Source organism: Pararge aegeria, chromosome 12 (genome assembly GCF_905163445.1).
Source record: "Pararge aegeria chromosome 12, ilParAegt1.1, whole genome shotgun sequence".
In the NCBI taxonomy this organism is placed as follows: domain Eukaryota; kingdom Metazoa; phylum Arthropoda; class Insecta; order Lepidoptera; family Nymphalidae; genus Pararge; species Pararge aegeria.
The window spans coordinates 3149291-3271186 of record NC_053191.1 but is presented as its reverse complement, the minus strand read 5'-3'; the positions used below and the strand labels follow the sequence as shown (position 1 = coordinate 3271186).

The window sequence follows — 121896 nt, the reverse complement described above, 5'->3', positions numbered from 1 at the left end:
TGTGTGTAGAGTTTAAGGGGCGCACGCAGTTCCTACTCCTTGTACTGTTACCTAACTAATAATACGAGAAAAATAAGATAAAAAAACGTGATATTATCATCACCTTGCAATATGCGTTTTGTGTGTGTGTGTGTGTTTGTATTGAGATATTGTACATATCACTCACCATTCATACAAATATTTTAAATAACGTTTAAAAACAACTCTTTTTCTTTTTGCATTTTCATACAGCAGCATTGCATTCTGAGGAAGAGTCTCAACTGTAGTAAAATACTTTTTAGCCCGGGGAAACGGATGATTCTCGCAAACAGAATAAAAATGGGTAATACTATTGATGTTAGATCAATAACTTGCACGCAACTAAGTACCTAAGTTGTAGCGTTAGCGCCTCATCTGGGCGGAAAACACAAGTTATTAATGGCGTCTTCTCTATTCATATAACTCAATGGATCCTATTTCCAATAATTTCTCGAACTTATATACCATTTTTTTACGAGTGAAAAAATGCTAAGGTACGGCGGATTTTTTTTTAAGAGTAACGTAACATTTGTTTACTTTAAGATTTAAACTAAAACCAATAAAAATAGGTCAACCAATAGTATAGAAACGCTCTTATAGTCTAAGTATTGCATTTTTTGCATCTCTAAACGTAATATTGTAATAAATAAATGTAAATGAAATACTTGTTAAATGCCTTCGATGTCTGTATCTTTATTAACGCCTTATTACAATGTCTAGGTAGTTTTTACGTATGTCTACTTGTATGTTACCTTTTACCTAACTAATGTTCAGGTAGCAAATATTGTTCCACTCCGGACTGGTGGTTTTCCACTCACCAAGGGGGCCATCTGGTTGGACCATAATATATTGCTATTAAAAAACACGTCAAAATACAAAGTGTATTCGTATAGAGTTGGAACACGATCGGAACAGGGCTCTGTATTTACTCAGAGTTTAATAATCATGTGATCCAATTAAATATCTTAAATTACTAATCGATTCGAATAAACTTGATTAATTTTTGTGATGCAACAGCGGTTTTCCACAAAAAACACAAAATTCGTGGTGCTAAATTTCAATATTACTTATACATTTGTTTTAGCTAGTAAATTGAAATTTAACGGCCGAGATTTTTAACGTTACAGTAATTTATGAATTGTAATTCTATAAATATTATATTGTTTCAATTGAATTATTATCATCAAAAATCGTGAATATGAATGAAATAAAATAATATTATTGTAATAAAATACTTAATATGGAATTATTTGATATCTTTGTTTTCTATGATATCGTGCCTTTCGAGTAAGTAAAACGGCGGATCCATACATGTCGAGTGGCGGCGGTATGTCGGCATGTGTGAATGGGCCCTAACGAAATATGATTGACATGCAATTATTATTATTATTAATACAAATTATGACGAATGATTATTAAATTGAATGATTTGTTCATTTAAAGATAAAATATTTATCATTTACTTTTTGCGCTAGAGCAAACATAATGGTCCGAGAGGGCGTAGCTGCTTTTAAGGGGGTGTTCGATCGAAGCTTAAATTTTGTTAGAGTTTCTATGTCTCTTTGAGTTTAAATCTTTTGAACTAACCGATTTTTACGTGGTTAATCGATATTTTTTTTTAAATGTTAAACAAACTTCAAAGTTTTGTCTTTAATCAAACACAATGACGATGCACTTGAATGTTGCTTACCCTCTCTCGGAATATAACATCCATTTATAATATTTAGGTAGCTGATCAATGTGTTATCTGTAAATGCTAGGCTCTTATGAATCAATATGATATAGTAAGCGAACGCGTGCCACGATTATGCTTGTCGCTCCACCATCTCGCCTGTCGCGTATGCCGCAATGCACGCGAGCGACATGTAAGCTGCATTGGAACAATTTATCTGTTACTCGTGAATTTGCTTAGGGAATTCAGGGAATTCGTGCGTGCACAGTGTGATATGGATGATGTTTATGAATTATGTTGAGGCTACATCGTGACGGGGATTTTACGTTCTAAAATTGCTCCTATTTATATACACTGTCTCTTACGCTATTTTTGTTTTTACTTTGGGTGCATTCAATTTCGTCACTGTGCTGTTATTTACTTCCTACAAGTTTTACTAATTATTTGCGTGGTAAATTTGAATGCATCGTTAGTTTTAGTGTTACCAAATTGAGTTTAAAAAAACTTCGTTCGTTTATTAAATACTCACCCTTTTATCCTACTATGATTATTTTAAAAGCATTAGTCATATAGCATTAGTTATATGTGTACACAAATTTATAAATGTATTTGTACCTGTGTGTTTGAATAACTTTTCTTATCTTAATATTTTTTCTGTTGCCATAGTTAATTATTCTTATATGGGTTGTCACCGCGTATTTATCAATGAAATTTATTATCTCGAATACTATAACACAAAATGGACGAACCCCATTTCTAACTATTTAAGCTGAAGGTTAAATTATATATTACCTAAGCGAAAGGCTTGGTTTTATTGGTCGAGGGTGGGGGGACGGATGGTATTACTCGTACCATAGATCTCAATTTTTAATAGTCGATGGTACCCGCATACCGGGTGCTAGAGATCATGCACATTTGCCAGTGTTAACTGGTGTACGAGTCTCGGAACGTAGAAAGATTTATACCGACCGATGAATTTCATTGGTCGTTGAGATCGCTTAAGGTCGCTTACGGGGAATACGCACAGGCGGTGCAACGACCATTGGTCGTTACCCATCTGAGGGAAGTCCTCGCATACCGACAGATGCTGTGTATACCGACAGAGTTACCGACCAATGATGCCTTAAAGTGGATAATGCCTTAAAGCCAATAAATAAACCTTTAACTGTACATTACTCATCTTCCATAATTATATAATCATAATAATAAATAATATTTATTTATTTGCCAAAATGTGGGTACATAACAAGTTAATATTTAATTAAACAGTCCCTTCAGAATCGACTGCCACAGACAGTGTGCAGATGTTATATAAAATAAAAAAATTACATTGCTTTAAAAATAATAAAAATACAAGAATCAGAAATAGGTAATAATGACATTTTTAATTAATTAGGCAAATAATACAATTGTAAATGTTGTATTGTTATTTGATAAACGAGCAGGATCAAAATGTATTCATAAAAATGGTTAAAGCTAATTTTTGGGCTTCCCGTCCCGATGTTGTATCCTCGGCGTTATACGATAAATCCTCGTTTCGCAAAGTGACTGTTTGTTGAAGCTATTATATAGAATAATTATCTATTTTCAGATATTTGTATTCCTGTAAATATAGCTAAAATAAAGTTCCTGGTTTATTTTAAAAATTGCGTTTTATGTATTTATTTAAACCCCTTCACATCTGAGAGCCAAGCGCGAGATTTTCTACGTCCGACGAGTGACGAACTGTTTTCCAGTATTGTCACTAGGTGGCACTTTAATGTATCGTAGTTAACTTTGACGCAATCGAATAATTACTTAAGAGTACGTAGAAAAATTTCACACTTGGTACCCTGTTTATCTTTAATAAAAACAATCCCTAAAAACTCTTACTAACTAGAAATATCACATTGTGCTAATATTAATTTGATATTAATATTAAATATACTATTCACATTGTTATCATAAAATTCTGCCAATTACAACATTATTGTGATAGTTACAAGTCCTTAAACGACAATCTGTCTCATAACGTAGAAATAAATAGTATAGTTTCAGCTTGTCACCATTCGAGAACCCCTGGAATGTACTTCTCGATGAGACTCTCGTAGTATGGCCACAAAGCTTCAATATCTGGGACACCAGCACTTTTCGTATACAGGTCGTATTGGCTGTAAAGGGAAATATATTATTCTCAAGTACAATACAAATAGAAATAAAAATTCGAAAAATGAATATCGACGTGAAATATCACATTTACTGACGTGGATAGTATGAACAATCCACAGAAATTTATTGTATACAAAGAAAAGAAACTCTATTTTTATTTTCTTTATTCTTGCCCATGAAGAAACTCCAGAAAGTTACTAAGAAATCAAGTATGTAAATTGCTAATGATGCGTTATTCTTTTATTCGTAAAAGTACTTAGGTACTAATTCAAAACAAATTTTGTATGAACATCATTTTATTTATTTATTTATTTATTTCCAACTTTTGTTTTCTAGTTCTATAGTCTTCTTCAAGGGACTGCCTCAGGAACTGTCACTAGGTAACGTTATGTTTGTATACTCTTTGGCCGCTATTCGGATTTGTCAATGTCGAGTATAATACAAATTTCTGAACCCGCACCTCAGCCTGAGCGAAGACGGCCGTACAAAACAAATACGATTGGCAAGTAAAGTATAAAAAAACTGTTTTTATTTAAAGAATTAAATAAAATTAGTTCCAGCAAGTAGAGTAACATGGTTACTGATTAAAATCCGTCAAATTTAAAAGGAAGAAGCCAAGTTCTCCCTGGTCAATTTGTACCATTGATGTTGAAGGATTTTTCTTTAATTCCTTGCAGTTTTTGAGAAAACGACTTTAAAGTGTTATCGTTCATCGATAGATAAAATATTTAATTATAGCTTACTTGAATTTAAGGACGGCTTTTTTGATCTTCTCATCTTCTGCTGTTGTGAACTGGCTGTAGTCGCCACCGGCGTGCCACGGGTAGAAGGAGTGGAACCTGGTAATTTATAGTGTTAGAGATCGTCATCAAATCTATTTTTGGACGCCTGGTATTCTTTCCAAGACCGAGGAAGTACCACGACCACTCTGATGAAAGAAGAATGAAGAAGATGTATGTTTCTTAAAATAAATGAATTATCATTTAATTTAAAATTTAAGGTTTAAGGTTTAAATTTAATTTTTAAGGTAGAACCGGCAGCAGCGTCCCCTGTGCCATTACTACCGTCTACCATCCACTACCACCCATCTGCGCAGCGTGGTTATTATGGCCAAACCCTTTCGAGGCCTTTAGCCCAGCACTGGAATGGCTAAATAATAATAGTCTTAGAGCCTACTCACCTAATCATCTGCAATCCTTCCTCGGGAAACCTGGCTTTGTTATGCTTCAACACTCTGTAGAGGTACTCGTCGTGCCCCCAGGACATGAGGAGGTTTTCAATGCCGCATTTCGGCTTGTACATGCCCAGTTCAGTGCTGTAAGATAAAAAAGAAATAATGACGACTCTTTAGAAGCTCGCATGACAGCTGATATGAGCAGACCCAGAATTTTGACTCTTTATTATTCCACTACAAGTTAGTTACTGAACTAATATGGTGGTCTCAAGTGATCAGTGGCGTACACACAGGGTATGCAAGTTATAAAAACGTAAGGGTATGCTTTGTCAAGAAAGCTCAAGCTTAATTTTTTATCTCTCGGCCTTCATCGCTTCTTAATGTGAGTGGAGACTCGTGCCCTGTAGTGACTCAGTATTGGTTTGACATGATGATATATGAAGCAGTATTGTTGCAATGCCGTCGGTGTTATCACAGGCACATGAGGCTAAAAACCCAGGCCTCAAATTGATAGACATAGGGCGGCATGTTGCAGGACGTGTTCTTTGCATGCCCTTCGAAGCGTTGCTCTGTTTCCAATCAATAGGTGGGCCAACTGCTTTGTGCGTAAAGCTTCTCACTTGTATTTCTCGTTGTAAGTGTCACGGTTGTCCTTGAAGCTATCGTCTCCATACACGATGGTCCTGCCCCACTTGCAGCCGACGGGGAACGTGTCTCCCACCACACACCACTGCGGCTCGTCGTAGAAAGCCATTACCTGTTTACAGAAATTACTTAATATTGTGGATACATGTGGATTGTACTTGCCCGCGATACGACAGTACCCGGCGCGTATCTGCTTGTGAAACACGGTGTATCAATTATATATGTGAGTCTCATTAACATCTTTTATTTAGAGTACTCCCTGTGACACCCCAGGGTACCTAAGGAATACCGGTTCCTCAACAATATCATTTTGAGTCCCCTATTCTTGAGTAAGGAGTAACTATGAAGTTTATGGAATGAGAAACTTCATCGACAATCTTCTGACTATGCTTATAGTTCAAGGTATTGTTGTAAGTAGCCCATTCTTAAATCTGTTCACTAAAATTTGACGGCCGATTGGCGCAGTGCGCAGCGACCCTGCTTTCTGAGTCCAACGAGACTGCGTCTTGTTCGGAGATTGAATGGCCTTTGTGATTATCCTTAATAAATTTGGAGGGCCAAGTTCTAATGAAGCGGTGATAGACTAGTGGTACGCGTAGCTTGTTTTATGGGTGCTAAGATGACTGATGAATATTTTTATGAATAATTCACATAAATAGTTATAAAATACAAATAGATGAACATCCAGACACTGAAAAACATTCATCATGTTCATCGCACAAACATTTTTACAGTAGTGGGAATTCAACCCACAACTTGTATCATACATTTACCTCATACATTACCTTTTTACGACCTCCTTTCCCTCGCGCAGCGGTGAGCGCTATGAATTTAAGGGGAATTTGGGAATTTATGATTTCTGAATTTTCTCAGGTCTGGTCTAGTGGGAATCTTTGACCGTGGCTACCCATACCCACAAAGATGTGCCGCTAAGCGATTTAGCGTGCCGGTGCGATGTCGAAAAAAACCAATTAGGGGTATGACTACCATATTGCCTACCAGGTTTGCCCGCTACCATATAAGACTGCATAACTTACCAACAGGTAAGATTGCAGTCAAGGGCTAACTTGTAGTGGAATAAAAAAATATATATACCTAAGATACTCCCAATGTAACTTTACCTTGCCAAGGTCATGAATCAACCCAATAAGCTGGAACCAGTCGTCATGAGGGTAATCTTCGCGGATCCTCTCGGCGGTTTGGAAGGCGTGCACGATGTTCGGTAGATCTGTGTCTGGGTCCGACTCGTCGACTAACTCGTTCAGCTTGATTAGCGCGTCCTTCACTGACGACTTGAAGTGGTTGAACTTGAGCCACTTCTCCATTTTGCCTAGGGTAATAGGAATTATGTAAAATCTAAAAAGAGATAATCAATTACGTATTGAAGAAAAGGCAACAAAGAGAGATAATTAAGCTAATTGTTATACTAAACTTATATATAAGGTACTTGTTGACGCTATTTACGGGTGAAACAAGAGGATTCGAATGCCCGTTTTCACCAACAACGTTCACCAATAGTTATCACCTAAGAGTTGGTAAAACGAATTTATCCTATACTGTAGATCGCCGAAATCATTAGGCATTTAGGCGATGCTTACGTTCAGTGAAAATGGGCATTAGCCCTTTTTGAAATTAATAGTTTAAAGAATACTAAACTACATAATATTACACTGACCTGACAGACTGTGTTCTCCGTATTTCCTGACGCGAAAGTTTATAGAGATCTTAACTCAAAATTAAATTTTTAAGGTATTTAATAAGCACTTTTGAAACGTCAATTATGTCTGTTTGTACTCTACCACCGGTTCGAAAGGCAGATTCTACCGAGAAAAAGCCGACAAGAAACTCAGCAGTTGCTCTTTTCCAACATCGTTTTACAATTTAACAATGATTGTTATAGCTTGTGTGCGATGAAAGCTGAGCGACTTGCTTGGTTTCGTTACTTACAATTTTGATAAAATTTGGCATAGGTATGGCTGTCATCCTGGAGAAGGGCCTTGGATACCCATATTTGTTGTCTCGGGCAAGGTTACGGCCTACGGGATTTTTATGTAAATAGATATACAGTCGATTATATTATACCTTGCACTGTGAAATTTATCCAGCAATTTTTTTAAGAAAGATATATGTAGTAGATTATAAGAAAAGTTCTTAAAGTTAAAAATCAAATTATCTGCGGTTTTTCCCAAATAAAATCATGTAATCTTTAAGTATGTTATCTTCTGAAATCTATGAGGCAAGCTATATTACTTAGCTTAGACGTAAGCAGAAAGTAATTCCTTAAGATATTTTCTAATTTTAACTGCACACATTAAAATAAATTTTATAAAAAAATCGTGTAGTTCCAGTTCGTTCCGACGAATTTTTCCGAAACTTTTAATCGTATTGTAAACATTCTTACTTTGTTAGATTACATATTTTGCTTTAATTTATGGGACAGTTTCGGGAAACCTTATCGTTAAGAAATTCATCAATAATTTAGCAACCTCGATTAGTTTTTTTATACAGTCTTTAAACTTATGTAATGGTACATCTAATATTACCTTCGGTATCATGTTACAAAAGCCCAGACCCATGAAGGTTTTTTGCACATTTCTAAGACGATATGCTGATAACACTTATACGATAGAACGTTTCTAGTAAGTGGATTGTTTATATCCACTTTTTTTTATAAAGATTCATGATCTGTTTTACAACGATTAAATTGTTATAAATATATTGCGAAGCTACTGTAAGTATAAAAAAAAAAATAAAAAAAAAAAAAATATACTACGACATTACACACATCGCCACATAGCCCCAAAGTAAGCGTAGCTTGTGTTATGGGTACTAAGATGACTGATGAATATTTCTATAAATATAATACATTTTCCAGTTGTGGGAATCGAACCCACGGCCACGGCTCAGAGCTTTCTGAGCTTGCTTGAGGTTCGCTGCCCACTGCGCCAGTCGGCCGTCAACCTATTTCTTTAAATCAAATCAAAGTATACCTATTTCTTTAAATTTTTGACGGAGACATTCGCATGATCTAAGTTTGTATATTGATCGGACAACTCTTTTTTGTAATATAGCCTAGAAAAGGCCTATTCGCTCTTGCCTCGAATGTACTCAAGTTATCAAGGCCGATTGCCGGGAGGACGTTCCGCGCCATAGGGGTACATATCAGAAACGTGGATAAAAAACGTTTAGTGCGTGTTGATGGAATATCAACCACATAAGCATGTCACCGCTCACGCAGTCTTGCTGTTCTGTGGTAGAACGGGGACGGAGGAACAAGATGGTGAAGTGGTTGGCAGTTTAGTATTCATTTTATTGCTGTATTTTTTAATTTTTGTTTTTTTTGTTAATTTACGTTACATATAAGTTTAAGTTAACTTTAGCTTAGTTTCTTATTAAATTAATTATTAAAATGTGGTCAGTAGATGGCTACGCATTTCCGTGGTGTCACCTGGTACAAGGTGCCAACTGAAAATGAAATGCCACTGGCGTATGCAGCACAATGCTGAGCTGGCACCTTTTTTGTAGGTTGGGCCACACATAACATATGTGGTGTTGTTAATATTGTAATGTGTGGCGCAATGTAAATTTCTTTTTTTCTGAATTATACTTGTTAAAAATCCGATAAACAGGCAAAATTACGACGGTGCTGTAAACTGTGTAGTTTTGCCTGTGTCATCGATTTGTCGTCAAAATTTTAAACTCACTCCGGACGAAGTCGACAGTCATGTGAGAGTGCATTGTGTAATATGTGCGTCGCACGCGCTCTTTGATGGGGTCCGCATCGTCCACGGTGTAGTCCCGGAAGCACTGCATGGGCTTATCGCTGTAGATCTTCTCTGGCCGCAGCAGCAGCGACGGGTCCATCAGGCTGATGGTGTTGTCCTAAGGAATATTACGTTTTTTACTACCGTTTTTCGGTATTCCACACACGCCAATATTATTGTCAATATTCTGCGTAAGTCTGCCACTGGAGGCAAGCGGCACAGGACCGTGGAACTCCCTAAAAAAGACCTCTGTCCAACAGTGGACGTCCATAGGTTGAAATGATGATGATGTTTCTGCGTAAGTACCTACAACCGTATTAAGAATATACAGAAACTGTTTACACGACTAATATTGAAGCATCATAACAACTCCACATTAATGTTCCTCGAACAGGCGATTGGTCACTTCATACCACTTAGCTGTTGACAGTAATTATTTTACCTCTGATGTTGTAAACGTTTACTATAAAATGAGGAAAATGGGAAAAGTTTGTGACTTAGCAACATTCCCCGGGTGTGAAGTGAGTCGAGCGCGGGCGTTTTCACTGTTTTTGGACACTATGCACTGCATTGGTGTCTGCGTGCAATAATGGCTGAATGAGGGTTTTATGTTTTCTTAATTCTGTGGTAACTAAAACTATTTTCAATATTTATATTATGAATAATTGTTCTGTCAATAATATGGAATAAAAGTTTGCATGGGACCACTGACCTAATATCAATCATGGAAGTTTATTTATTTTTTATTTTATATAAACCAAACGTTGTATTTAGGTACCGAAAAAAAATAAAAAGGACTACCAGATTGAGGGTAACATTTTTTAAAAATCATCCTAAAACAAGTTTCACACTAAGCATCATAATATTTGTCAAACTGAATAAATAATTCCATCGAAATAACTTAAAAAATTAAATTAAATATTTTTAAATTTATATAGCTTTTAATATGCCTAAAGATTGGCCTATCAAAATGAAATAAAGTGTTTCTTAGGGCTCTCAACTCCAACTAGTATCTAGTTGCAGAGATTAGCGCATAGATAATAAATTTAATAAGGTTATTTTTATTTTATACTTAAAATATATTTACACAACCGTATTTAAAAAAAAACTATTACATTTTGCAGATTGACTTTGCTGATATGATTAATTAAGGCCAAAATTCCATTCAATTTAATGTTTGCTAATTGTAGAGCTTCGGACATTTTATAGAATAAAATTGACATTGTAATCTAATTTCATTGATCCGAATCAGAATATTGTTTATTTTTGTAGCTAAAACATTGTTCTGTTTTTTATGTTTGGGTAAGATTTATATAAGTATCTAAATACCCCATTTGTTTTTTTTTTCGACAGAAAACTTTATGATAGGTGCGGTGCAAAGACTATTAGAAAATACGGATCTGTGTATGTGGCAGAGAAATTGGACGAAAAAACTATCTTACCGGATTTTTTTTTTTATTATATAAAGTAATGCACTGTGTCGATTCCTAGTTAATATTAGTGTCGTTTAATTATAATTTATCAAAAACTATTTTTTCTATATGCAAGAGTATATTATGGAATATGAAGATTCGCGCATGCGCTATGTAAATTTCGTCTCATAAAATCGCGTGAGACATAAAGAAAAACTGTAAATGTTACCAAAAATTTACCAAAAAATTTTTAACAGATTTAATTATTTGTACTCACGGGATTTCTGAACTTCATTTTTTTTTCTCGGTGCCGCTCTGTTTCTAATGAAGCTAGAAGGCCGACTGCTGGCGTCGCAAGTAATATGTCACATCTTAAATGTTCACACGGTGTCGAATCGTTATTATCGGGGGTCAAATGTTATCAGGCTGATATGATTTTTACGTAATGCGATAATGCGAAACACCAAAGTCGTCAGCTAATTACTTAAACAATCGGTCGATTTATGTAATCATAATATTTTGTTTTCCGAATAATTTGTTTTTACTTAACGATAAAAATTAATACAGTGTTAACGAATATTTAATCTATAACGAAAATAACGAAAATTAATATTTCCTTAATTAATTTCATTTTTTATTTTTATTTTTTCGTATGAGTTTGAATCTTATTCCGTAGAATCAGAAAAGATTTGCACACTATCGTCAGTGGCGTGCACAGGGTTTTTGACCAGGGTATGCATAAAGCAGGTACATGGAATGAAATGGAAATATGTCCCTCCAAAACGACTGATATCAAATAATTTGGATATGCAGTGCTTTTTTGCATGTATGAAGTGCACGCCACTGACTATCGTTGACATTGGATTGTGCTGGAGTGTATTTTAATTATTCTATAACAACATATTGTGACCCACAATTCTAGCAAATGAATTTTTATTTTTTATTTTTTTAAGCTTCCGTTATGGGTGCTATCCTCAATAGGCTATAACTGTCCACCGATGGACTAAAGGCCTCGTCCAACGAGAGGCCTTACTCACCACGCTGGGCAGTGGCAGTAGTAGCAAGTTAGCTCTTGACTGCAATCTTTCCCTGAAGCTCTAAATGGCTAAACGGCTTAATATTAAGGATTGCATGAATGGCTAAGCTAAGCTTACAGAAAAATCCTATTAGGTATAATGTTACCGTATATTAAGGATTACTCAAACGATAAAAAATCTTGAATGTGAATTGCTTTAGCTTCATAGCTACGAAAATATAAATAGACTAGCTGTTGCCCGCGACTTCGTCTGCGTTTGATTTTGTTTTTTGATGTGGCGTTCAATTTAGTTGTAGTTCTAAAATATTCATTATAGCTTAGCCTTAAATGAGGGGTTTGATGCTGTCCGCTGAGGAGTTCTGTCCTCTATCTCCAACCACATTCAGATCTACACAAAGTTTGGACAAAATTATACACATATTATAACCTCTATAGTACAAAAATAATTATTTAAATCTGTCAAAATTTTGACGGAGTTATGGTGTAAAATGGTCAAGCACTTTCACCCCCTCTCCCAAAGGGACCGAGCTTAATGTCGGGATAAAAACTATCCTATATTACTTCTAACACTTCCAAGAATATGTGTACTAAGTTTGATGAGGATCGGTTGAGTAGTTTTTGCGTGAAAGCGTAACAAACAAACTTACATTGACATTTATAATATTCGTAGGGATTATAGTAGGGATAGGGATAGCGATGTATGAATAATTAATTTACTGTGAGATGGTGATAACAAAAATAAATACCCGGCTAAGTTTTGCAAAACCAAAAGGAATCGTCGTATTGCTATAGAGCACATGCCATTGCAGTCACATGTGGCCGATTGAGTAGTGACGTCACAATGTAACGAGCGCACCCCGTAAGGAGCACATACACTGAGCACGTATTGTTATCGATTCATCATCTATACTTACTCTCTTACCCTAGCTAGGTTTAAAAGGGTCAAGGTGAAAAAAAGCCTTAAACTCGCGTCACTGATGATCTCGACATGCTAATTTTGTTTTTTAATCTACTAAAAACTAAGAAAACACGCTTTTATAAATATACTAAACTTAAAGGTAAAAATTAATATGATTTTTAAACCAAGCTTGTGAACCATATTAAACATTTTAACAATTTTGACAGCCGAGTGGCGCAGTGGGCAGTGACCCTGCTTTCCGCGTCCAAGGCCGTGGGTTCGATTCCCACAACTGGAAAAATGTTTGTGTGATGAACATGAATGTTTTTCAGTGTCTGGGTGTTTATATGTATATTATAAGCATTAAAGTGTTATATTATATATTATAAGCATTAAAGTGTTATATTATTAAAATATACTTGTATTATATTCATAAAAGTATTCATCAGTTATCTTAGTACCCATAACACAAGCTACGCTTACTTTGGGGCTAGATAGCGATGTGTGTCTTGTCGTAGTTTATTTATTTATTTATTGGCAAAAAGAGCACCAAATTCCAAACATAAAATAATATAAAATAGTTGAATTTTAATTGTAATTTAATTTATTCTAATTTTAATTCTAGATTTCATTTAATTACTTGTTTTTTTTTCTTTATTTATTTATTTTGAAAATCTGAGTGTCATTTATATTTATATATTTATGTTAACCTCTCAATTTTGTATATGGGTCCCCGACCTGAAATAAAATGATTTTATTTTTATTTTATTTATTTATTTTATTAATTTAAAACTTGAGTATTTTTAAAATCGTGAAAGTATCTTAAAAGTTAACAATCAAATAAAATTAACTGAAAGGTAGAAATTAGTTTGTTTTTTTATACTAAGCATGTTTATTAGTTTTTTTGAACTATTAATTTAAAATGCGTTTGACATGAGTCTTTTTAAATTGTGAAAGTATCTTAAGGTTAACCATCAGTTCAAACTACAATCGCAATTCATCTTCATTCAGCGTTCAATTTACATCTATTTTTAGCATCACAATGCTAACTGTTTATAGAACCAATGAAGTGACCTTGAAAACCTCTTTAGCTCAGTGATCATTATAATATATAAAATAGTTGAATTTTAATTTATTCTTAGTGTAATTTTATTTTAATTATTGTTATCAATTAATTATTGTTTTTTTTTATTTAGTTGTTTAAGTTGTTAATCTCTTAATTTTGTGTATGGGTCCCCGACAAGAAATAAAATGCTTTAATTATTTTTTTACTATATCCGGAGATGGAACTCGGTCCCCCGAAAGTTAAGCCGGAGTCTTAGCTACTAGACTATCACCGCTTCAGCTCAGCGTATTTTTAATTAGTGGAAAAAATCTGGTTTCATTCCAGCAGGGAAAAATTTGAGAGTTCGAAAAATCTACAAATAGAGTTCTTTATTTTTTATAGGTAGGTAGTATAGGTATAAATATAGCGTGGAAAAAGGGAAAAAACAAATTCGTTTGTAAATAGGTAATATCATATAATTAACATTAATCTTATCGATTATTTTAATAAAACTAAACTAATGAGTCTAATATAAATTAAATAAATAATCATTATCAGCAATTATTATTCTTTTATAATAAGGTTTTAATGAAAAATATAATTAGAAGGTATGAAAATCCTTATTTAATTAATCAAATAAAGAATAGTACTTAGTTAAGAACTTATGTAATGACAAAAAATTCAAAAATAATGATATTTTGTATAGTTTTAAAACAGAGTATGTCACCATGGGCGTGGTTTTTAATTATTCATCAAGAATCTACTCCGTTATTAATAAAGGTGCCATAACTTCGGAATAGTTAAGCAGTGTTTTGACACTCTTCAACTGATGGCAGAAAGTGAGAAAACACTACATAACTATGCCATTTTGAACTAATGTGCAGACTGCAGAAGTAGCAAGCGTGTCTAGGTTACCTTAAAAGCAGTGAGCATACAAATACTAGTAACATATTAAATTAATGCGTTAAAAAGTTTCCCGGTGAACGAAAAGTAATAGAGGTTTTCGCATCGCCATAAGCGAAGGCCAACATCCCTAGCGGACGGTGCGTGCGACCAATCACAAGGCTTGCATTAACGGGTTTGGTTGTGATTGTCCCCGAATCTAAACGCCATTAGACGCAGGCTTGACACCGCGGTTTGGCCTTGCCGTAAAAGTATTAGCTTCACCATTCGCATATCCCGGGAATATACTTTTCTATAAGCTTCTCGTAGTAGGGCCACAGTGCTTCGATGTCGGGAACTTTGGCGCTCTTCGTGTAAAGATCATATTTGCTGCAAAATAAAAATGATTGGATAGAAGCAGGCGCTACTTAGCGGAAATCCATGATATATTATGAAAATTATGCTTAATCTGCCATACTCCGCGAAAAGCAGGAGAATCTGCATGGTGCAATTTGTAATTTCCTCAATCCTTATATTTAATTTTTAAACAATTGTTTCAAGTAAAGTCAACATCTAATAACTTAATGAATAGTAAAAATTTAATTTTTAATACTTAGTAAAAATAAAATGCCAGACAGGAGAAAAAAGGAATGGCCATAATGACAGTAACAAAGAATCGCTATAATATTGAATTCATCTAATTATATATGATTAATGTACTATAAAAAACGTGTTTTTATTTATATTCGAAGTCAATCTCACTTCGAATATAAATAAAACTATAATATTTTCAATAAATAAAACTGCGTAATCTAGCGATCCGCCATGACAGATGAAACGCCGAATTCAAAATTATGACGTTACATCTATATAAACATAATTTTGTACCGCTTAAATTGAAAATTTTTATTTTCAAATTTCGCATAATAATACAAATTACAACTACAACACAACTTTCAGTTGCTACGTTTTACGTTTCATACTTTTTATACGTTGTATGTTTTATGTATAAATACAAAAATCTAGGAACAAGTCCTGAGTACGGCCATGACATCCTAGCGAATTTTTTTAAAATAAAATTTGTAATTAATATCTACAAAACCTTTAATTTCTGCAAAAATAAGTTATTTTTTACGTGTGGTAGATAATTCCGAACATCTTAGGGCAGTTTTCCTAAACTTGTCATCATGTCTAGTACTCACTTGAACTCATGCACCCAGTTGAGGATCTGTTCGTCCTTGGCATTGGTGAGGTGGCGGTAGTCACCACCAGCGTGCCACGGGTACAGGGAATGGTACCTGCATTCAAGTAAGTATATACATTTCGTCCGCTAAAATGATTTACATTATAATGAATAGGCATCTTCTAGGCAAGCGTCTTCTAGTTCTATAAATTAACGAAAAAAACAGTATTTTTAAGTTTCCGTACTCAAGAAGACTCAAAAAAACCGTGTAAACGACTGATATTGAAGCAAAACCACTCCACATTACTAGTGTTTTCGAACAGGTGGTTAGTCACTTAACTCATTTAGCCGTTGACAGTAATTATTGTACCTCTAATTTACTAAAAGTTGACCAGAAAATGGGTAAAAGTTTGTGAGCTAGCAACACTCCGCGGGTGTGAAGTGACACCTGCTCAGAGCGTTTTCCCTGTTTTTAGACACAATGCACTGCATGCAAACATGCAACATGCACTGCTTTATGTTCTTAATACTTTGCGTAGTAAGCAAGCCATGGGTACTTGCTTGGAGGCGAAGACACTGCATGTTGTCATTCTTGCTTTGGTAATAAATAAAAAAATGAAATAAGTCGGTAGCCGCAATCACTGCGGTTTTACCTGATCATATAAAGAGCTTTCTCGGGCAGCTTGCTCTTGTTGTGCTTCAGGAACTGGTAGAAGTACTCGTCGTGGCTCCAAGATATCAGAAGGCTGTCCAGGCCACAGTGGGGCTCGTACATGCCGTATTTTGTACTGTTTTCGAGAAAAAAAAACACTTAGTTTTTGAATGTTTATTCACCTGGTATCATTTAAATTCAAAATTCAAATTCAAATTCAAAATTTCTTTATTCATGTAGGCCTATCACAGGCACTTATGAAGCGTTCATACATATTTGTTTACATAATTGTAACGGGATGGTGATAACTTCGTTCGCCAACTTAAATCTAAAGCTACGAGGGTTCCAAACGCGCCCTGGTCTAAGAAGAGCCCACAACAAACTTAGCCGGGTAAATTTATTTTTTTGTTATCACCATCTTCCAGTAAATTTAAATTAAGCTATGAAGCTAGAGCAATTCACACCCAAGCTTTTTTATCGTTTAAATAATCCTTAATATTATAAAAGGATTTTTCAGTAAGCTTACGTTTTATATAAACTTTGAACTTATTGAGAGACATCTATAAGATTTCATTTGGTAATTTGTTATAAAATAATATACAATTGCCCTTGAATGAATTTGCAATTTTGTGTAGCCTAGTAAACTGCACAACGAGTTTATTTTTGCTTCTAATATTTATATTGTTACAGTGCATTTTCTTTTTAAATTTTGATATATTTTTATGGACATAAATTAAATTTTCATATATGTACTGACTATGCACCGTCATTATTTTAACTTCTTTAAATTTATCCCTTAATGACTCTCTTTTTATTCCACAACACCAGGGACATTGCAGTCAAGAGCGTTAGCCCTTGCAATTTCCCTGGTGGAAAGAAATGATGAATTCTAAGATGGTACCGGGCTAATCTTTTATGGGTGTAGGAGTTTTATTAAACCCCAATCTACCCCTAATCGGTTTCTTCGCGGCATCGAATCAGAGCGCTAAATCGCGCATCTTTCCCGGTAAGATGGGACTGAAGTCGAATATTTGTCAAAATTACCTGGAAGAGATCGATTTGGAAGCGTTAAGGCCGTCAAATTGTACGCGCTGTGTTACAAGGTTGTTTTCTTCTTTTTTTGGACTTATGTGTAGTGAACAATAAAATTTTATTCATTTATTAATTTGTTGGAGTCTACTCAGTCCCCTTACACATTCATTCAAAATTGACGTTTGTAAATAAATTTATTTAAGCGCCAAATAACTAGGGTACTAATACATGGGTACCTACTTGTATTTAGGGTTGTAGCTGTCCGGGTTGTCCTTGAAACTCTCCGGGCCGTACACGATGGAGTCCGCCCACTGGCAGCCCACGGGGAAAGTATCGCCCACCACGCACCACTGCGGCTCGCCGTAGAATGCCATCACCTGATTTTTAATATTTTTTTTAACTCTAATGATGCAACAGTGTGGTCACGACCAAAATACATTTTTATCTTCGTTTCTGATCCGCACCGCTAGGATCTGGAATGCTCTTCCAGCTTCAATTTTCCCCAGTTCCTACAGTATGAGTGCCTTCAAATCAAGAGTGAAAAGGCATCTTCTAGGCAAGCGGCTCCACCTTAGGCTGCATTATCGCTTACCATCAGGTGTGATTGTAATCAAGCGCTCGTCTATAAACATTAAAAAAAACCGCCCTTCCTCTTCCCACGGGTGTCGTACAAGGCGACTAAGAGAATGTAACGGATAACGGGTAGCAGCGTCCTCTGTGCTACTTCTACCATCTACTGCGATCAACAACCCGTTTGCCCAGCGTGGTGATTATCGGCAAAACCTCCCGATACTTAACCGACCTAGCAAACCGGTAGGTAAAAATGACAGTTTTAGCCAATACATAATTGAAAATTGAATGTATGTTCACAAAAATATAATTAAATTTAAGAGAAAAGTAAATTTAAGAGAAAGCAATAATTTGAACATTAGAAGCAAAAATAAACTTGCAGTGCAATATGCTAGACTACATAAAATATAAATTAATTCAAAGGAAATTGTATACAATTTTACAATAAACTACCATTTGATATCTTGGATGAAAATGTGTCTGAAAAAGTTCAAAGTTTGTATTAAACGTAAGCTTATAGAACAGTCTCATTATAGTATTAAGGACTAAGTCAACGATAAAAATGCTTGGATGTAAATTATTGCTCTAACCAGGTTGCTTCTTGAATACTTTTACATGACAATGTGAGATAATAACAAAAAAAAATAACAACCGGCTAAGTTTGTTGTGGGCTTCTTCTTAGACCAGGGCACGTTTGGAATCCTCATAGCTTTAGTTTTAAGTTGACGAATTTCTATATCCATCCATCAACTCACTTCTTTATCATATTTTACATGAATGAATAAATTAATGAATATACTTTTATTGCACACCACAAAAAGTACATAAAACAAAAAGAAAAGTATAACAAAACAACGTATACAATTTGGCGGCCTTATCGCTACAAAGCGATCTTCCAGGCAACCAATGTCGAAGATAAAAAAACAGTTACAGAAAAATGTTAGGTGGTGCATATATACATATACCCATAAAATACATATTTCATTACTTAAATATATATATATAATATATTAAAAAATTGGTCGTCTGTAAAGTCGGCTTACTGACGATAGTTAAACGTGACAACGTCGTAATAAAATACTGATGGTTGCATTTTTCAAAAGAAAATTTTAATTTTATTTGTTTGATAGATATTATCGTTGCTATAAAAAATTGACACCACATTCACTTTTCACTGCACTTCATCCTTGCCGAAAACATGTAAATGTATTATTGTATAGAAGCTGTCCACGCGGACGCATCGCTCACTCAAGTAGGAGAGAGACAGATGTCGAACGCGGAGGCCGACTGTGCCTCTTTGTCGCTTGTTCCGCGATCTCGCTTGCACTTCAAGCCTTGAATGGAACGCCTCAGAGCGAGGTAACGACACATACGTCATGTAAATGTTTTTTCGTGCGCGCAGCCGGCTCTATCGAATTATAAGACGTTGTCACGTCAAAACAAAATTTGTAACTAAAGACAAATAAATAACTACAATTATATAAATAATATAATAGATTAAATATGAAACAAAATATATAATAATATATTTACAAATGTACGCGCATCAAAAGTGCCATCTATGTGCCTATTTGAATAAAGAAATATTTGACTTTAACCGACTCGTAGGGAGGGGTCTTTTGACCAACAATAAACTGTTATTTTTTCTTATTTAGTTATTGATGATGATAAATGATTTATGGACCCAGGAAATTTTAGGTGGAAAACCAGAGCAACAATTCGCAGGGTATGCAAGGAACACGACCTGCAAAGTGACCTGCCCCGTGGCCATCACCCAAAGGCGTAGGAGCTAAGCCTCATGTGCCTGTAATTACACCTGCTCCAACGCCCTTCAGAAATAAAAATGGCGGTATTACCCCGGACGAGCTCTGTCACTAAAATATCTACGACCAACACACTAACACTACAATTAACACTAGCGGACCCCAGCGATATCTTTCAGGCTGATTTGTGTATCCAAACCATCCAGGGTGCGATCCAGACGCATACAAAAAATTCATTCAAATCGGTCCAACCGTTTAGAAGGAGCTCAGTGACATACACACGCACACAAGATGCTATGAACGATGCTATGTATTCAATCACTGCCAAAACTGCTTAGTTTACATTAGAAGCGCAATGTTGTGAAGGAAAAAAACGTGAGAGAAAAAGTTGTGTGAAGCATCAATCTGCATTTGGACAGCGTTGTAGGAAGCCGTAATTCTGAATGGAGACCTGTGTTTATATGTGTGTGTTAGCCCAAGCCCTAAAACGGTATGAGGTTGAAAATGATAATGAAACTAATCGGACTGTTACACACATTTACAAAACGAATTGCCAAATACATGTACCATTCCATTCATTTTCAAATGATGCGCTCACCAGCAAACAGCATTTAATTTGTATGAAAAAGAAGAAGAAGAAGAAACACTTTATTGCACTACACAACACATATATATATATACAGTACACAATGTAGACATGCAAAGGCGGCCTTATTGCTGCAAATAATATAAGCAATATAATACAGGTAATCTTTGTAGAAATAGTTAAGGCACATAAACAGAGCTAAGAACATACATAACTAAACCGTGTACATTAATATTGAAGTATCAAAAACTACGCCACTATGGTAGCGTTACTTGAACAGACGGTTAATCACTGCATTCTGTTTAAAAGTTTTAAGCTAGCAACATTCCGTGGGTGTGAAGTGAGACATGCGCGGGGCGTTCTCAACGTTTTTGTACACAATGCACTGCATACAATAATAGCTAAATGAGGGTTCTGAATGGCCTTAACTCTGTGGGTAAATTCTTTGTTATAATGCGTGTTAAAGCGATGATCGTAGATAGGTACTTATGTATTGAAAACGCAAATCACATAGGAAAATCACATCGAAAACAAGATAACAAGAACAGCAAACGCCAAGTTTACGATGCGCGTAAGGTCATGGTTCACCAAATAGCTGTTATGATACGATTTGCCAGTCATCGGCAGAGCGTGTCGCTTAAGGTCACTACTATTATAATCTGCGATTTAGATGTTTTCACTTGTCAATATCATCTACGTAATTAATATACCCGACAGCTGGCTTTAAGTCTCCATTCTCGAATAAGAGAGAGCTAAGTCGGTCATTATCATGAACATATAGGACTTTCCAAGAGCGCGCCACCACACACGGTCCTCCGCCTTTCTCATCCAGCCGCTTCAAGCCACCTATTTAAGGACATCTGTCCAGCGGACTGGAGGTCGTCCGTCGGACACTGCGCTTACCGATTCGCGGTCTCCACTCTAGAACACGTCTGCCCCAACGGCCCTCGGTCCTACGACAGACATGACCCGTCCACTGCCACTTCAACTCGCTTATCCTTTGAGCTATGTCGGTGACCTAGGTTGTTATACGGATTTCGTCGTTGCGAATTCTCTCCCGAAGAGAGACTCCCAACATAGCTCGCATCATAGCGCGTTGCGCGACTGTAAATTTATGGATCAGGTCGACTGTCAGTGTCCACGTCTCAGCTCCATATGTCATTACAGGTAGGACACACTCGTTAAAGACTTTCGTCTTGAAGCATCGGCGAATCGAAGACTTGACGCAGTTTACCAAAAGTCGGTATGATTTAATTTGATTGTACCTAACCTACCTTTTTTTTCCTCATGGACACCACCGCAAGGGAAGGCACAATGGTTATGTCGGGCTCGTACCGGCTTAAACCCCACGGTGTTTCAACAAGTCGCCTGGTGGCAGGGCCACGGGAACGCTTGCGCCACAACTGCGACTTACCTAACCTAACTCATGAGGCTAGTGTAAAGGGCTCTATTTGCTAAATAATAGTTTGTTTTCAGCCGCATGACTTAGAGAATTGTTTCATCTCCATTATCTTGGAAGGACGTAGGTACAATGAATAATATGATGTAGGTACCTGCTTCGATCACTCAATAATAACTCACAGCCCGCTAACCCGCTTGGTGAGCTTAATGCTCTTTCCGTTTTCACATTACCTAGGAGTCGCTTTAAGCCTATGCCTAGAAGATTTAGGTGATTCCTAATTTAAAAAAACGTTTCACGAACTCTTATGTGATGTATCTAGCGACGTTAAGCGCCGTCTAAAGTTACGACACCGATTCGGCGGATCGTAAGGTTTAGGGACTCGTAAACTGACACTTGACAAATGAAAAAAAATACTAAATCGTTTTTTTTAATAACCCTAAATCCATACGAAAAATGAAAAATATTGTAATACAAAAACAAAAGACCACACCTGGTGAGTTGTATCAAGAACCATAGACAAGTTAGGTTTTATGAGATGCGAAAATCGATAAATGTTTGCTGAGGAACCTTCTTTTATTAGGCGTTACTTACATAGGTATTGTCTTATCCGTCATAAGTGAAAAAGGGCATAAATCTCTATCCCCTTAAAGAGAAAGGCCTGTTCTCAGCAGTAGTAGCAGTAGTAGTACTGTGATAAGTTTACAAACAGACTCATATTCATAATAATGTTTTTTCTCTCAATGAAATAACATAATTACTTAGATAAGTTTTCTTGCGGAATTCTCAGAGTCCTCGAGTCTTCAAGAATTTCATATCATTTTGACGAAATGATCTTAATAACAATAATTATTCATCTATCATTTATTCTTTTTTTTTTTTATTCTTAACAATGCTTAAAAATAAAATAAAAAACGCTATTAAAAATTTATAAAAAAAAAAAACATTCACCCTCCGCTTGCGGGGCTTTTGAATGCCCAAGCAACCGGCGCGGCGGTCAGGGCTCTAGAGTGAGGAACCTCCTCACAATACGCGCCGTTTCGAGGACTTCTGTATCCGACCCTTGATCCAACAACCAAGCGAAAGTTTCTTAAGATGTTGGTCGAAGCTTATAACAATATTATTAAATGCTTTATCGCCTAGGATTATTATTTGTTTGTAACATTTTGGCCCCCTATTAATTTCCTAGTGCTCGACGGTACAATCTCAAGTACCTTTAAGTACGTAAAGATATCAAAATAATCCTAGTCATATTGATAAGATCTCATAACTATGTACGTAATGTATTATCACTTTTTTAAGTTACATCGACAATATTCGTTTCTGTAGAAATGAGTAAGTTATCTAACGCTTGCTTAAAACTTATAAATATAGTTACTTAAGTATACACGGGTAAGTATTTACCAATTTATACTGGAATTTAAAAAAAAACTTGATGCATTACTAAAAAAACTAGATTTATTTAATTTCTACATCTGTCAATAGAACGAAGTCTAATAAAAAACGACATCTATATTTGACTGGTTTAATAAACGAATAATGCTGATACCTGGTTATTTAACCGAAACCTGAGCGGTTTCGGTTAATTAGGGTTTGCATTAATTTTGGAATAGACCCGAAGTCCTCATTTCATGGACACTAAAATATAATTTATTTAGGTACTAATTTAATTTATATGTTATTTTTTAACTGACATTCCATGATTATACATTTATTATTCCATACAGTAAAATTTGTTGTTTAGCAAAGTTGATATTTGTTAAACAAAAATATGGATATTTTTTGGTATTAACAACGTTGAATGAATGAATGAATGAATACACTTTTATTGCACACCACAAAGGAAAAAATATTAAAAAAAACTAATTTACACGATGTATTCAGTTAGGCGGCCTTATATATAGCTGTTCCAGGCAACCGGTGCCGTAAAAGACTGCTTAAGAGAGGTAAACCTTCAAAAAGAGAGTCCACAACTGACCAAAAAAACAGACAATTCCTCATTAATATAAAAAAGGGAGATTTGCTCTCACCTTGCCCAAATCATGAATCAGCCCAGTCAGGTGGAACCAGTCGTCATCGGGGCGATCTTGACGGATCCTCTCGGCGGTCTGGAAGCCGTGGACGATGTTAGGCAGGTTGGTGTCAGGGTCCGACTCGTCCACGAGGTCGTTCAACTTGATGAGCGCGTCCTTGACAGTGGACTTGAAATGGTTGAACTTCAACCATTTTTCGCGTTTCTCTGTTAAAATGTACAAACAGAAATTATAGAGTATAATGAAGATCATAGCTCGGAGAACCGATGGATTTGAGGTCTTAAGGTGTGGCGACTCTGCTCTAGGAAGCGCAGTGTTGGAAGACCCCCTAGAAGAGTCGCGGCAGAAACCGTAACGAGTGGAAAGTGTCGACAACGACTTTCCGCGCCGTAACGACCAAAGCCTCGCAGCACGGCTAGCATGGACAGGAGACAATTATATTCCCGGAGAATGGATAAAAAATTATCTTCTCCCACAGCTTTATAAACTCTCAGAGCACTGGCGCACAAGTGGAAATAATATTAAAATCTATATATATACTAGCTGTTGCCCGCGACTTCGTCTGCGTTTGTTTTTGTTTTTCGAAAGACATGTGGCATTCAATTTAGGTGTAATTCTACTGAAATTGTTAAGTTGTGTATTCTGATATAAAAAAAAGCAAGTAAGTAATTATTTAAATCGGTTATCATTTGACGGCGTTATGGTGTAAAATCGTCAAAACACTTTCGTCACCTCTCCTAAAAGAACTGAGCTTAATTTCGCGATAAAAAGCGCATCCTATATTACTTCTAATATCTTCAGAAATAAGTGTACAAAGTTTCATGATGAACGGTCTAGTTGTTTTTGCGTGAAAGCGTAACAAACAAACTTACATTCACTTTTATAATATCAATAGGGATAAATGTTATGTTGGTTTGTGTACGCTTCAAAAACTCAAAAAGTCCTGCACCGATCGAGCTGAAATTTTAGCATGATATATAATCCGCATCAAGGATTGTTTTTATCTATTTTTTGCATCTGTCACATATCCGCGACCGCGAAACTACAGTTTTTTTTAACGATCGATGTACCAGTGACCGCGCTATCTGCCGAAAGCGAGAAAAACACTCGCTGACATATGTAATGTATTCTGTTTTGTTTCTCATTTCTTCTCAACCATTCCATAAAAATGTGCACACAGCGACAGCAACTAGTAATATATGTCTAATGATAAACGGGGGTAAAATATTCCATATTCCCGTGCTTGTCTCTTGCTCGTGCTAGCCCTGCTGAGACCAGAAATAACTCAGAAATTATTATTTCTATAAATGTCTCTGCCGGAGGTCAAGGAGGTCGTCCAAAACATATCTGATGTTATGGTAATCACTGCGTATTTTTATGACACACTTTGTTCAGTTATTCCTCTAACAGTATCTACCTATTGATCTCAGAAAAACTTGTGAAACAAAAGTTTTTCATTAATATGAATACTATTATACCCTTTTTATATCCCATCCCCGAATACCCCTCGCCTCTTTCCAACTAGCCGTTCTTAACCTCTACTTACGGTTTACAAGATCAACTGTAACGTTGGTATGCATGGCGTAGTACGTTCTACGGACTCGCTCCTTGATGGGGTCAGCATCATCCACGCTGTAGTCACGGAACGCCTCTAAAGGTTTGTCGTGGAAAGTCGGTTCCGGTCGCAGAAGTTGCGACGGGTCTATCATCGAGATAGGGGGTTTCTGGAAAGAGAAATAAGCGGAGGAATACACTTTTATTGCGCACCACAAAGACCATAGAGCTAGTAAATGCTACATGTATATGAATATATATACAGTATACACCAAAATAACATTTTTAAAATTTTTGTCTGTCTGTCTATCTGTTTGTTCCGGCTAATCTCTGAAATGGCTGGTCCGATTTTGACGGGACTTTAATTGGCAGGTTGATGTAATAAGGTTTACTTTAGGAAAATTATTTTATTTAAAAAAATAAAGTAATGCGATGCCCAAGTACTGCGCGTAGCTCGCGCGCAAGAAAATCTTACACCAAATATTGTATATAAACAAAATTTTTCAGTAAAGCTAATACAAAAAACTGAAAATAAATAAAAATAAAAATGCAAAAAATAAATAAACTAATTAACTTTTTTGTTAAATTCACCGCGGACGAACTCGCGGGTACAGCTATTGTCAATATAAATATAACTTAATTTGGAATAAGTAAAATAAAATTAAGTAGGTAACATATTAAAAAAAAAAATTAAAAATTAAAGAATCGAGGCGGAACGAAGTTCTCTGGGTCAGCTAGTAAGTTAGGTGCGATCTCTCTAGCTCTACGATGAACAACCCGCCTAACCAGTTTCGTTATGATAACTTCAATGGGAAGCACAAATAAACTTCAGCACCTGACTGTGGTAGCGGTAATGGTAATTTAGACAGCTTAGAATATTTATAGTTTATATTATTTATTGACAAATGAGCAGCGAGTAAGACAGAACTAAGTACAATGAGTTTGATGCAGACAGGAAATTTTCTGAAAGTCGGCAAGGTGGTAAATAGAAACGATCCAAAATCTCCTAACCTCAGTCGTTAACGAGGAGTCGTTTTCAAGTTTCGAAATACTTGAACATTAGAGTAAAATAGATGTTATTCAAATTTTACTAAAGCTTATAATTGCCTACAATTCTTCAGCTAGTCCACCCATTTTCTGGCGTTGGGATGAGTGTTTGGTGCTGCTCGAGAGAATGGTTTTGGCGCAAATGGTACATATTTAAAAGAGCCGAATGTAGTCAAAACCACCTAGTAGTCAACTGTTAAGAATGAGATAGGCAAGACTTGTACAACGCATGGACACGAGAGCCCCCAAGAATTTTATGGAGGGCAAATTGGACAGGCGTGTTGGCCATACAATTAGTGTATAAAATGATACAATTTTATGTTCTCCCACAGCTTGATCAACTCTCCGAGCATAGGCGCACAAGTGGAAAAAGTATCCAAATAAAAAACGTGTTACAATGAACGGTGGTAAACTTCGCCTATTCCCTGAAGCCGTGCTTTGGCAGGACAAGTTAATTAAATCCCCCGATTTTGTCCCTTGTCAGGGGTTATGATCTGGGTAAACAATTTTTCTCACTAAAATATGTTAGTGCTAGATGGCCTAGAGTACGGTGAAGTGATGATTTTGGGAGTTCAGAGTTGGAAGGAAGCTGCTTTTGACCGCGTCCTTTCGAGGAATTTGTTCACCGCACCCCTCTGAAGCCCTCTAAAGCTGTGGTGGTGATGATGGTGAGATATTAATTAAAAGTCATAGCTTACCACTTGAGCGGCCATTATTTTCCAATTAGAAGTTACTCAGGTCTGCGTTCCCAGCTGCCGAAGAGCCGGTTCTTATCAATGTAGCGAGATGTGATCTCAGCTCATACTTATAGCCGCGCTAGGTGTCAACTGTCAAGTGCTTCTATTCTAATGATAAACCCGACTTAATTTCACTTCAAAGATATTATCATAACATTATAAGCGTTAGAGCACACAGCATAATACAATTGTAATAAACAAACTGTGCCCCGCGGTTTTATTTACTTTAACTATCTGTCGTAACGGTATGTTAAATTGACCGAGCGGTTACCTTACTCATGGACGTAAACCCCTCCTGTACGTCCCGTTATTTAAATTTTTCGTTATTCCTAAATATGCTTCCCTCAACTAAGCGGAGATATTCTAGTGGTTTTAGCCCTCCTTTTTGGGGGTGATGATGTGTGGCCTAGGATGGAGCGCGCTTGCCAGCAAATCGAGAGTGAATAGACATTTCCTAAATGCCTATTCACTCTTGCAAGCAACTTTGCGACGATGTTCCAAACTTAGGAGTCTACTGACTATTGCCTTGGCACCGATAAGTCTCCTAGCTCGGCGATCCACCGAATCCAAAGCATCAAGCTGGTACTTGCTGTACTGCTAGCAGAGCCATTCCACAAATGGCTGCACTACTCCTTGAACGACCGATCTTGAGCTTGATACAGGGTTACGATCTGTTCTGGCGTGAAGAACCGCTTGACCTTGTTTAGTATGCCAGGATTTTTGCCAGCAGTTAGCCTTGGATTCGATGCATTGTCCAACGTTCAGAATGGACGATATATTAATACCTAGAAGCTCAATACTGCTAGTGATCGGAACAGATATATTTCGGAAAGTAGGAGTCAGGGGAAATGGCTCCGTGGACCTCTAGATATTTGGACTTATGTGTTGAGGTATTAAATACAAGTAGCTATAACGGTTAGATTGAAATCGAGGGCTACCTTATAGCGTAATAATAACAAAAAAGAAGTTCAAAAATATCGCAATTCATAATCATCTTGTTTAACCTACCCTCAATTATAATTATACATTTATTTGAGATATCTAAAGATTAACGTCATTTGTTTGTTTATAATATAACTTTTAACATGCGTTGAGATAAAATAATAATCCATGTAATTAAGTAATCGAGTTTTATGATGTTTGAGAGAAATAAATAATATTTAAATGTATCCTACACCTATATGGGCCATGGAGCTACACATCTAACGTTTTCTTTTGTTGTAGAATGTAAAATTTTTGGAAGACGGATACTTACCTACATATATATTAACTTGAAAGCATAAGTTCCGGAATATATGGGATCAACACTTAATTTTAAATCTATAAAGTTTGCATGAGACATCAACACCTAATTTTAAATCTACAAAGGTTACCTGTAAGATATTACTTGCAGCAATAAGGCAGCCTTTGCATTCCTACAATGTCCTTTACTTTAATGCCTAAATAAGTGTAACACTTAATCTAAGGAGATTCCCCCGTTTACCAATATTTATCACCTAAGATTGGTTAACCGTTTTTTTTTCTAAAGCCATCGCCTAAATTAGGCATTAGGCCATCCATGCCTGCCTGGGTTTAGTGAAAACGAAAAGGTAAATTATCTATACTTATAATAAAACATTATTATTATTAGGAGTCTACTGACTATTGCCTTGTGATCGATAAGTCCCGTAGCTCGGCGATTCACCGAATCCAAAGCATCAAGCTGGTACTTAGCAGAGCCATTCCACAAATGGCTGCACTACTCCTTTATACAGGGTTACGAGCTGTTCTGGCGTGAAGAACCGCTTGACCTTGTTTAGTATGCCAGGATTTTAGCCAGCAGTTAGCCTTGGATTTGATGCATTGTTCAAAGTTCAGGATGGACGATATATTAATACTGGAAAATTTCTGTACATTAAATATATTTAGATAATTTTGATAGGGGATGATTTATAATCGATACTGAGTCCAAAACAGATTTTTATTTAATTTTTGTCTGTCTGTCTGTCCGGGCATCAGGTGAGAACTACTGAACGGATTAAAATAAAATTTGGTATAGTGGTAGCTGATATTCCGGGGTCAAAATATAGGATACTTTTTATCCGGATAAACAATAAGTTTCTTAAGATAATTTTTTTTATCAATTTTACTTCATAGCTCTGTTAAATTATAACAGATTTTTATAATTCTTTTTTTATTTGAAAGTGTATACTATCAAGCATATATTGTCTTATTTGAATAAGGATTTGATAAATATTGTCGGAGATAAAGGACATAACTCTTCACAAATAATAGCAAATCGCAAGGCATATGGGACAACGATCGAATGCATGCGTACCATCCTACTAATATTATAAATGCGAAAGTTTGTGAGGATGGATGGATGGATGTATGGATGGATGTATGTATGGATGGATGTATGTATGGATGGATGTATGTATGTATGTATCTACTAAAATAATGTCAACTTACTAACTTAGTATACCACGTAAAATAATAGTAAATACATAGCAAGCCACGATGATTATGTTAGCATCAGATCTATTCTAGCTTTTCGATTGACTCATACGCCGACGAAGTCGCGAGGGTGCGCTAGTATATATATAAATTAGTTAAACACGAAAATGGCTGGACCGATTTGACTAATTTAGGTCTTGAAATATTTGTTTGTTTTGGAAAGGTTTCAACGGTGAGAAAAATACTAATAACGACAAAAATATATATATAATAATACTTCTGTACTTGTTTTTGTCACGTAGCTCTTTCTGAATAGCTGGACCGATTTTGATGAAATGTTGTGTGTAAGTATATTTCAAGGTGATCTGGTTGGTTTGAAAACACATATTGGATGGAAGGTGGAGGCGCTGCTTTCCCGTAGAGGACGACCTCATCCGAGTCCACTCGTTTTAAATATAAATAAATATACTTCAATTCAAACATCGCCATCTAGCTAATATAATATAAGGATAAACATCCAGACACTGAAAAACATTCATGTTCAACACACAAACGTTTGCCAGCTGTGGGAATTGAACCCGCAGTTTTGGACTCAGAAAGCAGGGTATCTGTCAACTGCGCCAATCGATTAAATAATTTAGCATAACTAGTAGTTAAATCGAATGCATTAAGAAGTGTTAAAATCTTTTATATACACCTTAAGACTACCTTTGTACGGTAACCTAAAACAGAATTTTATAAAAAAAAGAAAAATCTTGATAATATTAAAAGTATATTTATTATCTACAATTGTATACAATGTGTGTAATCATACTTATTTAATAATATTTAGGGCGCATTTGTATAGTTAAAATAACATAATTCTTTTACGAGTACTTAATGCATCAAGAAGTAAAAGTTCTCTTCAATACATTTGTTCGTAAAGGCAGAATAAAATCTTAAAAACATTGGCTACGGGGGTCTGATCTCGGAGTCAATAGCATATTTTCCTAATCCCACTTCTGACACTGAATTGTTACATTTGGAATAAAATCACCTGATATAGTGGACACAGAATTTGGACACTATCATACGCGATCATGTTATTATGATATGAAATGTGTCCACACATAAATTGATTCGTTGATCTGATGCATATTTAGACATGGCTTTTGAAATAGATATAATACAACAAAAATTCAAGGGTGAATAAGTTCAAATGACACTTAATAAAATCCGGAATTTATTGAATAGTAACCGGATACCGGTATCTGTGTTATTTATAATTAAACTAAATTCTTAATTAAATTGTCTTTTTTACAATATAAGAACTTAACTAAAAAAACAAAAAATACGTGTCTATGAATTACAGTAAAAAACCTTGTAAGTATAAATGTAGCAATAATTACGGTAGTTTTGTATTTAGATGTTTAAATTTCGGTCTGATTTTTTATTTTTTTTGACACTAAATGATAGCTTTTGACTGCAATCTCACCAGGTGGTAAGTGATCATGTAGTCTAAGATGGTAGGGTTTAACTGCTGGCAAATGTTTTTACTGCGGCACCCAAACTATTCCGCCGTTATGCATTTTAAGGGCCATTAGTAATGTTGCATTAAAAATAGCACATAACGTTACGCACCATCCGCTGGCATAAACTATTATTTTTCTAACCTGTCTTATTATTTAGACAATCTTACTTTTTAATGTAATATATTTTTATCACATATAAAAATTGAAATAAAAAAAAAATATCCACGCTAATGTTATAAACAGGAAAGTGTTGAGGTGTGTTGACCGTTGAACCGATCTTGATGAAAATTGACACACAAGTAGTTTGCCTCCTGGATATAGACATAGGATATTTTTTTTTTTTTTTATTTATACACTTTATTTGTACACCACAAATAGCAAAAAAGAACAATGGACACAACAAAAATAAACTTAAAAAGTAGGATACAAAGGGCGGCCTGATCGCTTAGAAGCGATCTCTTCCAGGATAGCATTTATCCCGGAAAAGCTGCTGGCACAGAATTAAGAAAATACACACCCTCCATCAGCCATTATTGCATGCAATGTATTGTGTCTAAAAACAGTGAAAACGCCCCGGGAATGACTCACTTCACATACGCGGAATGTTGCTAACTCGCAAACTTATTCCCATTTTGTGGTAAACGTTTAGAATATTGGAGGTATAATAATTACTGTCAACTGCTAAATGGTATGAAGTTACTAACCACCTGTCCGAGAAACACTACTAAAATAGAGTGGTTTTTGATGCTTCAATATCAGTCGTGTAAACGGTTTCTATAAGGTAAATATTATTGGTAAATATTATACTCAACTTGCTTAACAATAAAGTATTTACATACTAAGACAAGTATGAAAAAAAATTGTACACATATACAAAGTCAAGATTTACCGCATTCACTTTTCACAACTACAATTAATTTGTTCAATGCTATATTATGACTAAGCAAGTTCAAGAATTAACGCACCTGCTAATTACTTTGCATGACACGATTTTAATTATAAACAAATCAATCTTTATCCGGACTTGACGGCGAATCTTCCTCACTATCGCTAGACCACTCTCCCTCGCTGTATTCTCTATCTCTCTTCTTTTTCTTTTTCCTGTCAATCTCCTCTTCACTCGACGTATCTTGATGCGCGAGAGTGGGAAGATCATCAATAGCTAGTTCCCTTATAGGAGATATTGATCTCAGTTCTTTCAATGTGTTTGTTAAATCTATATTCATTTGTGGAGGTGGATCTTCCGCCGAATCAATCTCGCGTCTCTTTTTCTTTTTGTTTTTCGATGCCTTTTTGTCTTTCTTCCGCTTTTTCTTTTTAGGGCTGTGGAAAAAAAGCAAATAAGACTGATTTAGGTAGAAAGGACCATCATTTATTTATTTCATTTGGTTGTTCCTAGGCTGGTGAAATTTGGGAATTGTTAATAAATAAATAGTAATAGCCCCAAAGTAAGCGTAACTTGTGATAAAACTAAGATGACTGATAGATATTTTATGAATTTTATACATAAATAATTATAATAAACAGATAAACACCCAGACACTGAAAAACATTTATGTTCATCACACAAAAATTTTCCAGTTGTGGGAATCGAACCTGCAGCCTTGGACTCCGAAAGCAGGGCCCAGTGTCCTATTCTCGGTCCCACATAAAACGTCTAAGTTTGTTTACATTCATTATCTTTTCGTAGGCCGCAGTTTAGATTGATGCCTTACGTTCTGATAAAAGCGTCGGCGACTTTGTAATGAAAAGTCCCACTCGAGATAAATATAACAATAATACGTTCCAAAATACCATTCAGATTATCTTGTCGTGGTGGCTTTACTGGGGTTTAACGACAATACAGTTTATCACAATAAATCGATCAAATCTTTCGTACAAGATGTACTGTTTTTTACAAGAGTTGGAAGCTTAATAGTTGACTTTAGACTGAGCCGGGTTCGCATCACCGATGACCTCGACATGCTCGTGTCGTATTGCGCCAGACTACCGACCTGGATACATTTTTACGCATATATACACTAATACATTGTATTGATGGCCGATTGGCGCAGTGGGCAGCGACCCAGCTTTCTGAGGTCAAGGCTTTTGGTTCGATTTCGACAGCTGGACAATGTTTGTGGGATGATGTTGTTTTTCATCTGTATATTACAAGTATTTATGTATAGTATTCATAATGATATCCATCAGTCATCTTAGTACCCATAACACAAGCTACGCTAACTTTGGGGCTAGATGGCGATTTGTGTATGTCATAGTATCTTTATTTATTAATTCATATACTGTACTGTATTATGTTTGACTTTTTGGATCACCGACTGGATTCAATTTGTGTTATACTATTTTTTTGAGCTATAATTTTATAACAAGAGAAATGCACTGCAAATAGTGTATATATATATATATCAGTATATAAACACTTTCTATTACGACCGATACAGCCGACCGACAAACGGACAAACGGATGGACGGACGGACAGGTAAGCAGGGGAAGCTCTCAAACTAGCTCTAAATAGTTCGGATATGGAATCTGTTAAAGATTTTCTTGGTATGTTTGAACGCACTTATCTCTGAAACTACCAAAGAAAAGATTGCTTACCCATCAAAGTCTTCACCTTCGTCTCCAGATGATCTGTAAAGCAACAATTGATTGTTCATTTGATAACTAATGATTTTGTTTTATTGGGTACAATAAGACAGTCCATCATCATCATCGTCATGATATCAACGCATTACAGGGCAAGGGTAACCCACAATGAGAAGGGGTTAAGGCCGTAGTCCAACACGCTGGCCTATTGCGGATTGGTGGACTCCACACACCTTTAAGAACATCACGGAGAACTCTGTATGCAGGTTTCCTCAAGATGTTTTCCTTCCCCGTTGAAGCAAGTGATATTTCAATTACTTAAAACGCACGTAACTTTGAAAGGTTAGAGGTGCGTGCTGGGATTCGAACTCTACACCCCGAGAGTGAAGCCGAATTACTAACCTTTGGCTTATATAATACAATATTTATTAGAATATTCTTATTTGTGCAATTTTATCTATGTATTCAGTTATTTGAATGTAGGTTTATAATAATTTTACAACGCCAGTACGTTCTCGCTCATGTTGTCTAAGTCCTAAGGTTGCCTTTTTTTCGACGAGCGCTTGACTGCAAACACACCGATAAATACTGATGGTAAGCGATTAAATTCAAAATTCAAAATTCATTTATTTCAAGTAGGCCTAATACAAGCACTTTTGAAACGTCAAGTCTGTCCGTGTGTAGTGACTCTACCACCGGTTCGGAAGGCAGATTCTACCGAGAAGAAGCCGGCAAGAAACTCAGCAGTTGCTCTTTTCCAACATCAAAAATTTACATTTTATATTTTAACATTCATTTTTCTATCTTGTGAGAGATGAAAGCGGAGCCGGATGCTTCCAAGCAACCTTGTCATTAAGAAACTCATCAATTGTATAATAACCTCGCTGTAATAAATGTGTTTTAACACATTCTTTAAACTTATGGATTGGTAGGTAAAATTACCTAAAGTGGAGCGCGCTTGCCTAGAAGATGCCTATTCACTCTTGATTTGAAGGTACTCATATTGTAGGCACTGGGGAAAATGGAAGCTGGAAGGGCACACCAGATCCTAGCGGTGCGGATCAGAAACGAAGATGCGAAGCGCTACGTACGCGTCCGCGGTACATTGACCACGTAGGGATGCAGATCCTTACGGTGCCTCGCGGTTCGATGGTAAAAAGGCGAGGGGGGAACTAGATCAAATAGTTCTTGAGCACACTCTTCGAAATATATCCTATAGAATACCGAAAGGCAGGCAACCTTGCGATGATGTTCCAAACTCTAAAGTTTTTTATTGCTTGTCAGTGATCGCTACTAAGCGATAAGGCCGCCTTTTGTATTCTACTTCCGTGCCCTGTAGACATAGGCATCAATGTAACGGAAATTATAAAATTACCTGTTCTTTTTCCGCTTGCTCTTTCTATGCTTGTCTGATTCGCCTTCATGTTCTGGAAATAAAAACAATTATAAATCTCTATACATTTTTTTTATTACATGGTTAAACCTAACGCCTAAGGAATATGCATATAGGGCTGAGTATGCAGCCATTTGCCGTATCGCTAATAAAAAATTGGTAATAATTTAGTTCAAGATCTTGTATTAACAATAGAGTATGGCAATAAAGGATTGTTTTTATTAGATTTAAACTTAATTTATTTTATTTTTCTTTCGCTTGATTTAAACAGGTGGTGTTACAGACCAAAAGCGTTCTCTTTATTGAAACCTTCAACCGCGCGGTGTCAATTTAATATGAGCCGTTTGACATGGTGTTTAAGTCGAAATTGGCTTGCACTACCGTAGCGTAGGTAAATAATACATTAACAATGACGAAGTGAATCTCCTGTTAAATCTATTGACGATTCTGTGTTTCAACTCCAATAACTGGCTTGTGATAGATACAATATAAGAAGCTTACCTTTCTTTTCTTTGCGTCGCCGCTTTTCATGTCGCCTTCTTTTTTCCTCCAGTTCTGTTTTCTTCTTACGCAATGACTCCAATGTATCAACCTGAATACAAGCGGACAAAATATAAAAAAAAAACACCCAAAACTGTTTACCCGTCTTTGAACAGACCCGTGCTGCTAAGCGATTTACTGTTCCGGTGCAATGTCTAGTAGAAAAAGATTAGGAGGTATGACTATCATACTCCGTTACAGGTTATCCCGCTACCATCTTAGACTGCATCATCACTTACCCACCAGCTGAGTTTGCAGTTAAGGGCTAACCTGGAGTGGAATAAAGAAGCATGGCAGTGTAAAAAATATTTTTATTTTTGTTTTTTATTCTTTATTTATTCGGGACTTTTCTTATCGATAAGAATGCCAGCCCCATTGTTCCCTTGATTAATTGATTGATGAAAAATTCCTTCTTCTCTTATCTTAGTTTAAAATGTAATAGCATTCTGGCTACCTCTGAATAAGGTGCCGCCAGAATACTTTGCCAAATCCCCACATCATAAAGATTAATTTTAAATTTACATATTAATTGGTCCCTCATTGGTCTATTCTGAACACACTCCCACAACAAATGCACGACATCTTCGTCTATATTACAAATTTCACACTCTGGTGAACTGACTCTTTTCATAACATATCCAAATTTCTTTAGAGCAACATGGCCAGCACGCAGTGTAAAAAATATAGTTTATTCGTAAAAACGTTTTCGGTCTACCCACATATAATTTACTAAATTAATTTAAACACACAACAGCTCTTATAAGAGACGAGAATTATAACTCCTGACAAGGGTAAAATTAATGTGTCAGCCTGCTAAAGTACAGCAATAGCGAATAGAAGAAGTTTACCCCCCTTTTATTATTACACATATTTTAAATATGCTTTGAGAGTTGATAAAGTTGTGGGTGAAGATAACATTATAGCCTTTCCCAGGGAGCAAAATGTCTCCTGCTGCAGTGCTGCAGACAAACTTGTGACACTCCTCTTTTTATGTGTAGGTTAAAAATTGTATATATGTATATAATTGGAATCTCAAAATCGGCTCTAACGATTTTCATGAAATTTAGTATAAAGGGGGTATCGGGGGCGATAAATCGATCGAGCTAGGATTCATTTTTGGAAAATGTCATTTTGATTCGTGTTTTCCGGTAATAATCGATTTGGTGCAGACTAAGTTGCAGTTAGTTATTACGGGTTAGCTAGTTATTATTATATTATTATAATTATTCAGGACTTCGACTTCACTTTCGGGGGGGCCGAGTTCGAGTCCCAGCACGCACCTCTAACTATACTAAGTTATGTGCGTTTTTAAGCAAATAAAATATCGCTTGATTCAACAGTGAAGGAAAACACCGTGAGGAAAACTGCATGCCGGAGAGTTCTCCATAATGTTCTCAAAGTTGCATGAAGTCCTCCAATCCACACTGGGCCAGCGTGGTGGACTACGGCCTTAACCCTGTAGTGGGACGGTGTTGATATGATGATGTTGAAGGTAAGCCAACATCCCATTTATACAAATCAACATTACAGTTTTTTTTAGTTCACTATAAGGTAACTGTTGACTGCAATTTCACCTGGTGTGATGATGATGCAATATAGTTTGGTGGTGGGCTCATTCGTTGCAATTAAATATACTATACTTCGCCCTCTAGCCCCAAAGTGAGCGTCGCTTGTATTATGGGTACTAAGATGACGGATGAATATTTTTATGAATAACATACAGAAACACCCAGACACTGAAAAACATTCATGATCATCACACAAACATTTTTCAGTTGTGGGAATCGAACCCACGGCCTCAGAAGGCAGGGTCGCTGCAAACTGCGCCAATTGGCCTTTAGAAGGGACTTTTGTACACCTTTTTCCTTATTTTTTCATTGTAAGAAGAAGGGATTTTCTTTAAGCTTACGTTGATTAGCTCACACGTTTTAGGTGACTCACCATGGCACTGGCGAGTGACGTGGTGGGCAGAGCTGCAGCGGCTGGATCGACGCCCACTTTCTTCAGAAACTCTGCCGCCCGTCTCCTTCTTTCCTGTTGTTTCGTTTTGTCCGCTTCGGTTTCACATTCTCCTATGTGGTGAACAAATAGTGGTTTTATTCTTTACTAGCTGTCCCGGCGAACTTCGTACCGCGTTTTTTTTTTTTTATGAATGTTATATTTGAATACTTATTATCCTATTCCGGTCTAAGAGGAATCCAAAAAATCAAATAGCATAAAAATTGGTCCAGCCGTTCTTGAGTTATAAATGGTGTAACTAACACAACTTTCTGTTATATTTATATATAGATTTCATATAATTACAATTGGCAAACTATGCAAGTTGTCTACCTGATGGTAGAATCACTACAAACAGACAGACTTGACGTTTCAAAAGTGCTTATATTAGGCCTACTTGAAATAAATGAATTTTGAATTCTGATGGTAAGTGGAAAACCAATGCCAATACAACGTGTTGAATTTCTTTAATGTAAAAATATGAAATCAAAAGAAGCATATTAATTTTTCAATACAAACTAATTTAAAACAATTAAAGTGTTTACTTATGACAACCCTAGTGAAGATAAAAGACCGACACGTGCATAGTACCTCCGCTACGCGACCAGTACCTTCATAATAGATTAAATAAGTGACAGGTGTCACTTGATTTTAATTTTGCATGTGATGTTAGGGGCTTTACCTGTTTTTTGAAGTAAAAATTATGGGCATGCTTTACTCAAAAACTATTAGTGTCCTGGTTTCACAGAAAAGTCTCAGAGACAATAAATAATGTGCCTCTAAAGCCTGTGACGTAAAATTTCGGTTTTCATCTACACATTGTATGTTTATATGATTCAATATACAGATTAATTGCCAAGACTTTTAAATACAGTTAGTTTCAGTTTTTTAAAGAAATATTAGATAGACCAAATAGATGGCCCACCCAACATGTAACATCATGAATATGTGGAATCCTTTTTCATATAAACAGAACAACATTTCTAGGAACATCCATCCATCAACCTAAAGCGTAGGTGTTATGCCTAATGTGCCTGTAATTACCCCGGCAACCACACCCTTTAGACCGGAACACAGCAATTCTGCTTTGCGGTAGTACTTCCTCGGACGTGTTCTGTCACAAATAGCTCTACTAGCTGTTTTGTACACTTAATCCTCACCTTTAGAATCTGACTGGTCGCCTGTCAAATCTATCATTTCATCCGAATTATCCTCCAAAGAAATAATCTCGTTTTCCAGGACTGCTTTATATTTCTTTCTCTTCTTTTCATTCTCTCTATCTTTTTTCTTTTCTCTTTGCTTTTCTCTTTCTGCGCTCCTTCTTTCTGATCTCCTTTCTCTGTGCTCTTTAGACCGATACTCCTTTTTCCTTTCATGTTTTCTCTTGCTCGGACTCTTTTTTTCTCTCTCTTTATTGATCTCTTCTCTCTTCTCTGGTGATTTCTCTATCTTTTTATCTTCTTCCTTTTGGGTAATCTCTTCTATTTTGGGGAGTTCTACTATTGGTTCTTTTACCTGTTAACAATATTATTAAGGTTTTAAAATGAATATCATGCCTCGTTTCGCTACTCGTTATCCTATCTCTCATATAGTTATGAATTCTGAAAACTTGCTTTGTGGCGGGCATTACGCAACAAAATAAATAATTGTAAAAGTAATGGAACGATTTTCTCAAAGAGCTTACAAAGAAAGTAAAATAAAATAACCAGTTACCTGTTCTTTTATTTCAGGTATCGTGATTGCCTGCGCGGTTTTATTGCTGACTCTCTGTTCTATGGTCTTGACAACTGGCAGATTATGTATCGGTCCGGCTTCCATTTTGTACACCAACACTGGAGGTATGTTATTTGTTGCCTGAACCTGGGGTATGTTAGTTTTAGGCATCTCTTTAGTTTCCCCTGTGGACTCCGTATGTTTGTCTTCATCTTCGCTTGATTCATATGGTAGGGCCGGTTTGGGTAGAATCGGATCGGGTTCTTTTAGTTTCTTTATTGAGAATGATACTACGGGTGCTATAAAGAAATATTCATATTATTATCAGCATCATTATTCCTTTGCTAGATATACTACGTGTAACCGAATTACGAAATATTGTTCAAGGATAAATAAGGATATTTCATACGGAACTGTAAAAATATTAATACTATATAAAAATTATATATCAAATATTTAAATTAAATAAAAAAATTGAAATTACCTACCCAGCTTGTCAACGCCTATCTCCTTTTCTCTCCAGTATGGTGGAAAACCGTATATACAACGTGTAAATTAAAAGAGAAATATTACCGCATTTGCTGTACATTATTTACTGTCTCTGAGCATTTTGTGTGAACAAAACGCTAAAAGATTTTGAGTTAACCACTACCATAGTATTGAGCCCAAGTCTGGGTGTTTATTTGTATATTCTACGTATTTATGTATGTTATTCATAAAAATTTTCATCAGTCATCTTAGATTCCACAACACAAGCTACGCTTACTTTGGGGCTAGATGGCGATGTGTGTATTGATTAGATTTATTTATTTTTAGTTTTTACTGAATGTAATCAGATACAGCCGTAACATCACATGCTAAAATCGTGTGACTCCTATCAGTTTATTAGGTACGCGTCATGTAGCCTAGGTACTATGCGCGTATCGGACTTGTATCTTCAATAGGGTTGTCATAAGTAAACACTTAGAATGTTTTTAATTAATTTGTATGGAAAAATAAATATGCTTCTTTTGATTTAATATTTTTACAGGGTGATTCCTTATTAAATAAACACTTATGCACCCTTCTACAGTATTTCGTAATACGGTTACACGTTGTATATGGAAATTCTTTGCCAATTTGTACATAGGAAAGCAGTTAGAACAAAAACTGACTATCTTACTCTTTTCACGCTTAGGCTGCTCCTTATCCTTTCCATTAACATCTACACCCCGCTTCTCTTGCATCAGCTTTTTATAAAAATTATGGTACTTGTTAATAGGTTCCAAAAAAGTGAATCGTGGGTCATTTTTCGAGCGCACTATATCTTCAAACTCGTCGCCATTCCGTGCTACGTACGCGGCCATTTTGTCTATCACAGTTTTGACGTCATCCGGTGGAATTATTATTATTGGTTTGTGCTTGCTGTCCGATGATGAGCTGTCGTCGAAATCTGTTGATAAAAAATAAGTTGAGTATGCATTTTCACAGGCTTGTATGCTTGCATTGTTTACTAGCTTGGCCCCAGAATTTCACCTGCGTTTAACAAGACCCATAGCACGATTTTGTAAAGAATTCCCTTCACAGATCGATAAACACCAAACCTTGTAAACCGAATCTACTATGAAAAAAGATCGTTGTAATAAGAGGGTTAATTTTTTGGTGCTCTATAGGTAAGGCATGGAATAATTTATAATTTGAATTAAGACATGATTTCCCACCGAAAATCACACCTGGGATTTAGCCCTACAGGACAGTGGATTTTTGGAAGTCATTTCAAATTCCAAATTCAAATGCAAATTCAAAAATGTTTTATTCATGTAGACCTTATCACAGGTAACAATGAATCGTTCATACATTTAACATGTTACACTAATGTTAGTGATCGTGATAACAGCATACTTAAAACTAAAGCTAGGAGGGTTCCAAAAGCGCCCTGGCCAAAGATGAGCCTACAACAAACTTAGCCAGGTTGTTTTTTTCTTTTTGGTATCACCATCACACAGTCTAGTTAATGTTGAGCTATGAACTTAGTGCAATTCATACTTTTTTATCACACACGTAATCCTTAATATTATAATAGGATTTTTCTATAAGCTTACGTTTTATATGAACTTTGAACTTATTGTGAGACATCACAAGGATTTCATATGGTAATTTGTTATAATGTGATACACAATTACCCTTAAATGAATTACCAATTTTATGCAGCTGAGTAAACTGAACTACAAGTTTATTTTTACTTGTAATATTAATAATGTTACAGTCCAGTTTCTTTTTAAATTTTGCTATATTTTTATGTACATAAATTAAATTTTTAAATTTGTATTTACAAAAGGCTGATGCCCAGCAGTGGACGTGAAGATGACGATGATAAAACCTGGAACCTAGCACACCATTGTGTTATAAAAATTGTTCAAACCTACCATAACAAAGACCTAGAAGATAGAATTATACAAACCTGAGTCTTCACTATCGCTATCGGTATTATAGTTCTTCATGAGACTGAGGCCAGTGGACTTGGTTGCCATCGGTTTTGTCTCAATTTGTGAAATGTTGTTTACGGGTAAGCTTGGTTGTGTGTTCGGTGGTATTGGTGGTTGAGCCATGTACTGCTGGTTGAATGTTGCATATGGCTGGTGAGGTGGTACTGGAGGCATTGCTGGAAAAAAAATCCAATTAAAAAGGCGGTTTTTATCCAAATAAAGCCAATTTCGTACAGTAAACAAATTGACATATGAATAAAAATCCACGAAAGAAGCTTGTTAATTTCCCATAGCGCATTTTTAGCCAATCAAAATTAGAAATTCAAAAATTATTTATTCGTATAGGCCTATCACAGTTACTTATAAAGCGTTCATACATATATGTTTACATAATTGGGGCATAAAAGGGGATTGTGATAACTTTGTTCGCTAACTTAAACCCAAAGCTACAAGGGTTCCAAACGCACCCTGGTTGAAAAGCCGTTTCCCTGTTTATAGCATCTCATCAGATATTGTACCAGTTAAAAAACACTAAAAACAAGAAGCGATATTCTGGATGTTCTTATACCTTGGTCATTTTTGTTGTACATGACAGGAGCTCTAGTGATCTCCGTGTTGACGCGGGGAGGCAGTGGTTCTGTTCCTGGAGGTGCCACTTCCCCCGGAGCCAACTCTGGGGTGTAGACCTCGTCCAGGGTTGCTTCACCGCGCATCTTGGATATTAGTAGTGTATAGTCGCAGTCCGCTGATGGTTTGTAGTGGATGCTTGGAATGGAGGGTGCCTAAAAATTCAAATTGTAATGATAAAATTGTAAATGTAATGACAACCCTGCACGAAACCATGTTAAGATGGCATTGTGCTACTGGGCAGAAAAAAATCTCTCCTGTCCATCCTCCCTGATATTCTTTCTGCGGAATCATTATTTTTATTTCTTCAGGTGAAGTATTCAAACCATTAATCACGCTAGGATAATTTTTATGAAAATTTTCCTTTTAAAAAACAAGAATGTGTCCTTGTCCGTGTCCAAAGGCAGAGCCAAACTACTCCTCATATTAGATAATGTTAAGTCAAAGACAAAGTCAAATTTTCTTTATTCATTGTAGTCAAATTTTCTTTATTCATAGTAGATAGTAGTTTACATAGTCCTTAGTGTATACTTACAGATTCTATGATTGTTGCTGCTAAACTTGGATGAAGGTAATCCTCATTCATTTCTTGAGGCTTATCTGAAAATTATTTGATTTTATCAATAAATAATAGTATGCGATCTTAACAAACTACAACCAAACAAGACACAAAGTATAAAACACTAAATTGTGAACCTTGGTAAATCAGTTTTTTAAACACATAACACAACACACATCCAAGACTCTTTCAGCAGTAATGGAAAGCTGCTAACTGCTATGATCATACAAGTAAAGCTGGAATAAATAATCAGGGCCCACAGCAACAAGGTGGCAACAAAGAAAACGATGCAACACCTATTTCTAATACAAATTCTGAATTTATTTTATTACATTATGAAAGCTTACCTTCTACAACCTCTATTTTTTTCTCAGGCCAATTGCCAGCTTTTACCAGAGCAGTCAGTGCTGTATAGTATCCATGTAGTGGAGAGTCTTTGTTGAGAAACTGAAACTGTGTATTGTCTCGCTGTTTAGCTTTAATCAGTATCTCCATTTGAGTGCCTTGGTGGGCGATGAAGTTGCTTGTTTTCTCTATTATAGCATTTTGTTTTTGGGTGTCGGGCTAGGAACATGGAAAAATGGAATAAATTAATTTTGTGAATGAGTGACATACTCTATAATAGAACTTATGGTCCATACTGCTTCATTGATCTGGCAACAGATTTAAGCACAACCTAGGTTTGTTTCCTGGGCAATTTGTTGGGTTTTTCTGGTTAAAAAAAGAAACCTGCGCATCGGTTATTGGTTCATCTGTCCCACAGAACTTTTTAAGCAATCCATCTGGGTTATTTTGGGTTATTATGGGTATGCATGTGATAATATTTGCTAAGCCCTATGTTCGTTGCATGGTGGATATGTGCTCTGAAACCCTCTCTACTATTAAAGAAGAACTATGTGCCGAACAACAGGAAGCATTAGTATAGTAGATAATAGAGATAATGGGGATAATTGGGCAGTACAGCTTTAGTAAGATGGCAAAGCAGATGCTATCGGAACAAAACTCTATATTGTCAAATTTTTATACTAATTACTATAAACATCTCAACCCATTCCCTTAGCTTGGCAATAGCCTTCTCTCTAAAAGGTATGTGATGAATACGATACACGAATTTACCGTTTGAATACATTTTAGAAAAATCCATAGTAATTTAATAAATGTGTTTTTTTTTTTGCTTGTTTGTGTTTTGACCTTCCTTAATGCCCAATCTTAGCAACCAATAAACTTGATTTTTTGGCAAAGAAAAACTGCATATTCTCAGGGATGGTAGGTTTACAGGAACCAAATATCATCCTTCCTTAATGCCCTAACAAAGCAAGTTATTCACGATGGGAAACACCGGCACAGTTATAAATTGTTTACTTACAAAAATTGTGATAGTTGGCAATAGATCTTTTAGTGCTTCGCTAGGTTCAAAAGGTTCTTCAATTTCAACAGGAACTTCAGGTTTTGCCTCAGCTGGAGTGTCATAGTTGAATCCAACCTGGCCATAGCCAGCTGCATGAAGGCGTTTCAGTTCTTCTTCTATAAGAGAAAAAGAGCTCTGTTAATAATAATAAAATATTACAAGTAATTTATACAGATACAGATAAAAATAAACAACATTAACCTCGCAGCCCATGGCCGTCAATGATGGCTCTACTGTTTCAGCTGCTGAGTTTCTTGCCTCCTTCTTGTCATTAGAAACAGCATTTTCAACCAGTGGTAGAGTCACAAGAAACAAACAGACTTGAGATTTCCAAAGACCCTGTAAGTTAGGTACTTGTAATAAAGAATATTTCTATTTGTATAAGAAATTATCATATTACTTCTACTTGCTATACCTTGCAACTTTGTGTAGTACAATTTCTGATAAGTTTATTCTTCAAATATAGCCCCACACGCTCAACTCGCCTGCTTACCTTTACAAGAATTAAGCAACCAAATGCAAAAGAGATTGTTCAAATCCAACATTCAAACAAACTAATTCTGCAGGTTAATTATTAGTACAACTAATATTGTTTGTATGAGTTATACTAATAATAAAGCTGCAGACTTACTATGCAATAGCTCAATTAATTTTTACGTTACTGTTGCAAGCAGTCATAGTATCTGGCAAGTAAATACCTTTATACATCTCTTCTTCATCCTCATCCGTGTGAAGCGCCCGGTACCTCTCCTCGTCACAGAGCAGTTCCACATCTTGCTCTGTCCTGGTGAGCTCCACCCTCCAGTCAAAGCCCCCAGGTGGGGCCTCCAGGGCTGACAGGTCATGAAGTGCGCCCCTTGCATCATATCTAGCAAAATGAACAGCACTATTACCTCCCAAACCTAAAATCGTTTGTATTCAGTGAAAGTTAGACATAACAAAGATATTTTAATTGTTACAAAACTTCCTATCACTGTATTTTGTGTTCCTTGTCATAGCTGTTTTAGCATAAATACATGTATTTTTATGATTTTTTTAAAGAAATATGAGTTTGAGTGAACACACATATTGTTAGATATGCTACACCATCAAATAAAAAGTCTGTTGCTGTTTAAAAATTGAATATCCAGAATCACAGATAGAATAGGCAGGGAAAAATTATATCCCCTGAATATATCCCCCAAACAAGGGATAAAATGTATCTCTACCTGCCAAATCAAGGCAATAGGAAATAGAAGATGTTTATTATCACACATATATTATTTCACCATGTGCACCAATGCTCGGAGAGTTGATAGAACTGGGGGGAAGATAAAAAAACATCTCTTTCTCATAGGAGAAATGTCTCCTGCCTATTCCTCTTAGCTGTGCAGTAGAACATAATACTAAATTGGTCAGTTGAATCTCACTAAAATCACATGTGTGAGCTCACATGGTTGGTAAACTTTTGACAGATTGGTCAATGTGTAATTAACATATCCAAAAATTTTAATCTTCTATTGCAAGTACAGTGTAAACTTATTACAATAATTTATACTATAAATGTAATTGGTGAAGAATTTTGAATCCACTGTTACTTTGATCTGCCAAATGAGTATGGAATTTTAGTATATTTAATTTGTAAATACTTATGCTTTGGCTTAGATTAAAAGATGCAAACTTTTGAAGAAACTACAACAAGTTTAAAAAGTCAAGATTAACAATACCTGAATGAATGAAAACGAAGACAAGTTGGGATCTCATCTGATGCTGTCTTGGATAAAGGTAACTTAACGTGAGGCAGTTTGATAACCCATATCCGTTATGAGGTCAACGTAAGGTGGGGAATACAGTTTACCATTATGATTGTAAGCAGCCACAGTTGAATGTTGCTCACCAGACTAAAACCATTTAACAACTACAACAATCCAATTTCGCCCCAGCTAGATACGCTATTGCGAACCTCAAACACTAAAATTCTTTTACTTACACCTAAAATCCAAGTGTATTTAAAATTCTTATCTCAACTTGTTAGCCTCTCTTTAGTTGTAAGAAGTTCACACTGTACGGCTTTGTGCTGTGTATTGGCCTTAAATCTATGTACGATCGCTCGATTCGTTTGGAGAGACGTATTCACAATTTCACACAAATCTATCGTACGTACGCAATAGTACCTCAGCGTAATACATACCACCGAGGAAGTCACCATAACAAAACGCGAGGCGGAAACCGTGCGCCCAGCGTCCACAGCAGTCTGGCCTCGGCACCGACACTCAATAGGCTCTGCGAAATACTTAGTAGCATCTTCCGAAAAATTAACATTTTCTCATTATTTACTATACTTTTAAAACTTTTTTTAGCGCCACAGTTAGCAGTCTTATAGTAAAAAACGGATCGAACCTGTCGATTTTCAACGTTTCATCCCCCATCCACGGAATGAGGTGTTTGCCTTGGTCAACCTGCAGGGCTTTAACATCGTCCCTGAACAGTTTGCACGTATAGCCGAACACGAATAATTCTTCTTTCTTCTCTTTGCATTCACTCTTTCGTAATATTCCAGTTTCACCTTGATTTCCAGTCCATTTTACAGACATTTTCATAATATTATGCACGCACAAACGCAAATTATCACTTACAAATTCACAAAATAATACACGGATGCGAATACCGCACGCTTGTCGCCATGTTTTTGATTTGTGATAATTTTTACCACAGAGAACAGCGCCGACTAAACACAGACTATAATAAAGAGAGCTCAGCTGATACGCATATACCTTAGCCCTAATAAGGCTTGCCGCATATACTCGTTTTCCGAATTCTTTTTCGGTATTCGGATATCCGGATATCCGAATGCATAATATAATCAATATAAAATAAATAAATTGCCGCACATGTTCACTTTTTTCCGAACGGAATAAATTCCCTACTTACTTTTCGAATGCAAAAAATATTTTTGTACCAAATGCTCTAAATAAATAAATCAAAAATTGAGTACCTATTTATACAATATTAAGATACGGTATCTGAGATAGGAAAAATAAAAACAAAATATGCTTCTTTTGGGTTTTTTACTCCAAGTATAAAAAATCTAAGTTCACTCTTAATATAAACTCTAAGTTTAAATAAATCAGAATTCATCATTAATTCTTTTTAAAATTGTATATAGGGAGTTGATAGCAAGATATTTGAAAAGAATTCAACCAACAATAAGGAAAATTAGTATGTTCACTAAAGAGGAGTCTATGTCCATGACATCGCTAAAAAGTGTTATTAAAATTCTATTAAACGTTTAACTCTAATAAGCTGGTGTATAGAAAACCGAAAGTAATCATTACTTTCTTTTTTCAGTACACCAGCTTCTTTTCGTAGTCTGCGGTTTTTGCAACCCAAAATAATACAATAAACCATAGTAGTATACCGTAGGCGCACAACTTATTAACTTACAATGAAATTAAATATACCAGAAAACTGAAAAATATAAATAAAAAACAAGCTTTTTGATATTTGTGGGTCACAAATACAGGACACGTTAAGGCGGTTGGAAAAAAATAATTGGCATCTCTTTTTGCCTCATGCTTTACGTAATACACTTTCTTTGTCTAAGAAGCTGCCACGGCAAATACTATTAACGTTTGGTTCCCGTATCTGAATTGTTGGTCTTCCGTGAAATAAAAACACCTATTCATAGTTAACCATCGCATGGAACTCATTTCAACGTGGAGTGTTTATATACTCTTTAGAAACACTATTGGATTACGTTCCGTTTAGCTACGATAAATAATTTTCATAAAAGTAAATTCACGACTATGTTTATGTATTTAATGTTTTTTTTATGAACGGATGTTTTAAATTCCTCAGGGTATGAAGGTTCTCGGAAAGCTTAAAATTAAAAACATCTTAACCAGTCAGGCTATCGACAGGAAAGCCGTTTTATTTCGATAAAAAAAAAAGTAGACAATGGCAACTGGATATAAACCGGATAAATCAAGAGTATCATAACTCAGTGTTATTATGCGGTGTATGGCGTATTTACAATTTGTTCCAATAATACAGGCCTTCAAGGCATATGGCGGACCTTTTAGTGTTTTATATATTTTTGCATGAAAACTGATAAATTCTTTTAGTTATGAACATCTCGTGACCGCTAAAGCGTTGTTGTTAAAAGTAGCTTATAAATGTTAGTTTTTAATGTGTAAATAAGTTTATTATACCTAGAACCTTGTAAATATTGATAGTATTTTCGTGCGTGGACGTTTTTATCCGTATTGTCTTGTGAAAAACGAAAAGTCTGTGATATAAACAATAGGTACCTAGTTGATAGTATAATTTCCTGAAGACTTTTGTAAATATTGTATAGTTATTTTGGAATTTTAGTAGAGTTAATATATTGAACGAAGACTGAGATATTGAGTGTGATTACGAGCTATGTCAGCTGTGAATTTATTGGCTTCACTGAGGGAGAAGCCAACGGACAGCAACCAAACGAATGGACCGATTCAATCAGGTATGTATTTCCCTAAAATCCTAACCGTCGACTAAAAATTTCATGTCTACCTACTTTTTTCATCATTAAACTGTATTGGACCTATTTGAATTTCAAATACCACCAACTTTCGATTTCGGCCGTCCTCATTCCGTCTCCAATACAAATCGTTATACAATACAGAGAATAAAGACAAAGAACGAGATTTTTAATTTAAAAATCTTAATTCCAGTGTAATGCTAATGTTTGTTTACAAATAAGGATCCCTTGAGTATTTTTGTTCTGAGCCATATTTCCATCTTTGTCTTTAAAAAGTAGGTTGATTGTAAACTGTTTACTCTTTGTAACAATCCTATTACAATCTTCATGGTTTTTCAGGCATTAAATAAAACAATAGGAGGACAAAACTAGTTTATGACATTTTTATATTCTTCAGGATTTAATGGAAAACCATGATGATCATCATCCTTTACAATGTCTGGATGCTTTGTCCAGATTTTCTCTTAATTGAGTGCATGTAGATCCAAATTCTGTTCATGTACAGGCAGACTTGGTTAACACATTTAAAGCCAAATTGCCTCTTTATGCGGTGAATTACTCTGTACAACACATTTTTTTAATTGCAATTACATGTATGGACTTATTCAAAGCTGTTAACACAGCGGGGTGAATGAAGTTGTTAATGAATCTGCTTTCACACAAATTAATTCAAAACTAAATGCTATCTTTAATTTACTTGTTTAAGATAGCTTTTTATTTGTAGTACAGATAGCCACCCTTTTTTTTTTACATATGGTATTAAGAAAATGCCAACTTAAATTTTCCTCCAGTTAAGCTGGAATGGATGTTGCAATTTAGGAATATACTAGAAGTTACCAATACTATGCCTGATACTTGATACATGCACAAAAACACTGCCTACCCTACATTTTTATACTATTTGTTTATAGGAGGATAATTCAATAAATAATAAGGAGAATATTTCAGTTTCATTCCATATTCCTGTATTATGCCTACCCTAGTCAAAGGACTTTAATGTAGAATCTTTATTCTCACACTGTATAAGCCTAGCCTATCTATATATAGGATTTTTCTGTTCTATTCGCCAATTAATCATATTACAAGTCAAAAGAAGCAGTAATGTTGTATAAATACATTTAAATTTGATTTATTTCTTGAGACTACAAGGATTCAGAAGATTCAAAGGGCACAGTGGTCATTCTGTTCAAGGCAAGCCCCATAAATAGGAAATGTTATAGATGCGTCTACCAGTGCCTTATTCGCTGATTTATAAATACCAGCTTAATAAATGTTTAAAATTAATCATAACAACTGGGTCCAAAGGCTTGATTTGCTTTGCAAGGCAAAGCTTTTCTATGTCCAAGAAATAGTAAAACATCTTACTTAAACCAATGCTTTTTTAATTCTCTCTGTCCCTTCAACTAAAAAAAAATATTTAATTTGATTGGCTGCTTACTTACAGTTTCAAGGAAGGAAACCAACCAACCAAAGAAACAAACCAATAAATAAAAACTGTCACATTTATAATATTAGTAAGGATTGCATTTATTAAAGACTATAATATAGAGCCAAGTAATAAGCAGTGTTTTTCACATTCAGACATTTGAAATGTGCCGTCAGCTGAAGTTTAAAGTTTAAGAAACACTGCCTCATTATTCTGACATTATGTTATTTGTTAATTAGACCCCTTGTGGCTGAAATTTATGGAAAGTTAACACATTTTAATCAGTTAAGGAAGAAACTGCTTTCTTTTTCTTTGAGTATTTATATGGTGATTTTTAAGACTTAAAATAATTTAACAATCTCTTTATATGATAACCAACTCCAAAAAAAAGATGAAGTTCAATAGGCATGTTTGTAAACGAGGATGGTGAGTTAATATTCCTACTTGTAAATTTTTGAGGGGATGGATGATTTTTACAACAATTCATTTTTATTTTAAAAGATTAGACTCTAGGTAGGCATGGGTCCTACACTCATAAATAAAGAATTGCTGAAAATCTGATAAAGCTCCTTGGGATAGACTCCCATTGTTAGGTGAAAGCCTTGCCCTTTCATAGGAGAGAATGGATACATGTGGAGCTTAAACCCTCTACAGTGCTCCCATGCTGGTCGGCATAATTCATCAATTTGTGAATGCAAGCCACAGATTGATTGTATGGCTATGCCTATTGACCACAAACAATAATTAAACAAAGCACTAACTCTCTTGCTATGTATTTATATCTCTGTAACTACTTTTTTTCTTTGGTGTAAAATAAAAGTGTATTCATTAATTCATTCATACCTGGGTTAAAATTGTTATAACATTTTTAAATCACTACTAGGTACTTTAAGTGTTATCTACTGCAACCGCCAACCTGTCTGCCCAGCGTGGTGATAACGGGTAAACCCTCTTTTGGGAGCTTGGGTTTTCATGAAAAACTCATGAATTTTTGTTGGACCACTTTCTGCCTATACATAAGTTGAAAAATGTAATTGCAGCTGTAAAAGTGAACAACAAAATAGTTTAAACGATTCAGTTCAAAGTTTGTCCCTAACAAAATTATATTTTTCGAAATGCAAGATACTGATAAGTACAACTGAAATCGAAAAGTTTTAAATTCCCATTAATATCTATTTTTTAAACCAACCGAAAAAGACGAGAGATTTCAAAAATAACGCTTAAAAATCGTAAAGTAAGCAGTAGCTACATTATATAAGACATAACTATGCTATACCCATATAACATTAGGGTAGCACTCCCTTGACCTTCATTCCCTGCACCCCATGCAAACGGCTGTTATTGAATTGATCCCATAAGCATTGTACAATAGTCTGTAGGGCTTAACTTGATATCTATGTAGGGCATCAACAATATAGGCATTATAGAGACAGTATATAGCTGTGTTTTGTAAGTGAACAATTAGTAAATTAATAAATATATAATTTATATACTACGACAACGCACACATCGCCAAAAGTAAGCGTAGCTTGTGTTATGGGTAGATGACTGATGAATATTTTTATGAATAATATACATAGATATTTATAATATATACATATAAACCCAGCCACTGAAAAACATTCATGGTCATAACACAAAAATTTTCCAGTTGTGGGAATCGAAACCACGGCCTTGGACTCGGAAAGCTGCGAGAGTCGCTGCAAACTGCACCAATCGGCCGTCAATAGGACTAGCTGTTGCCATCAACTTTGTCCTTGTTTGTTTCGGTTAAGAATGAATGAATGTACGTTTAGTGGTGTTCACACCACTAAAAATACATAAAAAAAAGAAAAGTATACAATTTGATTATTATTCCTTGACTAAAAAATATCGTATTTTAAGCCTGTCTCAAGGAAGCTATCTCTATGCAAAGTTTTGTCAAGATAAGTTTTAATGCTAAGTTGTACTTAGGTAAGTTTTTTATCCCTTCTCCAGAATAAAACATATTCTATATCCATCTCCAGGATAAAAGCTATATATATATATGTGCACAATTTTATTAATATTGGTGAGTGTTAGTGGTTGAGCTGAACATTGTCACTAACAAACATATAGACAAACATACTTTCGCATTTATATTAAAGATCCATATCTATAATATAAATGCTAAAGTATGTTTGTCAATATCCATATATTGTAGTATAAATAGTAGATCTAACGCTTTTATTATTGTGCGTATTGCATCTTACACCCTTAAAAAATAGTTTAAATCGAGGGTAGTCATGAAATAATTGAAAACAATGACCCAAATAAGGCCCGCCGCACACCTTTCTCTCTAATCTTACTTCGTTAAAACGACAAAAATGAATAACAGTTGGACCCTTTTAGTCCGTTTTAGTTTTTACTTATTTTACGAACACTTGAAACACTTCAACAATCTCTTAATGAAGAATTTTAAAAATTATTTAGATTATTTTAGTTCCTGCCCGCGATATAATCGCACGTTATTTATGTTTTCAACAGGACCATCATGTATCCAATTCAAAATTTTTGTCTAACTATATGCTAAAAATATTATACAATATATTATGTACATGATAAAATATTTTAGGAATTTGTATTTAGTAAATACAAAGTTACCGTTATAAGCGCATTCAAACGTACAAACTCTTCAGATTCATAAACCGTATGTGATCGTATGATTTGTCTTGGTAGTTATTATCGGGTTATAACTTAGTTTAAGATTCGGCCGCGATTAGTTACAACCCTACTGACAAAGTTTTGCCACTAAGCGATTTAGATTTCCGTTATGATGTCGCCTAGAAACCGATTAAGATGCAGTCAGTTATATGAACCCATACACGGGTTCATATAACTGACTGCATCATTACTTACGATCGGATGAGATTGCAGTCAAGGGCTAAATGTAGTGGAATATGAAAAAAAGATTGAAGAAATAAGAAATTGCATCATGCAGATTCCCCTGCTTTTCGTGGAAATTAAGTCTTATTTTTATAACATTACATGGAATTACGCAAAGTATCCTGTTTTGCGAAATTCCATGAAACTGCTTCTATCCAATATTTAAATTAAAGTCTTAATTCTTGTATATACTTAATACACATACCGGCATAAAAGTGATGTTTGCGGACGGTTTTATAAATTTTAATAAAAAATGAAGGTAGTTGGTTCCGAATATTCAACGGTTGTCGCGTCCTCTATGACCTCAGTCTTTGAGACATTCCCGTACGCTGCGAGTGTTCGCGTTAAACGAGTGTTCCCTCACGTTTTTTTTTTCGTTTTAGTGTTCCATCTTATCGCGAGAACTTTGCTACGTAGCCAAAGAAAGTTCTTTTTCATACGTAGAAAATTGCGCGTCTACATTCCGTCTCTTATGATAACTTTAGTATAGCTATTTAGTTTTAAGTCGGTGTTTTATTTTTATTTATAAATTACGTGTTTTAATTTTTTTATTTATTAAAGATTTATTATTATTTTAAATAATTACGTTAACAATTAAGTTTAGTTTTTAAGTTTTTTGTGTGCTACGTGTTTTTCGTCGCCATTTTGTTGTGCCGCGATTTGTCTTTGCCATGATGGGTAGGAAAGAGGTTCAAGCCGATGTGGCGAAGAAGGGACGCAAAAGTCGCCGTAGGTTTGCCATTCGCGCTGCAAAGCGTCGCGAGAAGAGATTGGCAGCGACTAACGTGGCGGTGGATAGTGTTCCGTCACCGGTTAAATGTGCTGTGCACGCGTTCGTACTGAGATACCAAAGCGCTTTACGGAAGGTGCCTTCTCAGTTGCCGCCGAAGATACGCGCCGGGCCGCCTTCGAAGCGCGTTAAACGTGTCTCTTGGAGTAAGTGAACTGACGCAATTGCGCATCCAAATTCATAATTTCTTTAATAATTCATGTAGGCCTATCACAGGCACTTATGAAGCGTTCATAGGTACATAAATGTTTACATAATTGTAAGGGGATTGTGACAACTTCGTTCGCCAACTTAAACCTAAAGCTACGAGTGTTCCAAACGCGCCCTGGTCTAAGTAGAGCCCACAACAAACTTAGCCGGGTAAATTGTTTTTTGTTATCACCATCCCATAGTAAATTTATAGTAACTAACACGCGATCAAATAAGTAAGCGTAGGTAGAAAATTTCGCACTTGGCACTCTGTTTATTGATATTTTATCGGATGCTACGTTTAACGCGGCACTGCAGATTTTTTACGCAGTTTAAAACCTTCGGAAATTTCGAATAAAGAATGAAGAAGTAGTGGTGCAAATGTGTGTATAACACATTTGTGACCCCTGCCTATGCCAGCCATGCCAGCCATTACAGCAGGTTCTGTAATGGAATGTCTAAATTAGTTATCTACGATTTATATGGTATCGAAGGATCTGGGAAACTTTACTGTCACTGAGACTCTCTCGATACCATATAAATATAAAACGCAGATAACTTTCATACGGTCGAATAAGTAAACGTAGATAGAAAATCTGACAGTTGGCACTCAGATAATGACGGTGCTAGTAAGTATGTATTTGAAAACTTAATTTATGTCCATAAAAATATAGCAAAATTTCAAAAGAAAATGGACTGTAACAATATTAATATTAGAAGCAAAAATAAACTCGTTGTGCAGTTTACTAGGCCACATAAAATTACTAATTCATTCAAGGGCAATTGTATATTATTTTAAAACAAATTACCGTTTTATCAAAGTTTATATAAAACGTAAGCTTACAGAAAAATCCTATTATAATGTTAAGGATAAGGATTACTTAAACGATAAAAAAGCTTGGGTGTGAATTGCTCTAGCTTCAAAGCTTACTATAAATTTACTATGGGATGGTGATAACAAAAAAAAATTTACCCGGCTAAGTTTGTTGTGGGCTCTACTAATATCTAGAGACAATACATAATGTACCTCTAAAGCCTGTGAAGTATTATTTCGGTTTCCATTTACACGTTGTAAATGTAGTTTTCAATAGTCAGTCGTCCAATTACCGCACACGTATATGTTGCTGAACGAATCGCTAAGGTGTGGAACGGCATTAAGATGTTGCTAGAAGCTTGTCTTAATTATTGTGATAACTATTGATAGCAGTAGTACCTAGAGCTTTTTGTGACAGAGCACGTACGGGAAAGAACTATCTCAGAAGGGCGTAGTTGGCCGGTATAATTACAGGCAAATGAGGTTTGACTCCAACGACTTAGCTTGATGGACACAAGGCGTCACATTTTAGGTCGTGTTCCTTGCATGCCCTGCGAAGTGTTGCACTGTTTATACGGGCGAAGGTTTTCCTGTAATACAAAAAACTTTAGGGCAGTTTTGAATACTCGTTTCGGATTACCAATGTTTATTAATATATTCTAGGTAAGCGTGCCACGAGTAAGAGCTTTGTTAGGAATAGAACTGGCATCTCTAACAAAGGGCTGTCGTAGGCAGTTCACGCAGCCTCCCACGCTTTGTTAAGATAATAGTGCCATTGCTATTCCTGGATCAAACAAATATTGACTCTAGGCAGTAGGCAGAGGTGATTGAATATCGGAAATTTCCGCTACGATGTCGCATAGAATCAGATTAGGGAATTCAGTTTAATATAACCATTGTCTGAAAATTAAGCTTAATTTGCTATACTCCGCGAAAAACAGGAGAATATGTATGGTGTAATTTATAATTTCTTTAATTCTTATACCCCACACCAAACAGATCTTCGGCAATGTACCCTCTACGCACGATTCGCTCCGAAACCGGAGCCTCAAGAAATGTTGACTTTACAATGAATAATTGTTGAGTCAACATCTCTAGTTCATAATATATCATGGATTTATGCAAAGTAACGCCTGCTTCTATCCAATATTTAATATAACCGCCAATAGGTTAGCTCGCTACCATGTCATCAAATTTTAGAGGAATAAATAAAAATTGAAATATGGTTAATGAGACGAATTTGGATTGCGGGTTAACGTCCCAAATGTGCGAGGGTCGGTCATACAATTCGCTGAAATACAAGGAAAGAAAATGAAATTAAAACCAAATCCCCCTCCCTTAACCCTAATAAATTTATCGGATTCGTCAAATAAATTGTACAATGAACATATAGCTTAATTTTCTATACTCCGCGAATAGCACGAGAATCTGTAAGGTGTAATTTATAACTTCCTCAATTCTTACCCTCCACACGAAGGAGATCTTCCGCAATTAATTTTGACGTAGCAAATAACTTGTTTACACCATTGAAAAATAAAGTTTTGTACACGGGGCGTAATAACCGACTTATCTTCTTCGCGAGCTTTTATTTTACATCTCCTCTCACGTATTTGGCTTGAAAAAGGTTTACAATGAAGTTATGTGCAACTTGATGAATTATGGTCAAAGACCAGTTCGACCAAGACGAAAGTGAACGCAATGAAAATGAAAATACTGGCCACAAATAGCTACAAAACGAGATAAGTGCAAGAATGAAAGGGTGGCCTTTGCCCAACAATGGGACACGTAGGGGCTGCAAATCCATCCATCTATTAGGGCACTATAATTATTCTTTATTTGACTTATGTTTTTTTTGGTTTATATTTAGTCACTTCGTGTTTCTGCTTGCATTTCCCTTCAATAGATGAGTGTGGCGGCTGCGATGACCTTGAGTTCGTGTTCTTACTCGTTTTGGTTTCGGCAGAATATCAGCGCTCAATATTTATTTAAGAATAAGCAGCACTATTCCACCACACGTTCGTGACCATTTTTTTGTGCGCAATATGAGTACAATAAAGTTTAGTTGTAACCTATACTTAGTTTATTTTCTTAAGTTTTTTAGTTCAACCTATTTTTTTTTTGTTATTACAAAACGAATACGTGTGTTTTCTTTCTTTCTTTCAAATAAAATAACAAATTATAATGATTGTGGTCTTTGTTGTCCGCCAGGTCACGATGAAAGCGTGGGTTCCGGCGGCGGCGGTGACCCGGCCGTGCTTGCGGTGGGGCCGGTGCGGCGTCCGCTGCAGTACACGCGCGACGAACTCATGCGCCTGCGCAACTCGCCGCTCGTCAAACGCGGCCTCGAGAACGCCTTCGCCGGCAACGACACGCTGGCGCTGTGAGTATCCCATCGAATGATATGAGCTGAGACAAGCGGATGGCAGATTCTCTTTCAAATTTCTAAAGTTGGACACTCATCCATTTTTAATAACTTTGGTCAACGTTGCTTACCTAGTCATACATCATTTGCAATAATTCTTATGTACGCATCAAAAGTGCCACCTATGGTAGGCCTACTTGAATAAAGATATTTTTGACTTTGACTTTTGACTTTGAGTCGTTCACGATAGGGTATTTGAACCAATAATAGATAAGGAAACACTGGTGTAGGTGACGTGACTGAAAAATTCAAATAGTGACGGAAGCTCCTGAATGCTGGACGTCAATAATAAGGGACATCGGAAATATGGATTCTATTTCTAAATGAATACATTTTATCCTGAAAGCAGAAATATACATTCATACTGATCTCACATTCGGACGCTGTTAAAATGAAATTAGGAATTAAAGTTATGAAGTTGGAATTAAAAAAAAAACTATATAAGAGAAATACCAATTATAGGGATTATTGACGCGCAGCTCGGTCCTTCTTTGCAATAAGTTGTAGCATCGCTAGCATCTTAGCTGATTTACTGATGTCAATAATAGTAGACTTTGTAGAGGTACGGTCGTAGTTTATGTAGAAACCATAGGAACCAAAGTCATAATATAAAAATGCAGGAATCAAAATTACGCTTCAACCGCCAAACATCAAAACGTGTCAAGCCTGTGAACTGCCAGGTTTCCCATCCCGTGCTGCGTGCAACATATGAATTATGTAATGACCTCCCATTGTAGGGCATGATTAACTAAACCTCAACTGATTTCTTATCAACGCGTCTTTCGCCTCTCTCGCCAGTTAGAGAATGATAGGATTATGAAAATTAAGCTCAATTTGCTACACTTAAACAGTAGAATCTGTATTTTGTAATTTATAATTTCTTCAATCTTTATGCTCTATAAACTTCTTGCCACGTAACAATTGTTCATTGTAAAGTCAACATCTCCAGAGGAAGCTACGGTTTCGGAGCAAAACGTGCGTAGAGGGTACATTGCCGATGATCTGTTTGGTGTGGAGTATAAAGATTGAAGAAATTATAAATTACATCGTCCTGGTCTAAGAAGAAGCCCGCAACAAACTTAGCCGGTTTTTTATCACCATCTCACATTGTCATCTAAAATTATTAGAAGAGCAACCGGGTCGAAGTTCTCATCCCGAATGTGTTGTTACAGGGTTATGAAGAGACGTTCCGAGTCACCGTGCGAAGAAGATAAAGGGGGCAGAGGAGATGCGCCTGCGGAAAATCATAAAGTATGTATCACGCAATAATAAATATAATGCTTTATTATTATTGATATATTTGGACCCAGGTTTCTCGTAGGGTGTTCCAGATACAGCTGTCTACCGGTGCGGTCCATTTCAGCACCTAGAGAGCCCAACATCCATCGGTTTGCTGTGCTTTGTGTCCCGCCCATTGCCACTTCAGAAAATGGAACAGTCTAGCTCTCTACGATGAAGAAACCGCGGGCCCCCTCGTGGTAATTACTGGTTACAACTTGATTGTACCTACTGTCCGTCCGTCCGGCGAGTTCGAATCCCAGCTCTAACTTTTCTAAGTCACGTGCGTTTTAAACAATTAAAATATCACTCGCTTCAACGGTGAATGAAAACATCGTGAGGATGGTGGACCCGTGCCCTGCGGCCGGTAATGGGTCGATATGATGATGATGTCTTGACTTTATGAAAATTAAGCTTAATTTGCTATACTCCGCGAACAGCAGGAGAATATCTATGGTGTAATTTATAATTACTTCAATCCGTTTACTCTACACCAAACAGATCCTTGGCAATGTACCCTCTATAAACGTTGACTCTCATCAACGACGTAAAGTCAACATCTCCTGAGGATGCTCCGGTTTCGGAGTGAAACGTGCGTAGAGGGTACATTGCCGAGGATCAGTTTGGTGTGGAGTATACGGATAGAAGTAATAATAAATTACACCATACAGACTCTCATGCTGTTCGCGGAGTATAGCAAATTAAGCTTAATTTACATAACATATCATGGATTTCCGCAAAGTAACGCCTGCTTCTATCCAATAGATGTCTTGACTGGTTTTGCAGGGTGTATACGGTCGAGACCGCGATCGCGATCGGGAGCGCCGTTCGGCGGACCCGCGCGAGCGCGTGCGCAAGGAGAGCGAGACGAGCGCCGGCGGGATCGTGCTGTCGCCCCAGCGGCGCTCATTCACGTCGGGCTGTGGGGCGCCGGCGGGCGCGGCGCCGCCGCCGCACGTGGCGCGCACGCGGCCCGAGTCCCCGCTGGCCGCACACCAGCCGCTGCAGCCGATACCGCCAAAGACTGAGCAAGGTACCACGCTTATGATATTCGCCCATAGTGTCAACTCAACAACCGACTCGACTCAACTTAACTTAACTTATAGCAGTTTTGACATGACAACGTCTTATAATTCGATGGAACCGGCTGCACGCACGAAAAAACATGACGTATGCGGCGTTACCTCGCTCTGAGGCGTTCCATGCAAGTCTTGAAGTGCAAGCGAGAGCGTGGAACGAGCGACAAAGAGGCACAGTCGGCCTCCGCGTTCGACATCTGTCTCTCTCCTACTTGAGTGAGCGATGCGTCCGTGTGGACAGCTTAAATAAAATTAAAATTTTCTTTTGAAAAATGCAACCATTCCATCAGTATTTTCTTTCGACGTTGTCACGTTCAACTATAGTCAGTAAGCCGACTTTACAGACAACCAATTTTTTTTCAATTTTATGTGTCTACATTATAATGTATGAAGGAATTAATGAACACACTTTTATTGCACACTATGCAAAAAATTACAGAATTGTTTTTTAAATAATGACACAACACAGCGTGTACAATTAATTATACTACTGGACCACGCGCTGACCACGCGTCATACTGTTTTTTTTTCATTTTTATAATTTATGACGCGTGGAGTGGAGTACCTACACGTGGAGTACCTACACGTGGACAACGTGCGGTCTACGCGTATACTATTCAAATTTAAATTCAAAAATTCCATATTCATGTAGGTACATAGCATGCACTTATTCGTATGTAGCATTCAAACATGTATTTTTCATTTATTGTGAGTTGATGGTTATGACATTAGTTGACTGTCTTTTAATAAAACGTCAGCTTTATATCATGTGACATGAAGTGTTGCTTGAAGTAAGAGTAGAAAACTCGATGTCGAATTGTATATTCATACTTTTGTCTATTGGGACAAAAAAATTGAAGTTTTCATATTTACTCTACTCAAACTTTTGCATTTGAAAATCAAAATCGTAAATTTTAGCTTTATATCATGTGATAGAAAGTGTTTGTAAGTTTGAATCTGACACGTGGTTGTTGCGTGCAAAACTTCGCGTCGTATTCAAAATTACGTAGCGTAAAGATAAGTCACATTTGATTGCTTTAATTATAGTCGAGTCGGTGTTGAGTCGGAATTGTTAAAAAAATAATAAGAATAAAGGGATAAAAATATATTTGCTAATGGCCCTGTTACTGGTATGCATAAAGTTGCGAACCACATGTATGCAAATTTATGCATAAAGTTGTGAACTACATGTATGCAAATTTATGAATAAAGTTGTGAACTACATGTATGCAAATTTATGAATAAAGTTGTGAACTACATGTATGCAAATTTACGCATAAAGTTGTGAAACCGCATGCAACTTGATGAATACCTAACCAACATTTACGTTTCATTCGTAAATGTTTGAATTATTCTACTCGGCCTATATTAAACGGTAGACTATGGGTGATGTATGTTTTAAGTTTTGAACATAACATTGTATAATATGCCGACACAAAATTATCTTAACTCAATATCTTATAATATCTAAATCTTATAGTTTAAAAGATATCGAGTTTGGATAATTAAGGTTAATTTAAGGATAATTTTAGATGCATTGAAGATATTTCCAAATGGACATTTGTTGTTTGCGTTCTTCGTTTGCAAGTTATAAACGTGTTTTTCTGTTTGTTTGTCCTTCCTTTACCACCTAACGAAGCAACCAAACAATCAAGTTGATTTTTGGCATAGAGTTAGTTAAAAGGACGTAGAGTAACATAGGCTACTTTTTATCTCAAAAAAACAAAAGGTCCTCACAGGATTTGTAAAAAAATATAGTAAAGAACTTGGATGAGGAACGCGGGTTGTTCTAGCAGTGGAGTTCACTTCAAGCATGCACAAAAGCACTGCTTACCCTAAAATTTATATATTACTCGTATAGAAAGCGAATTTTTGCCCTTTTTATCCAATTGACCTGCTACATACAATGGTAAGAAACCCGGTAACCGCCACTTACAGATAGTCACCCATGCCCGTAAGACGGCCGATTGGTGCAATGAGCAGCGACCCTGCTTTCTGAGTCTTGGGAGTTCGATTCCCATTACCGGAAATGTTTGTTTGATGAACGTGAATGTTTCTCAGTGTCCTGGGTGTTCTATTTATGTATTTATTCATAAAAATATTCATCAGTCATCTTAATACCCATAACACAAGCTACGCTTAATTTGGGGCTAGATGGCGATGTGTGTATTGTCGTAGTATATTTTGACGGCCGACTGGCGTAGTGGGCAGCGACCCTGCTTTCTAAGTCCAAGCCCGTGGGTTGGATTTCCACAACTGAAAAATGTTTGTGTGATGAACAGGAATGTTTTTTGGTGTCTGGGTGTTTATATATATTTTATAAGTATTTATGTATGTTATTTATATAAAAAAAATCATTAGTCATCTTAGAACCTATGATACAAGTTACGCTTACTTTGGGGCTAGATGGCGATGTGTGTATTTTTGTAGTATATTTATTTACTATATATATATATATATATTGTGTCTGTTTGCAGTTGGTAGACGCATCGGTTCGGGCCGCATCATGGTACGGGATGTGCCCACCGGTACGTGGGAGGAAGGGGAGACTCGTCCCGAAACCCGTACCGAGCCGTACCGCCCGCCGCGCGAGCGTGAACGTGACCGCGAGCGTGACGAGCGCCGGACCAACGGCGACCGGTACGTACCACATACCACATTCTAAGGCCTGTCTCTATCCCACAGATGTTATACGAGCGTTAGCGTTTCTTCAACGTCACGTTCACAGGACGTCAACTTTCGCGAGTCTCTAGTGGCAAGCGTTTGCACATTACCGTCGCGTCAACCCAATATTAACGTTGCGGCCGATTGGCGCAGTGGTCAGCGACCCTGCTTGCTGAGCCAAAGGCCGTGGGTTCGATCCAACAACTGCAAAATGTTTCTGTGATGAACATGAATGTTTTTCAGTGTGTGTGAGTGTTTATATGTATATTATAAGTATTTATGTATATTATTCATAAAAATATTCATCAGTTATCTTATAGTCGTAAAAAAGTAATAGGCCGGTTTTGACATTTGTCATCGCGACGTAACTAGTTATGGAACCATAAGACTCGGTACTCGATACTCACGATAAATCAATTCAAGTTTGTATCAGTACTTGATTGATATGATTATGTATTGTAAAGTGTTAGTTCGTTCAAAGTATTCCTTTAACTTCATAAGCAATTCGCGTGACTGGCTGGTGATTATACGTCCACTTTTCAACATGTTGAAACAGAGTTCGTACTATATAACAACAAACACAAAAATCGAGTCAAATCACTATGTTTAAATCAATATCCAAAGTAGAAGAGCAAAAGTTAACGTAATAGTAAACAGTATATATCAAACTTAAACGAGCGCACAGTCAACTTTACAAGATGGGGAACGAAAAACTGCGCAGTGGGCGCGGGGACGCTTCAGTCATGTGCCGCTTGGTCAGATACATCAACTCAGACTCATTATTTAGATCCCAGTGTCGTCAATTCAAAATTTTATTTGCGACTTAGAGAACCAAGCGCGGCGGCTTTCGATATTCAGTAAAAAAAAAAAGACTGAGAACGTAACTGTTCGTCGAAACGTTTCGCAACAATTATAAATTGCATGCTACTATAAAGTAAGCGCAAAAAGAATACTCGCGATATATTCTTTCATATTATTATACGTCCCAAAAAAATTTACGTATTTTTTAAAACACTGTATGTAATTGATTTTTATTTTATTGTTTCTTTCAGTTTTGTTCCAAGTTACATTCTATGGTCTTGCACAAATGTCAAAACGGGCCTATTACATTTTTACGACTATAGTACCCATAAGACGAGCTACGCTTACTTTGGGACTAGATGGCGGTGTGTGTATTGTCGTAGTATATTTATTTATTTATTTATTTATTATTATTTATCAACAAGTATAATCACGACGTCCGCTCTGGAATTAAATTTAGATTAACTATATTTAATACCTTTGGAGTACAGTGCAAAAAAACCTTTCTTGTAATCGATTGGATTATATAGGTTTTTTACCAAAATTGACGAGAATAACTTATTTTTCTTTTACCTAATTTTCGTCTTTGAGTTCATTTTAAGTTGCGAATAGAAAAACACGTGTTACCTATCAAAACATAAAATACTATTGTTTAAAAGTTTTATTATTCTTAGCTCTTAGACCGGAGCGTTGACCATAAACAGTTTTTTTTTTATTGTTTGTGCTAACATTCATTCCATTGGTTGTTTACAGGTTCGAGCGGCGTTCGTTCGGTCGAGACGCCTTCTCCTCTGACATCAAGAGGGAGAGGGAGGATCGATTTAACAACGAGAAGCCCCATAGGTATTTTATAATACACCAAACTGAATTCACAGTCAATTATTTTTTATTCATGTACGCCTATCACAGGCACTTATGAAGCGATCATACATATATGTTTACATAATTGTGAGTTGATTTAGATAACTAGGTTTGCTAACTTAGCCGGGTAATTTTTTTTGCTATCACCGTCTCACTCGTTTAAGTAATCCTTAGTATTATGATAGAATAATAGTATTTTTCTATAAGCTTACGTATACCTGGCTTAGTAAGAGTTTTTTTTCTTTCCAAGGTCATGATTTTCTGATGGCACGAAAATCACTTTGCTGTGTCGAAATTTTTATACGTTTCATAAGAGATCCACCATTTTTTATCTGATTAAAACCCATTAACGGTCGTAATTAAATGTGGATTGGAATAAAATAATGTGGATTGTAAAAAATGTACATTTTGTGTCGTTTCAGAGAGGACAACCGCAGATCAGGTGGTCGGTATTCCCAACGACGCTACGACAAGGAAGATGAACCGGAATGGCAAGTATTATAGTAGACTATCTTGCTAGGTCGGTATCTTTCACGTGGCAGTAGCTAAGAGAGTGTCATTACCGTATTCATTAAATCGTATGCAAAATTTGCTGAAAGTATTTTTTTAAATGTGCGTCGATTAAAAAAAAAACTAATGTAAACTCTGAGACACTTTATTGTAATGGTAGGTACCTAAGTGTCTAAACAATAACAATGTCGGTAAATACTTTTGCTTGACAACCAATGTTAGCCTAATAAAACCCAAAACTACAAAGAACGCACGCGCGAACGTATCACACTTGCGTTCCTAGCAACGCAATCCTTATTATAAATACAGATTATGCGTTATATTACGCTAACACGTAATAAAATCTATGAATGGATGTGCAGGTTTAGTGCGGGGCCCACATCTCAGCTGGAAACTATCGAGCTACGTGGCTTCGATGAGCCTATCAAGAAGAACGGCACGAGCAGTAATAAGGATAACGAAGTAAGTTATGTTTGCGAAATTAAAATCTGCTTTATCATATACCTTTCGCCAAGGAATCGACGTAGCTCTCAGGGCTAGCACGCTGAAGTTGCAGTGGGCTTATCACCTTTATCGGAGGTCCGATGTTCGTTGGAGCCGGAGGATCCGAAAGATCCTCGAGTGAAGACATCGTCTTGGCACGCTGACAACGGCGAGGAAAAACCGTAGGCATTCATTGGATGCAGATTCCTGGTAGTAGAAAGAGTTCTCAAAAGAGGCCTATGCCCAGCAGTGGTTGCGGACTGGCCAAAGATGATCATAATATACCTTACCTAACTTACCATGAATCAACAACTTTCACACTTACTTAAATAACTCGGCCCGCATGCACTTACACACATACACTTTCATACACTCATACAAACTGTCTCAAATACACACACAACCACACACACGCACTCACTTACACGCACACTTACACACACAATCTCACTCACACACACACACACACACACACACACACACACACTCCCGCACATACACACACACACGTACGCACACTCACGGACACACGCACGCACACACATGGACGCACACAAACACGTGCAAACACGCACACGCAAACGCTAGCACGAAACCGACACCCACACGCACACACTACGCCTAAGTTTTCTTAAGGGCTGCCAAAAAGTTGGCAGACTACTTTACATCTGTGTCTGTGTTCAGAAATGCAGTAGTGGCAGTTCTCGGTCACCCGAGCGTTGGCGCTCGGACCCCGCCTCTCCGCCGCCACCTCCTGAGTCTCTCAACAATAGCAATGTAAGTACACCCCCGACTGAATCGTGATTGATTCAGTCACCACGCATTTTCATACGATGCATATATGTACGAGCCTTGACATTCTATTTCCAATTGTCTCTCCCTTAAAACCGTTTAGAGTCATTTCTTCTAATCTTGTTCTAAGTTGTTGTATACAATTTCTGCGTTCGAGTAGCGTTTTTATTCGAATGTGTCTAAAATATCAGCGTTCGTCACCTTACAGCTCTCCTGAACTTTTTATGAATTTCAGGATAAAGATTCAGGAGTGGAGTCCAAGGGTGAGGAGCACCCGCTTCCACCGGAACCCGATTTCAACCTGGACGAGTTCCTCAAGTTCGACTCCTTACCCGACGTAGCATTGCTCACAGTAAGTCAGTCATGTGTATAATTCTGGATTATGTATATTTAGTATTAAAAAAGCTAAAAAGGTAAACTAGTTTTAAACTTAATAGCTAAAAAATTTAGCCGCCTTTGCTTTGTAAAACAGTAAGGAGTATTCCCTTTTTCTCACTCACTGATAAGTACAGTAATAAATAGTACATTTCTGCAGCCAGCGTAAGAGACATCAGTGGCGTGCACTGTATTAATACAGGCACATAAGCACTGCATACCTTTGCTTATTTGTTTATATCTCTTATAGGAGGGGAATTCTTTTATTTTATATCTATTCGGTCAAAAACCCTAAGAGGCATTGATGGACGAGTACACGTAGTTCCATTAATGCGTAGTTGTGTGATTAGCGACTCTACCTTGGACAATTAGACGTTCAATGGAGTCATTGTCTCTTCTTGATTCTTGACCAAAAATGTAAGAATACGAACCAGTACAATGCTGGATAGACGTTGCGTGATCCCGAGTTCTTCAAGAATGAACTTGATTGTCCGGAATGCATTCCAGGATACTCTTAACATTCTTCTCTGTCATACATCTCAAGAACGTATATCTTCTTCTTCTCACTTTCCCACGGATACACGTTTCCGAACGGAAAACGATAACTGACAAGCCGGACTTTATAATATTAGTATTATAAATGAAATGCATGTTTGTTTATTGGTCCGTCCTTAATTAGCATACAATGACCTTAATTTTTGGAATAGACTTAGTTGAAAGGAAGGAGAGTAACATAGGCTAACTTTTAATGTCAAGAAAACAAACGGTTCCTACGGGATCTGCAAAAAAAAAACCGTAATAAACGCGAAGAAAGAACGAGTTCAACGGCCGATAAAGAATATTTGACTTAAAGACTGAGACTTAGACTCAAGAAAATAAACAGTTCCTACGGGATCTGCAAAAAAACCGTCATAAACGCGAACAAAGACATCAGCCTGTAAAGAATATTTGACTTAGATTTTGACTTTGGCTATGTGCCCATGGTGGGAATAAAGCGTTTAGAGAGCAGTAATATTCTTAAAGAAAGTGAACTGTATTAAAAGGCAAAAAATAAAGATGCATATAGTTTAGGAAAACCACGTGAAGGACAATTAATCTGGAAAAGGAATTAACTCACGGTACCCCTTCTTGAATCCAGCGTGTCACTTATTTCACTTACACACAATTAATTCACCACCACAATACTCAATGAGGCGTTGTGCGAAACGATAATAATTTATATAATTCTTGTAACTTATACGGCCATGTTTTTTTGTTTTCGCGAATAGTACGTGCGCGCACGACGGTAGACGGAGGTCGACTTTTTGTTCATAGATTTGCGAACCCCAAGGGACGGGTGGGAAGGAAATGAAGATAGGAGTTTTAATGAGCGGGATAGAGAAAATGTCCAATTAGTCATTTTTAATAGAAGCGTTTTGTTTTGGCACATATTTTGATTGCCATATTAAAATTGTGTTTCCTATTATTATCAGCCTATTTGAATAAAGAAATATTGGACTTTCGCTTTGACTTTGACTTTATATTACAGAACGGCAGCAGTGAGACTGAGGGCAGTCGCTTTAGCCGCTGGTTCCGGCGCGACAGCCCGCCCGCTGACCGGCACTACGAGCGTCTCCTACACACTATGATAGATGGTAAGCTCACAGCGCAGAATTATAGAAAGACGATAATAGGAATTTGGACTGTATTAAAAATCACTTGTGATCCTTAAAACATAATATTTTTCAATATTATTTAATTTAAATTTAAATTATAAAATAAAATGTTTTTTTTTCCGAGGCAACTAACTCCCTGTTTACTGACTTTTGACGTCACAAGGTTGTATCGCTGTTGATAGAAACTCCTTTATAACTAGAAATTCAAATATACAAATGTGTGACAATTTACTCTCTCGGATTTTCGGGAAGTATTTTAAACTGAACAACTGCACAGCGAGTTCGTCTGACCAAATAAAGTTGTATGTTAAGTACATAAAGGTTATTTTTGATTCCACTACAAGTTAGCCCTTGACTGCAATCTCAAGTGGTAGTAAGTGATGATGCAATCTAAGATGGTAGCGGGCCAACCTGTTTGGCAGTATGGCCATGGTATATTTAACCCATACCTCTATTCGAAAACCATTAAACTACGACTAAAATTTTTACACAGATCTTGATAGTTCAACGAACGACCGTCCTCCAGTGGTGGAGCCTCAGCCCATCTACCCGACGCCTGTGGCGCCAGGGCCACCGGGGGCGGGGCGGGGCGGGCCCGCGCCCCCCTCCCTTCTGGACCTCCTTCGGCGAGCCACTGCCGATACTGACCATAGACCAGGTAACAGTTCCATCTTTTTTTTTTCTTTTTGATGATGATGAACCCAAAGTATTTTGCGTGCGTTGAGAAAACTATTTATGATACATAAAAAGTATTTACCTACTCCCATGCTTTAAATCCTCTATAAAAGATCCTGAAACAGTTACCTTACTGACAACACTAAAACACTCAATGTCATAATAACCATTATATCATCCAATCGGATGATATAATGTACTGAATTTCATTATAACACTCCTTTCTTTACACTTTAAAGTAATTTTTATAACTATACTCTCCTATAAAAATAAGAACTAAACATTACTACTTTATTTACTTTATTATTACTGTTTTCCTTGTATTTTCCTTTTTTTTGTTGTGTTGCAATAAAGTTTTTCTATTCTATTCTATTCTATTCATTGAATGTCACACATATCCCAAATAAACTGTTCCTAGGGATGCCTTAAAAACAGAAACAAACGGGGACGAAGTCTGACATAGCGCGCTCGTTGTATTAATTTCGAAGTTCATAAATTATATGAAAATATCTAATATCGGCATTGTTATTCTAGAAATGAACTCGGTCAACAGCAAGATGCATAGCTTGGAGGAGTTAGAGGCGCGCTTAAGGCCGCAGCACCCCCCACCGTCCGATCACGATCTCTCCGCATTTAAAAGACTGGTAAGATTTTTTTAATCACTATCATTTTCCAACATTATCAACCATTGTCAACTTCACGTCACAATATCTCCCCTCTGAATGAGAACGGTGACGGCAGATCAGAATAAAGTTGTCGCCACCCCTCCTCTTCCCATGGGTGTCGTACGAGGCGACTAAGAGAATATAACGAGAGCACCAGCAATCCGCAGTACTACTGCTACCAACAACTGCGATCACCATCCAGTCTGTCCCGCGTGCTTATTATAAGCAAACCCAACCTTTGGGAGAGTCCAGCAATGGATTGTTATAGACTGTAAACTGCTACGTCCAGCGGTGGGACAATTCGATGAGCATATTGATAACTACTTGTTAATGATTTCATTGACAAGTAGTGCCTGCTTCTATTCAGGTTTAAATTTCCATTAAAAAGTACTTTATAATAAATTATTATAAAATGGGAGACTTTGTTTGCAGTTAGCACAGGTGTCTGGTGGACAGGCGCAAACCGCAGAGCCGCCCCGACCGCAACCGCAGCCGCAACCGCATCCGCAGCCACCAATGAGCATTTTACAAGTAAAATTATGTTTCTTTTAACTGTTTTAGTTTATACCAAAATTAATACGTAATAAATATTATCCGAAATCAATTATTATAGTTGTTAGTGTTTATACCTTCTATAAATATATATTAACTAGCTTATGAGTTAACGTGAGCGAAGCCGCGGGCTTCGCTCACGTTAAGCTCAATTTTTGATTTGGTAAATTAAAATTTAAGACAAAAATGTCTTGCTGCTAATAGAAAATTAATTAAATAATCAGAAACTTAAATAAATTTTCATCCCCTATTTGATGCCTTTGGAGTTTGAATTTTTAAAATAAGTGAAACACTTATTTCTTTATTTTTAATCGAAAACCTAAAATCAAAGTTTTTTATGGAATTACCTTGAAAAATAAATTGATAAATGAAGGATTTTGTACAAACTTCCATCCCCCATTAAACCCTCTTATTGTTGGCATTTTCAAAAATCCTTTCTTAGCGGATGCCTACATTGTAATAACTATTTGTATGCAAATTTTCAGCCCGATCCGTCAACTGGTTAGAGCTGTGCGTTGATAGATCAGTCAGTCAGTCAGTCACCTTTGCCTTTAATATATATAGATTATATTTTATGAATACACACTACATGTTTTACAAAAAGTACCGGTCGAATCCCTTGAACATTAAATATGTTTTTGTACTAATAATGTTTGATTATTTTTATTGCTTTAGATGCTGAACAAAAGTATGGAACAACAACAACAGCAGCAGCAACAACAGCAACAACAGCAACAACAGCAACAGCAGCAACAGCAGCAGCAGAAGGCGCCGCACATCCCGCAGGAGTTCGTTTACAAGCTCATGCAGTTGCAGCAGGTTCGTGTTTATCTTTTTCTTCTCTACAGTGCTTACCAATGCCCCCTCTGGCGCAGTGGTAAGCACTGTTTTATAAATGGAAGGTCTAGGGTACAATTCCCGGCGGTGCAACATGGAATATGTTATATCTGAATTTTCATTGGTCTGGTCTGATGGAAAGCACTTAGTTGTTAACTAGCCACTAGTTAACAACTTAGCGACACTGCCGTAGCGCCAAGCACTTTAGCGTCTAGTACTGTGGCAAATAGAAACCGTAGGACTGTGTCTACTGTAACTGCCATACCTCTAAAAGTTTAGTCCGCCGCCCTCTTAGACTGCATCATCACTTCACTTCACCGCCAACAGGTGTCAGGCCGTCTAGTATTGGCAGGAGACATTTTTCTCCAAGGGATAATAGCAAAACTACTCTAAAAAGAGCAAAATCGACCACTCGTCTTTTTAAAAATGTATTAAAAACGTCGTTTGATAAAAGCGCGGCACTGATATTTTCAGTGCAATGACGAAAGTAAATATATATATTTTTTAAATGTATTTGGAATGAAGTATATTTATTTGTATAAATATGTGGTAAAATGTTTATAAAAAAAATAAAAAGCCGCATCATATCCAGTCAGGCAATATACAGAATTTTGTTTAAATTTTAATCGAAGCCTTGTTTGTGCGGGAACCTTTATGATATAAGCTTTTTGTTTCAGCGCCAACAGCAATCCGGCGGCGAGCCTAGCCCTATGGGCAACCCGCTCGGCAATCCCCTTGGCTCAATGGGCGGTATGACTCCACCGAACGACCGAGATCTGCTGCAGCGACCCGAAGCGCAGGCTATTATACACGGTGAGATTAAGCTCTGATTCAAAATGGCGCCTCGGGGCGTGAGGCCACACCATCGTCAATCACAATTGGAGATTCATCTCCACACGAATCTACATGTGTTTAGAAAGTTTGACCTACCTATACTTTTTATTTGGATGGTTATAGTTATATTATTTTGAAATATCCACCTATGGCTATTACTATGGCACACTTACAAGAGTAAGTGATTAATACTCAAAATACATTTTTTTAATAAATCCGCCTATTAATAAATACCTATTGACACCTTACTATAATTCAAATTTGGAATTATTATTACTTATATTAATATTAGGTTTGCTCCCATTAGCTTTTGACAAGTGAGTTGAATCACTACTGAGCTGGAACATCACTATTAAAATAAATGTGACAACGCTGTTACAAAGTGACATTAGCAACTGTCAGTTAATTAAAAATCCTACTTCAGTAGAGCTTTTTTTGACAGAGCTCGTCCGGGGAAGTACTACCAACATCCTTACTTCTGCTGCTAAGCAGCATTAAATAAATAAATAGATATACTACGACAATACACACATTGCCATCTAGCCCTAAAGTAAGCGTTGCTGTGTAATGGGTACTAAGATGACTGATGAATATTTTTATGAATAAAATACACAAATACTTAGAATATACATATAAACACCCAGGCACTGAAAAACATTCATGCCCATCACACAAGCATTTTCCAGTTGTGGGAAACGAACCCACGGCCTTGGACTCAGATGCTTTCTGAGGTCGTTGCAAAATGCGCCAATCGGCCGGTTCGGTCTAAAGGGCGTGGTTTCCGGTTTACTTACTTAGCCATACGAGGCTTCACACTGCACTACACCTCAGGTTAATAGGCTCAGGGCAGCTCGTTGCAGGTCGTGTTACGGGCATGGCCTGCGAAGTGTTCCAAGTGACAATTTATAATTATATTTATTTATTTATTTATTTATTTATTAGCGACAACAGACAGTCATGCACAAAAATAACAAAAAAGACATCTAAAAATAAAATAGCATTAGCACAAGACCCACATCATTGTCCACGAATTACTAAACTTATGTTAAAAAAAAATAGGGCTACATAAAATTCTTAAAAGAGATTAAAGTTATTACAAACATAATAAATAATTCATCACTTATAATTGCAAACTAACTAACTAAAACTACTTAATACGACGATTTTTTATTTTTTATATAAACAACGACTTCTATGACTTAGTTGCTTTGGCTCATCCTTGAATCATACAATAGTATGTAAGTTTTAGTTTTAAATTTTGCTTCTTATTTTGTTTAATCTCAATGATCCCACTGTGTAGGTTACGATGGGTCTGGCATGTGTTCGAGGATAAAAGTCCCCAAAAAAATAAAGTTTAAAAAAAAAACTACTATAAACACACTAAAATTCCGTGAACCCAACAGCTCAATTACTTTTTTTTTTTTAATGCAGGTCTGAAGGCTGGCGAAATAACAGCGCAACATTTGATGCAGCAATTAGGGAACCCCGGCCTGCAGAGCCGTCACCGAGAAGTGCTGCTAACTATACTCCGTATGCACCAGCAGCAGAGACAGGTTGGTTGTTATGACACAAGATAAACTTGTGCCGTTGGGGCATCCTGTCAGGAACGGGGTAGAAAATCTCACATTAGGCATGCTGAGTTAGATTTTCTACCTATTCGATCTTGTGACAGTTAATTATGATTTATATGAAATTGAAAGAGCGCCATCTAGTGACATTATTGTTCCCCAGTATTTTAACTAGAGGGCGCTGTTTCGATGCAATATAAATCATTGTTCACTTTCACGAGTCAACGAAGGTAGAATATCTCACACTATACATAAGCCAAATGCGATATGGAAGGTTTCCTAACAAACCGTTGCTTATAGCAACCAATGACACATAGATGTTATGATTTTTTTTTAGTCATACTGTTAGATATGTGTATATATTTTTTCTCCAAATGTTTGCTAACAAATTAGCTTATTTATTATTAGAACTATAGTGGTAGCCTTGAGACCAGGAGAAGATGCAAATAAATCTACTGTAAAAGTTACCGCTTAAACGAAGGAAATTCACGAGTCTTAATTATGTGTTTAAGGTTAGGGAAGTGATTATGTAAAAGTGGACTGGTGGAGAAAAAGCTCTTTGAGGAAAGAGTTCTTCTCTTTCTCTTGTTTTCTCTCTCTCGAAGAAGAAACACTTTATTTCACGTGTAACATACAGGAAAAGAAACATTAAGGAGTAACAATGTAGACATACAAAGGCGGCCTTATTGTTGCAAGCAATCTCTTACAGGCAACCTTTGTAGAAAGGACTTACAGCAAGAGAACGCCAGTGAAGATAGTGCCAAGAGTGTTGTTATACATAAATACCAAAATGTATATCTATACACTAACAGCTCTTTAAATTATCTATGTATTTGTATCCATAAATACGAGTACATAGATAATTTAAAGAGCTGTTTTATGCATACTTCTTTAACTGCTGCAGTTTTCTAATAAATTCTTAGTAATAAATTCTTTATGTACAGTGGCGTATACAGGGGGAATACCCTGTGGTATGCACTAAGCGAGCCAATGATATAAAATATATAGTAAAGATAAAAAACTTAAGGGTAGGCATAGTACTTTATTTATTTTTTTATTTATAAAAAGCCTACCCTTAAGTTTTTATAACTCGTTCTGGAGATTTACTGCATTTTACATTATCTGCATACCCTGTGCATAACCTAACAATAAATTTCATTTCATTTCATTTCATTCAGCAAATGGCTGGATCGCCGCTTCCTCCGGGCGTGGCTCCTCACCTCGTGGTACCACCTCACCACCAGCCGCTGAGATTATCGCCGTTACCACATCCAGGTAGGAAGATATGCGGTGCTAAAAATATATCTTTTGTCCTTTTTACCATGTCCTCTACGGAGAGGGACAACGTGATTTCAGTAATTACAATGTTTATTAGAAACAGTAATTTTTCTAACTTTTTCGCAATTTCCTCTACAGAAGGGTACAAAGTGATTTCAGTCAATAATCATCATCTTTCTAGCACAGCCTGAGCCTTGTGGCCTTAAGTGGGAAGTCCAGGGTTCCGTTCCCGTAGTGGGTCAATTCTGACTGTTGAAATTTTTAAATCACTGGACTGATTTGGTGGGAATTCTATTTATGGCTTATAACTAACGTAGTAAAAACCGTATCACCAAGCCATCTTGTGTTTCTGTAATATATCAGTCGGTTATTGAATGGCGGAAAAATATGAATGGAATTAAAAAAAAAAATCATATCCGTTCCAAGTTAATATTCATAATAGAATGAAGCGTCACATATGCCTACATATCGATATCGTGCTAAGAACAGATTCTCAAGATCGGTATTAAGAATGCGGCCCTTAGACCGCTGTTTAACTTTATTAAGTTAACAAACTAACTTTGGAGTTAGGTTAATCTCTCAACATCAACGGAGATTGATGAGTTTTCGACCATCATATGTATTATCATTGTGTGTCGAAATGAAATTGTTTTAATGAGCGCCTGTTTAATAATTAAAAAATACGAAAATGTACTGAAACGGTAGAACGCAATCTATTTGAACAGTAATTGTTACTACTCGCTCTATTATTTCATACGTAAATCGAATTGTATTATAAAATATATATCTTGAAAATGCATTTGTATACAAATTCATTTTAAAAGAGTCATAAACCGAAAAATGCCTCTTCTCAGAGTTTGGTCCGCGATGTGACGTTTATTCAGATGATAATTCGCTTAAATTCCTTCCGTTGAACATTTTAAAATGATGTAAGATTATTATAAGGTAGAAGGATATGCGTGCCTCCTCCCATGAACACCTTCAAGGTTAAGGCCGTAGTCCACCACGCTGGCCAAGGGCGGATTGGTGGACTCCACACACCTTAGAGAACATTAGAGGCAGCTCTCAGGCATGTAGGTTTCCTCACGATGTTTTCCTTCACCTTAAAAGCAAGTGCTATAAATGGGAACATTTTTCCAGTTTTGGGAATCGAACCCACGGCCTTGGACGCAGAAAGAAGGGTCGCTGCGCCAATCGGCCTATAACTCTATTAGAATAATAGTAAATTAATAATTATAATATTACAGTCCGATTCAAACTTTATGACGTCGCGGAAGTTAGCCTCGGGTAGATAGTCAACTGTATCACCCACATGTCCCACATATGGATTGATTCAGAATATTGAATTGTGCGTATTATTAAAACGCAAGAAGTTCGAGAAGTCGTAAATTTTGATTCGGACTTTTATAGTACATTAATTTCGCAATATCCTCCCATGGACGCAGCATTTTGCGTATCACCCATCATGGCTGCCAGCCCAAACACCCTCACCGTGCACCATCCAGGTAAAGGAAAAGCATTATAGACATACCTGCAAAGAATCTTCACAACGTATAACAGTTGAGATTTTAATGAATTTTATTGATTTGTCCACAAAATTCCATCCGATTATCATGATGTCAAAGTCAAAGTCAAAAATATCTTTATTCAAGTAGGCCCATAGGTGGCACTTTTGATGCGTACATAAGAATTACACGGTAGTGAGATGATGGCGATAACCACATTCGTAAACTTAAAACTAAAGCTACGAGGGTTCCAAACGCGTCCTGGTCTAAGGAGAAGCCCACAACAAACTTAGCCGGGTGTTTTTTTTGTTATCACCATCTCACAATGTCATTTTAAATTATTAGAAGAGCAACCTGGTTAGAGCAATAATTTACACCCAAGCTTTTTTATCGTTTACGTAGTCATTTATACTATAATAGGACTTTTCTATAAGGTTACGTTTAATACATCAAAACAATTGTAGCATGTCTTTATGTAGAGCTTATTTCTGCCGCCAAGCAACATTAAGGGGCGTAGTATTTATATACTACCAATTAGTATTAGGGCATATAATGAGAATATTTGTATCGTAAATTTCACGCCGCTTCGAAGTTACATCGCCCAATCGATCACGATATATCAGACACGTTTATCTCGAACTTGAGAACTTGAATATTCTTAATCAAGCATCAGTAGCATAGCTTCTTGTGACAGAACTGCTCCAGGGAAGTACTACCAACGTCCTTATTTCTGCCGCTTAGCAGCATTTTTATAAATAAATATACTATACACACATTGCCATCTAACCCCAGAATAAGCGACAAGCGTAGCTTGTGTTATGAGTACTAAGGTGACTGATGAATATTTTTATTAATAGGATACATAAATACTTATAATATACATACAAACACCTGAATAACATTCATGTTCATCACACAAACATTTTCCATTTGTGGGAATCGAACCCACGGCCTTGGACTCAGAAAGCAGGGTCGCTGCCCACTGCGCCAATCGGCCGTCGAATTGTTACATTGCTGTGTACCGGTCTGAAGGGCGTTTGCCAGTTTAAGACTAAGGGCTAAGGTAGATGGGCACAGGTTGCCCTGCGAAACGGTGTTCTGTTTATAGCCGACCGTTTTACACTTACCATCAGGTGGCCAATCTGCTAGGTCCGTAAATTATTACTGTAAAAAATAAAATTACATAACTATTTGTATAGTTACATCCATAATACCTAATGTTACACTGTGTCGCCAACGTCACTATGCTATAAGTATATCACACTGTTGAATCGTAATTACATAAGCTAATTAACATAAGAAAAGAACAATTAATATTATTGAACATATTGGTCCCAAGCCTAAAGTTTTCCGTTTGTATTATTTTCATTGGACAAACACATGTGGAATTTACTCGAATATTGCATTGTTTCATCTTTAAATAAATCCATTTTTAAAATATGACTATTTGTTCAGTGTCGAGAATGTTCGGAATTGTGTTGATGATACGCTTACCATTTCAAGTATTGGTAATTATTTTCGTAATAATAATTGTTCTTTCCATATATATCGATGGATTAAGTTAAACTATATTTTCTTATTAATTTTTGGTCTAACATCAATTACAAATCTATTCTGATTAATATAAGGATTCATATTTACTTAAAGTAAATTGTTGGCTGAGTAATTGTGGAACAGGTTAATTAAAAAAGTTTTATAAATAGCAGGATGCTTAGGGTAACCGGAAATGCAAACTAATAGGTTACATGGAAGCAACTTTTTTTTTTTAATTATTTAAACCTTTATAAACCTAAAAAAAAATTGTGTTAAAACTGGATTAATTATTATCTGGCTTGGCCCGCGATCCACGTCCGCGATTATCACGGTTTGATCCTAAATCCCGTGGGAAACGTTAGTTTTTCTGGGATAAAATGTTTTCTACGTTCGTTACGTACGTATGTTGATCTATGTTCTCCAGTAAGCAAGCTATATGCAAATATGCTCTGTGCAAAATTTCGCCAAGAATAGCATATGTTACTCTCCGCCCTTTTGAGTAACTATGCCAAAATAAAGTTGATTGGTTATTATTATTTAGCGCGTGATGGAATGACAAACAAAGACAAACAAAAACATTGTAAGTAAAAAGCTTGTAAAGCTTTACATAGTTTTAGTATCTTGATTATGTTTATTTTTATTATCTATATGTTCTTAAGTATTTATTATGGAGGGTAGAGGTAAGGAGAGTCATCTGTGTATATGAAAAAGTGTCGTCAAAATGTATTAAATTAGGATGGCGCCACATTTGCATCAGGGTAACTCTTAAAAGAAGCGCCAAATATAAATATTGTTAGAGTAGGCTTGAAAAATAAACAAGGAAGTATGGAGATACAAGGAAGTAAGGTTATATTTACCACAATATTTTGTACAACGTAAGTTGTTGAAATTCTCAATAATTAACTACTTTAGTCGATAATGACATTAAATTTTTTAACTCTGCATACTTCAATTCATCTACGATTGCTACATTCATACCATACCCTGTGGATCCACCAGCGCCATTGTGGAGGATTTTTGAACTGTTATTTAGCGCAACAACTGGACACTTTTTCAACTTTTCTCCCATATAAGATGACTCTCCTTACCTCTACCCTCCATAGTATTTATGTATGATTGAATATATATTAGTTAATTATTTTATATTTATTTATTACATTTTTCTTATTTGTGCAATTTTGTTTATGTATTTGTATTTAGCTATTTTAATGTAGGTTTATAATAATTTTACACCACCTGTCCGCTCTCGCTGATCTTGTCCTAATCCAAAGGTTGCCTGGCAGAGATCGCTACTAAGCGATAAGGCCGCCTTTTGTATTCTACTTCTGTCTTTGTATTGTTTTTTTTTCTTTCCTAACTTCATAGTGGTGTACGAATAAAGAGTTAAATAAATAAAAATAGTTTACAGTTCTAATTTTACTGCCATACCCCTAAAGCCCGCTATATTAGTCTGCACCATCCGGTCAAACTTATGAATTAAAAAAAAAAGGGAATACCTAATAAAGTAAGTAATCCTTAAGTTGCCTGGCAGAGATCGCTACTTAGCGATAAGGCCGCCTTTCGTATCCTACTACATTCTTACAGTGTTTGTTCTTTTTTTTTTTGTTTTTCTGAATTTGATGCAGTGTATAAATAAAGAGTATAAATAAATAAAGTATGGTCTTCCAGGCGTACCAGCTCGCATACCCTCACCACGAGAGTTGGCGGCGCATACTCAAGTGATAATGCAAGGAGCTCTGCTCAAGAAGAAGTTGGAGGAGCAAAAGGAGAACTTCCGCAGGAAACACGAGATACAGCACCAGCAGCAGGCCCAACAGCAGCAGTCGAAACAGTCCACACCCATCTCTTTCACACCCACCTCGGTAAGCTATTGTTGTCCTGCTTACACAAGTTAAGCGATAGAGTATAAGCAGCAGCAGTTGAAACAGTCCACACCCATCTCTTTCACACCCACTTCGGTAAGCTATTGTTGTCCTATTTACACAAGTAAAGCGATAGAGTATATGCAGCAGCAGTTGAAACAGTTCACACCCATCTCTTTCACACCCACCTCTGTAAGCCATTGTTGTCCTGCTTACACAAGTAAAGCGATAGAGGATAAGCAGCAGCAGGTGAAACAGTCCACTCCCATCTCTTTTACACCCACCTCAGTAAGCTATTGTTGTCCTGCTCACACAATTCAAATGATACAGCATCAGTTGGCACAGTAGTCGAAACAGCCTACATTTATCTCTTTCACACTCACCGCGGTATCTAAGCTTTAATGTTGACCTAGTAACAATTTCCAGTTGTGGGAATCGAACCCACGGCATTGGACTCAGAAAGCAGGGTTGCTGCCCACTGCGCATATCCGTCGTTTGTATCATTTTATTATTTTTTAAATAAATAAATATACTACGACAATACACACATCGCCGTCTAGCCCCAAAGAAAGCGTAGCTTGTGTTATGGGTACTGAGATAGCTGATGAATATTTTTTTATGAATATAATACACATAAATACTTATAATATACAGATAAACACCCAGAGACTGAAAAACATCATGTTCATCACACAAATATTGTCCAGTTGTGGGAATCGAACCCACGGCCTTGGACTCAGAAAGCAGGGTCGCTGCTCACTAGGCCACTCGGCCGTCTAATTAAGCGTTGTTTTATTTGACAGGTGCTGCGCAAGATGACGGCGGAGAAGGAAGTGGAGGGCGGCCTCAAGTCGCCGTGGGCGTCGCCGCACGCGGGACTTGTGCCCAAGCCGCACGGAAGACCGATAGTCAAGGTAACTTTCTATTCTGTGCCAAACAAACCACTTATTTTAAGATTTTTCTCGTATTTTTTCTATAGTAATACATGACAGACGAATTAGAAGACACAACTGACGGTATGGCAAAACTATTACCTATAAACATAATTCAAAAGGAAACATTCTATAAGAGATTGCTTGCAGCAATAAGGCCGCCTTTGCATGTCTACATTGTGTACTGTATACTTCTTACTGTATTTTTCCTGTATGTTATACGTGCAATAAAGTGTTTCTTCTTCTTTAAAATTCAAATTCAAAATTTCTTTATTCATGTAGGCCTATCTCAGGCAATTATGAAGCGTTCATACATATAATATGTTTACATAATCGTAAGGGGATGGTGATAACTTCGTTCGCCAACTTAAACCTAAAGCTACGAGGGTTCCAAACGCGCTCTGGTCTAAGAAGAGCCCACAACAAACTTAGCCGGGTAATTTTTTTTTTGTTATAACCATCTCACATATCTCCTAGCTTCGGAGAGAATGCAAGGAACACGTTTTTTTATTCCACTAAAAGTTAGCCCTCAACATCGTACCGGAACGCTTAATAGCTTAGCGAAAGGTCCTTGTCGCTAAGGTGGTGACTAGCCACGGCCGAAGCCGTGAAGCCAGAATTTTGCCTCTTCCCATGGGTTCCCAAATTGACCTTGCAACCCCATGTGCCTGTAATTACATAATCGTCTATAAAAAGTAACATCCGGTGTCCATCAATCAAACTGAGGCGTACCGGCGACCACACCTTCTCAAACAGCATTGCTGCTCGACGGCAGTACTACCCCTGACTAGCGCCCATTTAGCTATACTATTATTAGTGGGACGTTAAAAAACATACTGTTTTTCTAGGGTAACCAGAGCGGCACGCCGACTATGGGTTACGCGCCAACGCCTGAATACCAGCAGCACTATTTAAATCAACAACAGGTGATATTCATAAGCTGATCGCACATAAGATAACGCACCGCAACGTATTCTTCAATAAGTTAAAAAAAATGTTATAGAAACCCACTTCTGAGTTTCATGCCGCCCTCTTCACGGTAGAATCTACCTTCAAACCGGTTGTAGAGTCGCTACAAAAAGACAGATTGGATGCTTGGAAGCCCTTATAATGTAGGCCTTGAAATAAATTGTGACAAATATAAAACCAACTTCATTGTAAGAAATGTAATCCATTCGTCGATTCACATTAAATATACAAGTATGTTTGTTTGGATGAAACTACATTGACAGGTCTTAAAATAATGCAGTCCTTTTCCACAAAGGCAATGGTGAAAAGAATATCACTACTTTTAAATGTGTCTTTAAATTTAGAGATTTGTATACAACTTCAGCCTTGGTATCAGTAACATAAAAGTTACGTAATCTTTTAGTTTGCTGTCGACACTATTGGGCCGTAGAGTATTTAAGTGCCAAAGCATTCTTACGACACATTACACTGCGGTTGGTTACTCTATCTGGTAACAGAAGGGCTGGCTGTCATTTCTTGGCACCATAACACGCGGGCGTGATTTGTAAAGTAATTAATTTAGGTTATATTTTAATTAAGTTAGTTACACTAAGATCCCTTATTACGCTCAGAATTTCTCCCAGCGTCCGTAAAGTAAATCATTGCGTGTTAAACAATCTACGAAACTATAGTCGTAATAGTATAGCCAGTAACCGTTATTATTTTTGAATTTAAAGAAATACTTTTAACGAACGAACACTTTACAATACGTAATCATATCGGTCAAGTCCTGATACGAACTTGAATCGAATTATCGTGAGTACCGAGTCGTATGGTTTCATAAATAGTTACGTCGGCCAAAACGGGCCTATTAAATTTTTACGACTACAGTAAATGTTAAAAAACGTCTTTTTAATTTACTTAATTAAACGAAACCCACGTATGCTTATTTGTCTATGGCGCTTCTTATATCAATATTTCCTTTTTGAGCGCCTTTCTCCTATTGAATGGACCAGTTGAGCCTATATTTTCTCAGCCTTATAAATAAACTTGGCATAACCAACAGATTCGTTAGGCAGCGTTTTGTACCAGTTCAACTGCAAAAATATTCCGACGTTATGCGACGTTTATTTATAAGGCTCACCGAGTAGATAACGTAAACGTTATTTGTGAAGACGGTAAAAGCAAGTAGTTAGCCTGAATAATTAACATTTTACAGACATTTTTAGATTTTACAGTCATTTTAGAATTTATGGACATTTTAGATTTTATAGACATTTTTTATTTACTTGTTAATTTGGATTATGATTTATGATTTTATTGGTATAAGTAGACCGTAGAGACTTGTTTTATATCTACTCATATAGACCAAATATATTTGTCATTGTCAATTAATTAATTCATTATAAAATAAAATGACGATTGAAATAAATAAAAAAAAATTATACATTTCAATCGTCTGCTGCGCGCAGTTGTTTTTAACGCTACGCGATATATTATTCTGTTTTTTATTTGTTTATTAGATGACGAACTCAAACCGAGCTTTCCCACATGTCCAGCAAAGACAACCAATGTCCAATAATGTACGTATCCATTCAGCACTCTGAATTTGTTTGTAAGCCCATAAAGCATGAAAGACATTTGGACTGTTTTATAACTAACATTTTAAAAGTAATTGCCCTAAATAACAATAAATGTAGCACCGCGATTATGTTAGTATATTTTTAGAAATTTAAACGAAGAACAATTTTATTTCCCTGATAAAAAAACATTTAGTTAGTTATGTGTACCAATTTTCTTGTCCTAACATAATTGTGTCGACGCTTGCACGTTAGCCTATTCAACTAACTCTAGACCTAAATCTGTGTTAGGGGAAAACTGTTAACTTTGTAATATGTGATGGGTTTGAGTAATTATGTAAGCGATTAAGTAAAATAAGATGTCGTGTTATTAATGGTTTATTATAACTGCCGTACTCCTAACCGGTTAGCCCGCTACTATCATTACTTACCACCAGATGACATTGCAGTCAAGAGCTTGTAGAGTAATATAAAAACATTATAATGCCTCCATTATTGTAGGTTCCATTTGACAGCTAGGTTAGAATCTTATTCCTATAGAAAATAATTTATTCTGATTTAGTTCTTTAATAATATAATATTTTATTGTGGCGGAAGCGTCCGCGACTATCTAAGAATAGAACAATTGAACTAACATTTATACTATGTTTTTTTTTTTTTGGCCTCTTTGGATGCTGTAGACCGAAACAGTAGACAGTATAGGCGAGAATTCACAACTTTTGGCTAAACTTGAAAGTCTCTGACATCGTCGTAAAGTTGTCAGTTTTACGGTGTTTTATATGGGAGTGTACTGAAGAACTGTTCGATATCATTCCCTCTTCACCATTTCACCATCGCACCGCAAGACACCGGGCGGGTTTACATCCTAATGTCATCAATATCCCAAAAACTCACCCAAGCGATTTGGGTCTTGTTTTCTTATACGCATTGCTGGGATTTGGAACGCCCCCCCGAGCTCTGTGTTCCCTAACAAACTGGGTATCATTAAAACAAGATTGAATAGGCATCAACAAATCTTAAGCGACATCTGCACTGTCCATCATTACCAATAAAAAAAGCCTTTTAAAAAGTGTGAACACACATTCAAAATATTGTTTTACTTCTTCAAGCTCAGTCTAATCTGTTCACAGCTAAACATGAACAACATGAACAATATGAACAACATGAACAATGTGAACAACATGAATAACATGGGCAACATGGGCGGCATGGGCAACATGGGCAACATGGGCGGCATGGGCGGCAACCGCGGCGCTGGCACCACCTTGCACCAATTGCTCGTGCAGTCGCACCAGAGGACGCTCAACGGTGAGTCCTTAGAACCATTATAATATGTAATTAAAAAAAAAAAGTAGTAATTCTATGTTTAAATAAGTCATTAAAAAAACAAATAAAGACGAATAAATATTATTAATTTCGCCATATTCGGGTAAACAAGCCGCTGAACGCAGTGTGGTTCCACAAGATATATCGTATCTTGTTGAACCATACTGCGTTACCGCCCACCGTTACCGTTACCGTAACAGACGGGGACGTACTTGAAGTAAATGAATTTTCAATTTGAATTCAACTTAGAGCACCTTTCAAATGTAAGAGCAGGACAAAACATCAAATAACTATTCCGACGTTATTCCACGTTTATTTGTAAGGCCTCAAAAACCTCAACTATACAATATGAGACAAGGGTGGTTAAGAGTCCAATTAACTAAAAATTGGGTGATGTAATTAATATACAGCCTCTTAATTGCAGAAATGACCAGTGGCACAGGCGGCGGTGACAACCAGCTGGCGAGATGGTTCTCCCCTGAACTCCTAGCTCGCGCCTCCGCGGGCAAATTACCCTCAGTGCACGTACCTAATGCCCTCTCGCTGGAAGACCTCGAGCGACACCACCATTCGCCGGCGCCGCCCGTGCGCAACTGAGCCTCCAGACCCCACCCCCTCTATTTAAAGCCTGCGCGTGCGACGTCACCCACGTGCCCGGACTGTTGTTGTGTTCTGTGCAAAGTGCAAGAAGTGAGAAACTCGAGTGAAAATAAAGTGTTCATAATCACGTGATAGATGTACATGATAAATTCGGGACGTGTGTCCCGTTGCTGGATGAAATGTATTTGAAAAAATAAAACTTTTGAATGAGTACCAGTGAGAATGAAATGTTCGTAACCACGTGATAGGTTTATTTAGGACAGGATGAGTAGTCCCGAAGCTCTTGCATACACCACGGATGGACTGAAGAAACTCACGGATTTGAAATGTCATGGATCCAGAAAAAAATAATAGGTCTATAGAAAAACTATGATTGCAATAAATAAATTAGGAGTCTAAATTTATAAGTCCTGTGGAAACTTTGGGCAGGATTTCGAATTAAAGTATTTTCTTTTACACAAAATTTCAGTAGTGCGCTTGAAATTCGCGGCTCTGTTTTTGTTTTGTAGTTATGTTATTTTAAAAGAAACTTGCATCGAAGGTCACATGATAGACATATCTGTGATAAAATTTTTTGAGATCCTAAAGTGTAAAGTCAAATGAAACTAAATGTGTTTGTGTTTATGTTCGTCATATATTTACCGAAAGCTGTAAGACCATAGCGGTGAACTGTTACCTAAAGAAAAGGTTGTGTATCAAGGGACTCGAACATATGCCATTTATAGTTGTAATTTTGACAGGTAAAATAATCTGTGGCGACGGGGAATCCCCGTCCCCATTTAATAACAGTAACCTTAACAGTGTGAAGTAGCCTGTGCCTTAGGGATGCTAGATATCTCTATTGTAAATTTCATAAAAATCGGTACTTGAGCCTATAGGCTCAAAAAAGACAGACTTCCACACATATTAAGTTTGCATATAGTATGTCAGTTTTCATTTAAAACAATATTTCATAATTGGTTTAGGTACAGCTGAAATTATGTTTATAAAATACATAAAATAAATTAAATACTTAACTACAAGAACATAATATTTACGCAGGTGGCTGGCGGATTTTAATTTTAAAATGTTATCATTTTACCTAAAATTAAACGGAAAGCAAAATTTATGCATGGATCTCATATTGTTAACAAATGTTACTGAGTTGATAAAACTACAATACTCATACCATGAAGTTATAGGAAAAGAGGTGGATAGGTTATATTAAAGAATATAATTCAATGAGTCTCGTTTTTGTCAAACAACAGTGACTCAGTTAAGCTGTCCAATGCTGCTGTCAATTAATTTTTCGGTGAATAAGAAGCACCCTATAACGAGAGTAAGCGGCGCGCTGTGGCTGCGGTATCAATCCAAAGAGATAATTCTACCCGTTACTCGTATTTATCTGTAGAGATAGACGAAATAATGGGTAGACATAACTCTCTCGTGGTAACTAGCCCTGCTGGCCAGTCCAAAAAGTTACTTATCATCAAATAAAGTTACACGCAAGTAAGAGTAGATCTTTTTAGTAGTTAACAAAACGTCTTGAATTATGTGACGACGACAGGTTTGCTAATTGGCCAAGTTTTAGAGTCTCTTACAACTTATGCACCTCTTTTTGCTTCATACCCAAAAAGTGTAAACACAGTGTCATAGACAAGGTTTGTTTAAATAAATATGTATATTTAAACGAATAAATGAAGTAAGATATGCAATAAATAAACATTAAAAACCAAAAATATTATTTTACGGAACCCCCCTTTCTATGACACTTGTGCATAATATTATAAGGCCACGTTGTCAATGGCGACTAAACATTAAAAAAAAAACTCTTATTAAAAACTTGTATACATGCTTGTCAGTGAAGCCTTGACCTTACATAAAATCAACACTAAGATGAGAAAAAATATAGACGGTAAACATTATATTATACAAAGAAGAACATTTGTGTATGTCCGTAAGTAACTGAACACAAGTTGACGCTTATTTTAGTATTTATAAAGGTCTGAATCATATTAAACATTGTTCATGTTGTTTGTTGTAACAAAAGTTTATTTGGTTGTTGGGAAAACTTAACTAAATTGATAAGAGGATAAAGTGTTCCTTGTAAGGGATGATTTACCTTTTTCCTTGACATTATCGCACCGTTCAGTGTCATCATCACCACCATGCAATCAGTGGCGTGCATAGAGGGTATGCACAGGGTATTCAGATGATATAAAAAGGAAGAAAATCTCCAGTACAAGTTATCAAAAACTTAAGGATATGCATTGTAAGATTGATAAAAAACCTACCATTAAGTATTAATAACTCGTACTGGAGAATTTCTTCATTTTATATCTGCATACCCTGTGTGCAGTACCCCAGTGGTATGGGGTCACAAAGTAATATAAATGTCATTTCCGCATTGTTCAAGGTCAAAGGAAGTCAATCTAATAAAAATATGGTCTCTAAATAGTCACCTTTCAAGGAATGCATATGTCCTGTGAATTTAGTTTAAGTGTTCCGAATTAGCAATTACGGTTTATTAAATGGGTAGCTGAATGCGGGATTCAAAAGGTTTGGTGTAATAATTTGTGATAAGATATATTATACAAAAAAAGATTAAATAGTTTTCGACTTTTTTCTATTTGGCCGTTATTTGCATTTCTTTAGAGCCCGCATCAGCTCCCATTATAAGTCTCGCGTCACGAAAGTTGAAACTACTCTTGTATCTGGTAGTGTGTAAGATTTGCACACTTGCAATTATAAATTAGTTTTCAAGTATCGGTTATACGATATTTGCTTCCGTAAAACTAACTTTATCTTCCTTGTTTTATGGCTCAAGTTCGTTCACAACTCTACAGACAACGTACTTAGTGGAATTAACCGACGATTATCAGTCGCACAGAAATAACCAGTTTAATACATAAACATAAGGTCTAATTTACATTGACTTTATGTAATATTGGCTTTTATTTACCAAACCACGGTGCGCAGGCTGAAGAAGTGTACATAATTTGACCTTTAAAGCAAGGAACATAAGACCGATTTTACTACATGACGATTTTTATATTGCGAACATCCAATTAAATATCATGGGTGACGCTAGTTTGTAAGCGAATTTTAAAAGGGAATTTCTTTTTCAACTTTCGTGGCGCGTAACTCACTGGATTTTGAAAAAAAGGTGTACCTTAATTCCATGACGATGGGGAAAAATAAATAAAACGATCGTTACTGTGTGAAGCGAAGAACTCGGGCGGTTGATATTATATTTGAACGATTGAATGAGGTATGAAACAAGCATGAGTGAGTGAATGTTAAAATGTGGAGGCTTACGGTTGTGTTTATAAGCGTTCTTTTTTGTTACTAGGTACATCAAATTTCGAGAAATGAACGTTCTTATAATTTATAAAGATAATGAAGACGTTATAACGAAGTCGTTTTATTTTTTAAATACAGTTTTGGCACTTTGGTGTTTGCGAAGTTCGCGTCACATAAATCACAAGTGATTTGGAAAACTTCTTATCAAATCTTATAAACGTACTAGCGGTCCACCGCGACTTCGTTCGCATATAAGTCAACCTTAAAAGATAGACATATGCTGTCCCGCAGGGTGATTACGTATCTGGCGACAGTCGCGAGATACGTAATCACCCCGCGGGACTTTTTCTTAGAACTTTTAAAGGGAAGCAACTTTGTCATACATGATTTTATCAAAACTTTAATCGTTTACGCAGCGCACGCAGCGGAAGCTCTCAAAAGAGGAAAAAAAACCCCCCATTTTGAAACATTCTTCATTGGCGCTATGCTCCTATTGGTCTTAGCCTGATGATATATAGCCTATAGCATTCCTTGATAAATGGGCTGTCATTCACTGAAAGAATTTTTCTAATGTAGTTCCTGAGATCAACGCGTTCAGTTAAACATACAAACCAACTCTTAAGCCTAATATATTAGTATAAGAAATACACGAAATCGATTAGTAGTAAAAATATCTAATAATTTCGAGTAAAGTCGAATCAACTTGCAATTATTATATTGATAATATATTCTATATTCGTTGGTAGCATGGCGTGTTCAATTTTCGATCTCAAAGCCCTGGGTTCGATTCCCAGGTATGGCAAAGATTTGTTACGTATTGCAATATTCTGTTAAAAATTATTAGTAAAGTAAATTGGCGTTTGCATGCACGGAAAGCCGTCGGTTCCTATTATTACCACTCGTGTGAAAATGTTCATTGAAACCCACGAACCCGCATTGGGGATGCATTTTGGGTCTATGCCCTATAACTCAGCAGCAAATAGGTTGGTTATGATGACGATGATAAATTAAACTTTTAGGTTACACCTTTTGACTGACACTATTAGCTATTGTATTGTAATAATGCAAAAGATGCAATTCCCCATAGAAAATTATCAATTTGGATTTTTTTACTTTCTTGTATTTCCTTTTTTTTTGTTTGTAGAACACCCGAATATTGAGGTGGAAAAAAACCAAAAAAAAAAAATTTATCGGCCATTTTGGATTTTTTGCGAGACGTGAATTTTTATATAGATTTTAGATTGATCGTTTTTTTTGCGGTTACCTATAATAGTCATTCGGTAAGAAGTTTTCCAATACACTGAGTAGTTTTAGCACTTGACCTATGCCAAAATGGATTTCCTATTAAAAAAAAAACTACCGCGAGTTAAATATTATGACGATGCATATTGTACTACTCGTATCATCAACTTTCGATTGCGATTATGAGCGAATTTGGAATTCGCACGAGTGATTACGCACTTGTGTTGGATATTCCATTTTTTTTTTAATTTTTCTGTGAGACATCCACATGATTTGCAAAGACCAGTCTGGGTAGATTACGCGACTTTCATGCAATTATTTAAAACTATATAAATACACTCCGTTTTTTCTAACTTGTCTTATAATTTAAAAGATATTTTAATAACTTTTTTTGTGTAAATTATGGTTTTTTTTTAAATTCACAAAACAAGTGCGATTAAAAAGACATTTGCTTTATTTAAGTGTGTTTTTATTACTGTCATGACAGTTTAAGTAGCACATATATACATACAAAATAAACTTTATCCTAAATCGTAACCAAACGCTTTGAGACAAGTAAGAAAAAATAGTGGATAGAAGTAGGCGTTACTTTGCGAAATTCCATGGTATACAATGAAAATTAAGCTTTATTTGCTATATTCCGCGAAAAATCTGTACGGTGTAATTTATAACTTCTTTACTCTTTATTCTCAACATCAAGACAGCAAGATTTCAAACATAAAGAAGAAATGTAGCCTAATAAAGATAGAAGATAGGATAAAATACACCGTACAGATTCTCCTGTTTTTCGCGGTGTATAGCAAATTAAGCTTAATTTTCATTTTAGAAAAAAGCAGACTTTATATATACGTGCCTCTTTGGTATCCCATTCGATTAAACACCACAGAATAATAAAGCTAGAGTTTCGGCAAGGCGAAACCAAAGATTCGAAGCTTTTCTGGGAAGTTTCCAGGTGTTCTATGAATCTAACCGTATTGAACTGTCATCGAAAAAAAATAGACTATTTTTCCTATTAGTTCCTACATTAAACTACACACGATAATAGTTTTATCTAAGCTCACTTCATAGTACAAAATGGGATAATTTTTTTTTTCAAATTGAACCACTGTACCTTTCCAATTATTTTCAAGTGGCCAGTGTGAAAATAATTGCAGTTATAAATAGTCTGAAGGCTTTATTGGAACTAACACCTGGGTTCGCGAGTCCACCAATGAAAACACGCGTCCACCAATGAAATCAAGGGTTGTGATTGGTCGTAGTTGGAACGCCAATCAAAAAGCATATTGGACGCCTATAAGCTTTTTGCTATACTTTTATGCAGTCGTTTTTCTCAAAGTTATATAAATTAATACCAACCGTTAAGCAATCTGTCTCATTTGACGAAATTCTCATTTGATAGAAAAAAACGCCCCGAAATAAATCACTAGAGTTTTTTTTTTGTTTTAACTACCACACGTTTCAATGTCAATTCTGAAAAGAAAAGAGAGAGATGCTAATTTGGTGGTACATAAATCTCAACGGAACTGGTATTCCTACTCTTGCCAAAGCATTGAGATTGTCGCAATCGCTGAATTAAAGATTCGTATCACAGTGGCATACGATTGTGTTGCGCAATCACTCCCTCTAAGCGAAATTAATGTCAATTTCTTTAAACACTACGGACAATAGAAGTGTTATGCCGTCCAGTGAATTTAAAAAAGCGGCTCATTCTGTCAAGCAATATAGAGTGTATCCCCATTTCGTTTGTTTTATTTTTAAACGTGGGAAGATACCGTCCGGAAAAACCTACCACCCACTTTTATTCCCAACTTAAATAGCAATCGCTTATCGCGTTATTCGTGTATTAAGCTGAAATTAAAATAAAGATAGAATATATATGTTTGTTGCTTCTTCAAAAAAATAATATCTCGAAGCTTCAATGATTTCAGTTTAGTCCTTTCTATTCAGGCGATAGCGAGTTTTTCATTTGATCATTTGTTCACTATTTTCGAGATTTAACTGCAAGTACAAATATATACAGAAGATATATTTTTTCGCTTCTGTTTATATCTGTAACTCGTGCGTCTGCCTGGATTTCCGGTCGGTAGTTTCTTATATTTTCATGGAAATCTTAAAATATGTACCAAGGAGTAAGAATGGCCAATAATATACCTTATAATTATATGGTATTTCTATAATCGTATTTCTGAAACCTACATTGTGCACTAACACATGATAAGATACATTTGTCTCAAATTGCAAGTAACTATTAGTAAGCTAGTGAAAGATTTGTTCGCTTAGATTCGTTTTCGAGTATCGTTACACTGTAATGTAAAATGGATCTAATGTAATGACTAAACTCGGTACTACAGATTTTTCATTCCGCAAATAGTGAAGTGTAGAAGTGTGAAAGAATTTGATCTTTAAAATCGAGGCTAATAAGTTATATTTTACCCTGACGTAACAGTGTTTCTATATTCAAGAACGCGATACCATTGCGAACGTACTAATGCCCATATATGCAGAGTTGAATTTAGTAGCGCTTTAATTTTAATAATCTTCCTTGTACTTACATAAAGATAGCATTACTAAATTCAATCTGTTATCTGAAGATTTTGGATTCAATTTTTTTAATTTCGGGCGTAAGCGTACAGAATGCATAGTGCCGGTCAGATTATAGACATTGAAAGTTAGAAATATTGGATGTACTGTGAGACTTCATAGTGAAATTTGTGATTTGTTTGAAATTCTCGATGAGAAAAAAAATGCCAAGATTATGCACTTTTTTGGGTAGGGTGAAACCAAATATTTCAATGGATATGCTGTAATCTTCCATGGCCCAAGTGCGTGAGCTCACCTAGTTGTGATTTAGAGATCCGCCTGTACTAAGAATGCGAATTAGTCCAGAGGCCTTAAAATATGATGACAGTGACTAAAGTTATATCTACGATTGAAATCTTTGGCTGAAATAACAGCGCGATTTTATTTGAGGTTTTTAGATGGATTTGATATGTGCCGAATGGTAATCATGAAGTACCTACCATTGTATTTGATATGTTTATTTTTTTCGTGCGCATAAGATGCCGCGCGAGTTTGGTACCAACGTAGATGGTTATAGAGGTGAAATTTCTGTTTTACGGAACCGACCTTTATTATGTTCAGGCGCACACTGCGGTTATGCGCTCAGGTATTGTATTACAACAAAAAAATTGTCTCTTGTCAGCTTTAAATTATTGATTAAAGAAAATTTGAAAGTTACTTTTTGATTGGTTTCATTTTATGTATATGGTATTCAATACGAAAAAAAACGCTAGTTGGATGGAAGTAATATTTACTCTCCTCATGTTTCCCTAACACGCCAAAAGATGTATAACATCAAAAAAATAATTTTTAAATCGGTTTATAAATAATGGAGTAAGTACTGAGGTAACGAAAAAAAAAACCGAATTGAGAACTTCTTCCTATGTTTTTTTTTTGGCAGCCGTGGTTAAGGCTGGCAGGCCGTGACAGGTCTTGTTTTCAAAACAAGTTATGTGGCAGAACGATGCGGTGGAACGGTTGAAATCCGTCGAAGGAGAATAGGCGTCTTTTTCGAACGCTGCCTGCCCTTTTGGCGAGTACCTCCGGGAGTTGGATGTAGGGAATCCGACACCCGTTGGTGATAAGTACTGCAGGCTAGCCCTTAATTATATCCCCTGACAGGGGATATAATTAACGTGTCCATCTGCTAAAGCAAAGGAAATGTGGAATAGGAGAAGTTTACTCGTTTATATTTACACGTATTATTTTGACATTATTTCCACTTGTGCCCCAGTGCTCTGAGAGTGATAAAGCTGTGAGAGAAGATAAATTTATATCCTTTCCCCGGGGATATAATTGACTCCTGCCCATGCTAGCCGTGCTGTGGTTAGATAGAAGGCACACTTCGTGTTCCGCTATATATTTAAGGTTATTTTAGGTGGTCTCTTAGGAGTGTCGACCACTGAGGGACTGCTAGCTGGGTCGCAGATGTGTGAAAGCGTTCCCGTTGGCCCAGACGCGACGACTGGTTGGAACACCGTGCGGTTTTAGCCGGTACGAGTGCGTCATAACGACCGTGCCCCCCCCGTGGCGCGGGCTAAGCCGCGGGGCACAGCTCGTCTTCTAAATTTATTTATTAATACAATTAATTTGTACAGTTCTGCACTAAAAATTGAGCGCGATATTGCATAAATAAAATATTCAATTATATAATTTTGCGCTAAATTTTTAATATGCAACCAAAGTTTTTTTTTCTTTTTTTTACGTCGCATAAACCTACAGGCTGTAGTAGTAAATGCTATGTTAAATAAATCCAAAGGAAAAAATAAGCAATCTAGGAAAGAGGAGGAAGAAAACCTAAAGTGAGTAAAAATTTAAAGAAGAAACTAAAATTAGTCAGAATTTAAAAAATATGTTAACTATTTTTTTTTTAAATATTTATTTTAATTTATTTAAATATTTTATGTTAAATTTATTAACTAATCTATCAGTTTTTTTGATATTTGTCCACATACGTACCTAACATATAACACTTTAACTACGGTTTTGCAAATCCTAACTTTATTTCGGAGTTCTTAAAAATACTCCTAACACCTAACTCCTTTAATAACTCAATGCCAAATCAAGTCGATTGGTTGTTTAACTAGGGCGTTAAGGACAAAAACAAACAAATCAATAAGATATTAATAACTAAGGATTTGTTATATTATAGCGCCAGTAGGACTACACATTCTGTTAAAACTTCTGATAAGGCGTTACTTATTTACGCATTGTCTTGTTCGTCGTTGGTGAAAACGGGCGTAAGACATAGAACTTTCATACAACCTTCCAACATTTATTTTATCCCCTTAGGGATCTCCCACCTCTACACTGCCCACTTGCTAAGTGTTAGCTTCATAGGTCCAGTGGTTTTTGAGATCTCGTGCTTAATGAGTCGATGTCCTTTCGCTTTTGTACGAGTATATAAAGTGTTGAGTAGGAATGTAGTCTGCATAACTTGACCGACAATCAAAGTCGTTGTAATCCAAGTTACAATAATATTATGTGGTGTTAATTTATCAGGTGTGGCATCTTCGTAGGTCATCTATTTAAAGATCAACAAGTTACAAGGTACCTAAAGTCTATTTTTTCTAACTTGTCTCAGTACTTCATAACTTTTTTGTTTTAAGTTTGTTTTTATAATGCAAGAAAAACGAATATGTTGAAATGAATACAAACAAGTAAAATAAAAAGATATATGTATTTCTTATGAATGTATGCTTTTATTATTCTTTAATATTTTCATCACGATCTTTACACTAAAAAGACTGCGTAAATATGTGTTTAGTTTTTTGTTTTTAAAATTGATGAGACGTTTTCATGCAAAATATTTATTTTGTTAAAACCATTTAAATTATGGAAACGCTGATAGCCCAGTGGGTAGGACTTCACTTTCGGGGGCCGAGTTCGAATCCCAGCACGCATTAATGTGTAAATTTTCGAAGTAATGTGGAAAAAACATCTCGAGGAAACCTGCTTTCCTGAGAGTTCTGCATACTGTTCTAAAATGTGTCTGGAGTCCACCAATCCGCACTGGTGCCGAAATCCGCCAGCGTGGTGGATTACGGCCTTAAACCCTCCGCATTGAGGGAGGAGACCCGTGCCCTGTTGTGGACCGGTAATTGGTTGATATGATGATGATGATGATATAAATTACTATGGTCCTATAGTATCATACTACGACTACTACCACTTATCTGGGTACCAGGCCATGTAGGAATACAGGGCAACGAGCTGGCTGACAAGCTAGCTCGCAAGGGATCCGAACGAAGATTCATTGGTCCTGAACCATGTATAGCGCTTGCACCATGTGTGGTGAACATGGCGCTATCAACATATGCCAAGAAAAAATCTGCGGCAGAATGGGCCAAATTAGAAGGTCTAAGGCACTCCAAGAAATTCTTGGGCGCAACTGGAGCTTGTTTTCCAAACAAGATTAACAGACTGAGTAGGAGACAGGCAAGATACGCCATAGCGGCCATAACAGGACACTTCGGCACAGGGTCCATGCTGCTCAAAATGGGCATAATTGATGACCCTACATGTAGGGCCTGCAACGAGGACGTCGAGTCCATGGAGCATTTACTTTGTAAATGCGACGGATTGGCTAGAAAGCGGTTGGACCTCTTGGGAGTGGCTTATCCTCAACCAGAGGATTACTGTGCCTCCAACCTAAAAGCTTCAATCAAACTCTTAGAGTGGATATTTGAAGCTATTTAGGGTAAGGGGATACAAGGACGGGGCGAGCACAAAAGATTCTGGAGGGTCGAAGTGCACCCGCTGAAGCGGGCCTCATTACAAGATAGATAGATCATACTACGAAGTCGTTAGGATCATTATGAAGTCTGCTGGACTAAAGGCCTAAAATTAGGAGTTTGCCCACAATCGAAACGCTGGCATGGCAAGAGACCGGATGGTATGACGCTCACTCCTTGTAGGCTGGGAAGGACACTTGTGTGGGACGCAACTTGTGTTGATACCAAAGCTGCATCACACAGCCACCTCGTCAATGGGTGCGGCTGCTACCAGCAGGCCAAGAGGCGTAAATATGAAAATCTGGATAGCAGTTTCATTTTTGTGCCTTTTGGAGTAGAGACTTTGAGACCGTGAGGTCCGGAGGCACGAGCACTTTTTAAAGAATTGTCCAGAAGGGTTACCGAGTCTACTGGTGATCCTAAAGCAGGCAGTCGGCCAAATTATTAGTTTGGCCATCCAAAAGGGCAACGCTGCCAGCATCTTAGGAACTGTGCCTCGCTGCGGTGGTATCGAAGACGTTTTAGATTTTATTTAGTTTTACCTACATAGTTTATTTTAGGTTATATTTATAAAATAATAAAGTAGATATCACTGAGTATTTTGGTTATTTGAAATCTTTTTAAATACAAATTTTACTGTTAATTCCTCCAAGTGTAGGTTAATCGCTTTTATAAAAACATAAAATGAAGTCTTAATACTGAACTAGACTCCTAGAATCCGGGTTATTATTTTCGCATAGTCGCGCATGATGTTCATTTGCGTTGTTGCTTAATTTTTTTTCTCTCCATTGCACAACTGTAAATCCTCTTGCAAAAGGCCGACTTAATGCTCAAGCATTTTTTAGCAGCCAACCTCCTTGGAGTAATATTGTTCTGTGAGCCTTCGGACAACGATTCGAAAAACGAGTGAGCATTGTGGCTAAAAATTTTAATGACGTAAATAAAAAAGTTATTATATAGGTACCTAAATCTAATAGGTATGAAGACAGTAACAAAGAATATTGCATTAATTTAATGATATTATATGATTCATGGATTATGCAAATTTATATCCTTAGTGACATTGTTATTCTTTTCCAATAAATAAAACGGCAAAATCTAGAGATCCGCCATGACAGGTAAAATGCCGAATGACATCATCTATATAAAAATAATTAATTGTACCGCTTGAACTTAGAAAATCGCTGCAAATATTAAGTATTTTGTGAATACAAACCATCAGTTGCTCTGTTTAGTGTTATTAATACTAAAATGTATTAGTTATCTATTTAGTTATGGAACATGGACTTACAGTTATACTTACATGGACTATAGTTATTTTTTCTCTTTGACGTCATGAGTGCGGCCGTGACACGTTGAGCGTTTTCGCGGGAAATCTTTTTCTAAAATATAAGCATTGCAACACTTATTGCTTTGCGGAAGAAATAAACAAAGAGTAACTTCTTCCCTAGACAAGTTCTGTCACAAAAAAGCTATAAAAATGTAAAAATGTAGGACGCCAGGCAGATATAAAACATAGAAATTGATTTTGTATGTGGTTTTGTTATATACTTATGCATACTAACATAATTAAGGATTACATGTATGAACTTACTGAACTTCATAGCTCAACGTTAACTAATGAGATGGTGATAACAAAAAAAAAACCTGGTTAAGTTTGTTGTGGGCTCTTCTTAGACCAGGGCGCATTTGGAACCCTCCTAGCTTTAGTTTTAAGTTTACGAATGCAGTTATCACCATCACTGACATTAGTGTAACATGTTAAATGTATGAACGCTTCATAAGTGGCTGTAATAAGGTCTACATGAATAAAACATTTTTGAATTTGAATTTGAACAGATTACGACAGGAATCACATATGGCATAATGAAAGATACAGCATTACAAATTTGTTTCATAAAATAATGACTGTATATAAATATTCATTTTTATTAAATACAGAACACAAAAACTCGAGTTTAAAAATGTATTTGAAATCGCGACAACTCAACTACGTATAGTACTTACTTATATTCCATCGTATCGTCACGCCAACAATCAGTTTTACCCTCGCCTATAGATGTTTCACATCAAAAGTTGTACCTACTTCTTTTTTTTTCAGGTTTAGGTATCTGCGATGGACGTAGCCAGCTCCTTAGCGGTGGTGCAAGCAGTAAAGGGCGCTTTGGTGGTTCTAGCGGCACTGGGACTCACCGCTTATAAGTGGTCGACCGACACAGTTGTCACAGGTTAGGGACCTACGAATACGTTATTTTCTGTTTTTATTCCATTACAAGTTGAGTTACAGTTTTGGCTTCAGTATCGATTATCTGCCGTGGACGATCTGACCTAAAATATTTTTTTACCAGCTCATGAAATAGACGCACATATTCAAGGAAAAAAGAGTAACATTATGTGAGTTTAACGTTTGTCTTAAAGAGACTTCCACCAATGTAATATGCCTAGATGATGCGGTGTACGACTACATCGTGGTAGGGGCGGGGACTGCAGGTAGCATCGTCGCCAACCGTCTCACTGAGAACCCAGATGTCCATGTGTTGCTAGTGGAATCCGGTGGAGATCCGCCCTTTGAAACCGAAGTAAGTAGCCAAATTAATGTACCACCTAATTCCCTTACACGGGCAGGCTGATACAACGTCATTACAGCATATACATTTTGACTGGAGGCTTCGGCCATGGTTTAGTTACCACACAACCGACAACGATCTGCCGCTAAGCGGTATAGTGTTCAGGTACGATATCGCGTAGAAACCGATCCTTAACCGGTTAGCTCGTTACGATCTTAGACTGCATTATCACTTACCATCGGGTCAGTTTGTTTTTCAGGGCTTGCTTGTAATGAAATTTAAAAAAAAAATAACATGTAATTCTAATTTATTATACTTATATTATCAACGAGTGATTATTACGCACAGCAAGAATTCAACTAGATTTCTGAATTCATCTGAATTATGTGCTTTTATTGTTCTTTGAGTCGTAAGCTTCTTGATATTGAGTCAGTCATTTTTATAACCCACTGGACACTCCAACTGACATCTCACAGATTGTGCATAGGTAATTCGGGCCAGTCTGAACTAAGATCCCCTTTATTAAAATACAATACAATACGATCTTCAAGTCCATATTTATTTTAAACTTAGCATATTTCTATTTAAATTTCACAGGTGCCCGGCATGTTCCCGTTCCTGACTAAATCAGCTATTGATTGGAACTACGTTTCAGAGGACGATGGTTACTCCGCACAGTACCACAGAAATGGCTACCTTGATTTACCTTCCGGCAAAGTTTATGGAGGGAGCAGTTCCATTCACCACTTCTATTACGTGAGGGGACATGCTAATGACTATAAAGCATGGGTCGACGCGGCAGCTGACGATTCGTGGTCTTGGGAAAATCTAATTCCATATTTTAAAAAGAGCGAATGTCTAGTAGACCAGGATATCCTCAATTCTCCTACTGGACAATATCACGGGACTAATGGATATACGGTTATAACAAGGGAGCTCAGGGAAATATCGCTGAAATATCTTGAAGCTTTTCAGGAAGTTGGAAACAAAGTCGTCGACGACATAAATACTGGGTACACCTTAGGATTTACAAGGCCCATGGTTTTTATAGGTAACGGAATTCGGCAGAGTAGTGCAGAGTCCTTTCTTTTACCTATAAAGCATCGATTAAACTTGCATTTAACGAAAGAAACAACTGTAGATAAAATTCTATTTGACAACAAGAAAAATGCTATGGGCGTCCAAGTTTCAAGAAATGGTAAAACTTTTAATATCTATGCCCGCAAAGAAGTAATCGTATCAGCAGGTGCGTTCAACTCACCAAAACTATTAATGCTGTCTGGTGTCGGGCCAAAAGCTCATCTCGAAAGTATGGGAATCGAAATAGTTGCTGACTTGCCTGTAGGTGAAAGTATGGAGGATCACCTTGCCGTCGTATTAGCTCATAAATTGAAGAAAACGGACGAAACTCCCAAACCCGAAAACCCATCCGACTTTCCCATTCCAACATTTATTGGTTTAGATGCTTTGGACACAGATCAGGGCTATCCAGATTATCTCACACTGAATTTGATATGCAGAAATAATCCTACAAATTTACTGTTACTTTGTGCAACAGTTTTTGGTCTCCACAATGACGTTTGTGAACAACTAGCTAAGGCTGGTCAAGGTAGAGAAATCCTAGTCACGGTGTTAAATGTAGCACGTCCAATATCACGAGGAAAGGTTTTGTTGCGTAGTAAGGATCCTAAAGATCCTCCAAGAATTTACACAGGCTTTTTATCAAATAGCACTGACTTGGAGAATAATGCAGCGTACATTGAAAAGTTTATTAAAGTGACAGATTCCAGTTATTTCCGCAATATTGGCGGTGAGACATTGCACTTCGATTTGCCGAACTGCAAAGGTTTGGAAAAGAACACGCGGGATTATTGGAAATGCTATGTTTTGAACATGATGGACACAACTTTCCACTATAGTAGCACCTGCCGCATGGGTTCAGTATTGGATGGTGAACTGAAGGTACTAGGAGTGAATAAGTTGAGAGTTGTCGATGCTAGCTCAATGCCGAATACAGTTAGTGCGAATATAAACGCCGCAGTCATGGTACTGGCTGAAAAAGCTGCTGATTTGATAAAAAAAGAATCTGACCAATATAATGTTGGTCATTGCGTAACATAGATGAACTAAGAAATGCTTTCTTTAACTTTTATTACTGGATAAACAATTCGCAGCTTATAACATATGCGTCTTCTAGCTAGATGTGATTACTGATTAGATATATATGGTGCGTGGACATATATAAACTTTTTTTTTTTTATTGATTTAGTTTATCTGTATTCTATTATGTATGTGTAGTATCAGTTTTTTCTTTAAGTACCTGCTAAAATCTACTCTTAAATTTTTCTCATATTCCAGGGATTCTCGAAGAAATCTCTTTAGATATTGTGCACGTCCTGTATTTTAATTAAATAATAATTTTGGAATTTTGGTAAATAAATAAATAAAGCTAAAATTTAACTGTTCAAAATGTCTGCCTGCCTGTCTGTTTGTCTGTTGGCCAGTTAGTTTGTGGTTGTAATTATGACGGTACTTTCAGGCAGGTGGCAGATTACACAGAGAAACTTAGGCTTTTATTTCGGAAATCTACCCCTCAAGGGGTGAAATGGGAGTATAAAAACTGAACCCACTTTTGATAATTCCCTTGTCACATAATTATCCCATTTTACCCCTTAGTCTACATCCTTTAGGGTTGTTTAAAAAAATTGTTTTAGGTGTGTTTAACCTTAAACCATGCAGGTATATGAGTAAGGTACGCGCGTGGACATTACGACGGCAACGCACAGCTGTTTGAAATAAAGTTGGATCTAGGAATAGTGAGTGAAAGGTTTATTTTAAATTATAAAGGTCTGTTCAAGTGAATGAATGAATATACTTTTATTTCACACCACAAAAAGTACATAAAAATGAGGTACCTTCTTATCACGCGCAATATTAACATGTACTGTAGTTAGCGTAGTAGAAAGTGGTGATAGCCCGGTGGGTAGGACTCCGACTCCACTTTCGGGGGACAGAGTTCGAATCCCAGCACCTTTAACTATTTCAAGTTATGTGCGTTCTTAGCATTTAAAATATCACTTGCTTCAACGGTGAAAGAAAACATCGTGAGTAAATCTGAATGCCTGGGAGTTCTCCGTAATGCTCAAAGGTGTGTGGAGTCAACCATTCCGCACTGGGCCAACGGGGTAGACTACGGCCTTAACCCTTTCTCATTATGGGATGACAGTTGACACCCGTGCCCTGAAGTGGGCTGATATGATTATGATGATATAGCGTCTTAGCTAAGACGCTGTGCTTGTTGTTTGTACACACACACTTACACTGACAAAACAAACAAACAGGTTCAAAGCTAATGACGGAGGGCCTTAGTATCTAAAAATGGCTAAAATACCGAATACCAGGACAACATAGTTGCTCTGCGAATAAGACACATTTCGAACGGCTCACATCACAGAATTAGAGGCATGCGGACTAATCATCGTACGAACCTCGTCACTTGGATCATATTTAAAAATTCCCATAAAATAATTCCTTAGCTCCTAGGACTCAATAATTGGATATGGTCTGAGTAGTTATGGTAGAACATATAAAACATATATTACCCGAATATAAAACTTACAACTAAGAATGTTAAAAACCATAGTACCTAAAAAAATCAAACGAAAATATTCAAATGAATGCCATGAATTATTAACATATTGTAAATTATTGCCAGTGCAGAGAAAAGTAACATTAGCTGTATTCACGGAAGAATTTAGTAATAAACAACATCTTAGACGTAGAGAGCGAAAAGGTAATTTTCGGAAACTGCTTAGTTATAAAAAGTTTATTATACCGAAAACACATAATGTGTACGGAAAAAGGAATTATAAATACATATAACCCAAAATATTTAAAGATCTCCCACCTGCTTTGCAATGTTTAAATGATAAAAAACATATATTTTTAAGGAAATGTAAAATACATTTATTAGCTAACAGTGCAAAAAAATACCACTGTTCGATTAAGATTGTCTAAACTATTGACATTAAGATTAAGTTACATTTACATTTAGATAAGTAGTATTACTTAGTAGCTGAATATTCATAAAGATATAAACTTGCGAACCCGCCATCCTCACCATAAACGCATAGTTTCTAAGGGGATGGCTAATTATGTTGGAAAATGTTTGTTATAATTTATTTTTAAACAAAAAAACAAATGTACAAGTCCTCCTCTTTCAATTCTATTGGAATATATAATACGTTTTATGAATTTTATCAAAGTGTATAGTATTCTACCAGTCAAGCCCTTTTATTTGATTCCCCATAATGAGGAAGTGGTGAAAAAATAATATGTTACTACAACATTCGATACGACACTCACAGACATTTACAACTTATTAAACTTTATTTATTTATTTATTCATAAGACAAGCGCAATTAATTGTAACTACATTCATAAAAAAAAAAATTACGTGTTAGAATTACAAATTCTTTCTAGTGCCATTACAATGGCCAATTATAGGTGTATACAGCATTATTGTCTTCTCCGGTCACATTATAGAAAAAAAAACTAAAATAAGTATTTACTAAAAACTATTAAAAATAATCGTGTAAATATGAATAAACTTATAACACCGCCGTTTTTGTCTCTGGGGTTAAAAAAGGTGAACTAATAAAGTTTGGTCCAAAAAAGCGTCACAGCAACGGGACAATCGAGCCCAAGCGCTATCGGAAGCGAAGTATTACACGTGTAAGTCCATGCACCTGAGACAATTGGCCTTGGACCCAGTATTTCGAGATTTCCAGCTACTTTCGGAACTGTAAATATTGGAATATGGAAATGAAAAGGTGTCTGAAATAAAAAGTAATTTAAATATTAATTATCCATGACATGTTATTATTAAAACATTGCAAACAAATGTGTTCGAGATTGATATAAATAGGAAAGAAGGCGGTGTACCATCACACTTCATCAGAGACGAGTCTCAAGAACAAGGCGAAGATCGTAGAAACTGTAAGTAACCTTTTCTTACTAATCTTTTGTTTTATTCTTTACTTAATTTAATTTTATGATCCAATTTTTGGAATTCCATTATTAATATTTGGGGGCATTGATAAAATGCGTAAGATGTTTAAGGGTGGGGAGGGGGTCGAGTCAAATCTAATCTAATCTTACGGTGGAGAGAGGTCTCGGCAAATATCACACAATTTTTTTTCTGATAACAATCCAACGCGTTAACGTAAGAAACCCATATTTTGAAAATTCTCACGTTAAGACTGGGGGATGGGGAAGGGGGTTGAATAAAATCTCACGACAACTCACCAGGGGGAGAGGGAGAGACAGAAAAAAAAAAAACACTTCACGTAATTTATGGACGCCCCCTAAGTTTATTCAACATTATTGTTACTATAAGTATAACATTATGTTCAACCATCCGACCATGGTTTAAAGTTACATGTTCAATACTTCCTTGCAACATGCAACTCCAACCCACAGAGTCAAGAACGTACAGAAACCGTGAACACGACTAATATTGAAGCATCAAATACCACTCCATTTTCGTAATGTTTCCCGAACAGGTGGTTAGTTCTTCATTCCATTTAGCAATTGACGGTCATTATAATGTCTAAACGTCTCTAATGTTCTACATGTTTACCATAGGGAAAAGTTTGTGAGTTAGCAACATTCCGCGGGTGTGAATTGAGATGTGCCCGGGCGATTTCACTGTTTTTGGACACATTGCACTGTACGAAATAATGACCATATTAATTGTGGAGTCCTTCAACTGATTGTAGGATGACTTTTTATTCAAATATAAATGAACGAATGAATGAATACACTTTTATTTTACACCACAAAAAGTAGGTAAAACAGAAAAGCAATAATAAAACCTTCAAGTTTGTTGTTACGTGGTTAGTCAACCATCTAACCACAAACATTTTTTTTTTAATTCCACTACAAGTTAGCCGTGATGATGCAGTCTAAGATGATAACGTTCTACCCTTTTAGGGGTATAGCAGTTACCAACATTTAACCCATACCCCTATTAGGTTTCTATGCGACATCGCTTAGCGACTTTGTCGTTAGGGTAACTAGCCACGGCAGAAGCCTTCCACCAGACCAGACCAGAGAAATTTTAGAAATTATATATTCCCAAATTTCCCCTCCATCGAACCCGGAACCACCCACTTGAATTCCACAGCGCTCACCGCTGCACCAAGGAAGTCGTAAAACGGTTTCCGATACTAGCTGCACTTGAATCTAACATTGAAGACATATTTATGAGTATGCTTATAAAGGTCTGTTTCTTCTTTATCTTTAGATCAACCATGGACGTGACGGCGATGATAGCAACTGCCAAGTCCACCAGGGGCCTCTTCCTGGCGTTGACTGCATTGGGCCTGAGTACTTACAAGTGGCCGACCCACGTCCCTGTAGAAGGTACTACAGTTTACATTATACATATAGCATCGTCATCCAAATCAGCTTAACGAATGCCCCACAGCTAGGATTACGACAACTCAATGTGTTCAGTACTCTATCACCTTTAACTGTCAAGTCAAACTAATTTAACGTCGAAAATGCTACGCCACCAGCTCCTGGGGAGCTATGCGTTCACACAAAATTGTCAAATTTACAACAACGATCATTTATTTACAGATAAAGCTGAATACGACTACGTGGTCGTGGGAGCCGGTACAGCGGGCAGTATTGTTGCTAATCGGCTTAGCGAGGACTCAAATGTCAATGTTCTACTCATAGAGGCCGGAGGTGACCCTCATTGGGAGGCTGAGGTGAGACCCATTACCTTATCTGGTTACAGTAATTCATTAATATGTCACACCCCTTTTTTTGGTGCAGTGAAAAAGCTTTATGGCTACATCCGACCTTTGGGCAGGAAGGAAGTATACACAAACGTAATATCACCAGGGCATGTCTCTCTTGTTGGCTTTGAAACTTGCTCGGTGTATATAAATAGATTCGGTTGATGTGGACAGAAAATCCCCTGATGCATTTATTTCGGAAACATTTGCGTGATGAGTTTTAACCCTAATCTTGTATCTGAAACGTTGGTATACTAGTTGGAGTAAGTTACTTTATTAGTTTTCTTTATTTACAGTATGCCAGTTTGTTCCCTTACCTGACAAAATCGGAGATGGACTGGAACTACACCTCAGTCGACGATGGCTACTCCGCTCAATACCACCGGAATAAATACTTAGACCTGCCTTCAGGAAAAGTTTTGGGGGGAAGCAGCACATTGCATCACTTTTACTATGTGAGAGGCGATCCTTACGATTATAAACTATGGGCAGATGCTACCGGGGATGAATCATGGAATTGGTGGAACCTTCTCCCATTCTTCAAGAAAAGTGAACGCCTTGTAGACCCTGAAATCATTAATTCAGAAACTGCATCTTTCCATGGAATGGACGGTGCAGTTGCCATAACAAGGGAGACTAGAAATCAACCACTTAAATACTTGGAGGCTTTTGGCGATGTGGGACACAAAATCATGGTTGATATGAACACTAATGACACTTTGGGCTTCGCTCATGCCTTGTTCACCATTGACGAAAACGGTATTCGGCAAAGCAGTGCGGAGTGCTATTTAGCAACCGCTAAACACCGACCGAATCTTCACATAATGAAAAATACAATGGTCACAAAAGTTCTCTTTGACGGTATAAATGCTATTGGGGTTGAGGCCACTTCATCTGAAAAACTCATAAATATTTACGCTAAAAGGGAAGTCATATTATCAGCAGGGGCTTTCAATACGCCAAAGATATTGATGTTATCCGGAGTAGGACCACAAGATCATCTTGATAGTTTGAATATACCAGTTGTTAAAGATTTACCGGTAGGTAAAACACTGCAAGATCATGCTGCCGTCATTGTTGCTCATAAATTAGAACAAACTAGTGATCCTGTTGAAACCCAACCACCGTGGAACTTCCCAGTGCCGACATTTGTCGGCTCAGGTGCATTAGACAAAGAACAGGGCTACTCTGATTGGGTGACATTGAACTTAATATGTAGGAATAATCCAGCTGCTCTTTTACAATTATCTTCCGTCGTTTTTGGCTTACACGATGACGTTTGTAATCAGCTCGCTGCTGCTGGGACAGAAAGCGAAGTTCTTTTCACGGTTATGAATAAAGCTCGTCCATTGTCGTATGGTAATGTTGCGTTACAAAGTTCGGATCCTGAGGACCCACCAGTAATTACTACAGGCCATTTTTCAAACAGTGTTGATTTGGAGAACAACGCAGCGTACATATTAGATTACATCAAAGTAAAAGAATCGAGCTTTTTCAAAAGCGTTGGTGCTGAGACGATTTACTTTGATTTGCCAAAATGTAATAGTTTGGACCGTGACTCGATCGAGTACTGGAAGTGCTATACACTCCACATGATGGACACTACCTTCCACTACAGCAGCTCTTGTCGCATGGGATCTGTTCTAGACTCCCGGCTGAGAGTTCTTGGAATCAACAACTTGAGAGTGGGAGACGCTAGCGCAATGCCTAATCAAGTTACTGGCAATATTAATACAGCTGTCATGGTAATAGCAGAAAAACTGGCAGATATGATTATAAAAGATAATAGCGAATAAAGGAAGAAATCAAAGACCGTGTAGATAACAATTAGTTTCATAGTAGTTGTATTTTATTTACTGAGAAATTAAATACCGCAAGAATAAATGCGTTCAGTTACAAGAAGCGCAAGAACAATTCACCAATGATGATTCAAAAATGGTGTTGAACTTTTTAATTTTAGAAAATGAAGGTCTCAAACATCCCAGCTTACTGATTAGTTTGCCAAGGTCATATTTTCAATCGTTTATTGGCATGATTGAATTAGTATAATCTTTATGAGGGAAAATAGAAATTAACCACTTAAATATTGAAGGTTTACGGCTAAATGCGGCATAAGAAAAGGGGCTGCTAACTGAGGGTGAATAGAGTGATTAGTGGATAACAATGATACTTCCACTGACACTTCCTTTCCGATCAGTTGACTCTCTCGTTGTTTTCTTCTAGATAATGAACAATTTGGTCAGTCTATAATTTATTCCCTTACCTGGAGGATGCAGAAATGGAACAATTAAGAGACGATGGTACCTACTTCTAGGACTATTTAGAAAACCAGGATAAAACCAGGATACACAGGATTGGATCAACCATCTCAAAGATACAATGACACATACTTTACGAAACAAGCTTACTAGAGAAGCGTATATCAAGTATCAACATAATTATTATTACTTCTTGAACTTTATGTTTTAAATCTTCAAAAAGGATATAGGGTTTATACACCTTTCAAAGGGATACTAGAAATCAACCACTTAAATATTTGAAGGTTTACGGTGAAGGAAGATATGAGATTGTTGACGCAGAGTGCTTCGATCGAGTACCTACGTTTTATTCCGTCGCATAAAACTTAACTACGATTTGTATGATATCGAAGGAGCGCCATCTAGCTAAAATACTGGGCAACCGCACTGTCACTTTTGATATCACTTAATTCGCAGTTAACTTTCACGCGATCTAATAAATAAACACAGGAAGATAATCTAACATATCTCTCGCGGTATATTAATATTTAGCAATATTTAAAAATGATTGTTATTTATTATCTTTGACACGTGTTTTTGAATAATCAATAAATGGAAGCAAAAATATTTTGTTTTTTCATTCATACTCTTTTTAACTGCTTTAAAAAAAGGATATTCTCAATTCGTCGGAACCTTATTTTTTATGTATTTTTCTCGATTACTGGAAGACGCCTGGATCGATTTAGATTTTTTTTTCCGTCCCTTGTGTTCCCACGATCATCAGGTCAAGGTCCTGGAGTAATCGAGGGAACTCTTCAAATAAACTATTAAATTTGTACCTACAGAAATTTAAGCCATAGCAAGTGATATTTTAATTGCTTAAAACGCTTAACTTAAACTAAACTTTAACTGAAAAAGTTATGGGGATTCGAACTCAGCCTCTCGAAAGTGAAACCGAAGTCCTAACCTTCAGGCTATCACTGTGTTATCTGTATAATATTTAACTTGGCACAAATAATTACTACTTACAAATAATTATTTTCAAAGACAAACTGTCTTTTTGTTAATTTTCTTTCTATACGTGAAGTAAAATATGAAAAAAACATAACTTAGGCAACATCACTTCTGCAGTTGAAAAGTCTGTATTTTTGTTTGTGTGTTATGTTGTGTGTTTGTGTTGTTGAACTGATCAGAAAAAGCATGGTGCGTAAACGCCCCGTCCGCCATTTTTAATTTTTGTCCATTCAGCGGCCGCTGTCCAAACATAATATGTTGGGGAAAAATTTTTTTTGGCATTATAGTTTGTATAAACTTGTTTTAATATCTCTTTGGCTATACTATTTGGATCTAGCTGGTTTTGGTATCATTATAGTCGTAAAAATGTAATAGGCCCGTTTTGACATTTGTCATCGCGACGTAACTAGTTATGGAACCATAAGACTCGGGACTCGATACTCACGATAAATCAATTCAAGTGTTTATCAGTACTTGATTGATATTATTATGTATTGTAAAGTGTTCGTTCGTTCAAAGTATTCCTTTAACTTCACAACCAATACGCGTGACTGGCTGTTGATTATACGTCAATTTTTCAACATGTTGAAACAGAGTTAGTACTATATAACAACAAACACAAAAATCGAGTCAAATCACTATGTTTAAATTAATGTCCAAAATAGAAGAGCCATAGTTAACGTAATAGTGAACAATATATATCAAACTTAAACGAGCGCACAGTCAACTTTACAAGATGAGGAACGAAAAACTGCGCAGTGCGCGCGGGGACGCTTTAGTCATGTGCCGTTTGGTCAGATACATCAACCCAGACTCATTATTTAGAACCCATTTTGAGAACCAAGCTCATTCTTTGCAGTAAAGATTACTACACAATATTTAATTGCGATATTCAGTAAAAAAATGGTTACAGCTCTAGTATAAAAAAAAAAGATTAAAACCTCACTGTTTTCGGAACGTTTCGCAACAATTATAAATTGCATGCTACGATAAAGTAAGCGCAAAAAGAATACTCGCGATATATTCTTTCATATTATTTAACGTCCCAAAAAAATTTACGTATTTTTTAAAATACTGTATGTAATTGATTTTTATTTTATTGTTTCTTTCAGTTTCGTTCCAAGTTACATTCTATGGTCTTGCACAAATGTCAAAACGGGCCTATTACATTTTTACGACTATAAAAGTTAGGATTTTAAAGGAGATAATTCCAAATTCAAATTTTCGTACTGCGAAGATGAGTGATGAAGAAATTCGATACATTTTAAAATTTTACTACAAAAAAGGTAAAATGCAACGCAAGCCGCGAAAAAAATTTGCGATGTTTATGGTGCAGCGCCTGTGAGATTAGCACAAATTAGGTTAAAAGCGTTTTCAATCCGTAAGTTTTGATGTCAAAGGTGCACCTCGCTCTGGTCGCCCTATTACGGATAAAATGGATGCCATTTTTGAAAAAGTGGAGCAAGATCGATATATCAGTAGTTACAACGTAGCTGGGAATCGACCACAAAACAGTTTTGGCGCATTTAAAAAAAAACTGGGTACACAAAAAAGCTGGATATTTGGGTACCTCCATTTATAATTTTACGGATCCGACATGAAAGATTATATGCTAGACAGCTGGTTGACGAAGTGGGGAGCCACCCGATAGTGTGAGTCCAGGGCCGTAGGTTCGATTCCCTCAACTGGAAAAATGTTCGTGTTTTGAGCATGAATATTTTCCAGTGTCTGGGTGTTTATCTTTATATTATATGTATGTATGTGTACACAAGCTACGCTTACTTGGGGCTATATGGCGATGTGTGTATTGTCATAGTATATTTATTTATTTTATGTTTGCTTTAAATTTCAAATTTTGGTCGACAAGAATTCTTAAATATTTTGTACTGTCAGTCTTGGTCAGCATTGAACAGTTATATTTATCTCGACTATCGGGTTCTCAGGAGTTTTATGGAAACAAATAGGTATAGTCCGTTTTTGATGAGTTAAGAGTAAGAAGATTATAACGCAGCCATTCAGATACACGTTTCATCCCTGATTCAGCCTTCCCAAATACATCAGGCCAGGTAGGCCCTCATAAACTATGGTAGTATCGTCTGCGTAACATACTATAGCGCTGTCAATATTAGTGTGTATGTCGTTTATATATGTATTAAAGAGCGTGGGACGCGGACGAGGATGCTTCCCTGCCCTGATATTGAATGCAAATTAGGAAAACTTATACCTGAAGTTATCGCTCCTTTATCCTAATATGTTGATAAATTAAAATTCAAAAATTCTTTATTCATGTAGGACTATCACAGGCACTTATGAAGCGTTCATACTCGTACATATATGTTTACATAATCGTAAGGGGATGGTGATAACTTCGTTCGCCAACTTAAACCTAAAGCTACGAGGGTTCCAAACGCGCCCTGGTCTAAGTAGAACCCACAACAAACTTAGCCGGGTAATTTTTTTGTCATCACCATATCACAGTAAATTAATATTAAGCTATGATGTTAGAGCAATTCACACTCAAGCTTTTTTATCGTTTAAGTATCTTTATGTAAGCTTAGTTTTACATAAAATTTGAACTTATTCTGAGACATCTCAAAAATTTCATTCGGTAATTTTGCCGGTCGGCGCAGTGGGCAGCAAACCTGCTTTCTGAGTCCAAGGCCGAAGGGTTCGATCCCACAACTGGCAAAATGTTTGTGTGATGAACATGAATGTTTTTCAGTGTCTGGGTGTTTATCTGTATATTCTAAGTATTTATGTGTATTAAATGTATAAAAATATTCATCAGCTATCTTAGTACCCATAACACAAGCTTCGCTTACTTTGGGGCTAGATAGCGATGTGTGTATTGTCGATGTGTTGGTTTCGTCCTCTGTATTATTCCCATTTTAATATTTCCCCACTAATGTTATAAATGCAAAAGCATTTATCCGTGGAGAGGTTATAACAGAATCATGCTGTAGCTCTCTCCAATAGGAACCATCTGTTTTTCCATAAATACATATTACCCAATATATTTGAAGATCTCCCACCCGCTTTGCAATGTTAAAATGATAAAAAACATATATTTTTAAGGAAATGTAAAAGACATTTTTTAGCTAACAGTGCAAAAAAAATACTACTGTTCGATTAAGATTGTCTAAATGATTTACATTAAGATTAAGTTAAATTTACAGTTAGATTAAGTAGCTGAATATTCATAAAGATATATACTTGCGAACCCGCCATCCTCACCATAAACGCATAGTTTCTAAGGGGATGGCTAATTATGTTGGAAAATGTCTGTTACAATTTATTTTTAAACAAAAAAAAAGGTACAAGTCCTCCTCTTTCAATTCTATTGGAATATATATGTAATAAGTTTTATTAAATTTATCAAAGTATTCTACCAGTCAAGCACTTTTATATGATACCCATAATGAGGGAGTTGTGAAAAATATTATGTTATTTTTTATTTATTATTTCATAAGACACACCAGCAGTTAATTGTAACTACGTTCATAAAAAAATTAAATTACGTGTTAGAACTACAAAATCTTTCTAGTGCCATTACAATAATCAATTATAGGTGTCTACAGCATTATCCTTCTTAGGTATCTCCAGTCTCATTACAGAAAAAAAAAAACTAAAATATGTATTTAGCTGAAAACTATTAAAAATTATCATGTAAATATGAATAAACTTATAAAACCCCGTCGTTTTTGCATCTGGGGTTAAAAAAAAGATGAACTTATAAAGTGCGGTCCATACAAGCGTCACAGCAACGGGACAATCGAGCCCAAGCGCTATCGGACGCGAAGTATTACACGTGTAAGTCCATGCACCTGAGACAATTGGCCTTGAACCAAGTATTTCGAGTTTTCCTACTTTCGGAACTGTAAATATTGGAATATGAAAATGAATGGTGTCTGAAAGAAAAAGTAATTTAAATATTAAATATCCATGACATGTTATAATTAAAACATTGCAAACAAATGTATTCGATATTGATATAAATAGAAGGCGGTATACCATCACACTTCATCAGAGACGAGTCTCAAGAACAAGGCGAAGATCGTAGAAACTGTAAGTAACCTTTTCTTACTAATCTTTTGTTTTATTCTTTACTTAATTTAATTTTATGAACCAACTTTTGGAATTCCATTATGAATATTACGGGGCGTTGATAAAATACGTGAGATGTTTAAGGGTGGGGAGGGGGTCGAGCCAAATCTAATCTAATCTTACGGTGGAGAGAGGTCTCGGCAAATATAACGCAATTTTTTTTCTGATTGAAACAAAAAAATCATACTATTTTGGTCCATGTGTCTTTTTACAATAACAATCCAACGCGTTAACGTAAGACACATTTTGAAAAATCTCACGGGGATGGGTTGAATAAAATCTCACGACAACTCACCAGGGGAGGGGGGGAGGTAGGAACAAAACATTAAGAAAAACACCCACGTAATTTATAGATGCCCCTAAGTTTATTCAAAATTATTGTTATAAGTACAACATTATGTTCAACCATCCAACCATGGTTTGAAGTTACATGTTCAATACTTCCTTGCAACATGCAACTTCAACCCACAGAATCAAGAACGTTCAATATTAGTCGTGTTCACGAAACCGTGAACACTACTGTTTCCGATAGCTACATACCTAGCTGCACTTGAATCTAACACTGAAGACATATTTATGAGTAAGCTTATAAAGGTCTGTTTCTTCTTTATCTTTAGATCAACCATGGACGTGACGGCGATGATAGCAACTGCCAAGTCCACCAGGGGCCTCTTCCTGGCGTTGACTGCATTGGGCCTGAGTACTTACAAGTGGCCGACCCACGTCCCTGTAGAAGGTACTACAGTTTACATTATACATATAGCATCGTCATCCAAATCAGCTTAACGAATGCCCCACAGCTAGGATTACGACAAACTCAACGTGTTCAGTACTCTATCACCTTTAACTGTCAAGTCAAACTAATTTAACGTCGAAAATGCTACGCCACCAGTTCCTGGGGAGCTATGCGTTCACACAAAATTGACAAATTTACAACACCGATCATTTATTTACAGATAAAGCTGAATACGACTACGTGGTCGTGGGAGCCGGTACAGCGGGCAGTATTGTTGCTAATCGGCTTAGCGAGGACCCAAATGTCAATGTTCTACTCATAGAGGCCGGAGGTGACCCTCATTGGGAGGCTGAGGTGAGACCCATTACCTTATCTGGTTGCAGCAATTCATTAATATGTCACACCTTTTTTTTTGGTGCGGTGTTAAAGCTGTATGACTTCCGACCTTTGGGCAGGAAGGAGGTTTGCTCCGATGTGGGACTCTCGCCTCCAAAGGGGGTATACACAAACTTAATATCATAACCAGGGCATGTCTCTTTTGTTGGCTTTGTTAAATGCTCGGGGAACAAGAAGTCACACGCTGAAACTTGCTCGGTGTATATAAATAGATTCGATTGATGTGGACAGAAAATCCCCTGATGCATTTATTTCGGAAACATTTGCGTGATGAGTTTTAACCCTATTCTTGTATCTCCAACGTTTCAAGTTGGTGTACTAGTTGGAGTAAGTTACTTTATTAGTTTTCTTTATTTACAGTATGCCAGTTTGTTCCCTTACCTGACAAAATCGGAGATGGACTGGAACTACACCTCAGTCGACGATGGCTACTCCGCTCAATACCACCGGAATAAATACTTAGACCTGCCTTCAGGAAAAGTTTTGGGGGGAAGCAGCACATTGCATCACTTTTACTATGTGAGAGGCGATCCTTACGATTATAAACTATGGGCAGATGCTACCGGGGATGAATCATGGAATTGGTGGAACCTTCTCCCATTCTTCAAGAAAAGTGAACGCCTTGTAGACCCTGAAATCATTAATTCGGAAACTGCATCTTTCCATGGAATGGACGGTGCAGTTGCCATAACAAGGGAGACTAGAAATCAACCACTTAAATACTTGGAGGCTTTTGGCGATGTGGGACACAAAATCATGGTTGATATGAACACTAATGACACTTTGGGCTTCGCTCATGCCTTGTTCACCATTGACGAAAACGGTATTCGGCAAAGCAGTGCGGAGTGCTATTTAGCAACCGCTAAACACCGACCGAATCTTCACATAATGAAAAATACAATGGTCACAAAAGTTCTCTTTGACGGTATAAATGCTATTGGGGTTGAGGCCACTTCATCTGAAAAACTCATAAATATTTACGCTAAAAGGGAAGTCATATTATCAGCAGGGGCTTTCAATACGCCAAAGATATTGATGTTATCCGGAGTAGGACCACAAGATCATCTTGATAGTTTGAATATACCAGTTGTTAAAGATTTACCGGTAGGTAAAACACTGCAAGATCATGCTGCCGTCATTGTTGCTCATAAATTAGAACAAACTAGTGATCCTGTTGAAACCCAACCACCGTGGAACTTCCCAGTGCCGACATTTGTCGGCTCAGGTGCATTAGACAAAGAACAGGGCTACTCTGATTGGGTGACATTGAACTTAATATGTAGGAATAATCCAGCTGCTCTTTTACAATTATCTTCCGTCGTTTTTGGCTTACACGATGACGTTTGTAATCAGCTCGCTGCTGCTGGGACAGAAAGCGAAGTTCTTTTCACGGTTATGAATAAAGCTCGTCCATTGTCGTATGGTAATGTTGCGTTACAAAGTTCGGATCCTGAGGACCCACCAGTAATTACTACAGGCCATTTTTCAAACAGTGTTGATTTGGAGAACAACGCAGCGTACATATTAGATTACATCAAAGTAAAAGAATCGAGCTTTTTCAAAAGCGTTGGTGCTGAGACGATTTACTTTGATTTGCCAAAATGTAATAGTTTGGACCGTGACTCGATCGAGTACTGGAAGTGCTATACACTCCACATGATGGACACTACCTTCCACTACAGCAGCTCTTGTCGCATGGGATCTGTTCTAGACTCCCGGCTGAGAGTTCTTGGAATCAACAACTTGAGAGTGGGAGACGCTAGCGCAATGCCTAATCAAGTTACTGGCAATATTAATACAGCTGTCATGGTAATAGCAGAAAAACTGGCAGATATGATTATAAAAGATAATAGCGAATAAAGGAAGAAATCAAAGACCGTGTAGATAACAATTAGTTTCATAGTAGTTGTATTTTATTTACTGAGAAATTAAATACCGCAAGAATAAATGCGTTCAGTTACAAGAAGCGCAAGAACAATTCACCAATGATGATTCAAAAATGGTGTTGAACTTTTTAATTTTAGAAAATGAAGGTCTCAAACATCCCAGCTTACTTATTAGTTTGCCAAGGTCATATTTTCAATCGTTTATTGGGATGATTGAATTAGTATAATCTTTATGAGGGAAAATAGAAATTAACCACTTAAATATTGAAGGTTTACGGCTAAATGCGGCATAAGAAAAGGGGCTGCTAACTGAGGGTGAATAGAGTGATTAGTGGATAACAATGATACTTCCACTGACACTTCCTTTCCGATCAGTTGACTCTCTCGTTGTTTTCTTCTAGATAATGAACAATTTGGTCAGTCTATAATTTATTCCCTTACCTGGAGGATGCAGAAATGGAACAATTAAGAGACGATGGTACCTACTTCTAGGACTATTTAGAAAACCAGGATAAAACCAGGATACACAGGATTGGATCAACCATCTCAAAGATACAATGACACATACTTTACGAAACAAGCTTACTAGAGAAGCGTATATCAAGTATCAACATAATTATTATTACTTCTTGAACTTTATGTTTTAAATCTTCAAAAAGGATATAGGGTTTATACACCTTTCAAAGGGATACTAGAAATCAACCACTTAAATATTTGAAGGTTTACGGTGAAGGAAGATATGAGATTGTTGACGCAGAGTGCTTCGATCGAGTACCTACGTTTTATTCCGTCGCATAAAACTTAACTACGATTTGTATGATATCGAAGGAGCGCCATCTAGCTAAAATACTGGGCAACCGCACTGTCACTTTTGATATCACTTAATTCGCAGTTAACTTTCACGCGATCTAATAAATAAACACAGGAAGATAATCTAACATATCTCTCGCGGTATATTAATATTTAGCAATATTTAAAAATGATTGTTATTTATTATCTTTGACACGTGTTTTTGAATAATCAATAAATGGAAGCAAAAATATTTTGTTTTTTCATTCATACTCTTTTTAACTGCTTTAAAAAAAGGATATTCTCAATTCGTCGGAACCTTATTTTTTATGTATTTTTCTCGATTACTGGAAGACGCCTGGATCGATTTAGATTTTTTTTTCCGTCCCTTGTGTTCCCACGATCATCAGGTCAAGGTCCTGGAGTAATCGAGGGAACTCTTCAAATAAACTATTAAATTTGTACCTACAGAAATTTAAGCCATAGCAAGTGATATTTTAATTGCTTAAAACGCTTAACTTAAACTAAACTTTAACTGAAAAAGTTATGGGGATTCGAACTCAGCCTCTCGAAAGTGAAACTGAAGTCCTAACCTTCAGGCTATCACTGTGTTATCTGTATAATATTTAACTTGGCACAAATAATTACTACTTACAAATAATTATTTTCAAAGACAAACTGTCTTTTTGTTAATTTTCTTTCTATACGTGAAGTAAAATATGAAAAAAACATAACTTAGGCAACATCACTTCTGCAGTTGAAAAGTCTGTATTTTTGTTTGTGTGTTATGTTGTGTGTTTGTGTTGTTGAACTGATCAGAAAAAGCATGGTGCGTAAACGCCCCGTCCGCCATTTTTAATTTTTGTCCATTCAGCGGCCGCTGTCCAAACATAATATGTTGGGGAAAAATTTTTTTGGCATTATAGTTTGTATAAACTTGTTATAATATCTCTTTGGCTATACTATTTGGATCTAGCTGGTTTTGGTATCATTATAGTCGTAAAAATGTAATAGGCCCGTTTTGACATTTGTCATCGCGACGTAACTAGTTATGGAACCATAAGACTCGGGACTCGATACTCACGATAAATCAATTCAAGTGTTTATCAGTACTTGATTGATATTATTATGTATTGTAAAGTGTTCGTTCGTTCAAAGTATTCCTTTAACTTCACAACCAATACGCGTGACTGGCTGTTGATTATACGTCAATTTTTCAACATGTTGAAACAGAGTTAGTACTATATAACAACAAACACAAAAATCGAGTCAAATCACTATGTTTAAATTAATGTCCAAAATAGAAGAGCCATAGTTAACGTAATAGTGAACAATATATATCAAACTTAAACGAGCGCACAGTCAACTTTACAAGATGAGGAACGAAAAACTGCGCAGTGCGCGCGGGGACGCTTTAGTCATGTGCCGTTTGGTCAGATACATCAACCCAGACTCATTATTTAGAACCCATTTTGAGAACCAAGCTCATTCTTTGCAGTAAAGATTACTACACAATATTTAATTGCGATATTCAGTAAAAAAATGGTTACAGCTCTAGTATAAAAAAAAAAGATTAAAACCTCACTGTTTTCGGAACGTTTCGCAACAATTATAAATTGCATGCTACGATAAAGTAAGCGCAAAAAGAATACTCGCGATATATTCTTTCATATTATTTAACGTCCCAAAAAAATTTACGTATTTTTTAAAATACTGTATGTAAATGATTTTTATTTTATTGTTTCTTTCAGTTTCGTTCCAAGTTACATTCTATGGTCTTGCACAAATGTCAAAACGGGCCTATTACATTTTTACGACTATAAAAGTTAGGATTTTAAAGGAGATAATTCCAAATTCAAATTTTCGTACTGCGAAGATGAGTGATGAAGAAATTCGATACATTTTAAAATTTTACTACAAAAAAGGTAAAATGCAACGCAAGCCGCGAAAAAAATTTGCGATGTTTATGGTGCAGCGCCTGTGAGATTAGCACAAATTAGGTTAAAAGCGTTTTCAATCCGTAAGTTTTGATGTCAAAGGTGCACCTCGCTCTGGTCGCCCTATTACGGATAAAATGGATGCCATTTTTGAAAAAGTGGAGCAAGATCGATATATCAGTAGTTACAACGTAGCTGGGAATCGACCACAAAACAGTTTTGGCGCATTTAAAAAAAAACTGGGTACACAAAAAAGCTGGATATTTGGGTACCTCCATTTATAATTTTACGGATCCGACATGAAAGATTATATGCTAGACAGCTGGTTGACGAAGTGGGGAGCCACCCGATAGTGTGAGTCCAGGGCCGTAGGTTCGATTCCCTCAACTGGAAAAATGTTCGTGTTTTGAGCATGAATATTTTCCAGTGTCTGGGTGTTTATCTTAATATTATATGTATGTATGTGTACACAAGCTACGCTTACTTGGGGCTATATGGCGATGTGTGTATTGTCATAGTATATTTATTTATTTTATGTTTGCTTTAAATTTCAAATTTTGGTCGACAAGAATTCTTAAATATTTTGTACTGTCAGTCTTGGTCAGCATTGAACAGTTATATTTATCTCGACTATCGGGTTCTCAGGAGTTTTATGGAAACAAATAGGTATAGTCCGTTTTTGATGAGTTAAGAGTAAGAAGATTATAACGCAGCCATTCAGATACACGTTTCATCCCTGATTCAGCCTTCCCAAATACATCAGGCCAGGTAGGCCCACATAAACTATGGTAGTATCGTCTGCGTAACATACTATAGCGCTGTCAATATTAGTGTGTATGTCGTTTATATATGTATTAAAGAGCGTGGGACGCGGACGAGGATGCTTCCCTGCCCTGATATTGAATGCAAATTAGGAAAACTTATACCTGAAGTTATCGCTCCTTTATCCTAATATGTTGATAAATTAAAATTCAAAAATTCTTTATTCATGTAGGACTATCACAGGCACTTATGAAGCGTTCATACTCGTACATATATGTTTACATAATCGTAAGGGGATGGTGATAACTTCGTTCGCCAACTTAAACCTAAAGCTACGAGGGTTCCAAACGCGCCCTGGTCTAAGTAGAACCCACAACAAACTTAGCCGGGTAATTTTTTTGTCATCACCATATCACAGTAAATTAATATTAAGCTATGATGTTAGAGCAATTCACACTCAAGCTTTTTTATCGTTTAAGTATCTTTATGTAAGCTTAGTTTTACATAAAATTTGAACTTATTCTGAGACATCTCAAAAATTTCATTCGGTAATTTTGCCGGTCGGCGCAGTGGGCAGCAAACCTGCTTTCTGAGTCCAAGGCCGAAGGGTTCGATCCCACAACTGGCAAAATGTTTGTGTGATGAACATGAATGTTTTTCAGTGTCTGGGTGTTTATCTGTATATTCTAAGTATTTATGTGTATTAAATTTATAAAAATATTCATCAGCTATCTTAGTACCATAACACAAGCTTCGCTTACTTTGGGGCTAGATAGCGATGTGTGTATTGTCGATGTGTAGGTTTCGTCCTCTGTATTATTCCCATTTTAATATTTCCCCACTAATGTTATAAATGCAAAAGCATTTATCCGTGGAGAGGTTATAACAGAATCATGCTGTAGCTCTCTCCAATAGGAACCATCTATTTTTCCATAAATACATATTACCCAATATATTTGAAGATCTCCCACCCGCTTTGCAATGTTAAAATGATAAAAAACATATATTTTTAAGGAAATGTAAAAGACATTTTTTAGCTAACAGTGCAAAAAAAATACTACTGTTCGATTAAGATTGTCTAAATGATTTACATTAAGATTAAGTTAAATTTACAGTTAGATTAAGTAGCTGAATATTCATAAAGATATATACTTGCGAACCCGCCATCCTCACCATAAACGCATAGTTTCTAAGGGGATGGCTAATTATGTTGGAAAATGTCTGTTACAATTTATTTTTAAACAAAAAAAAAGGTACAAGTCCTCCTCTTTCAATTCTATTGGAATATATATGTAATAAGTTTTATTAAATTTATCAAAGTATTCTACCAGTCAAGCACTTTTATATGATACCCATAATGAGGGAGTTGTGAAAAATATTATGTTATTTTTTATTTATTATTTCATAAGACACACCAGCAGTTAATTGTAACTACGTTCATAAAAAAATTAAATTACGTGTTAGAACTACAAAATCTTTCTAGTGCCATTACAATAATCAATTATAGGTGTCTACAGCATTATCCTTCTTAGGTATCTCCAGTCTCATTACAGAAAAAAAAAAACTAAAATATGTATTTAGCTGAAAACTATTAAAAATTATCATGTAAATATGAATAAACTTATAAAACCCCGTCGTTTTTGCATCTGGGGTTAAAAAAAAGATGAACTTATAAAGTGCGGTCCATACAAGCGTCACAGCAACGGGACAATCGAGCCCAAGCGCTATCGGACGCGAAGTATTACACGTGTAAGTCCATGCACCTGAGACAATTGGCCTTGAACCAAGTATTTCGAGTTTTCCTACTTTCGGAACTGTAAATATTGGAATATGAAAATGAATGGTGTCTGAAAGAAAAAGTAATTTAAATATTAAATATCCATGACATGTTATAATTAAAACATTGCAAACAAATGTATTCGATATTGATATAAATAGAAGGCGGTATACCATCACACTTCATCAGAGACGAGTCTCAAGAACAAGGCGAAGATCGTAGAAACTGTAAGTAACCTTTTCTTACTAATCTTTTGTTTTATTCTTTACTTAATTTAATTTTATGAACCAACTTTTGGAATTCCATTATGTATTAATACGGGGCGTTGATAAAATACGTGAGATGTTTAAGGGTGGGGAGGGGGTCGAGCCAAATCTAATCTAATCTTACGGTGGAGAGAGGTCTCGGCAAATATAACGCAATTTTTTTTCTGATTGAAACAAAAAAATCATACTATTTTGGTCCATGTGTCTTTTTACAATAACAATCCAACGCGTTAACGTAAGACACATTTTGAAAAATCTCACGGGGATGGGTTGAATAAAATCTCACGACAACTCACCAGGGGAGGGGGGGAGGTAGGAACAAAACATTAAGAAAAACACCCACGTAATTTATAGATGCCCCTAAGTTTATTCAAAATTATTGTTATAAGTACAACATTATGTTCAACCATCCAACCATGGTTTGAAGTTACATGTTCAATACTTCCTTGCAACATGCAACTTCAACCCACAGAATCAAGAACGTTCAATATTAGTCGTGTTCACGAAACCGTGAACACTACTGTTTCCGATAGCTACATACCTAGCTGCACTTGAATCTAACACTGAAGACATATTTATGAGTAAGCTTATAAAGGTCTGTTTCTTCTTTATCTTTAGATCAACCATGGACGTGACGGCGATGATAGCAACTGCCAAGTCCACCAGGGGCCTCTTCCTGGCGTTGACTGCATTGGGCCTGAGTACTTACAAGTGGCCGACCCACGTCCCTGTAGAAGGTACTACAGTTTACATTATACATATAGCATCGTCATCCAAATCAGCTTAACGAATGCCCCACAGCTAGGATTACGACAAACTCAACGTGTTCAGTACTCTATCACCTTTAACTGTCAAGTCAAACTAATTTAACGTCGAAAATGCTACGCCACCAGTTCCTGGGGAGCTATGCGTTCACACAAAATTGACAAATTTACAACACCGATCATTTATTTACAGATAAAGCTGAATACGACTACGTGGTCGTGGGAGCCGGTACAGCGGGCAGTATTGTTGCTAATCGGCTTAGCGAGGACCCAAATGTCAATGTTCTACTCATAGAGGCCGGAGGTGAC

The 121896-nt window shown here is 36.5% G+C and overlaps 8 protein-coding genes across 12 annotated transcripts in view; 5 read left to right on the top strand and 3 right to left on the bottom strand.

Moving 5' to 3' along the window:
• Positions 1-536: 536 nt before the first annotated feature.
• Positions 537-11207, bottom strand: LOC120627819 (inositol oxygenase-like). The gene is made up of 7 exons (XM_039895878.1): positions 11111-11207; positions 9362-9539; positions 6779-6987; positions 5633-5769; positions 5019-5153; positions 4582-4677; positions 537-3840 (listed from the first exon to the last, which is right to left on the bottom strand). The coding sequence occupies exons 1-7, from the start codon at positions 11126-11128 to the stop codon at positions 3732-3734; spliced, it is 882 nt and encodes a 293-aa protein (XP_039751812.1). The 5' UTR covers positions 11129-11207; the 3' UTR covers positions 537-3731.
• A 3206-nt stretch (positions 11208-14413) lies between these two features.
• Positions 14414-27347, bottom strand: LOC120628162 (inositol oxygenase-like). Its single transcript, XM_039896395.1, has 7 exons — positions 27212-27347; positions 25459-25636; positions 23910-24118; positions 17802-17938; positions 16531-16665; positions 15897-15992; positions 14414-15084 (listed from the first exon to the last, which is right to left on the bottom strand). Exons 1-7 carry the CDS (start codon positions 27224-27226, stop codon positions 14976-14978), a joined length of 879 nt encoding a protein of 292 aa, XP_039752329.1. The 5' UTR covers positions 27227-27347; the 3' UTR covers positions 14414-14975.
• A 4352-nt stretch (positions 27348-31699) lies between these two features.
• LOC120628159 (protein suppressor of white apricot-like) lies at positions 31700-47152 on the bottom strand. Of its 2 annotated transcripts, none has more exons than XM_039896392.1 (15): positions 46658-47152; positions 45186-45355; positions 44446-44603; positions 43427-43643; positions 43056-43120; positions 42462-42675; positions 41869-42069; positions 40591-40860; positions 39429-39727; positions 38876-39230; positions 37659-37789; positions 35679-35769; positions 35160-35211; positions 33797-33829; positions 31700-32520 (listed from the first exon to the last, which is right to left on the bottom strand). In XM_039896392.1, exons 2-15 carry the CDS (start codon positions 45193-45195, stop codon positions 32205-32207), a joined length of 2412 nt encoding a protein of 803 aa, XP_039752326.1. In that variant the 5' UTR covers positions 45196-45355; positions 46658-47152; the 3' UTR covers positions 31700-32204. The 2 variants fall into 2 exon arrangements, with proteins under 2 accessions (XP_039752326.1, XP_039752324.1); XM_039896390.1 differs by having other exon boundaries at positions 46867-47152.
• A 1359-nt stretch (positions 47153-48511) lies between these two features.
• LOC120627817 (eukaryotic translation initiation factor 4E transporter-like) lies at positions 48512-88123 on the top strand. Of its 4 annotated transcripts, none has more exons than XM_039895877.1 (24): positions 48512-48970; positions 57320-57491; positions 58706-58784; positions 59598-59844; positions 62368-62530; positions 64109-64198; positions 64639-64707; positions 65089-65188; positions 65894-65986; positions 66237-66353; positions 67905-68010; positions 68525-68689; positions 69241-69350; positions 69804-69902; positions 70599-70742; positions 71438-71573; positions 73026-73147; positions 74341-74437; positions 79147-79340; positions 80144-80254; positions 81121-81198; positions 82744-82803; positions 83931-84108; positions 84551-88123. In XM_039895877.1, the coding sequence occupies exons 1-24, from the start codon at positions 48892-48894 to the stop codon at positions 84721-84723; spliced, it is 2982 nt and encodes a 993-aa protein (XP_039751811.1). In that variant the 5' UTR covers positions 48512-48891; the 3' UTR covers positions 84724-88123. The 4 variants fall into 4 exon arrangements, with proteins under 4 accessions (XP_039751811.1, XP_039751808.1, XP_039751810.1 ...); XM_039895874.1 differs by lacking the exon at positions 48512-48970 and adding an exon at positions 53920-54254; XM_039895876.1 differs by lacking the exon at positions 48512-48970 and adding an exon at positions 53920-54254 and having other exon boundaries at positions 84537-84654.
• A 9536-nt stretch (positions 88124-97659) lies between these two features.
• Positions 97660-100231, top strand: LOC120627892 (glucose dehydrogenase [FAD, quinone]-like). Its single transcript, XM_039896012.1, has 3 exons — positions 97660-97771; positions 97989-98122; positions 98708-100231. Exons 1-3 carry the CDS (start codon positions 97660-97662, stop codon positions 100229-100231), a joined length of 1770 nt encoding a protein of 589 aa, XP_039751946.1.
• Positions 100232-103055: 2824 nt separating this feature from the next.
• On the top strand, positions 103056-106715 carry LOC120627891 (glucose dehydrogenase [FAD, quinone]-like). The gene is made up of 4 exons (XM_039896011.1): positions 103056-103108; positions 104418-104536; positions 104756-104889; positions 105216-106715. Exons 2-4 carry the CDS (start codon positions 104425-104427, stop codon positions 106713-106715), a joined length of 1746 nt encoding a protein of 581 aa, XP_039751945.1. The 5' UTR covers positions 103056-103108; positions 104418-104424.
• A 5467-nt stretch (positions 106716-112182) lies between these two features.
• Positions 112183-115266, top strand: LOC120627889 (glucose dehydrogenase [FAD, quinone]-like). The gene is made up of 4 exons (XM_039896009.1): positions 112183-112235; positions 112892-113010; positions 113231-113364; positions 113767-115266. Exons 2-4 carry the CDS (start codon positions 112899-112901, stop codon positions 115264-115266), a joined length of 1746 nt encoding a protein of 581 aa, XP_039751943.1. The 5' UTR covers positions 112183-112235; positions 112892-112898.
• Positions 115267-120731: 5465 nt separating this feature from the next.
• The window catches only part of LOC120627887 (glucose dehydrogenase [FAD, quinone]-like), a 3085-nt gene continuing 1920 nt past the window's right edge, over positions 120732-121896 (top strand). The window contains exons 1-3 of the mRNA XM_039896004.1: positions 120732-120784; positions 121442-121560; positions 121781-121896. The exon at positions 121781-121896 is cut by the window's right edge and continues 18 nt beyond it. Of these exons, the coding sequence (XP_039751938.1) occupies positions 121449-121560; positions 121781-121896 (228 nt within the window). The 5' untranslated portion in view covers positions 120732-120784; positions 121442-121448. The remainder of the gene's footprint in view (positions 120785-121441; positions 121561-121780) is intronic.

What these genes read in the sequence shown, in the direction of transcription:
- LOC120628159 (XM_039896390.1), bottom strand. Translation starts at nt 47,066, where the DNA reads ATGAAAATGTCTGTAAAATGGACTGGAAATCAAGGTGAAACTGGAATA. An exon ending in TGCCAACTATCACAATTTTT is followed by an intron (nt 43,644 to 44,445) that starts GTAAGTAAACAA and finishes CCATGTTCCTAG; the next exon opens with CCCGACACCCAAAAACAAAA. An exon ending in GCAGCCTAAGCGTGAAAAGA is followed by an intron (nt 39,728 to 40,590) that starts GTAAGATAGTCA and finishes ATTTCTTTATAG; the next exon opens with CACCCGTAGTATCATTCTCA.
- LOC120627892 (XM_039896012.1), top strand. Translation starts at nt 97,660, where the DNA reads ATGGACGTAGCCAGCTCCTTAGCGGTGGTGCAAGCAGTAAAGGGCGCT. An exon ending in GACCGACACAGTTGTCACAG is followed by an intron (nt 97,772 to 97,988) that starts GTTAGGGACCTA and finishes TAATATGCCTAG; the next exon opens with ATGATGCGGTGTACGACTAC. An exon ending in ATCCGCCCTTTGAAACCGAA is followed by an intron (nt 98,123 to 98,707) that starts GTAAGTAGCCAA and finishes TAAATTTCACAG; the next exon opens with GTGCCCGGCATGTTCCCGTT.
- LOC120627891 (XM_039896011.1), top strand. Translation starts at nt 104,425, where the DNA reads ATGGACGTGACGGCGATGATAGCAACTGCCAAGTCCACCAGGGGCCTC. An exon ending in GACCCACGTCCCTGTAGAAG is followed by an intron (nt 104,537 to 104,755) that starts GTACTACAGTTT and finishes ATTTATTTACAG; the next exon opens with ATAAAGCTGAATACGACTAC. An exon ending in ACCCTCATTGGGAGGCTGAG is followed by an intron (nt 104,890 to 105,215) that starts GTGAGACCCATT and finishes CTTTATTTACAG; the next exon opens with TATGCCAGTTTGTTCCCTTA.
- LOC120628162 (XM_039896395.1), bottom strand. An exon ending in AGCTACAACCCTAAATACAA is followed by an intron (nt 16,666 to 17,801) that starts GTAGGTACCCAT and finishes TCTCGAAAACAG; the next exon opens with TACAAAATACGGCATGTACG. An exon ending in AACTGGGTGCATGAGTTCAA is followed by an intron (nt 15,085 to 15,896) that starts GTGAGTACTAGA and finishes TTTATTTTGCAG; the next exon opens with CAAATATGATCTTTACACGA.
- LOC120627817 (XM_039895874.1), top strand. Translation starts at nt 53,990, where the DNA reads ATGATGGGTAGGAAAGAGGTTCAAGCCGATGTGGCGAAGAAGGGACGC. An exon ending in AACAACGAGAAGCCCCATAG is followed by an intron (nt 64,199 to 64,638) that starts GTATTTTATAAT and finishes GTGTCGTTTCAG; the next exon opens with AGAGGACAACCGCAGATCAG. An exon ending in CGATACTGACCATAGACCAG is followed by an intron (nt 68,690 to 69,240) that starts GTAACAGTTCCA and finishes TTGTTATTCTAG; the next exon opens with AAATGAACTCGGTCAACAGC.
- LOC120627819 (XM_039895878.1), bottom strand. An exon ending in GAAGGATTGCAGATGATTAG is followed by an intron (nt 4,678 to 5,018) that starts GTGAGTAGGCTC and finishes ATAAATTACCAG; the next exon opens with GTTCCACTCCTTCTACCCGT. An exon ending in AAAGCCGTCCTTAAATTCAA is followed by an intron (nt 3,841 to 4,581) that starts GTAAGCTATAAT and finishes TTCCCTTTACAG; the next exon opens with CCAATACGACCTGTATACGA.
- LOC120627889 (XM_039896009.1), top strand. Translation starts at nt 112,899, where the DNA reads ATGGACGTGACGGCGATGATAGCAACTGCCAAGTCCACCAGGGGCCTC. An exon ending in GACCCACGTCCCTGTAGAAG is followed by an intron (nt 113,011 to 113,230) that starts GTACTACAGTTT and finishes ATTTATTTACAG; the next exon opens with ATAAAGCTGAATACGACTAC. An exon ending in ACCCTCATTGGGAGGCTGAG is followed by an intron (nt 113,365 to 113,766) that starts GTGAGACCCATT and finishes CTTTATTTACAG; the next exon opens with TATGCCAGTTTGTTCCCTTA.